We start from the raw sequence: 144,179 nt of genomic DNA on the forward strand, positions 1-144,179 counted from the left end.
AAAAGAAATGAATAACATTTTACGTCTGAGTCTTCTATTTCTTTCTTTTTCCTTTTTTTATTATACTTTAAGTTCTGGGATACATGTGAAGAACATGCATGTTTGTTACATAGGTATACACGTGCCATGGTGGTTTGCTGCACCCATCAACCCATCATCTACATTAGGTATTGCTCCTAAAGATATCCCTCCTCTAGCCCCTGAATCCCAGAAAAGCCCTGGTGTGTGATGTTTCCCTCAGTGTGTTCATGTGTTCTCATTGTTCAACTCCCATTTATGAGTGAAAACATGCGGTGTATGGTTTTCTGTTCCTGTGTTAGTTTGCTGAGAATGATGGTTTCCAGCTTCATCCATGTCCCTGCAAAGGACATGAACTCATTGTTTTTAATGGTGGCATAGTATTCCATGGTGTATATGTGCCACATTTTCTTTATCCAGTGTATTATTTATGGGCATTTGGGTTGGTTCCAAGTTTTGCTATTGTGAATAGTGCTGCAATAAACATACATGTGCATGTGTCTTTATAGTAGAATGATTTATAATCTTTTGGGTATATATCCAGTAATGGGATTGCTGGGTCAAATGGTATTTCTGTTTCTAGATCCTTGAGGAATCGCCACACTGTCTTCCACAATGGCTGAACTAATTTACACTTCCACCAACAGTGTAAAAGCATTCCTATTTCTCCACAACTTGTCCAGCATCTGATGTTTCCTGACTTTTTAATGAAAGCCGTTCTGTCATGAGATGGTATTTCATTGAGGTTTTGATTTGCATTTCTCTAATGACCAGTGATGATGAGCTTTTGTTCATATTTTTGTTGGCCACATATATGTCCTCTTTTGAGAAGTGTCTATTCATATCATTCACCTACTTTTTGATGTGATTGTTAGTTTTTGTCTGATTAATTTGTTTAAGGTCCTTGTAGATTTTGGACGGATAGATTTTGTCAGATGGATAGATTGCAAACATTTTTCCCATTCTGTAGGTTGCCTGTACACTCTGATGATAGTTTCTTTTGCTGTGCAGAAGCTCTTTAGTTTAATTAGGTCCCATTTGTCAATTTTGGCTCTTGTTGCCATTGCTTTCATGTTTTAGTCATGAAGTATTTGCCCATGCCTTTGTCCTGAATGGTATTGTCTACGTTTTCTTCTAGGGTTTTTATGGTTTTAGGTCTTACATTTAAGTCTTTAATCCACTTTGAGTTAATTTTTGTATAAGGTGTATGGAAGGGGTCCTGTTTCAGTTTTCTGCATATGGCTAGCCAGTTTTCCCAACACCATTTATTAAATAGGGAATCCTTTTCTCATTGCTTGTTTTGTAAGGTTTGTCAAAGATCAGATGGTTGTAGATGTGTGGTGTTATTTCTGAGGCCTCTGTTCTGTTCTATATATAGGTCTATATATCTGTTTTGGTACCAGTACCATGCTGTTTTGGTTACTGTATGCTTGTAGTATAGTTTGACTCAGGTAGCATGATGTCTCCAACTTTGTTCTTTTTGCTTAGGATTGTCTTGAATATTTGGTTTCATATGAAATTTAAAGTAGTTTCTTTCTAATTCTGTGAAGAAAGTCAATGGTAGCTTGATGGGGATAGCATTGAATCCATAAATTACTTTGCACAGTATAGCCATTTTCACAATATTGATTCTTCCTATCCATGAGCATGGAATTTTTTTATTTGTTTGTGTCCTGTCTTATTTCCTTGAGCAGTGGTTTGTAATTCTCCTTGAAGAGGTCCTTCACATCCCTTGTAAGTTGTATTCCTAGGTATTTTATTCTCTTTGTAGCAATTGTGAATGGCAGTTCACTCATGATTTGGCTTTCTGTCTATTATTGGTATATAGGAATGCTTGCAATTTTTGCACTTTGATTTTGTATCCTGAGACTTTGCTGAAGTTGCTTATCAGCTTAATGAGGTTTTGGGCTGAGACGATGTGGTTTTCAAAATATACAATCATGTCATCTGAAAACAGAGACAGTTTGACTTCCTCTCTTCCTATTTGAATACCCTTTATTTCTTTCTCTTGCCTGATTGCCCTGGCCAGAACTTCCAATACTATGTTGAATAGGATTGGTGAGAGAGGGCATCTTTTTCTTTTGCCGGTTTTCAAAGGGAATGCTTCCAGTTTTTGCCCATTGAGTATGATATTGGCTGTGTGTTTGTCATAAATAGCTTTTACCATTTTGAGATATATTTCATCAAGTATTCTCTGATGGTAGTTTGTATTTCTGTGGGAACTGTGGTGATATCCTCTATCATTTTTTATTGTGTCTATTTGATTCTTCTCTCTTTCCTTATTCAGTAGTCTGGCTAGTGGTCTATCTATTTTGTTAATCTTTTCAAAAAACCAACTTCTGGGTTCATTGATTTTTCAAAGTGCTTTTTGTGTCTCTATCTTCTTCAGTTCTTCTCTGATCTTAGTTATTTCTTGTCTTCTGCTAGCTTTTGAATTTCTTTTCTTGCTTCTCTAGTTCTTTTAATTGTGATGTCAGGGTGTCGATTTTAGATTTTTTTCAGCTTTCTCCTATGGGCATTTAGTGCTATTTCCCTCTAAACACTGCGTTAGCTGTGTCTCAGAGATTCTGGTACCTTTTGTCTTTGTTCTCATTGGTTTTAAAGAACTTATTTATTTCTGCCTTAATTTTATTATTTACCCTGTAGTCATTCAGTAGCAGGTTGTTCAGTTTCCATGGAGTTATGCAGCTTTGAGTGAGTTTTTAAATCTTGAGTTCTAATTTAATTACACTGTGGTCTGAGAGACTGTTTGTTATCATTTCCGTTCTTTTGCATTTGCTGAGGAGTGTTTTACTTTCAATTATGTGGTCTATTTTAGAATAAGTGCGTTGTGGTGCTGAGAAGAATGTATATTCTGTTGATTTCGGGTGGAGAGTTCTGTAGATGTCTATTAGGTCTGCTTGGTCCAGAGCTGAGTTCAAGTCCTGAATATCCTTGTTAATTTTCTGCCTCACTCATCTGTCTAATATTGAGAGTGGGGTGTTAAAGTCTCCCACTATTATTGTGTGGGAGTCTAAGTCTCTTTATAGTTCTTTAAGAACTTGCTTTATGAATCTGAGTGCTCCTATATTGGGTGCATATATATTTAGGATAGGTAGCTCTTCCTGTTGCATTGAACCCTTTACCATTGTGTAATGCCCTTCTTTGTCTTTTTAAATCTTTGTTGGTTTAAAGTCTGTTTTATCAGAGACTAGGATTGCAATTCCTGCTTTTCTTTTTCTTTTTTTTTTTTTTTTTGCGTTCCATTTGCTTGGTAAATATTCCTAAAAAAAAGCCTATGTGTGTCTGTGCACGTGAGATGGATCTCCTTAATACAGCACACTGATGGGTCTTGAGTCTTTATCCAATTTGCTTGTAATTGGGGCATTTAGCCTGTTTACATTTAAGGTTAATATTGTTATGTGTGAATTTGATCCTGTCATTATGATGCTAGCTGGTTATTTTGCAATTAGTTGATGCAGTTTCTTCATAGTGTTGATGGTCTTTACATTTTGGCATGTTTTTGCAGTGGTTGGTGCCAGTTTTGCCTTTCCATGTTTAGCGCTTCCTTCAGGAGCTCTTGTAAGGCAGGACTGGTGATAACAAAATCTCTCAGCACTTGCTTGTCCGTAAAAAAATTTATCTCTACTTTGCTTTTGAAGCTTAGTTTGGCTGAATATAAAATTCTGGGTTGAAAATTCTTTTATTTAAGAATAAATAAATTTGAATATTGACCCGCACTCACTTCTGGCTTGTAGATTTTCTGCATAGAGATCCACTGTTAGTCTAACGGGCTTCCCATTTTGGGTAACGTGACCTTTCTCACTGGCTGCCCTTAGTATTTTTTTCTTTATTTCAACGTTGGTGAATCTGATAATTATGTGTCTTGGGGTTGCTCTTCTCGAGGAGTATCTTTGTGGTGTTCTTTGTATTTCCTGAATTTGAATGTTGGCCTGTCTTGCTAGGTTGGGGAAGTTCGCCTGGACAATATCCTGCAGAGTGTTTTCCAACTGGGTTCCATTCTCCCCGTCACTTTAAGGTACACCAATCAAATGTAGGTTTTGTCTTCTCACATAGTCCCATATTTCTTGGAGGCTTTGCTCATTCCTTTTCATTCTTTTTTGTTTAATCTTGTCTTCATGCTTTATTTCATTAAGCTGATCTTCAATCTCTGGTATCCTTTATTCTGCTTGATGGATATGGCTATTGATGCTTGTATATTCTTCACAAAGTTCACGTGCTGTGTTTTTCAGCTGCATCAGGTCATTTATATTCTTCTCTAAACTGGTTATTCTTGTTAGCAAATCCTCTAACCTGTTTTCAAGGTTCTTACCTTCCTTGCATTGGGTTAGAACATGCTACTTTAGCTTGGAGGAGTTTGTTATTACCCACCTCTGAAGCCTACTTTTGTCAGTTTGTCAAACTCATTCTCCATCCAGTTTTGTTTCCTTGCAGGTGAGGAGTTGTGATCCTTTGGAGAAGAGGTATTCTGGTTTTTATACTTTTCACCGTTTTTGCACTGGTTTTTCTTCATCTTTGTGGATTTATCTACCTTTGGTTATTGATGTTGGTGACCTTAGGATGAGGTTTTTGTGTGGACATCCTTTTTGTTGATGTTGATGCTATTCCTTTTTGTTTGTTAGTTTTCTTTCTAACAGTCAGGCCCCTCTGCTGCTGGTCTGCTGGAGTTTGCTGGAGGTCCACTCCAGACCCTGTTTGCAAGGGTATCACCAGTGGAGGCTGCAGAACAGCAAAGATTACTGCCTGTTTTTTCCTCTGAAAGCTTCGTCCCAGAGGGACACCTGACAGATGCCAGCCAGAGCTCTCCTGTATGAGGTGTCTGTTGACCACTCCTGGGAGGTGTCTCCTAGTCAGGAGGCATGGGGGCCAGGAACCCACTTGAGGAGGCAGTCTGTTTCTTAGCAGAGCTCAAGCGCTGTGCTGGGAGATCCACTGTTCTTTTCAGAGCCAGCAGGCAGGAACGTCTAAGTCGGCTGAAGCTGTGCCCACAGCCACCCTTTTCCCCAGGTGCTCTGTCCCTGGAAAATGGGAGTTTGTTGTTGTTGTTGTTGTTGGTTTTGAGACAGAGTTTCACTCTTGTTGCCCAGGCTGGAGTGCAATGGCATGATCTCAGCTCACTGAACCTCTGCCTACTGGGTTCAAGAGATTCCCCTGCCTCAGCCTACTGAGTAGCTGGGATTACAGGCAACTGCCACCACACCAAGCTAATTTTTGTATTTTTAGTAGAGATGAGGTTTCACCATGTTAGCCAGTCTGGTCTCGAACTCCTGACCTCAGGTGATCCACCTGCCTCGGCCTCTCAAAGTCCTGGGATTACAGATGTGAGCCATTGTACCCAGCTGGGAGTTTTATCTGTATGCCCCTGACTGGGGCTGCCGCCTTTCTTTCAGAGCTGCCCTGCCCAGAGAGGAGGAATCTAGAGAGTCAGTCTGGCTACAGCGGCTTTGCAAAACTGCGGTGGGCTCTGCCCAGTTCAAACTTTCTGGTGGTTTTGTTTACACTGTGAGGGGGAAAAATGTCTACTCAAGCCTCAGGAATGGCAGATACCCCTCCCCCACCAAGCTCAAGCACCCCAGGTCAACTTCAGACTGCTGTGCTGGCAGCCAGAATTTCAAGTCAGTGGATCTTAGCTTGCTGGGCTCCATAGTGATAGGATCTGCTGAGCTAGACCATTTGGCTCCCTGGATTCAGCCCCCTTTCCAGGGTAGGGAATGGTTCTGTCTTGCTGGCATTCCAGGTGCCACTGGGGGTATGAAAAAAATAAAAACAAAAAAACTCCTGCAGCTAGCTTGGTGTCTGCCCAAAAGGCCACCCAGTTTTGTGTTTGATACCCAGAGCCCTGGTGGTGTAGGCACCTGAGGGAATCTTCTGGTCTGTGAGTTGTGAAGGCCATGGGAAAAGTGTAATATCTGGGCTGGGATGCACTGTTCCTCACAGCACAGTCCCTCACAGCTTTCCATGGCTAGAAGAGGGAGTTCCCCAACCCCTTGTGCTTCCCAGGTGAGGCAATGCCCCACCCTGCTTTGGCTCACCCTCTATGAGCTGCAGCCACTTTCTAACCAGTCCCAATGAGATAAAACAGGGTACCTCAGTTGGAAATGCATAAATCACCCACCTTCTGCATTGATCTCACTGGGAGCTGCAGATCAGAGCTGTTCCTATTTGGCTATCTTGCCAGCCACCCTTGAGTCCTCTAGGAATCCCTTTTTATCACTAACATTCATTGAACATTTACAACTGTTCCAAGGACTATACTTTACATGTTTTAACTCATTTAATGCTCAAAATAACTCCATTATTGTCCCCATTTGTACAAATAAAGTACCAACTGAACGTCAAAGAGCTTGAATAAATTGCTTTAGGTCACATAGCTAAAAAGTCTGAAATCAAATATAAATTCAGTCAATCTGACTCCAGATATTGTTTATCCATAAAAATATATACAGCCTCGGAATTGTTCATTGGTACTAGACTTCTTCAAGAAAGTTTGTTGCATTTTTTTGAGAGTAAACAGAGTGCCTTCAGAAATAGCGGCCTTATTAAAATATGATTTATTTTTGTTCTTCCTAAGTCAGTGTATATGGAGTCTCTAATTGGCTGGAGACAAGTTTTCAAATTCACTGGGAAAACTTTTGTTGCTACCCAAAGATTCCTGTCCAACCTTTATGCTAATCTTTCTGTTGGGCTTATTGTCTTAACTTATGGCTTTAAAATATGCAAAAATACAAATGCATACTTCCATGCTAATATATTTTCCTGTTATATCTCCCAACCATTCCCAGAACAATGCCTGGGACAAACAAGCACTAAATACTGCCTTAATATGAAAGAGATTTTCACAGAGGAAAGATATTTTCTGAGGCTAGTGTGGAGGTTACTTATCCCAACTTCAGCTCAATAGATATGGCAAAATGTTTACAAATTTGCATATCTATAACAATTGTAAACATGTATTTTAAAATGTATAGTTAATAAAATAATGTATAGTTAAATACATTTTATAATTAAATGGATTTTAAGTCTCATATTTTATATTGTTTGATTAGTCTGTTTTCACATTACTGATAAAGACTTACCTGAGATTGGATAATTTAAAAGAAAAAGAGGTTTAATAAACTCACAGTTCCATGTGGCTAGGGAGGCCTCACAATCATGGTGGAAGGTGAAAGGCATGTCTTACATGGCAGCAGGCAAGAGAGAATGAGAACCAAGAGAAAAGGGTTTCCTCTCATAAAACCGTAAGTTATCGTGAGACTTATTCACTATGACAAGAACAGTATGGGGGAAAGGACCCCATGATTCAATTATCTCTCACTGGGCTCTTCCCACAACATGTGGGAATTATGGGAGCTACAGTTCAAGATGAGATTTGGGTGGGAACACAGCCAAACAATATCAATTCTATACTATACATCTTTGTGTTGACAATACTTAGCCTGTTCTTTTTTTCATAGAAGGTGTTTTTGTTGATGATATTGACCTGTCTGATATCTTCAACCCTTTATTCATCAAGAGGATATTGAGGACAGAAGTAAAATTGCAAGGAAGTTTATTTCTCACAGCAAAAAGAAAATGTTTGTTCCATATATACAACATCCCAGACTTTATACAGTTGGCCATGAATACAAAAATGTCATTTTGAATCTTTAAATCATTAATTGACTACAATTTGAGTCCTATGTCTTTGGAAGAAAAAAACTCACACCCAAATGAAATCATTTCATAAAAAACAAGCAAGGTAATGATTATTTTTCTTCATTTGTTCAGGTCTTCTGAAGTTCCTCAGCTCATTTGTCTCAGCAGTGTCTGTATCCTTTAGTCCTCAATTATCGATGAAAAAAGGAGGTGCCACAAAGTGGATATTACTGTGAATAAGTCTGAATTCAGGGTATAGAAACACACGTGTGTGCACACATACACACACACAGAACCTTGGGGAACTGTTTTTATTTTGTGGAAAACATACCTAATTGCAATGTTGTTTGCTTTGCCAGGTGCCATGTCCAATCATGCTCAAAGAAATCTTTCAGCTGCTCCTGCAAAGAGGGCTTGCTTATATAGTTGCTCTCTTATTGCTGCTAGCAATAAGCCCAATTTACCTTCTCAGTACATATCTCCTTTACCTATACTTGACATTTCTTTCAAAGAGACAGCCTGATCCCTTGTGTATTTGTGAGTGCTGTGTTTGTGTTTATTTGTGTTTCTGTATGTGTTTCCTTGACCTACTTTAACTCTTAGGAAGATCAACAACCACTTAAAACATTCAACCATTTTTTGGTCTCCAAGTTCCTTCTCTTAGAGAGAACATTTGGCTGCAGCTGTTTTCTTTCTTCAAAGCTCTATTATGCTTAAAGTTCATAGTTGAATAAGAAAATGCATTTCTAGAAATATGTTTTCTGGATTTTTGTGTAATAGTAGTACACTCAAGCATTGTTCTTTTGCTGAATGCATGCAAATCTATAATGGAAAATATTTCATCAGTTTAGATGTTTATGCTTTCATATTAAAGATTTTTGTTAACTAGAGGAACAAGGCCTAATATGGCAACATGCTGTGTTTAAGTAATAGTACTTGTCTTGATTATATGGCCTTTATTAAAATTCCCAGCTCCATGAGCATTACACAAAACATTTTTTTGCCAGATTTCTAGATTCCTCTGACATAAAATATCAAGACTCAAGTGTACGCATGTATGTGTGTGTATGCATGTGTATGTGTAGTGATTCTATATATATATATATTATATATATATAAAATATATAATCCATCTGAAGACATGCATTTGGAAACATCAAATCCAAGCTACCAGGCTTATGTAAATCCAGATAAGGAACAACCAATTTCTCAGAACTTGTTAAAATATCTGAACTTAAGTGAACTTCATAGTTCTTAAATTTTTATGTTTATTTTTCCACTCTTACTGATATTTTTAAAATTTAATCATTATAAACTCCAATAGCAGAAAAACAAATATTATCTTTTACAATAAATAACAGAAGTGAATCTATATAGATCTAGGGTACTCATGGGGTTCATTCTCTTTGGTGCATTCATAAAAACCTGAAATGTGAAATTGTGTGACTTTGAAGGACACTATGTCTATCTATCTATCTATCATCTATCTATCTATCATCTACCTATTTCCAATTTTTTAAAATTTCTCTTACTCAGTTTATTAAAAATTCATTTTTACTAGTGAGTAGGCACCTATTAGGGCAGGAATTATGTATTATCTCTCTTATTTATTATTATACATCCTGGGCCTAAGTGCAAAGTAAATATTTATTGAAGAAAAGAAGGAGAAAGTAAAGAAGGGAAGAAGAAGGGAAGGAGGTAGGGAAGAATGGAAAGCAGGGTGGGAAATAAGGGAAGGAAGAAATGTATTAACTATTTTTGTTGTTGTTGTTCCTTTCCTAGACCTTATCAGTATACAAAATAGAATGGCTGCTACAGAGTAGGTACCAGAAGTGTCCACTATGGACAATAGAAGGCTTTGCAGTTTGGGTACTATAGGAAGAAAACATTGAGGCAGAGTTGGTTGTACAACTCTTTTTATTAAGAAGTTACATCAGCAAAAGAAGGGGAAGAAGAAGGGATGGTTAGATGTGACAGAGGCTGTATCCCCCATAAGGAGCTCTAGAGTAAATGTTGCCTGTTAGAGGAGTTCTATTTCAGGTGCACATGGCTAAGCCCTTGGACCACTGCCTTGTTCAATCACTGGCTGGCAGCCACTCTAAGAAGCCTGGTACCTCGGCTTGAAATCTGAGGCTGACGATAAAGAAGCTGATAGCTGGAAGCTGTTTGATAACCACGCTCCTTGCAGCTAGCATTTCTTTTCTTAAACGGGGATGTGGAAGACACATCTCTGTATCTTCTACATCAGGTATGGACAAGTTTCTTTCATTATGGAACGCAACCTAAGATATACCAACTTGTCCCTCTCAAATAACCAGCTCTAAATAAGAAGGGAATATAATTCTCTCCGAGAAAAGTGTAAAAAAGGGAACTCATGCAAAGGAATCTGTTTGTTTGTCAGCCTTCACACTGCATTTCTGTATGTTTCTACTTTGCTTATTAGGGGGATTCACAACAAATGCATCTCTGATTTTTTATAATTGAAAGCATAACATTGATCAATATTAAAGAAAACACATCTCTATTCTTTATAAAAAATAAGAATTTTTCATAAAGGATTCAAATGGATATCATTTGGTGAAACTTAAATGAGTTAATATCTTTGTTTCTCTTATTACCTTCCTTTTTGTAGGTTTCCATGGGAATCTTTGAAAAGCAACTGACTACAGCTGAATCTATATGTGTTCTAACAAGATCAGATTCAATTAAAGATCTGATGCATCTGCTCCTCGTGGTTTATGAAAAAAATCAACATGAATTTATTGAATAATTAATATGTACAGATTATGCAAACTGTCTGTGAGAAATTCAAAACCCAAGGAAGCTCCTGCCTGTGTTTTCATATCGCAATAAGAACTGAAGCTAGGCACATATTCACCAACATGAGGTAGGAGAGAAAATATTTTTCACCCATCACAAGGTTCATGGCTGAGGCTTTTACAACAAAAGACAAATTAACAACAAAAAAATAGGATAACCAAATTTATTTAACGTAAGTTTTATATGAAACAAAGCCTTCAGAATTGAACATGGAAAGAACCAGGGAAAACTGTGCATTTTTACAGAAAGTCATACAAAAGTGTGATTGGAGCACAAAGGAGTATGATCTAAGGATAATAAACTGGGGTAAACTTAACAAGGCCTGTTTGTTCAGATTCTTCTTGGACTCTCCATGTGACATTTCTTCTCTCCTGTAGTAAGACAGGACATCTGTCACATGAGGTTCTTTAGGAGAGAGGGGAGGGAGAAAGTCAGAGAGATCTTCCTGCTTCTGCAGTTTTCTTAATTTATTTCAGCTTTAAAATACTCAGTATGGCAAGATTCCACATTTTGGGGTGGCATTTTCTATACCCCATTAATGACAAACATGAGTATCCTAGTTTATTTTTTCCCCAACTGAAATTGTTTTTTATAATCTCAGAAAAAAAAAAAAAACGGCTAGGCATGGGGTATGTGAAAATGGAAGTTAAAATGACAGTATTGTAGACAGTTGGCCAGCAGGTGATTCAGTATCTCAATGAATTATTATAAATCGAGTATCTACAACGTGCCATTAACTATGATAGAATCCTAGGACACAGAAATTGACAACGTAGAAAATATCCTTCCATTCGCTGAACTTATACATGACCAAACTAATAATTCTGAAGAATTAGAAGAGCTAAGAATGAAATGAAAGAGGAAATGTTATAAAGAGTAAATATGGTAGAACTGGGAAGCCGGGAGCAGGTAAATTTTATGTAGGATGATCAATCAAGAACATTTTGAAGAAATGTAATTTGACTTGAGATCTGAGAGGTGAACAAACAATAAATTGAACTTTTTGGGGGAGAATATTAAAAAGAAAAGATAACCAGAAAGAAAAATTACAAAGTTTCTGAGAGAGAAGTAAGTTTAGCTGGTTCTAGAAATATGTGGTACACTAGAAATACAATACAAGACACTTATGTAATCTTAAATTTGTTAGGAGACATTTAAAGAGTAAAATTAAAGTGGTTCAATTACAATAATACTAAATTTTGTCTTATTTTATGTAGTATACCCTAAACAGCATTTCTACATATAATCAAATTAAATATTAATGAAAATAGTTTACTTTAATTTTTTATACTAAGGTTTAAAAATATGCTACATATTTTAGACTTACAAAGTGAATTCAAATTAGAATATTTAGATATGGTGATTGTATTTTAAGTAATCATAGTCATTTGTGACTCATAGCTACCATATTGGATGGTGTGATTATAGAGACTGAAAGAAGGCTACTGTTTCTCAATGGCGTCTAAGAAAGAAAGTGTATTGAGAGGAATTTGGAGCTAAAAATAGTATATAAAGCAAGCAGGGCCTTCTAGGCAGTGGCATTGCATTTATATCATATTCAAATAACAACGGGAAGTCATCAGAGGGTTTTAAGAAAAAAACTGACCTGATATAATAACCGCTATTAATAGACTGTGCATGCTGTGTAGAAAATAGCCTGTAAAGGGTACAAGAGTAGATGCAGAAAAAACAGTTACAGTCTTCTTTGAGCTACATTGGCAGCATAAGCAGTGGACATATATGGGAAAGATATGGATATGTGTTTTGGAGGTAAAAGCCCACCAGACTGAATTCAACCAGAGAGATCAGATATAGGGTAAGCATAAAGAGAAGAATTAAGAATGACTCTTTTTGTTTGTTTGTTTGTTTGTTTTATTGTTGTTGTTATTCTTTATTTTTGCAGCGGCAAGTGGATGGTGGTAGCATAAACTGAAATAAGAAAGACTTGAAGTTTCAGAGGACAGAAATGGAAATTCCCATTGGTTATGTAAAATTTGAAATGACAGACACAGTTCAAAATTATGAGTAAACAAGTTGTTTTATTAGAGTGGAATTCAGATTTTGAGAGTGTCAGTGTATAGTTATTATTTAAAGTTAAGAGACAATGACATTACCTAGAAAAGGAAAGAAAACAGAAAGGGAGAGAGGAGAAGATAAAGGATTAGGTGAGGGGAGGAGAGGAGAAGGGCTGACAATGCCTAAAACAACAGGCAGAAAATTAGGAGGACAAAGGCTATTTTCACAGACAGGTAGTCCCAAAAGCCTAGTTGGTATGCTATAGAGAGAGACAGGAGGTGAAGAAATGGAGATAGCAGTACAAATACTATTTTCAAGGAGTCTATTTAAAAAGCTGAGAAACAAGGCAGGAATTGGAAGGGGGATGTGCAATGAAGGGAGAGCATTTTCTAAAAAATTATTTAATTAAGGTTGAGAATCTGAGATTAAGCCAGGTTAATCAATTTACCCAAAATCTCACAGTACATAGTGAAACCAAGTTGCAAATGCAGATATTTCTGACAGCAAGGGCCAGAACCTCATGCATGTTATAGTGCATTTTTATAACGCCTCTTGGGGAGGAAAGCTGAATTTTGGAAAGCCAATATCTTTTAAATGTAGTGGTATCAAGTAAGAGGTATTGATTAGTCTTGGTGATAAGAAGTTGACCTAAGACTGGAATTATGAGAAGAAGGAAAGGGCTGATGAAAAATACATTACCAACAAAATAAGACTCCAACAAAGAGGAGGCTGAGCCTCATGAATATGGGAATAAGGAATAGTCAAAGGTGACTCAGGGCTCATAAGTTCCCATACATAGAAAAATATGGTGGTCTGCATCTACCATGAATTTGGCTTTCATATGATGTTCAAATTAATTAATACATTCCATCACAATCCCTCATCTGCTTTTTGGATCTAAATGGTTTTTCACACCACAGCTGACTAATGATGATTTTGAGCTATCGTTTGGCAGCACTGCCCCCTAGTTGTTTCAGGATTTTTTTGTAAAAACATGCTTGACTTTCTAATGTATTTTCCAGAAATCTCTTACATATGAAAGCAAGTTGATCCTTTTAAGTAAAATATTGGCAAAAACAATGAACAGAAAAAGTTCAAAAGAAAAGATAATAAACTTAGTTTTATAAAATTATATTCTGATACGACAGCAGATTTAACTTGAAATATGTAGACATCTTCATGTGCCAGTTATCAGCACAGCTCTCAAGATGGCCAGGATAGCACATGATAATGCAAAACTTAAATACTAGCCAGTTAACCTTGTAAAATTTAACAGGTTTTATTGAAAAATCTCAGAGCGGTAGCTATTTTTATTTTATTTCATAGACAAGGGGACAAAGGTCTCTGCCAGTGATTTGGTCAAAATCTCTTAGCTACTAAGTGGCACAGCCAGGATTCAACCCAGTTAGGGTTTATAGCAAAGCATGTATTCTCAGCAATAATATGGATGTGGCTTCTGAGAAAGTACTTGAGAGGTACAACGCAGTGATCATCTATGTAGCTTCTTCATGGTAGCTTTTGTAGTATCTCTGTAGTGTGCAGATTCTGTTGCAGGGCACATTGCTGCTACTTTTCAGGGGCTAGAGGAATGGAAGATTGTAGTGTTTATGTTAAAGGAGAGATAGTTATACATCAGAACAATAAAAGAGAGGAAACAGGGATATTAATTCTCAACATATCAGTGAAATTTGCTAGAGATCATAAATATGTATGATGCAAAAATATTTTCCATCTAACAAGGGCTGTACTCTTTGCCCCACCACCACTCTGAGTTTAATTATTGCTAGTGGCTTCTTTGTTGTTTGCTTTAATTTTAGTACTGCAATTTTGCAATTACCTGCCAATCCTTCATCTGTGTTTGTTTTTTGTTTTTTGTTTTTGTTTTATTTTGGAATCGTCTTCAATTTTATTGCATCCACTCGTATGACAAATGAAGCAAGTCCAGGCAGCACACAAGGACTCAAAAGATGCTCTAATGTCTTTGGACTTGTTGGTTGAGTAACCATGTTAATGATAACTTTGAGCAAAGTTAATGCAATATTTTGTGCCCCACAAAACATTTTTGAGTTTCTAATTTTGTAAACAATTTTTCATCTTCCTTAGGGCGTAGTAGCCCTTTATTTTCATGAATGTTGAAAAATGATACATTTTTAGATGTACCACAAGATTATAGTTCAAATTCTAGTTCAACACTAAGAAATTCTGAATATATTTGTAGAGAGAGGTCATAGATCCAACCATACAAATTGAAAGTAAAGTGTCAGCAATTGAAGTAATTTATTCATTCATCCAATGAGTAAACATTTATCTCAAGTCTGCTGTGGCCTTGACAAAGGGTTGAATGCTGAAGATGCAGTAATGAACAAACACACATTCTCTAATAGCTAGTAAGTATTATGAACACAGATATGATAGAAATACACACAGACCACTATACAAATAATATTTAAAATCATGTGCTTGATTTTGTTCAAAAATATCTATTCTGTGAACTGAAAATATCCCTGTGAAGACTAAAAAGCCAAAATGGCATTTCATATTATGAAGAAAATATTCTTAGTCTCTATATAGATTATCACAAGTAATTTAGAAAAATAATACTATTTTCCTAGACTGGAGAAAAATTGAATGTACTTCCTTAACAATGATAGACACAGATACAGATACGGAAAAAGAAAAAACATAGACCCGTTGTTTAGATGTATTGTGTACCATTGAGAAAATGTCACGGAAAGTATAATTACATATTATCATATTTAACTAGCTGCACTGTGCTGCTTACACTTGTGTTATTTATAATTCCATGAATAACTCAAAAGTCCAAATGTGTCCAGGCTGCTGTAGATTAGGATACAATTTTTACTTTTACTTATCTGAGAATATTCATCTGAAATTAATCAATTTCAGAGACTTTGGTAGATAATATTTATTTGAATTAAAAATAATAAAATCACTTGTATATTTTCTAGTATCTGCAAACGTGGTTGATAGTAGAACATTTAATTGAACAAGCATGGATGCTGAATAATAAAAATTGATACCAGATGTAAACAATTGATATTAGTAAACTGGTAGGCATTGGTTAAATGTGAAATACACTGGATCAAATTGTTTTTCTACATATTTTTTTAAAAAAATTTACATAAATGCTAACCAATAAAATAAAATCAGCATACCTAATCTATTGGAATAACTTCAAAGATCAATTATTGAACAATTTCCCTTTCTACCAACTTGGGAGTAAAGAATGTTAAAGTTCAAGATAACTAATGGGCAATTTCCCTAAGTAAATAAGGCGAGGTCACATTCACTAGGCCTTAACGCCGAGAGTTCAGTAAAATAGAGGATGCTGGGTTGCAATTCTGAACATTCAGAAAAATAAAAAAGATTAGAAAAAAATGCTACAGGCACAGGCAGATAACTGGCATGTGGCAGTGGTAGGTTTCTTTATAACATAACACTTATAGTTCTCTTTATATTGTATTTGCTGTCTTAAGACAAAAATTGTGTATTTTGAAATTGGTGCAGAGTATGAAACAAATTTGATTTTAAGTATTTTCAATGGTCTTATAATTATTTCCCAAATTTATGTTCACCCCACATGACTTACCCACTACACATTCTGGATATTAACACCATCATTATGTTGGATATCTTATGTTGGGATACTAGTTGAGGGGATATTTCCCAATGCTAAATTTGTGTAGGAAAAGATTCAAGTTACAACGCTTAAAGATCATTGAATAGTTAATATTTGGGGAGGTAAAAATCTCACAATCACATATTTGAGATGTAATAGTGAAGGAATAGGTATGTGGTATAAACAAGGGGCAATTAATGCTAAGAAAATCAGTGTTTCTTTAGTTGTATCCTCAGCAGAGATTTAAATAACTTATTTTTTTCTCTCTTTTAGGGAATTAAAATTGGACAACCCTTTCTTACCCACAATCAAATTCCAGAGAAACCAATTGTGATGCTAATGAAGGAAATAGTCATGGACTTCATATTTCTCTAAGTATTTTCATGCCCATCCATTTGTGGATTGCAATATTTTCCTAACCCAGCTGTTTTTCTGAGTCACTGCCTCTGCCCCATCCTCTTAGATGTGACACAGAACATTTTAATCAGAGAAGCAAAAAGCTTGTTTTGCTGTTAGAACTAATGAGTTTCCAATTGATAAATTACATTAAATAGTAAAGATCACATCAATAAATGTCTTGTCCTAAGATATTAAAAAATTAACATGAAGCCAATAACAACATATGTGAAATGTTCGGTTTATTAATAAAGTAATGAAGAAAATTCTATTTGATTGCTGTGCATGTACCATATAGTTGACCAGAATTTACAATGCACGTATATAGTTTATACCTGACAGCATTTAATGGGCTTGGGAAGACGCTATAAACCAAAATTATCTTTCTCACACCTGCCAGGTCATCTGTAATATTTCACATCAAATTTATTTCGTTAGAGTAAGACAGACATTGCCCACTGAAGTTGAGTGTAAAAAAAAAAATTCTTTTCTAGGAAAGTTATGCATCCAAACAATTGGTGAATTATATTAGTTTTGTCCAAACAGCCCTATCTCTTAGATGCGGCCAAAGCCTTTAAAGAACAAGATAAGGCAGATAAAGGTTAATATTAGGCAAAGACTGAGATATGGGAGATTGCCCCCAAGGGACTGACTGCTACAGGAGACATTCTGCAGTGGACCGCGCTGAAATGAGAGGGGAAGCATAACACCTTGTTATGACACTTCAATGGCAGAAAGGACGATGAGCACCCAGTGTGAACTTGGCTAGGGGCCCTGCACATTATCCATCTATTGCTTTCAGCTACTCCATGTGTCAAAGACTATTATCTCCACGGTCTAGATTAAGACACTGAGATGCAGGGAAATTAAGACAGCGAGTAACAGAGGCAAAAGTAGAGGTGGTGATGACAAACTTCCCTGGGAAAATCTACATATGTACATTAAGGTGTATAAGAATAATTCTAATTATTAATAAGAGACAGAAAAAAGAGAAAGAAAGAAAGTGGGAGGAAGGAGAATGAAAGGAAAAGGGAGAAAGAATAAACAAGGAGAAAAAAAGACTTTTTAAAGACAAATAAAAATAAGTAACCAATTATTGAGTTGCATACCTAACCTCAAATAATTTGTAGGTTGTCCAATAATTTGTAGATTGTCCGTGAATGCTTCAAAAAGTATCCATAATCATAATAATTATAATCATGATCATAAGCAATGTGCATCAAAACCAGACCATGAGAGAGTAAATTTGAGTAGTAAGTTGGCGTATAATATTACCAGATATTTCTTGAAATTAGGGAGTGTGCTGTTTGCCATGCTCTAAGCCTCCTCATGAGAAAATACAAATAATTAACCCCAGTCGTGCTTACATATCTCAAATCTTTATTTTGAGCCTTAACTAAATTCATTGACTCTACTAATTTTCAATTATTTTTATGGAGCCAAACTTTTAAGTGAATTTTTATATTTTGTCTTCTCACTGCTCTGGAGCTTGCATCTTCTTTGAAAGTAGTTATAGGTGACTGACAGGTATGGAAACACTAGAAGAATTCCCACAGAATCATTTCTTTGTGTAGAAAATACAACAAATGCCTATTTATACAGTATGGTGAAGAATTGGGATAGCTTGGTTAATTGCAGTTCTAGTTAGCTGAGGAGTTGTATGGTCAGGGAGGATTAACAGATGGTTATAAAAGTGTACTGTGTGCATTAAATCTATTCTGGGGCTTACCAGTTTTTGCATTCATTTTTAATATATTCATGAAAAGATTTCTTGATGCTGTATAATCAAGCATCTACTATTCAGAAATTGTTTATGGAATAGAAAAGATGATGCTTATACTTGATTGCATTTCGGAGAATGTGTACTTTTTAAGATTTTTGTTTTTACTAAGGTGCCATGATAAACAATTTCTTACCCATGAAATGAATCAGTTGCTATTGTGTCTATTGACCAAAGCTGCGTTTTATTCAGAAGACTTGAGATGGTGACATTCAGGATATGTCTACAGAAGCCACTTTCACGTATATTAATATTATATAATTTACTTCCCAAATAACATATTTAGCCACATCTATAATGAAGCTGTGGAAAAAATTCTTATGTCACTTTCTTTATTTCAGCAACAATTACAAGGAACTGCATGTCAAATACAATCAGCATTCTGTGAGGCTTTCATTTCATTATTTGAGTGTATAATACACACATCTGTAGAGTAAGTAATATTCAGTTACCTGGGGTCATTTTCATTCATGAGTATTTCAGAGACCAGCCATCTCTAAATGCCTGGGGTCCTTGGAAACTCAAATATAAACTGTTCATTAAAATTTCAATCATTTCACACCTAGTGTCACATACCATATGTTGGATATCCAGTGAAGAAACTGCATAACACTCTAAAATTCCAGTGTAGTCAGCTCTGGACAACCCTTTGAGCAGGAGTTAACCTGAGCTTCTTGCTCTCCTGAGATTAGGGAAAATGCAGCTGTGAGCCTATTCAGTTCCTACTCTTGTAATGGAGAGGAAATACCACAATGTAGTTTTTGTGACAGATGAGAGCTGGAATCTCTTCAACCACCACATCTTTTCATAGTGTTGTGTAAAGTATGGTGAAGAGACTGGAGAACTATTACAATTCTGTATTTCTTTATTGAAAGTAGGATTTACTGCTTAGAATAATGGGATTACAGATAAGAGGATATCCATTTCTCAATCACAGCAACCTAAAGGTAAATATAGAAATGTTATTAGCAGACTGAGGAGTATAACTTTGTGAAGAAATTTAGGCATTGATACCTCACATTTTCATATGATGCATCAAAGCGTAGGGATTCAAACATCTTTTGTAATCTGTTACATAAGCATCTTTTCAGAACTGGTTTCCTCTAAATGAGTTATAATTTTTAATTCTTTCTAGAATACTTGATAACACTGCATAAGCCCTTTCATGAAACAAACGTTCATACTAACATATTAGTAATATTACTTCCATTTCAAGGGATTCAAGGAACAACCAAATCTTTTCTATGTGTCCATATATTTGGGATTAACAACCACCAAAAGGGAAGAGGAAGGTGTTGGCATCAAGGAGATATTAAATCTATAATCACCCATACAGGAGTTATGTGTAAAAAAGCTCCTAAGAGACTTTAACTCTCAAGTAAGTTATTCTCCCCCTCCCCAGTTTGAGACAGGACATTCCGGGGGTGTGTTTCTGAAACCCAGGGAAGAAAGAGCCCTCACTTGAGCTTTATGGGGAGTAAGATGCCTTACGTGCCCTTGAGACAGCTTGTTCCCCACACATACAGGAGGAGAAGGGGCCAGCTTATGTAACCATTTCTTAAGCATTTGCTTCATTTCCGAACTGAATGTACTCATACATGTTGAAGGAATTTAAAGTACTCAACTAAAATCTGCTAAAGAATATTCATTTAAAACAGTTTTATTCAGTGCCCAGAATTTTATCTAGCACGTGATTTAAAATTACTGATTTATGTTATTTGTAGGCACAGTATTTTGAACAACAAGAAGATTATTAAGAATTTTACGGTAATACTAAAAACATACCAGAGTTTATTTGACCAATGAAAAATTGTAAAGAAGAATCTAGTCTGTAAAAATATATTTATGCAATGCATTTCACTGTGTGCCCTGTCTCCTAGTTACTACACAGGATGGGAGAAAAGCTTATTTAATGCATTGTCTTCCCCAGCCTCCTCAACACAAAAAACACCCATTTCACACACTCCATTGGGATTGCTTAACTGCAGGGAGAAAATTGCCATCCTAAAAAGAAACCCTGGCATATCCCTGGGCTGAGCCAACCAAGGTGGGGGAAAGAATGTTCCGAGCTAATGTCTTTTTTACTCCAAGGAAGACCAGAGCAGTCACTCTGGACAGTCCATCCTGAATTGTGAATGTTCACAACTATTACTTCATTTGATCACCTCACTCTCTGTCCTTCTCCTCCAGAGCTTTAAGATGTAACCCTACTGCCTCTCCGCACCCAGAGCAGATGAGTCATATTATCATGGACTATTCTTTGTCTTCTCTACATTCCATCTTTTGAGGAACCACTTTATTATCACTTATTAGTAATCGTGTGCAGTCTTGTGCTTGTACTAGGACAAACTCACATTCCCTGCTCATGAGTAAGCATGTGACCAAAACCTGGCCAATCCGAGTACACTATGACCAGAGGACACTTAGTTATAGCAGTTATTTCAGTGAAATGTACATGATTTAACCCATGTTAACCAGAATTTCTCCCATAATTTTGTCACTATTGTGGGGAAAGTTTTTGTTCAATGGGATCTCGATTTTTATATATATATATTATATTATATATATGTATATATATAATATAAATATATATATATGATATAAATTTCGAGCCTGATCAATTTATCACCATACAATAATAACTTGCTGGGAATGTGGCCAAGCAAAGAAAGCAGATTAAGATATGCTGAGAAAGAGACCTTATGGCATTGTTTGGAAATCTGGATCTAGCTGTTCCTAAAGCAGAACCTCTCCCCCTCCCTTGCTACATTAGTCAATTTTATTGAATAAATGAGTTTGCACTCACTCTTTGATACCTTTAACTAACAGAATTCTGACTAAATGCAGAAATTGGTACTGGAAAGTGGAATATTGCATGAGAGAGGAATTCAAATATGAATTTAGCTAGGTCAAGGTAAGCAGTAGGACAGAAATGATTTCCCATCTCTTACTGGGAAATTTATCAACCTCCTTATGTGATGGTAAAGAATATGGTTAAGTTTTTACCTGTTGTATCTTGAAAATCAGACAATGTAAATAAAGTATCTGGGAGCTTTAGGGCACATTAGAGGCAAGCAAACAAGCAAGCAGGCAAACAAACAAACAAAACAAAAACATTTGTTTTGATGCTAGAGTTTATTGAATGCTTCCTGGAGCCTTTAGTAAGGTCCTAAGACCAATTCTGGCTTAAACTAACTTCCCTCAAAGCAGAGAGTAGCAAACATTTCTCCCTAACAAAGGTGACATCCAAGATATCAAAGTTGCCAAAATTTATATGAGCATGTCTTACAGGTTGAAAAAGCCAAATCGTATAAATATGACTCCAAGACAGTCAGTGAAAGCAAAGGTGCAAGGGGGTAGGGAAATCAGCAAATTTTGTATTAGAGCCCCGAAGCCAGACACCAAGAAGAAACTTTATCCTGCAAGGCCAGGATTAGTGTGAGATAATTGAGGCACATATTTCAAGCACAAAATTTAAGGAGGCACTAAAAAATCTTGGTAATCAAGAAATATAATACTTAATGAAATATTTTTAAAAATAAAAAATGTAAAAATTCACACTGAACAAAACATTCAAATAGTAAATCAAGACATGACTAAACTCAAACAATCATTGTTCACTTCCTGTCCAAAAAATTAAAAAAAAAATAGTGGGCCTAGTATTAACAACCATGTACTCTAATGCAGCCAAAAATAAAGAACAGATTACTAGTCTCACTGCCCTGGGCAGAAACAGTGAAATGGGTTGCTAAGAAACAGAAACCACCAGAATGAAATTTAGATTAAGATGAGACTCTTTGAGCCTAGTTACCAGTCGAGGGAGGAAGCAGGTAGCAGTCAAACAAAAGTCAGCTGAAGTTTTAAGGGCATTATTTTCCCAGGAAAACTTCAACATTGGCAAATTCTCAATGCCTCAGACAATTAGCACATCAATGAGTTTACACAAAAAGGAAGTTGCCTACCAAAACAGTGCTGTTCCAGAAATGGAAATCCTCCAATAATCTCAGATGCAGCCATGGAGGAAAATGTCCAGGGCATGTCCTGCAAGAGGGCAGAGAGAGGCAGTTTGGTCAAGACATTGACTCATCTGCCACTGAACCACAGCCACTGGTTTCTGTCCAGCAGAACTAATATGTGCTCTAGCTCAAAGGCCACTGTATGCTACTTACTATTCTCTTGTTTTTCATGTGAAAATGTTTATTCTATGTGTTTATTCTAGTCTTAGTGCTTAATTTTGGACTTGATACGTTGGGGCTTTTTTGATTCCTCATGTAGCTGCAGGTTACAAATTTATTTAGTGCAACATCTAATCTGAGTAAGAGTGAGTTATCTCATCCAAAGATTCTAATCTTGGAACTGCGTGTAGAAATTGAATTTAAGACTTTGGATTATCAATCTTTGGGGAGAGGGCAAATGCATTTTCAGTATTATGTTAAAGTAGTTGCATTAGGTTAGAACTGGCATTTTTTAACATACATGTTTGAATAGAAAAATGTTTGTGGACTACTATGCGATGAACCTAGTGAACATTTATTTTTTTCGCTTTCATTGAGAATGAAGTGTCCTTCATTGCATGGTAATTGTCCTTCATTGTATAGTAATCTGACCCTAGTCCAGGTGTTTTTGTGAGACCAACCTTTTTACTCTTTGTGTCTCCCCATTCTACTGCTCCTCACTAGGATTGATCTTTGGACTCAAATCTGGACACTCAAAATATTCCCTTTCATTGCTATATACTCATTTTTCCCAAATCTTTAGTATGAGCTCAGTTTCAGTTCCAATTACCAATCCATATTACATTATCTTTGATGTTCTTTGGTCTCCTCATGAGATAACTTACTGATTTGATACATTCAAATCTTAAACACAAAAACAAAAATAAACAAAAAAAATCCCCCCAAAGCTAAGGAGATGGGTCCTCTGTGCTTATTTTATTTCAAGAAAATAAGTCTCCATGCTCACAGTCAATAGAAAGACAATTTTCTACTTAAAAAAAAATAACTATTCACAATAACAAAGACTTGGAACCAACCCAAATGTCCAACAATGATAGACGGGATTAAGAAAATGTGGCACATATATACCATGGAATACTATGCAGCCATAAAAATGATGAGTTCATGTCCTTTGTAGGGACATGGATGAAATTGGAAATCACCATTCTCAGTAAACTATCGCAAGAACAAAAAACCAAACACTGCATATTCTCACTCATAGGTGGAGATTGAACAATGAGAACACATGGACACAGGAAGGGAAACATCACACTCTGGGGACTGTTGTGGGGTGTCGGGAGCGGGGAGGGATAGCTTTAGGGGACATACCTAGTGCAAAATGACGAGTTAATGGGTGCAGCACACCAGCATGGCACATGTATACATATGTAACTAACTTGCACATTGTGCACATGTACCCTAAAAGTTAAAGAATAATAATAATAAAATTAAAAAAAAATAAGAAGTTAATTGAGCAGGCTACAGAAGAACCATACAAAGAAATAGAGGAAAACAGCCTCAATGATTTCTTGTGCATAGCACAAATTGCTCTACTGAACAATTTTGAGTACTTATTTTGTTTCAGAAGCTATCTTTTAAATATATTTCATCATTTAATAGGAGGTGTTGTAATCATTATTTTATAGATGGTAATAACGAAGCATGAACTATTTATGCTATTTGTTCATCATTGCATAACCATTAAATGGCAGAGTTGGAATTCAAAACCAGACGGCCTACACACAGAATCCAAGCACCTACTCCTTTCATAAGTGCCACTTATTCATAGTACAGGTGAGAAAATCACCATGGAATGGATGAGTGAATGGATTCAAACCTATTTTATGCCAGACTAAAGGCAAACAATATGCCTGGACTTAAAATGAATGAAGTTCTTAATAAAAGGACCTCATGCCATAGTGTAAGTCATGCTACACAGAGAGAAATGTTGTTTGCACCGAGAACAGCCCTATCCCCACAAGGGTAAGGGAGCACTGACCACGTTTATACAATCTCTACATCCGTATCAAAGGGGTAGAATTACCTTTATCCCCTGTGCTACCCGTTGTTCTTTCTTCCCATTCCCTACCCCAAATATGCACACAATTACTGCCCTTAGCACATTTAGGCAAATGTTGCCTCTGACCTACCTCTTCTGACATTTGCTATTTAAGAATATTCAACAAAGTGCTTATTTTATAGGCCTTGTTTTATTTTTTGTTACTTTCAGCATGAAAGCTACTCACCATAAGTGCTTTATTTTCACTGTGCTTCCAGCTAAATCCCGCACAGTAAAACAAATTAAGCAGATGGCAGACTTAAATGTTAAAGATTGGAAAAAAATGTATGAAGAAATTTTAGGATAAATTAGAATATAGGATCACATATATTGAAGTGAGATGAATCAGAGGTTAAAGTCACAGAGAATTTTAAAGCATTTAGCTTCAGTGAAGATATATGAATGATTCAGGACAGGAGCTGAAAGTGTCCTCTCATGACAAGTGTGCCTTCATAATGCTTAACTCCCAAATTAGTCAAATGCCTTATGTGGCTTTCTTGCCTCATGAGGTCATGCATATTACCACTGCTATCTTTCTTTCTTTTCAGAGTAAAATGTTCACAGCCTCAATCATCATGGGGAAGGTTCAAAGGACAGAGGTTTATGTGGTTTAATATGAGTGATGCCTATGGAGAGTCCAGATAAAAAAAGAAAATAAATTTTCATCCTCTGTCTATTACTAGTTTCTCTGAATTCTCCTATTAGGGAATATACATTCACTGTAAAAATTTTGAGCTCTGTTAAAATGCAAATTTCCCTGGGAGCATTCAATCTCATGAGTCATTTTCAACTATGAGTAAACGAAATTAGCAGATGATTTCCTAAGAACAGGTTTGAGTAGAGAGAAGGAAGGAGGAAGCATAAGGCTGCCAAGGACCAGGATTAAGTCCTTAAACTCAAGTTCCTAAGATAGGAGTGTTCTAAAGTCAAAATATGTCTCATAAAATATTATCTCAGAGCTAGTCTTGATATTCATAAATTTAAAGATAAGTAGTATTGTTTTGAATTAGTTTAAACAGAAAAGTTGTAAAAGCAAGGGAAAAACAAAGAAGCCAACATGTATTTAGTTTCTTTTATATATTAGGGGTTTTACTCTCTCCAGCCGTCACAACTCTCTGTGATATTTTCATGAACCCCATTTTATCTATGAGGACAATGAGCCTCAGAAATGTTACTTGACTTGACAAAGGTCACACATCTGATAAATAGTGTAGAGGAAAGATTCTGATTCCATTTCTCTGTAAAGCTTGGGTTTTCCCCACACCAAATGGCAATGGCTTTCTGGTGTCAAATAACCTAACTGTGTGCTGACATTTAAAAATCATTAAACAGGGAATGATAATTATATTCCAAAAAATAAAGGGACAAAACATACTAATACCAATACAATATAACTAATATCTTTGGCTGTGATCAGGAAGATGTAATTAGAGAAAAATGGAAGAATTGTTAGAAGAAGGGAAAGAGGACATACCCAAGGGGACATAGAAGGCAACTTGAACTAACTTATAATTGCACCCAGCTGCCATTAGGATCCACTTCAATGCTCATGTAATTTCCATAGACCCAAGACTCACTTATTTCTGACACAGCATATTAATCTAAAGACAAAAAGTGTAGGGGTTGATTAAAGACCTTCAAAACTCTATCAAGATAATTTAATGGTAAACGAAGAAAAAAATATTCCAGTGAGACATTTTAAGAAAATATCAGCTAGAAGTATTTTATTTTTATTATGCTGAAATCGAGGCATGTCATACCTAGTCTTTTTGTCTCTGTAGTTAAAGTTTTGTGACATTCTATGAGCCAGAGCAAGTAGCAATATACAATTAGACTAGCCTCCCTTCGTGGCATAGACTTTTGGTGGGACAAGAAGCATTATCTCTCCACTATAAATGACAAAGAAAGTCTGCATGGGCATGCCCAGGCAAATGAAAAGCTACTTTTGAAGGGTTTATATTACAGAAAAAAAGACTCTAATAATTTATATTAACTACAAAAATGCCTCCAGAAGATTAGAATAATAGAAAAGCATTTATAATATCCAGGAGGGAAGAGCCATATAAATAGAACTGAGACTATTTCCTTGGGAAGTTTGTAGAGGAACACATTTTAAATAAAGTTATGTCAAAAATATAATTTCTTATTTTATGTGAAAGTGTTTGAATAGCCAGTCATGGTTACAGAGAAACCATGTTTTGTATCTAGTGGTACAAATTAACATATATATCATCTACAGAGCTTGAGGTCATAGGCTTCTAACACTTTCTTATTTTCTTATAGATTATGTATTCTTGATAGTAGTGATATATTTTTGTTTGAAATACAATTAAATTTCTGAATTTTGTATTTAATAAAATATTAAGGTTTATAAACAAACTGTTATCAGAAGGAACAGTAATTTTCCCTCAGGTATGTATAATGAAAAATAATATTTTCCGAGCCAACTGAGGGGATAATTCTTTCTGTAGACAGTGCTCCCAATTTTTTTTTTATTTTCCTCTAACTCTCCTCATTTCCTACTTCCCACACACCTCCATTTGTAGACAGGTACAAAGGTACTCAGGATTACATGTAGGAGTGTTCAATTAGGACTCCCTGTTTGAATGTACACTGACCCTGCCAATTTACTGTGTTTCAGATGAATATGAGTGCATGAAGCAGCAGAGGCTGCTAAGCATGCTGAAGAATGGACCCTTGTTCAGGACAGAGACACAAACAGGACCAGGTGACCTCAATTATTTGTGAATGGAGAATGGGTGTATGAACTGTCTCTTTAAACTCTGCCAAAGACAACTAGTTAATATTACATTATTAAAAATGAAAAGGAAGTTTCATTCTACTAACAATACAAGTGCAGTAAAATACTTTATATGTTATAGTTGCTCCATAAATTTTAGGCTCCATCTGTTGATCATTTTTTTACCACCAGAATATAGAGAAAACAATGAAGGAACTTCCACTTTGAGCTTATCTGAGCCACACAGAGGAAAAAAGTGGTAAACAGAAATAATAGGAAAGTTTAGAAAAAAATGTATTGTTCTTTCATAATTAAATGTACTATGTATTTTTTAAAGAAATAACTTCAGCTATTTTGAATCTATATCCCTTTCTTAAGGATAATAAAAACTTTAACATATTTGAACTCCTCACTGAATACCTCACTCCCTGCCTTATCTAACTGTCTTCATTTTTTTGGTTAGGAAATTTAATACTACATTGTTTATGTAAGACATGGTTTTCTGATGACCCCAGTATTTAATTATATTTGACAGTATTATTTGCTCACCACAAGTTTTGTTTTGTTTTGTTTTATTATTTCTTTAAAAATCTACTCATTTCTCTACGTTTACAATTATTATTGCTAAAATTCATCCCTTAAATATTATTTTTGTGATGATCTATGAAACATGAACACTTTTATTCTTTGTCTAGAATTGCCTTAATTCCCCTTGTTCTTTGATGTTATTTAGGCTGGGCATAGAACTATAGGTTGCCAGCTTCTGTGCCTCAGCATCATTTTCTGAATATATTGTAGTTAATAAGAAGTGTTTTGCCAACTTAATTTTCATATTTTGAAGATGATAATATACCTTTTTTATAATTTTTAAACAATGTGTGAAGTTTCTCTATAGTATGTACTTGTATCCAGTGCTATACTATTCTTCTACACAGAATGATCTATTGAAAATGCAATATAGTCAGTTACATTATGATATTGCTTCAAATCCTGCACCACCCCCATATCTACAGGATAAAATTCAAATTTATCAGGAAAGCCGCAATGGTTCATGCCGATCCCTATAGCCTTATCTCTGACCATTGTAGACCTCACACTTTATGTGCCAGACACATAAAAATACTTCTCATTCACTGAACATACCATGCTGTTTTTAGGTTCTGAGTGTTTCTTTATTCTGTTCTCTCTACTAAAAGTATCTTCCTTCTCATTCTCAATTTTATTTTTAACTAATAAATTTTCCTTAATATTTAAGCCTTTATTGAAACCTTATCTCTTCCAAGAAGCTTGACCTAACTCCTCCAGTATGAGGTAACTGTGTTTCTTCTGTGCTCCCAAAATACTCCATTTATGTGAATGACTCTCCCAATGGATCTTAAGTTTCTTGGTATCAGGGGCTATGTCTAACACATTTCTAGCCCCTATCATATATACTACTCTTCACTTAGAAGATGCTTAGTATATATTTGCTGAGTATTTAAAATAACTAAGGAAAAGAAGGTAGACAATATAATTTGAATTTTATCATAATTCCATGGACCCATATATATTGTATTAACATTCAAACTTCAACTACTATCCTATCTTTATAATTAACTTACTCTAGAATACTCACAAGAATCTAAATATTTGATAAGGTCAATAATTTAAAACTGGGAAAAGAAAACAAACTTTCCTCCCTCCTCAGTTCTTATAGAGAAAAGCAGTATGTCAACGTACATTGAAATTTATTTCTAGATTAAAAAAACATTTATTGTCTACAAAGAATTTAAAATACCTGGTACTATTGAAAATCTCAAAACCACAACAACGTAAAGAAACTTCTTAGAAGATTTATACATTATTTTTTATTATTTTTTAAATTTCTGGATTTAAGACAAAATACTCTAACTTCACCAGATTCAAAATCTAATTCTCATGCAAGTATGTATGTGACTGAAATAAACTGGTAAGTGATACTTCATTGGTGTAAAAAAATGGCATTGCTAATTTCAAATAAAATAGCTTGTTGAATGTTCACGAGCATTTTTGGCATTGTTTAGATGGGCACCAATGTATTCATGTTTTAAAGATCCAATAGGCATGGTTCTTACATTTCCATAATTAGGAAAATTAGCATTGATTCTGGTCACTGTAGAACATAAAATCCCTCTTTTTTATATCTATTGCATTTATTCATTTGTTTATTCACTATTTGGCAAATAATAAGTGCCTACTAGGTCCTAAGTCAATGTTAGTCACTGTAAATACAATAGCAAGCCAAGGAGACAACAAGACTAATCCTGGGGTAGATAGCCTAGACATACAGGTAGATATGTCATTAAAATAGCATATAATGGTCTGAGGAGGAAAGTTAAGGGGTTATAAGAATGATTCTTCAACAAGGATTTATTACCTGTCTAATATGGGCCTGGAGTTTCTATTTGGGTACATGGGATGCTCTCTTAGGACACTCCACTTTCAACCTAGATCTCATCCCGAGATAAATCAAAGTCACATGGAGAAGCCATATGTGAGCACTCTGGTCAATAGTGCCATGTGAGATCCTAGCCAACATCAACAGCCAGCCCTGTGAATAAGCCATCTTAGAAAAACAGCCCAACTGGGACTTCAACTTGCAGTCACAAAAACTCCCCAAGCGAGAACTTCCCAGCTGAATCTAGTTAACCCAAAAAAGCATGAAAGATCTTAAATAATTATAAGTCATCCTGATAATTCTTTCCTAAAACATCGGTACGTATTTGTTTTACATAGGAAAACAAATCTTAGACTAACGTTTCTGTTGTGGCTATAAAATAGCTATTTGTTAACTCCCACTCATGACACTTACTTCTTAGAGAATCACCTCTCTTATATTCTAATAAAAATAGTTTCCATTTGGTATTGAGACATTAAATAAACAGAGATTATTTCTTCCAATCATGAGAAGATTTTGTTCTCTCTAGGAGACAGAAGGATTTTATATGTCCTATCTCATGCCAATTTTATATATATATATATATATATATATATATATATACATAATTTTCATTAGCATTTTGATCATTCAAATATTAACTCACGCCAGTGCAGAAAAAGGAAAAATAATTAACCCTACCATAAATACTATCTTATCAAGATACAAGTATTAAAAATTGGCCAGGCACGGTGGCTCACGCCTGTAATCCCAGCACTTTGGGAGGCTGAGGCGGGCAGACCACAAGGTCAGGAGATCAAGACCATCCTAGCTAACACTGTGAAACCCCTTCTCTACTAAAAATACAAAAAAAAAAAAAAAAAAAATTAGCCAGGCGTGGTGGCGGGCGCCTGTAGTCCCAGCTACTCGGGAGGCTGAGGCAGGAGAATGGCGTGAACCCAGGAGGTGGAGCTTGCAGTGAGCCAAGATGGCACCACTGCACTCCAGCCTGGGCGACAGAGCAAGACTGCGTCTCAAAAAAAAAAAAAAAACTTGGTATATGTTCCTTTACTTACATATATGCAATACTTTTTTACAAGGTGTTATACTATAGTGTTTTGTAGCCTGCTTTATCCATCTTGAAATATGTCACGAAGTTTTATTATCCCATTTTTTTACCTCTCCCGTAATATCATTTTCTTGCTGTAGAATTGTTGATTCAGCCAATTTATATTCTTAGACATTTAGTTACTTTCAAAGGTCCATATTTGTAATGTCTTGTTCTATACTGGTAAATAATCTTACATTTCTTATAGTATTATATGAAACAACCATTTTCCTACATCTTCACAACAATTTCTGCAGTATTTTAAATTACTAATGTTTGACACCTCTTAATATGATTATTGGCCATTTTAATTTAAAGATTTCTCCATGTCCTTGGTCATTATTTCCGTAGGAGTGTCTTTATTTGTCTGGATAATTTTTAAAGTTCTAAAAAATGTAGCTTTATATCATAGATGCTTCATTTTTTTTCAGTGTTTCACATTGTTATTTGATTTTGGTTGCTTTTGACATACATAGTTGTTTAATTTAATTCTAAGTAGTCAAACATATTCATCCTTCACTTAGCCTTATTAATATCTTACCTGTAAAGCCAGTTTTAGTTACCTGAATTACAATTATTTTGATGGAACCGATGTTGATATAGAATATTATAAAAGTATTAACCTTATGTATCCAGGGAACAAAGATTTTCCATATTTTGAACAGAATCCCATCCCTTCATATCCAAAAAAATTCAAGTTTTTAATTTATAGTGTTATACAAATCCCCTTTTCAAGCCTTCATTAAAGTCTTGAAAAAATATACACATTCTATTTGTTGCTTGTCCTATTCTCATTGAACACTGGTAAATTATTATTTATTTCTACATTTACTGCTATTATATCCTGTATTAATTCATCCCAAAATATGTATAATAGTCCTTGCCTTCACTTGCCAAATAGTATTTTAAAAGGTTGCTTATTTAAAGAAACATTGGTGAAATAGTACAGGGGTATTTATTATTTGATATCATTTACCCCATTGTTTATTGGTTTGTGTTATTTCTCTAGGAAATACTATGAGAGCTGTCTCCCTTCAGAGCTCATGGTTGACACAATATGATTAGAGAATCCTCCCTGAAGAGATAAAAATCTGTGCACTCCCTCTCTCTTGTTTTCCCTCTTTCTCCTATGTTCAGGGATTGACTCACACTCCCTGCTTTTAAAGGATGCCCAAGATTAGTTTATCTCTGAATCAAATTCTGAGAAGATTTTGCCCGATCCTCAATGAAGACCATTTATGCATAATATTAAAGGCATATTTACACTTTCAGTAAGTATTTTTGGTCACAAGTAGCAGAAACAAAAATTTCAAACTAGGTTTGATTAAAAAAAGAAGTATACTAAAGCTTATGTAACTGTAGGAAAAGCAAAAATCTCTGGAACAATTGGACTTAGGGATTAGAACACTGCTAAGATTCTCGCTCTACCTTCTCCTCCTTTCCCTACACAGGCAGATCCCCTTATTTCTCTACTTTCTAACATGTTGTCTGCGATTCTTTTTACTGTGGAGCAGCCATCTCTACATAGCAGCCATAAAGCTACCAGATCCTATGCTTCCCACATCAAACTTTTACCACCAGAGAAGGATGAAAACAGATTTCTAAAGCTCAATTTGAATCACTTCTCCACAGTTTTCAAGTGCCTATTTTGTTTCCACTTAGCAACCATATGCTTAGAAATATGAAGTAAACACTTTGATCCCTAAATACACAGCAAATATTACACACACACACACACACATACACATATTATACTTGAATCGAACAGAGGGAAAAGTCTAAAAAATGCTAGGATTCAAAGCTTCCAACTCTTATTTTCTAGACATATAAGAAACTTCTTCCTTTTTAAAGCTTCTTCAGAACTCTATTCCTGCTCAGCACGACTCTGTTAACTTTTTTGAGCCTAGATTCTCTGCATAGAATGTGCAAAGGGTATCATGGTATTACAGTATAAGAAGAGAGAACATATGCTAGTGGTTAAGATTATAGACTCTGGAGGCAGTCTGTCCTGGTACAAATCTTGGCTCTGTCACTTATGAGCTTTGTGTCTTGGGCAATTATTGAATTTCTCTAGTCTCAGATGCCTCGGCTATAAAATGGAGATAATAACAGTACTTAACATATAGGGTTTTTTTGAGTCTTAAATAAACTAAAATATGTAAAGCACTTAGGAAATACCTCACACATTTTAAGCATTTAAAGAAAATAGATGTATTATTTTCAGTTATCAAATCTTACAGGTATCAAAACAATATCAAAATTTTTTTCTGTACAATTTATATATTCCACACAGCAATACTTCAAAGTTGACTGTAATTATTACTTTGTTTTATTCCATTTGATTTTCCTTTTGAAGCATAAACTTAACATATTTAGTAACAAATCTTTATTCAAGTATATAACTGAAATAGTTTCAGAGCCGGGTAAGCAAAGAATTTCTCATATATTCTTCCTTCACCTCCCACTCCCAACCAAACATAAAAATTTTCATAGGCTCAAAAATTACTTCCTTATGGGAAACCACTTAGCAATAATTTAAATCAGTGGTTTGCAAACCAGCTGTCTTGAGTTTTGATATCTTATGTATCTCTGTATCTGATACCTAAAACTGACAAAAATTTTTAAAAGTAATTAGCCTTATCACCAAATATTAAGAATGTTTTGTATGATCCTGACCTAAACAATATGCTAAGAGCAACATAGGAAGGTACTGTGGGGGAGTATTAGAGATTTTAGACCTTCAACTGGTTTCTATTCTCTAGTAGTACAACTTGTTTAAACTGAAGGGACTTATTACCTGACCACATTTAGCTAGACCAAAAACAATATCATACCTTTTTAAGGTCCACAAATAGTGATTTATTGAAGTTACATGTTTCAACCCCTTCTTGGCCTAGATAAGAAGCTGAAAGCCGTGTCCAGCATTCTTCCTATTCTTCAATGAAATTAGCTGATTTTGTGAATTTATAGAATGACGTATTTATGACTATTTAAATTTATTTCCAGAAAAGGGAATCTAATCCATTATACTTAAGAGGTATTCTAACATGGGAACAATTTTACAATTTATCTATTGGAAATGGTATACACGCAAGTTCCCACAGTTTTGTTTAGTCCAAAGCCTATGTCTCACTCTTGTCAAATTTCTGGTTTGCTCATCCAGAAGCATCTATGAATATGCTGATTTCATGAGGCAAAGTAATACACATTTTCATTCAGGGTCCATCCAGGAAAGAGAAGCAATTTTTGGTCTTTCATAAAGAGATCTTGACACAGGGAATTGGCTACATTTGTGATGGAATAGCTGTAAAATCCAACAGAGGATGGTGAGGCAATTCAGAGGTTAGCAACAGCCACTACCCACCCCAGGGCTAGAAAAGCAAAAAAAGAAGTGATTATACAACCAGAAGACCTCTCGCTAAAGAATCTTACCTAGAACCCAAAGGGCCTGATAAATGTGGTTTCCTATGTTACAGACTAGAGCAGAGGAAAGGAAATGGATCTGGGAATAAGTAGGCAGTCATCACTTACACAGGTAGTGTACAAATTGAAAGCTCTCTAGCACTAATCTGTGTGATGCTCAGGCTGTTAGCATCAACATAACCCGAAAGCTTTTGAAAAGGTAAATTTATATGGCGCACCTAAACATACAAGTGCAGAATATCTAAGGGTTGTCCCAGGCATTTGCGTTTTAGCATTTACACCAAATTATCAGACTAGATTTTGGTCAAATAAACTTCATTGTATCCTCACTTTTACCTGACACTGTACCATTCTGGGAAGATAATGTTCAGATAGATAGTTTGGCATTTGCAAGAATCAAAACCGCCTATTAAAAACTTGTGCTAGGTTTATTAACTAGAATAAAACATATTGTTCTATTTTCACATTTCATCAAGAACACAGTAAAGACACCTACTGATTATAAGTGGGCAGTACCTTAGTTGTCTCTATATTTCCTGAGAAGTCAGTTAAGGGTCGGAGTGAGTCACTGTAGTCAGCTCTGATTGGAAGTGGTACTAATGATTCTAGACAGTTGGCATAACAAAGAAATATGTATGAGAAATCTGGACCTATCTCTGTACTGATGGCAGCAAAAAATAAACTGCTTAGCAAACCTCTTTTTTCTTAGCCACAAGATACAATTCTTCCCTGTCACTTTAGAGAGCCAATTTTCTCTTGTCTTCTATCCGCTATGAATAGATTTGAGGAATACAATGTTGTTAGCTGAAATATTCTATTCAGTTTGACACAGTGAATTTGTTCTATTATTTTCTATCTTAACTTGCATTTGCTTACTCTTCCAAATCAGTTTCTTAACTTTCCACAGTCTAGGGAAGCTTTCTGCCTAGTATTTATTTTGCTCATTGAATCATTTCATTAACTTCAATGCTTTGCACAGCTTTTTTGTTAGTTGCACCCATAATGACTTTGAATAATAGTTTCAGTATTCCAGTGTGCTTTTAAAATTTCTGTGGCTTGTATTGAATTTAATACCAACACAGACAATATAGCTTGGCAATTAGAAATTTCCTCTTTTGGCCGATCAAAATTTGTATAATTATAAAAATTGGAAATATGTCCAGTAGAAAATATTCAATAATAATGCTGTTAATCATCTCAAGTTTTGGTATCTTCATACTTGATTAAACTATTACATTTAGTTTAGGAAACTACAATGAAACTGCAAAGGAAACTATACCTTAATATTTCTAGTTTATAAAAAAAGTCACATTACAAAAAATGAACAGGAGATTGTGTTTTTTATAAAGTTATTATAACTTTACTGGTGATCAAACAAATGTTCTTTGCACAAATTTAAAATTCCAAAATAGCGTATATATTATACAGCTGACATGCAAACAAGGTTTTTGATGGGAAAAATAAAGCAAATACATAAATATTCTTACATGCATTCTTAAAATACCTAGTAAAAAACTGAATATATAAACTGGATTAGAAGATCCCCATGTTTAGTTGCTGGTTTTCAAGAAAAGAATGCCTAGTAGGAGGAATATCATTTATGGTAGGAGACCCCATCCAGAAGATAATTCTTGGAATGGTGTTTACAGATGTCAGCCTGAAGGTCTTAGAAGAGAAAGAGAATCACTGTGCGGAGAATCTGATTTGCGTGTAACAAGGCATCAGAAGGACTGCACAGGTCAAACTGTGGAAGCAGGGAGAAGAAAAGAGTACAAGCACAGTAACTAGACCTGAGGCCACTGGAATCTAGATAGGTAGCAATCATGTTCAATGACTGATGAAAAAAAATTCAGACTTAGGGTGCTAAACATTATGTGCTGGATTCTCCTTTTAAGAATTTCTTGGTGATAGTATAAGGATGGAAGAAAACAACAACAAAGAAAAATGGGAAAGTGTTGTAGAAACTAAGAAAGGACACATGGCTGAGGTTGTGGCGATGGTTGAAGAAGAAAATAAGACAAAGGGGTGGCTCTGTGGTATTACAAAGCTTGAAATTTCTCTTTAAAATGTGTTATATGTTTGTTGTAGAATACTTTGTTCTGGTAAGAAGTCACACCATTTTAGGAATCAGTTCTGAGACTTCCTTTTGCTAATGCTATCTGCATCAAAAATAGTTTGTAAATTTGCAGCTCACTAAGGAAAATGTCTCCAACTGAAAGAGATACAGTGATATTTCGAAATTGGCTAACCCCAGGCCATTTGTTTTGCAAAGATTTCTGTCAATGAAATAAATTTTAGTCTGTACCTTTTATGAACTATTGTCCTTTCAGTGCATAATACAATCTGTTTCATATAGAAAAACCTCAATCAATTGTGTTCACTTGAATTAAAGGGTATGAAAAATTGTTTAATCTCCGGGATCGTCTTCCCATGTGGGAGTTGACATTGACCTTGAGATCTTCAGAGCAGGTTTTCCTGTCAATTATCTGAATCTTCTCCCACCTAGCACAGGGCCTGGTGTCCAGTTGTAGCTGGCTCTCAATGAATTTAAGTTCCATGAATAATTCTCATTGTAGAAATATAGTCATGTAATATTTACATTTCTCATTCTGTCTTCCTCCCTCACCCTTCTATATTTGCTATATAATGGGGTCAAGAAAATGCTAATTGTATGATTATTAACTTACCAAGTCCTCTATGGGCAGTTCAATAAATATTCCTATACATTGATTTTTTTCAAACATGAGTTTCTTCGTAACATGCATTCCTGGAAATGTAATTTTATAGATATTGCCAAATTATCTTCCAATGGGGTTCTTCCAGTTTACGTTTTCATAAGGAATGTATGGTCATACTGTGATGTATTAAATTATTGTTTTAATCATTCACATAGGAGAAAACAGCATCCAAATGTGGTTATAGTTTGTGTGTATGTAGTTGTGATAAAGTTGAACACCTTTTCATATTTTAGAAGTTTTTTTTAATAAATTGTCTTATTCTTTGCTCATCTTATTTTTTTAATATTAACCTTTTCATCCACAAATATAATAGTTTTATCTAAAGAAAATTATATATTTGAATAGTGACTTGTAAATATTTTTTCCAATTTGTCTTTTGACTTCTTTACAGTATTTTTGCCACATAATTATTTTGTTTATGCATTAAAATATCTGATATAATTTTAGAGCTTCACCATGTTGTATCTTGCCTACAGATTCTTTCTTTTTTTAATTTCAAAATATTTTGGGAAACGGGGTTTTTGGTTACATGAATAAGTTCTTTAGTAGTTAAGGTGTAAGATTTTGGTGCACCCATAACCCAAAGAGTGTACATTGTTCCCATTGTATAGTCTTTTATCCCTCACCCCGCTTCCACCCCTCCACCTGAGTCCCCAAAGTCCTTATATCATCAAGGAAATGCAAATTAAAACCACAATGAGGTACTACCTTACTCCTGCAAGAATGGCCATAATGGGAGAGTAAAAAGTAATAAATGTTGGCATGGACGTGGTGAAAATGCAACACTTTACACTAGTGGTGGAAATGTAAACTAGTATAACCACTCTCAAAAACAATATGGAGATTCCTGAAAAAACTAAAAGTTGAACCACCATTTAACCCAGCAATATTACTACTGGGTATCTACCTGAAGGAAAAAACATTCTTATGCCTTTGTGTTCTCATGGCTTAGCTCCAACTTATAAGTGGGAGCATATGATATTTGATTTTCCAATTCTGAGTCATTTCACTTAGAATAATAATCTTCACCTCCATCATGGTTGCTGCAAATGCCATTATATTATTTTTTTTATGACTGAGTAGTATTCCATGCTGTAGATATACCACATTTTCTTTATCTATTCATTGGTTAATGGGCATTTAGGCTGGTTCCATGTTTTTGCAATCGCAAATTGTGCTGCTATAAACATGCATGTGCAAGTGCCTTTTTCATATGACTTCTTTTCCTTTAGGTAAATACCCAGTAGTAGGAGATCAAATGGTAGTTCTGATTTTAATTCTTTAAGGAAACTCCATACTGTTTTAAATAGTGGTTGTATTAGTTGACATTCCCACCAACAGTGTAAAAGTGTTCGCTTTTCACCACATCCGTGCCAACAGCTATTATTTTTTATTTTCTCATTATGGTCATTCTTGCAGGAGTAAAGTAATATATTATTGTGATTTTAACTTACATTTCCCTGATAATTAGTGATGTTGAGGATTTTTTCGTACGATTTTTGGCCATTTGTATATCTTCTTTTGAGAATTGTCTATTCATGTCCTTTGTCCACCTTTTGATGAAATTATTATTTTTTTTCTTGCTGATTTGTTTGAGCTCCTTGTAGATTCTTAATATTAGTCCTTTGTTGGATGCACAGTTTGCAGATATCTACTCTCATTCTGTGGGTTGTCTGTTTACTCTGCTGATTATTTATTTTGCTATGCAGAAGCTTTTTAAATTAGATTCCATCTATTTATTTCTGTTTTTTTGCTGCATTTGCTTTTGGGTTCTTGGTCATGAAGTCTTTGCCTAAGCCAATATCTAGAAGAGTTTTTGCAATGCTATCTTTTAGAATTTTTATGGTTTCAGATCTTAGATTGAAGCCTTTGGTCCATCTTGAGTTGATTTTTGTATAACATGAGAGAAGAGGATACAATTTTGTCCTTCTACATGTGACTTGCACCTGTAGAAGAACAAAGAATTATCCCAGCACCATTTGTTGAATAGGGTGTCCTTTCCTGACTTTATGTTTTAGTATGCTTTGTCAAAGATCAGTTGTCTGTAAGTATTTGGCTTTATTTCTGGGTTCTCTACCACATAATAGAGTTGGTCTATGTGCCTATTTTTTATACCATTTATCTACATGCCTATTTTTATACCAGTGCCATGCTGTTTTGGTAACTATAGCCTCATAGTATAGTTTGAAGTCAGATAATGTGATGCCTCCAGATTTGTTCTTTTTACTTACCATTGCTTTGACTATGTGGGCTTTTGTTTTTTGTTCCATATAAATTTTAGAAATACTTTTTCTAGTTCTATGAAGAATGATGATGGTACTTTGATGGGAATTGCATTGGATCTGTAGATTGCTTTTGGCAGTATGATCATTTTCACAATATTGATTCTACCCGTCCATGAGCATGGGTGATGTTTCCATTTCTTTGTGTCATCAATGATTTCTTTCAGCAGTGTTTTGTAGTTTTCCTTGTAGAGATCTTTCACCTCCTTGGTTAGATATATTCCTAGGTATTTTATTTTACTCTTATAGCTGTCTTAAAAGGGATTGAGTTCTTGATTTGTTTCTTAACTTGGTCATTGTGGGTGTATAGCAGTGCTACTAATTTGTGTACATTGATTTTGTATCCTGAAACTTTACTGAATTCATTTATCAGATCAGGCACCTTTTCGGATGAGATGTTAGGGTTTTTTAGGTATAAGATTATATCATCAGAAAACAGCGGCAGTATGACTTCCTCTTTTTTAAAGAACCAGCTTTTTGTTTCAGATATCTTTGGTATTTTTTGTTTCAATTTCATTTAGTTCTGCCCTGATCTTTGTTATTTCTTTTCTTCTGCTGGGTTTGGGTTTGTTTTTTTATTTCTTGTTTCTGTAATTCCTTGAGGTGTGAAGTTAGATTGTCTATTTGTGCTCTTTCAGACTTTGTGATGTAGGTATTTAATGCTGTGAACTTTCCTCTTGGTAGCACTTTTGCCGTATCCTAGGGGTTTTGATAAGTTGGTTCACTGTTATTGTTCAGCTCAAAGACTTTAAATTTCTCTCTTGATTTCATTGTTGACCCAAAGATCATTCAAGAGCAGATTATTCAATTTTCACATATTTCTAAAGTTTCAAGGATTGTTTTTGGAGTTAATTTCTCGTTTTATTCCACTTTGGTCTGAGAGGGCACTTGATATAATTTCTATTTTCTTACATTCATTGAGTTTTTTTGTGACAGATCATATGGTCTATCTTGAAGAATGTTCTATGTGCTGACCAAAGAAGGTATATTCTGCATTTGTTGGGTAGAATATTCTGTAAGTATCTGTTAAGTCCATTTGTTCTAGGGTATAGTTTAAATGTATTGTTTCTTTGTTGACTTTATGTCTTGATGACCTGTCTAGTGCCGTCAGTGGAGTACTGAAGTCCCACACAATTATTGTGCTGTGTCTATCTCATTCTTGTCTGGTAATAATTGTTTTATAAATTTAGGAGCTCCAGTGTTAGATACATACATATATAGGATTGTGATATTTTCCTGTTGGACTAATCCTTTTATTGTTATATAATGTACCACTTTGTCTCTTTTTTTTCTATTGTTGGTTTAAAGTTTGTTTTGTCTGATATAACAGTAGCTACTCCTGCTAACTCTTGGTTTCCATTTGCATGGAATATCATTTTCGACCCCTTTGCCTTATGTTTATGGAAGTCCTTATGTATTAGGTGAGTCTCTTGAAGATACCAGATACTTGGTCAGTGAGTTTTAATCCATTCTGCCATTCTGTATCAATTAAGTTGAGCATTTAGGGCATTTACTGTCAATATTACTATTGACATGTGAGGTACTGTTCTACTCATCATGCTAGTTCTTGCCTTAATACCATTTTAAAAATAATTGTATTATTGTTTTATAGGCCCTGTGAGATTTATTTTTGCACAGGTTCTATTTTGGTGTATTTTGAGATTTTGTTTCAAGATTTAGAGCTCCTTTTAGCATTTCTCATAGTGCTGGTTTGACAGTGGCAAATTCTCTCAGCATTTGTTTGTCTGAAAAAAAAAAACTGTATCTTCCCTTTATTTATGTAGCTTAGTTTTGCTGGATACAAAATTCTTAGCTGATAATTATTTTGTTCCACAAGGCTAAATATGAGACCCCAATACCTTCTAGCTTGTAAGATTTCTGCTGAGAAATCTACTGTTAATCTGATACATTTTCCTTTGTAGGCTATCTGATGTTTTTGCCTCACAGCTCTTAAGATTATTTCCTTTGTCTTGACTTTAGATAACCTGTGCCTAGGTGATGATCTTTTTTTGTGATGAATTTCCCAGGTGTTCTTTGAACTTTTCGTATTTGGATGTCTAGATATCTAGCAAGGTCAAGAAAGTTTCCCACAATTATTCCATCAAATAGGGTTTCCAAACTTTTATTAGATTTCTCTTCTTTCTCAGTAACATCAATTATTTTTATGTTTGGCTGTTTAACATAATCCCAGATTTCTAGGAGGCTTCATTATTTTTATTTCTTTTTCTTTGTCTGTCTGATTGGGTTATTTGAAGCCTTGTCTTCAAGCTCTGAACTTCTTTCTTCTATTTGTTCTAGTCAATTCTTGACACTTTTCACTGCATTTTGTATTTCTGTAAGTGTGTCTTTCTATGTATGAAATGAAAGTATGATTGTTTTCTCCTTATGATATCTATTTCTCTGGAGAACTTTTCATCCATATCCTATGTATTTTTTTTTTAATTTCTTTAAGTTGTGTTTCACCTTTCTCTGGTATCTCCTTAAGAAGTTTAATAATCAGCCTTCTGAATTCTTTTTCTGGCAATTCAGAGACTTCTTTTTGGTTTGGATCCATTGCCGGGAGCTGGTGTGATCTTTTGGAGGTGTCATAGAATCCTTTTTTGTCATAATATTAGAATTACTTTTCTGGTTCATTCTCATCTGGGTAGACTATTTCAGTGGAGAGATCTGAAACTCAAGGCCTGCTGTTCAGATGCTCTCATCCCACGTGCTGATTCCTTGATGTGGTGCTCTTCCCCTTTCTTTAGGGATGGGGCATTCTGAGAGCTGAACGGTAGTGATTGTTAGATCTCTTCTGGGTCTAGCCACCCAGTGGGGCTACTAGGCTACAGCCTGCTGTGAGAGAGTGTCTGCAAAGAGTCTTGTGACGTGACCTTTGTTCAAGTCTTCCAGCCATGGATATCAGCACTTGCTCTGGTGGAGGTGACAGGGGAGCAGGGTAGACTCTGTGACAGTCCTTGGTTGTAGGTATGTTTAGCGTGCTGGTTTTCTTGAATGCTGGTTGTGCTAGCAGTGAAGTTGTCACATGGGCACACTCAGGACCTCTGGTTAGCCAGAATGTTGCAGCCAGTGGAATTAGGTATTGTCTTCTCCTTCCTGAGATCATGGATATTCTGTCATGAGTTGCTGCAAAGGCCTGCATTGGTGGGCTTCCAGCCAGGAGGTGGCACTTTCAAGAGAGCACTAGCTGTGGTAGTAGTGGTGGGGGTTGGGGGGATAACGCCAAGCTTGCCCTAAGTTGGCCAGGGTAAGTATTTGGGTTTCTCAGGTGATAGGTGGGTCCTTAAAGCCCCCAAGAGCTTATATGTTTGTATTCAGCTAGCAGGGCAGGTAGAGAAATACCATCAGGTAGGGGCAGGGTTAGGCTGGTCTGGGCTCAGACTTTTTGTGGCGGGGTTTGCTGGTTTGTAAAGCCACTGTGAGGGATGTGGGAGGTGGTTCTCAAGCCAATGGGGTTATGTTCAAGAGAGGATCTTGGCTGCCTCTGCTGTGTCATATAGTTCACCAGGGAATGGGAAGATAGCTGGTAGCAAGAGGCCTCACCTAGTTCTCACATAGCTGGGGAGTGTCCTGCTCAGAACTTGCCCCAGGCTGTGAGCTTCCCTGCTGAGAAACCAAACATGGCTTATGGACCTCACCCCTCCCCATCTGGTCACTCCATTAGTGGTGGCTCCTGTGCTTATCTCTGCAGCAGCTTCAGCTCATGTCCTGGACTCTGCTCAGGAAAATTTGTGTCCAGTGGAAACTACTACCAATTTCAGTTGGAAGCTTTCTTTATCCCACAACCTCTCCCCAATTCCACTTGTTGCCTTCCCTGAGGGCCCCTGTGAGATATAGTCAGGAATAGCCTCCCTGGGTTCAAGCTGAAGACTGGGAGTGCCTGCAAGACTCTTCCGGCTGCTTCTTCTACTTTTATGTTTCATGTGACTCCCTAAATTTGTTTCAGTTTTAGGTAAAGTTAAATCCTTCTCCCGTGATCTGGATTTTCAGATATCGCAGTGGTAATGTGGGTTCAGAAGCAAATTTTCCCCCTCTCACACCATGGGAACTCACAGTTTTTGCCTGTTTTGTGGATTTTTCTGTGGCACGTCACTTCTTTCAAAGGATCTGTGAGTTTTTTGTGAGTTTTCATGGTACATTCCTGTGGTAGCTGTTGGAGAATATCATGCTGTGAGTCTCCACATACTGTTCTGTCTGTCCAAGTGGAAGCTGTATGTTAGCCATGTCTCCTATCCACCATCATGTCTCTCTTCCCTGTTTGCCTACACTTTCACGATAGAAACATTAGATATAAATAAATCCATCAATTCAGAAACTCTACAATTTTGAAAATTATTTCAGTAAATGGAGTGTTAAATATGTATCTTTTTGATGAAATAATCATCACAACAGTTAAGAATCATGAATGATATGGTTTGGTTGTGTCCCTACCCAAATTTTATCTTGAATTCCCGGGTGTTGTGGGAGGGACTCAGTGGGAGGTAATTGAATCATGGGGGTGGGTCTTTTCCATGCTGTGATAGTGAATAGGTCTCATGAGATCTGATGGTCTTAAAAATGGGAGTTTTTCAGCACAAGCTTTCTTCTTTTGTCTGCCACCATATGAGATATGCCTTTAACCTTCTGCCATGATTGTGAGGCCTCTGCAGCCAGTTGGAACTGTAAGTCCATTAAACTTGCTTCTTTTGTAAAATGCCCAGTCTTGGGTATGTCTTTATCAGCAGCATGAAAACGGACCAATACAATGGATAAATATACTCAATTATTTTTCTAGGTCAGCATTTCTCAAAGATTAATAGAACTCCAGTTGGCCAGTATATAAATAAACACATTATTAAAAAGTCCCCTGTGGTTACATAAATTTAGATTACGCTGAATTATACCGAGATTCAGTTTTTTATTGTATCACTTTTTAAGTTTTAAATAAGATTATGTAAACAACTTATATGTATTTGTCTTAGTTTTAGGTTCCACCCACCGTCTCTCTCTCAAAGCAGAGTCTAAGTCAAGATTTCCAACTGAAAGTGATTTATTTGCTAAGTGATCCCAAGAAGGAAAAAAAAAAAAGAAAAAGAAAAAGAAAAAAAAAAACAAGTGGGTAAGTGACACGCAAATTAAAAAAATTACAGAATATAATAGTGAGAGAGTTATCACTGGGCAATTTAGGCTCAATCCCACTGTGGATCTCTGTAGATTGGGCAGAATACCAAAGAGTTGTCCCACATAGAGATGAGAAACCTGAGGGATTTATTCATCAGCCTCTATCCATCATTAATAGAAAGCTGTTCCCAGTGATGTTAACTGCCTGGCACTTCCATAGAAAACTGCTGGCATGATTAGGAATGATGAATGCTAGGAGGATTTGGAGAGAGCACCAACAGCCTCTAATAGAGCTGCCATTTTTTAAGTAAATTTACCCAAGAGCTTGTGGAGAGAGAAGAAAAGCCTCCACACATGTCCAACTCTCTGTCTACTTTCTTCCCTCTAAGGATGGATTGCTATCTTCTTGGCTAATTTGCAAAATATAAAAAGTGCTACATTTGTGAGTAGACAGCATATTGTGCTTGCAAAAATTGTGTTTTTGTTTATAGTTGTCTTTGGGATTCTCTTTCATCATTCCTGCAGGTCCAACCCCAGGAACAGCTTAACCATGCTGACCTCTCTCTCTTTTTAAGCATTCTTAAATTAATGATTGCCTCAGGTTCTTACACCAAGCATCTGATTATAGGCGATAAGTTCTAAGATTTAGATATTGGCTTCGAGAAAGCTGAGATGCTTCATATTATGTGCTGATTTTGACAGGGCATAATACCAAGCTATTTAATTTAACACTAATCTATATGTTACTGTGAAGGTATTCTGTAGATGTAGGTAACTGCTATAACTAGTTAACTTTAAGAAAAGGACATTACACTCAATAATGTGTGTAGGGCTCATTCAATCAGTTAAAGGCCATAAGGACAAAAACTGAGGCTTCTTGGAGAAGAAGAAATTCTGCCTCAAGATTGAAGCATTAACTCCTGTCTTCCTGCCATGTACACCCACACAAACACACAGAGTCATTTTTTGCTTAACTCTAAGTATTTGTTTTAAGAAATATGTCTTTAGGTGTTTTCATCATTGTGCATACATCTTACAGTGTACTTACACAAACTTAAATGTTATTGCCTGCTACACATCTAGGCTATGTGGTAGAGACTATTGCTTCTGAGCTACAAACCTGCACAACATGTTGCTGTACTTTACTAAATATTCTATGCAGTTATAATACAATGGCATTTGTGTATCCAAATCTGTCTAAACTTAAACAAGATGTAGTAAAAATACAATATAAAAGATAAAAAATTGTACACCTGTAAAGGGCCCTTTTCAGGCATGGAACTTTCTGGGTGTCAGTGAGAGAGAAGTGAGTAAATGTGAAGACCTAGGACATTACACTTTCTTAATGACTGGTAGTGCAGTAGGTTTATTTACACAAGTATCACCACAAACATGTAAGTAATGAGTTTTGCCATAACTTTAAATGTCTATGATGTCACTAGACGAAATGAATTTTTCAGCTCCATTATAATCTTATGGGACCACTGCAATATAGGTGGTCTTTCATTGACCAAAATGTCACATATAGCACATGGCTGTGTGTGTGTGTGCGTGCATATATATACACACACATATATATGTGTGTGTGTATATATATGTGTGTGTGTGTGTTTGTGCACATTTTTTTCTCCTGTTGGTTTTGTTTTTTGGCAGAATCGTGACATACATAAGGAGATAATAGACCCCAACTGATCTTTTGGAGGAAGAAATTTGTTCAGATCCAGTATTACCAGAGCCTTGAAGTTAAGTATCAGGTTACAGGCCCATCTAAAAATAAGACAGCATTTTCTCCCATTATGTTATTGGACCTTTTTGGTGTATCTCACTCAGAAATTTTACAGAAAAACAAGCAAATGTCTGATGAGATTCAGGTAGTCTTTGGATACTGTATTAGTCCATTTTCACACTGCTGATAAAAACATACCCAAGACTGGGAAGAAAAAGAGGTTTAATGGACTTACAGTTCCACATGGCTGGGGAGGCCTCACCATCATAGTGGAAGGCAAGGAGGAGCAAGTCACGTCTTATGTGAATGGTGGCAGGAAAAGAGAGAGAGCTCGTGCAGGGAAATTCCCATTTTTAAAGCCATCAGATCTCAAGGGACTTATTCACTATCATGAGAACAACATGGAAAGACCTGCCCCATGATTCAATTACCTCCCACCGGGTTCCTCCCATGACACGTGGGAATTGTGCAAGTTACAATTCAAGATGAGATTTGGGTGGGGACACAGCCAAACCATATCATTCCACTCCTGGCCCCTCCCAAATCTCATGTCATCCTATTTCAAGACCAGTCATGCCTTCCCACATTCCCCCAAAGTCTTAACTCATTTCAGCATTAACCCCAGAGTTGACAGTCCAAAGACTCATCTCAGACAAATAAGTCCATTCCACTTATGAGCCTGTAAAATCAAAAGCAAGTGAATTACTTCCTAGATACAGTGGGGGTACAGGTATTGGGTAAATACAGCTATTCTAAATGGGAGAAACTGGCCAAACAAAGGGGCTACAGGGTTTCACACAAGTCCAAAATTCAGCAGGGCAGTCAAATCTTAAAGCTCCCAAATGATCTCCTTTGACTCCATGTCTCACATCCAGGTCACGCTGATGCAAGCAGTGGGTTCCCATGGTTGTGGCAGCTCTGCTCCTGTGGCTTTGCAGGATATAACCCCACCTCCTGCCTCATTTCGTGAGCTGGCACTGAGTATCTGAAGCTTTTTCATTGCACAGTGAGAGATCTCAGTGGATCTACCATTCTAGGATCTGGAGGATGGTGGCCCTCTTCTCACAGCTTCACTAGCTGGTGCCCCAGCAAAGACTCTGTGTGAGGGCTCCAACCCCACATTTCCCTTCTGTGCTGCCCTAGCAGAGATTCTCCATAAGGGCCCCAACCCTGCAGCAAACTTCTGCCTGGATATTCAGGCATTTCCATACATCTTCTGAAATCTAGGTGGAGGTCCCCAAACCCCAATTCTTGCCTTCTCTGCATTCGCAGGCTCAACACCATGTGAAAGCTGCCAAGGTTTGGGAATTGCACCCTCTGAAGCCACAGCCCAAGCTCTACATTGACCTCTTTCAGCCATGGCTAGAGTGGCTGGGACTCAGGGCACCAACTACCTAGGCTGCACACAGCACAGGGACCTTTGTCCTGGCCCACAAAAACACATTTTCCTCCTAGGTCTCTGTGTCTGTGATGAGAGGGGCTGCCATGAAGACCTCCGACATGCTCTGGAGACATTTTTCCCATTGTCTTGGGGATTAACATTTGTCTACTCATTATTTATGCAAATTTCTGCAGCTGGCTTGGATTTCTCCTCAGAAAATGGGATTTTCTTTTCTATCGCATTGTCAGGCTGCAAATTTTCCAAACTTTTATGCTCTACTTCCCTTATAAAACTGAATGTGTTTAATAGCACACAAGTCACCTCTTGAATGCTTTGCTGCTTAGAAATTTCTTCCACCAGATACCTAAATCATCTCTCTCAAGTTCAGAGTTCCACAGATCTCTAGGGCAGGGACAAAACACCACCAGTCTCTTAGCTAAAATATAATAAGAGTCGCCTTTGCTCCAGTTTCAAACAATTTCCTCATTTCCACCTGAGGCCTCCTCAGCCTGAATTTTAATGTCCATATCACTATCAACATTTCGGGCAAAATCATTCAACAAGTCTCTAGGAAAATCCAAATTTTGTCACATTTTCCTGCCTTCTGAACCCTCCAACTTTCCCAACCACTTCCTGTTACCCAGTTCCAAAGTCACTTCCACTTTTTTGGGTATCTTTTCAGCAGCGCTCCACTCTACTAGTACCAATTTACTGTATTAGTCTATTTTCATGCTGCTAATAAAGATGTACCCAAGACTGGGAAGGAAAAGAGTTTTAGTGAACTTAAGTCACTGGGATTTTCAGACTGTAGGTTGCCACATCATAATCTATTGTGTTCTGACCTTTACATTTGTGAAACCAACACACTGAGACTCACTGAGACTCATGGTCTGAAGGCATAATATAGGCGTAAATAGCCAAACAATCATTAAATGTAGGTAACCCATATGATAATGAATTAACCCATATGATATCCAATGCTCCTATTTGTAATATACCTGAAATACATGTTACTAGGTCGGTGCAGTTACTTTTACACCTTGTGGCTGGGGAGGTCTCACAGTCATGGCAGAAGGTAGAAGGAGCAAGTCACATACTACGTGGTTGGGGGCAGACAAAGAGAGAGAGCTTGTGCATGGAAACTCCCATTTTTAAAACTATCAGATTTCATGAGACTTATTCACTATCACGAGGACAGCACGGGAAAGATCCACCCCCATGATTCAATTACCTCCCACTGAGTTTCTCCCACAACACATGGGAATTGCGGCAGTTACAATTCAAAATGAGATTTGAGTGGGAACACAGCCAAATCCTATCAGACATCAAGTCAAATACCATATAATATTACCAAAACACATTTTTACTCGTAGTTGACTCATGACTCTTAGAATAGTTTGAGAAAGTTTGTCTTTTATATATGACACTCTCTTTAATTCTACCACTTCAGCAATAGCAACAAATCAACCAGTATTTCTGTCTCAGCTTTCTAGAACACATTTACTCCAATTAACTCCTTTGAGCATAAACAGAGTTTATATTAAATTAGTGCAAAAGTAATTGTGGTTTTTGCCATTACTTTTAATGGTGAAAACCACAATTAGTTTTGCACCAACCTGTATTTCAGGTATATTACAAATAGGAAAACGAGTATCAGTTGGGTTAATTCATTATCATGTGGGTTACCTACATTTAATGATTATTTGGCTATTTATGCCTATATTATACCTTCAGACCATGAGTCCCAGTTTGTTGTTTTCACAAATGCAAAAGTCAGAACACAATAGATTATAATGTGGCAACCCACAGTCAGAAAATCCCAGTGACTTAACAAGAATTAATTCTTCACTTGTCTTTTGTGGGCCTGAGATTCTTTCTAGGAACACCATCCTCCACATGGCTCCTCAGAATTCTAGGCTGATGGAGGATCCACGGCCTGCTGCTGCACTATCTACAATATGTGATGTCTGCAGCAATGCAACAGGAAAAAAATATTGCAGGGTCTCAAGTCATCGACTATGTGCTTTGTTAAGCAAATGATGTGTATTACTTCTGCTCAAAATACATTTGCTGGAGAAGTTACATTCTACGTATATTTTTTAAAGAGTTTGGAAATGTAATCTCAACCTTTACTTAGAATAAAAGAAGAACTGGATGAGCAAAAATATTAGAAGTCTCTATCTCAAGCTATAAGACTTTAAATTAAAGCTCCACGCAGAATTCACAATATACACAGAGCCCAGGAATTATTTCACATTGCCTAAATTACAAAGTTTAAGTTACTAAATGCTTTGTGTTTTGTATTATTGCAACTATAACTTTGCACTGATGAATATAGTATTCTCTGTATCTGAAAGGTATGATATGCAACAATTTTTGGAGTGATGGTGGGCAATATAAGGAAAACCACAACAAAGCAACAACAAAACATACACATATCATTGATATAAAATTTTCTGTATATTATTTTAATATCTAATGATAAAAACCATTTACTTTAAGACATCTGTAAATGGTAGGAAAATAAACAAAACTCTAACCTTTGCCATTTATGCACAATACACAGTATTAAAGAATGTGTTAACATATCTACGCAATGTCTGTTCATTGTAATTCTACAGGGCCTTTTCTTTTCCCAAGGTAGTTTCCTCCAGAGAGAAGACCTTGCAGTTGCTGCATTTGTTCCTGCTGAATGAGAAGGTCATTATATTCATAGTAACAGATGTTGCACCTGATGGTTCATCTTTTACATTTAGGAAACTTTTACCCCAAAACAGGCAGTTTTATGAAACATCAATAATTTTACAAAATAAATGTTCATCCCATAAACTCTTTTCTTAAAAAAAACATAAACATGCTTTTATTCCACAAACCTAATGTGATTATTATTATAAGTTGGCCATAATTTCAAAACTTTAAAATTTCACTACCTGAAAATGAATGAGCATTTTCTTCAAATACTCATTACTTACTTCAAATCTGGAATTATTTGCATGTAGCTTTTTTTCTTTTAATTAAGTGTAACTTGATCTTGAATTCTAATAGTAGTTAAACTGATGGTTAACCATATTTTTATATTTGGTTGTTATGTTCCTGAGTGTGACAGGTGCTCAAACTTCCCCACATCATTATAATCAGGGAATAAATCTTACTTTCACTAAACCTTCAAAAAGAGAGGAAAGCTGAAATACATTGATCAAAATTAATCTTGTCACATCAAATTGTATTAGCTATCTAAAATCTTTGATGAACTTTTAGAGAAAGTCAAAATGAAAATAACTCAGAGCCTGAAGACCACTCTATGTACAATTTACATTCACTATACCTCTTTCAGCAAATATTTACTGGGCATCCACCATGTGCCTTGTACCTCATCCTATGCTCAGTTCTGGATATAGAATGGTGTTGAAGATCAACTTCAATGGAAAGCACAGTCTGAAATGGAGTTAGCCTTCTGAGAGGCAAAGGGGCTTGAACTTATTATGCACTGGCCAGTCATTGGATGCAGCAGCCCCTAAAAAGAAGGCATGACTTTGAGGAAGGTAGCCAGCCAAACTCTAGAAGCTAGGGATATACGGGCTTCAGTCCTAGAGCTGAGAACTGATCAAAACAGAGTCTATGCAATCCCTTCTATCAGAGAATGTAAGCATAATTATATAATATATATTACACACAAGCTTCCTTGTGGTCCTGTTATTGATTTTTAATTCCTTTTAATGAAGTAACTGGTAAAATTCCTGAAAGATAAGTCTTAGATCTGGTCTGATTTGATTCACCTTCTCATGTTTATTCCATTGTTAGGTAAGTATGAGTAGTATCTTCACATATTAATTCTGAAAAAATATGAATTCAGCTATGGCCTTAACACATTTTCTTCAATAGAAAAATAATGTGCTACTATATTTATTGCATCTTATTGGGGTACAGGAAAATTTATGTGCATAATAGAGTATTCATAAATTTTTTGAAATGAGGATTAAGTAATATTATGATGTTCCATTTAGAAGCATGTTAATAAAAATGATTTAAATATAGTGTCATAAAGAATGGTATTACACAAAGTTATCTGAAGCAGGCACTTGCTATTAATTTAAGGAGAATCATGTGGATATTCCTACATCAGTTACTACATGTAATTTTAAATGACCGTTTAACCTTTTTATGGATTCAACTACTGTTGGTCTAGAATGAGATTAAGGGTTGTTCAAATATGATCTAAACAGAGATGTTTAAAACTATTTGTAACTGCATGTGATCCTGCAGTTATCTTACAAAAAGTCACCCTTCAGGGGCCCTGACCTCCAGGATATGTTTTGCATGCTCAAAGGAACAAGAGATAATAGAGGTTTTAATGCAGCTATTCGGAAACTAACAGAGCATTTTAGACCTCAGAAAAAAATGTTCCCTCTGAGAGACATATGCCCATGGAGATGAATGAAGAGCATGGTTAGCCTGTTGAATCCTTGGTTAACTGCCTGACTTGCTAGTCTAATCACATGATTTAAGACATAAAAATTAGACCCTGCTATAGAGTTGAATATATACCGGGTTCATTTCCCGGGGCTAGCCCACAAGGAGATTAGCAGCCTAGGATTTTATTTCATTGGGGGTATGTAAGTTATTAGACCATGAAGGAAGTATACTAGCAAGATAGATGTCCTCCTTTGTATGTCAAGCAAATCTAGAAGCAAGAAAGCCAAAAGGCTTAGAAAAATTCGATCAGCAATGTGCAGATATTGAAGAACATTTTCTCAAACCTCTGCTATGATAACTCTGGCAGTGTGTTCAAGAGTACTTGGCACTGAGAAAAGCAAAGTCACTCTTGCATCTCCAATATCTATTGACATCAGAATATATTCACGTTATGCACCAAATATTTAATATAAATAAAATGAGTAAATGCCATTGAACTGGAGTCACTTTCACAAAGTCTGATTTGAAGCTGAATTTAGAACATTCCTCTACAGCATAAAATACTTATGGTTCTAAACAGTGACAGAAAACAAAACATTTTGAATAATATTTCATGTGCGCTTCAAAGAAACTTCAAATAAATTAGCTTATAATATGTAGAGCACACCAAAATGAACTAGATTAGTTGTATCTAGAGATGGAGGAACCCTATATAAATGAAACAAATATAACTTTCATAGCAAAATCTACCACAAATAGATAACACCTGTTGAGCAACTATAAGTTAGAGAAAGTTATTGGAGAGCTCAACTGTTTTGCTATTAACTCTGTAAAAAAAGTATTTTTAACTAAGTTATACATTTTAAGACTATGCCATTTTTACTTATCTGGACGCTGTGTGCCTGGCTTTTTCTTTTGGGCTTTTGGCTAATTGTATCAAGAGAAAAGAGCTGTGATCACCCAAGATGAGTGTAGAAAAACAGGCAAAGCATTTCCAAAGATTTAGGGAAGAAAAGAGGGCATGCTATAGCAGCAGCATGAGTGAAGCCACCGCATTGTTTCCATACATCAGCAAATAAACTGAGAGTCTCTGACTTTAACCTGTTTCATTCTGAAGGCAGCTCTGAGAGCACTGTTCACTGGTTATACTCATATCTCTTTCTAATGAGCATCCTCAGAAAAGTAGGTATATAACTGCACCTAATCCCTGAGAGTAATAATTGTACCTATAAAAAGGACTCTTTGTGCCATCTGGATATCACGTACATATATAAATATTTTTGTAAAAATTAACTTGCCTGTAATCCCAGCACTTTGGGAGGCTGAGGTGGGCAGATCACGAGGTCAGGAATTCGAGACCAGCCTGGCCAATACGGTGAAACCCTGTCTCTACTAAAAATACAAAAAATAGTGGCATGTGGTGGCGTGTACCTGTAGTCCCAGTTACTTGGGAGGCTGAGGCAGAAGAATCACTTGAATCTGGGAGGCAGAGATTGCAGTGAGCCGAGATTGTGCCATTGCACTCCAGCCTGGGTGACAAGGCAAGACTAAATAAATAAATATATAAAAAATAAAATAACTTTAGTAGTCTGTCCAGTGAGTAGGTTCAAACAACACATTACAAAAAGAGTAGAGTACTGGCATAAAAACAGAAATAGAACAGTGGAATAGAATAGAAAGACTGTTAATAAACCCAAGGATATATGGTCAGCTAATTTTTCACAAGGTCACCAAGACACAATAAAGAAATAATCGTCTTTTCAGTAGATGGTATTGGGAAAACTGGATATTCACATGTAAAAGAAAAAATTTAGTTATTACTTTACACTATACACAAAAATCTACTCAGAATAGATTAAAGACTTAAACACAATAACTAAAATCATAAAACTCATAGAAGAAGATATAGGGAAAAAGCTCCTTGATATTGATCTTGGCAATGATATTTTGGACATTATATCAGAAGTTCAGGCAACAAAAGTAAAAATAAACAAATGGGTCTATATATAACTAAGGAATCAGCAGCAAAGGAAGCAATCAACAAAATGAAAAGCTGGAAGATCAGGAGAAAATATTTGTAAACTATATATCTCATAAAAAGTTAATACTCAAAATATATAAGAAGAGAGTACATGCTTGATATGGTTTGGCTGTGTCCCCACCCAAATCTCACCTTGAATTTTAGTTCCCATAATCCACATGTGTCAAGGGAGGGAACAAGTGGAGGTAATTGAATCATAGGGGTGGTTTTCCCCATCCTGTTCTTGTGATAGTGAGTTAGTTCTCATGAGATCTGATGGTTTTATAAGGGGCTCCCCCCTTTGCTGGGCACTCATTCATTCTCCTTCCTGGTACCCTCTGAAGAAGGATGTGTTGGCTTTCCTTCCACCATGATTATGAGTTTCCTGAGGCCTCCCCAGTCATGTGGAACTGTGAGTCAATTAAACCTCTTTCCCTTATAAATTATTCAGTCTCAGGTATTTATTAGCAGTTGGAGAACAGACTAATACAACATGCAATAAAAAAATTAAAAATTAGCAAAGTTCTTAATGGACAGCTTTTCAAAAAAGACATACAAATGGACAACAGGTATACAAAAATGTGCTCAACCTTACTAATCGTTAGGGAAACACAAATAAAAAGGACAATGAAATATCACTTCAAACCTATTAGGACTGCTATTATAAAAACTACAACTGTGGAGAAAAGGAAACCCTTCTACACTGTTGGTAAAAATATAAGTTGCTAAAGCCATTATAGAAAATAGTATGGAGAATCCTCAAAAAAAATAAAATTGTTTTTAATAATTATAAATATAATTATAATTATATAAACCAGCAATCTTTTTCCAGGTATATACCCAATGGAAATAAAGTCAGCACTTCATAGAGTTAGCTGTATTCCCATGTCTGTTGCAGCATTTTTCATGGTAGTCAAGAAAACAACCTAAGCATATATTGTTGGATAAATAGATAAAAAAACTGAGATATATATAAAAACTGACTCAAATGTTAACCTCCTTTGGCAACACTCACATAGGCACACCCAGGAACACTACTTTTTATTCTTCAATCCAATCAAGTTGACACTTAATATCAACCATCACACAGCTCAATCTTGGATTAAAATCAGAAAGTTTTTGAGCTCATGAGATGATAGAGTTTATTAGCAGTTTAAACAAGTCTGTGAAACTAATATTTGCAATTGACTTATTTACTATAAATTCCTCCTCCTAACAATGCTCTTTTGGAGTGAAAAAATACATGCATAATAAGGATTACCTATTATAATTTGATTTAGATTTCCATTTGTCCCATATGTTAAGCAGGTGGACAAATAAGGTTGAACATATTTTGTCTTGTTTTTTTCATTATGTGGAAAATAGCAGTCATTTTTTTTTCTTAAATAACATTTTAGAATATACTAAAATTCTGAGTCTCATGAAATAATTTCCCTTGGATCATTATTGACATAATGTAGAATATATAAGACAAATTATTGCCTAAAATATAAACTTTGTATGTGCATAGATTGTTTTTTAAGTTTGTAAATTATTGGATGATAACTAATTGGTTATCTAGCATAGGCTCATGCCCTTGTTTTATTCTATAACATATTTATTAATTCTGTTTTCAATGCTTATTTGATCTACTATATGATCTAGCAACAAAGAACTAGATAATATATGGATAGTGAGACAATTGGGATCTTGACAAAATGATAGTAAAAAATATATATTTGTACTTCCCTTAAGATGAAACATTATCCAAAGTAAAATGCAGTGTTTTCTTCTCTTTATAAAAGCATTTTATATGTGTGTTATACATTTATAACCGGCATAAACTATAATTGTTATGTGTGTATAACTGTTACATATGCATAATATACAATGGTTATTATGTATAACTCTAAAAACTGGCATAAACTTTTGTATATGTGTGTTATATAGGTGAATATATAACACATATTAGTAAATGTTTTAAACTAAATAAACTTTTAGTTTAAGATTTTGCTATTTTCCAATAATATGACAGCATCATTGAATATTTAAAAATAATAGAGAAATGGATGAAACTAATGGTCTATAATATAGTTTGAAGTCAGGTAATATGATGTTCCAGATTTGTTCTTTTTGCTTAGTCTTGCTTTGGCTATGTGGGCTCTTTTTCTTTTCATTTGAATTTTAGGATTTTTTTGAGTGCTGTGAAAAATGATGGTGGTATTTTGATGGGAATTGCATTGAATCTGTAGATTTCTCTGGGCAGTATGGTCATTTTCACAATACTGATTCTTCTCATCCATGAGCATGGAATGTGTTTCCACTTGTTTGTGTCATCTGTGATTTCTTTCAGCAGTGTTTTGTAGTTTTCCTTGTAGAGATATTTACCCTCCTTGGCTAAGTATATTCCTAAGGTTTTGTTGTTATTGTTGTTTATTTGTTTGTTGGCTTTTTCAGCTGTTGTAAAAGGAAATGAGTTCTTGATTTGATTCTCAGTTTGGTATTTGTTATATAGTAGTGCTACTGATTTGTGTACATTGATTTTATATCCTGAAACTTCACTGAATTCATTTATCAGATCTAAGAGCTTTTTGGATGAGACTTTAGAGTTTTCTAGATATATGATCATATCACCAGTGAACAGTAACAGTTTGACTTCCTTTTTCCCCTATTTGGATGCCCTTTATTTATTTGTCTTTTCTGATTGCTCTGGCTAAGACTTCCAGGACTGTTTGAACAGAAGTGATGAAAGTGAGCATCCTTCTCTTGTTCCAGTTCTCAGGGGGAATTCTTTCAACTTTTTCCTATTCCAAATGATGTTGGCTGGGAGTTTGTCATGTATGGCTTTTATTACTTTGAGTTAAGTCCATTCTATGCCTATGTTGTTCAGGGTTTTTATCATAATGCGATGCTGAATTTTTTCAAATGCTTTTGTGGCATCAATTGAGGTGATCATATAAAAACCCATATTTTATTTAGTATTTTTGTGTGCAATAATTCCAAGGTTTGTAAAATAAATATTTTATACATATTTTAAAATATCAAATAATATTTTTGTGCATTGTTCATTGAGTACAATCTTTTATTTCATTAATGTATATAGAATGCTTCGAAAAAGACAAATGCGTTAGTGAAGGAAATTTAACATGAAATTTAGGCTAATATTCTAAAACACAAGTTCTCATGTAGAAATATTAATCAATTTATTTTCATTTTAAACTAAATAAGAGATGCCTACAGTTAAAGAGAAATCGCCCCTTCTACCAGATGTGCATGTTATAGTTGGCAATTTTCTAGGCTGATATCAACATTCCACAGACTTACTTTTTATTTAAAAAATGTACTCAATGCCTCTGGGTGTATCTACAAAGCAGCAAACAAAAAAAATGTTTATTTTTAGTACACAAATATTAGCAAATTTTAGTTTATTTGCATATTTGACTAAAAATAAGTCATCTTAAACTGTCAAAAGAAGAGAAAGTATCTCCTTTCATACTAAAGGAGAGAGTGAAAAAGTTTAACTCTGGAGTTTGCCAGGAAATTATTTGGCATTTAATGAATATAAAGTGAATGAATGAAGAAATGAATGAGCAAAAAATATAAGTAGGTGGCAATACATACCTAATACAGAAAGTTGTTTGTTATAAACATAGCAAAGCTCCACACTAATAGAAAATAATCTGACTAAATTTTGATTTGGCCTGATGACTATTTTCTCTCAAACTGTAAAAGAAACAAGAAGAGGAATTAACATCCTCTGATGTTAATTATATTTGACAGAAAGAAACCATTTACGGAGATGAAGCAATATGGACTTTAAATAAATTTCCCAAGAAGTTTTGGAAAGAAGAGGTTGCTAGAATGTAAGGGAAAAACAATTATGGATAAAGGAAGAGAGAAGTACTTTGGCAGAATTTATAAACAAACTCTGCCAAAGAAAGGTGAAACTCTAAAAAAGTATACTTTCTATAAGACCATAATGAAGAAGTAGAGAGACACATACAGAGTATGATGTGATTGACCAGGAAACTCTTGTGAGTAAAAAGTACTGTCAGTTATAACTCTTCATTATTTTAACAGACTGATTGAGGTATAATTGACTAATAAAATTGTATACTTCAAACATATACATGATGATGCAATACATGTATGAACTGTGGAATTATTTTGATGATCAAGTTAATTAATTTTTCCATCACTTCAAATAATTACCCTTTCTGGGGAGAACATTTAACATCTACTTGGAAAATTTAAGTATATAGAATTAAGAAAATTTCAAGTATACAGTACAGTATTATTAAGCGTAGTCACCATGCTATACACAGATCCCCTTCTTGCATTTCAGTCTTTCACATTCCATATTCAACTCTGTTTCTATAAGTGACATTTTTAGATTCCACATGTAAATGAAATCATGCAGTATTTTTCTTTCTTTGCTTGACTTATTTCACCTAGCATAATACCTTTCAAATTTCAACCATGTTGTCACAAGTAGTAGGATTTTCTTCCTTTTGTATGGAAAAAAAGGAGATCCTTTTGCACTGTTGGTGGGAATGTAAAGTGGTACAGCCATTATGGAAAACAGTATGGAGGTTCTTCAAAATATTAAAAATAGAACTACCATACAGCCTAACAATCTCACTTCTGAGAGCGCAAAGAAAAGAAAATCAACATCTCAAAGAAATATCTGCATTCCCATGTTCATTTCTGTACTATTAACAATAGCCAAGACACAGTTAATGATTCCTATGCCTCCTCATATCCCCAGAACCTAATATGGCCTGAATAATGTAGGCACTTAATAATGTGTATAAAGGGGAAATCAGGATTAAGACAATGATCCTCATCATTAATCATTATTGACCTGTCTCTCAGGGGTCCTGACTGATTTTTTGTTTTTTGTTTTTTTTTTTTGAGATGGAGTTTCACTCTTGTTGCCCAGGCTGGAGTCCAATGGCACCATCTCAGCTCACTGCAACCTCCGCCTCTCGGGTTCAAGCGATTCTCCTGTCTCAGCCTCCTGAGTAGCTGGGATTACAGGTGCCCACCATTATGCCCGGCCAATTTTTGGTATTTTTAGTAGAGATGGGGTTTCACCATGTTGGCCAGGCTGGTCTTGAACTTCTGACCTCAGGTGATCCGCCCACCTCGGCTTCCCAAAGTGCTGGGATTACAGGCATGAGCCACTGCACCCGGCCATGTCCTGACTGATTCTTTACTTGAACTTTGACATTCTTTGACCATTTTGCAATTCAATGGTAAATGTACTAGGCGGGAAGATAGAAAAAGAAAATCCTGTGAGTCTTAAACCATGCAATGTGACAAATGATAAGCACTTATCTAACATGTAAATTAATAAAGGAACTGAGGATCAACTAAATACTAAAATTTATAATAGCAAACACTTTAATTTATACAATGCATGCAATTTCTGTTTCTCACCATCATACAATGGTAAGATTTGTGTTAATTTGATCATGAAAGAAGAAAAATAACAGAGTCAAATCAAAAAAGCACTTGCTGAACAAAAAGCCACCCAAATTTACACCCAGTAACTAATGATCAAACTATTTTGTATTAAAGAAATCTATTTTTTGTGTGTATATAGTATAATATTATTTGCTTCTATTAGGGGCAAATGAGAACGCATGGTACAACATGTAAATTAATGAGAATTGTTCATGAAGAGCATTATGTAGGAAACAATAAATAATATACAATTAATAATAACATTCTATAAAGAGTTTTTTTATAAAGGAAAAACTGAATCCTTGTAACTGCATGTCGGGGAACACTGAAAATATAAGTGCTTCCTGCCTCTGCAGATATTATTATACTATTGTAAAGCTAAGACTCACCTAGATGAAAGTAGAAAGAACTATGAAAGTGTAATAAAAAATAGAACAGGCTAAACATATGTGTAAGTACTGAAATATGTAAAAGAGATACTTGTCTGAGTGCATATAAGGAGGAAGTAATGCATTGTAAAAGTATTTTAGAAATTGATGGTCAATTTCCTGGTGAGTAGTGAAACATCAAAATATCTAAAATGTGGATTGATATTTCAGACAGAATTTCATGTGTCAAATGAAACCATAATTGTAGCACATCTGCTTCACTGATAAAATCTCACTCCTAAAGGGCTAAGGTTTTTCAGTCATGGATGAACATTTATAAGAAAGTAAGTGACTTTCACTGACTAAAGTCATACAGAGTAATTTACAGTTAAATGTTTATTTACCGATTTTTTAATAGGGAGTATTTCTTCTAATGAGCAGAATTATATACATTCTCCATCCAGGATACTCTTTTTGAGATAATTATATGGAACATTAAATTAGCCAATAAAAAGTTTTCCTTGGTGAATAAAGAATGGAAAAAAAAGAAAGGAATAAAGGAAGGAAGGAAGGAGGGAGGGAGGGAGGGAAGGAGGGAGGGAGGAAGGAAGGAAGGAAAAAAAGGAGGAAAGGAAGAAAGGAAGGAAAGAAGGAAGGAGGGAGGGAAGGAAGGAAGCAAGGGACAGAAAAGGTAGAAATAAAACGAAAAAATTACTCAAATGGCATTCTCTACAACCTTGAAAACTACTTGGATTATCTGTACCTTAAACTAAAGAACAATCCTTTAGTGTCTGGATTACCCACAGTCCAGATTAATTTCACTCTTACATTCTGCACTTTGTCAACTTTTCTTTCACTGATTCCCACTTTGGTATTCTAACTACCTACTGTTTTAGTTTCCTATTACCATTGTAAGAAATAACCATAAATGTTGTGGTGTAAAATAATACAAATTAATTATTTTATGATTCTGAAGGGTGGAAGTCCAAGATGTGTTCTGGTGGGCTAAAATCAAAGTGCTTGCAGGGCTGCATTTCTTTCTGTAGGCTCTAGAGGAGAATGCTTCTCTTTCCCTTTTCTAATTTCTAGAGGCTGCACACATTTCTTGGCTCATGGCCCCATTCCTCCATCTTCAAAATCAGCAATAGCATATCAAATCCTTCTCATATTTAGCTCATTTTTTCCTTCTCTCTTCCACTTTTGAGGACCCTCGTGATTATATTGGGCCCATCAGGATGATCCAGAATAATCTCCTTATTTTAAGGTATATTGATTAGCAATCTTAATCCCATCTGGAATCTTAATTCCCCTTCTTGGTGTGATGTAACATATTCGTAGGTTCCAGGGATTAGTACATTGACATCTTTCAGGATGGGGTCAGTTATTGCTGACCCCACTTACCTTCTATGCTATGTTCTATTTTCTTAATATGGCTCATCAAGTTTCAACCTAGAAGCTCTTTCTATTGGTTTAAGAGACATTTTATTTCTTAAATTATGTGACATAATCAATTCTTCATATAGCTGTTTCTTTTCAACTGTAAGAATCCATAGGAATAATTCACTAAATATTTAATATTGTAACAATAATTGTAAGAATTAATCCCTAATGTGAAATAATTTCTGAGCACATAGGCAAATATATCTTTATAATACACAAATAAACCATGCTGCATAATATTAATTCCTACTATTATAGAATTCAAATGATTTTTAAGGCTAGCTGTAAATAAAAATTGTCAAGATTTATTTAGAAATGCAGATGTTCTGACCCTGTCCAAGAGTTACTAAATCAGGATGTCTGAAGAGGAACCTCCGATAATTTGTAAAGTGATCAAAATGCAATTTTAATATGTAGCTAGGTCTAAGAATCCTGCATTATTTTATGTAAATATATTGTTAAATTAGATTCTCTATCTTCCACATACTTGATTGATATTTTGCTAAAGGTTACTGAGTTTAGAGATTTCTCTTTCTCATACTATGTTGGTTCTACACATTCCCAGATATGTTGTCTGATATTTATATTCAGTGATAAATGTTTTGGTGAATAGCTCCTGTACTCCTATCTCAAATGTCAAAAAATATTTAAAAAGATAATGCATCAAATCCAACAGAAAAAATAAGTCTTAAAATTCCACAAAAGCCCTACAATTTGCTATAGTTTAAGATTGGCATAGATTGACAGTAAAATACAGGATCAGAATTGTTTTCATTATGTGTTTGCTGAATAGCTTTCCATTACCATATGGCAGGTTCTGAATGTAGCGGTTGGGATAAATATCATAAATGGTCAATGTAAAAAGAACTTAATGTTCTCATGATCCAAATTAAACCTTCTGTTGGACAAAGCTGAGGAACACTTTTCTTTAGGCTGAGTTTCTAAAATATGTGTGGTTGTATGATATCAAACCTATATTTTACACACACTGAGCTTCAACACCGGGTTATTTCAAATGTGCCTTCATTTACAATTATAAAATAAATGGCTTTAGAGCACAGTTTATTTTAAAAAGTTCACTCAAATAATAATATTTTAATTCAGAAATAATTTCGAGTTACTAACAACTATTTTCCTAAAATAATTTCAATAACCGTAATTGTTAATGTTGTATGACACAATGGGAACAAAGCAGCAACATTGATTATATTTCCCACACATTCACATATTAAGTAACTTTTAACAGAGTGCCTACATTTTATTCTTTAGTTTGTCAAAGAAAAGTTTATGAATTTTTACTGTGCTAACAAAAAAATTTAATGAGTTACAAGACCTTTCTGAAGGCATAGTTGCATTTGACAATGCCTACAGAGAATAAGAAAGAAGCTACTACTATTTTTTTAAGAAAGGTCAAATGTTATGTTTTTTCCAATGACTATCACAAAGAAAACGTAAAAAATTGAGAGACCTCAAGGGATGGAATAGCAAATAAAAGAGGAGATGTACGAACAGTTAGGGTGTTAATTAAGGAATACTGCAAAATCCAAAGAGATTATTCAGAAATGTGGGGCACTATAAGGATTTACATTTAAAAGCAAGTAATAATTTTGAGTGACTTAATATTTGCTGGACAATGGAGCATTTTGTGTCTCAGAGCTTGTTCTTGATAATAAGTTCATATAGCTTTCAGAAATATAAAAGAAAAATTTACATTTATAGACAGATTAAGTGGGAATATTTTATGTTATAATAAACCACTGCAAGATTTTATAAAGAGACACTCCACCAGTCTGGTTAAGTGTTTATGAATACATAAATATCTACTTGAATAAGAGTCTGACTCTGTGAAGCAGAAGAGCCTAAACCTGAAGTATTTGAAATCCCTACTTAAATGATTTGAAAGTGGAGACACCATTTAAAGTATTATAATGTAATTAATTGGGAAACATATAAGTCCTACCCACTGGAAAAAATGTGATATCTTTGGATGTGAACTTTGATTATCTTATAAACCTTCCTGATGATGTTGATATTGTTCATTATAAAAATAAGCAAGGGGAATAAAGCACTTAAAACATTACTGTTATATGAAAATAATTTTCTCTTGTCTCTAAAGCTATGTACAATTCACCTTGCATATCTGTAGAGATACTCAAATAAATTGATAAAATTTGGAGAGTAATATAAACAGAGGCTTATATTTGACTTTAAAATGCATACAGAGAAATAAAAGTGCTTCATATAAGTAAAAGATTAATTTAGGTTGATTAACATATTTAATTTAGAATTACTTCTTTAGCATTAAAAATTAATGTTTAACTTTAAAAATAGACTTTAGAGGTAATTTGTGCTCTGAATAATTGATTTGTGGAGGCTAAATAAACCTGGAAAGAAATATTGATCTGAGAGTTAAAAATACAAAAACATGGCCGGGAGCGGCGGCTCACCCCTGTAATCCCAGCATTTTGGGAGGCTGAGAGGGGTGGATCACGAGGTCAGGAGATCGAGATCATCCTGGCCAACATGGTGAACCCTGTCTCTACTAAAATACAAAAAAATTACCCAGGTGTGGTGGCACGCGCCTGTAGTCCCAGCTACTCGGGAATCTGAGGCAGGAGAATCACTTGAACCCGGGAGGCGAAGGTTGCAGTGAGCCGAAATCACTGCACTCCAGCGTGGCGACAGAGCAAGACTCCGTCTAAAAATAAATTTTATATATATACACACATATTGTACCTCTAACAGAGATAAGTAAAATCACCTAAAAGTGATGCCCAAGTGAAAGCTTAACCATGACCTGAAGATTCTGTTCTAAATTTTCTTGAAAAGATTATATTTATTAGATATTGGCTTGCCAGAAATGGAAGGGTAGAAGTAGAGAATTATAGAGTTATATACTCACTACATACTCCAGCCCTGTGGAGGGCAGAGGCTACTCTCAACTAATGATGTGGCTGGGAATATGAATTCTGACGTCAGAAGAATTGGATTCAAAACTGAAATACTGACTCTTATACTTAATCACAGTGTGGTAGGAAGACTTCTAAGATGGTCTCTAAAGAGCTCCGTCTTATAGTAGTTATGCCCCTGTGTAATCCTCTTCTCTGGATTGCAGGCTGGACCTAATGATTTGAATATAACCAATGTAATACAGCAAAGGTGATGGGATACCTCTTCCATGATGAGGTTACAAAAGATTGTAATTTCTATCTTGCTAGCAGACCATCTATTGCCTTCTCGACTTCCCTTATACGAGAAAGCAAGCTGCCATGGAGAGGTCCATGTGGCAATGAACTGAACTTGCAAGGAATTGAATATAGCCAATAACTATTGAATTAGCTTAGAAGCAGATACTTCTCCAGCTGAATCTTCAAATGAGACCATACTCATTTGGCCAACACTTTTATTACAGCCTCTTGAGAAAACAAGAAGAGAGGACTTAAGTAAAGTGTAGCCAAATTCTTTTTATTTTTATTTTATTTTATTTTATTTTAAGTTCCTGGGTACATGTGCAGGATGTTCAGGTTTGTTACTTAGTTAAAACTGTGCCAAGGTGGTTTGCTGCACCTATCAACCCATCACTTAGGTATTAAGCCCAGCATGCATTAGCTATTTTTCCTTTCCCCCATTCAACAGGCCCCAGTGTGTGTTGTTCCCCTCTCTGTGACTATATGCTCTCATTGTTCAGCCTCAACTTATGAGTGAGAACATGTGGTTTTTGATTTTCTGTTCTTGCACTAGTTTGCTGAGGATAATGGGTTCCAGCTCCATTCATGTCCCTGAAAAGAACATGATCTCATTCGTTTTTTATGGCTGCATAGTATTCCATGGTGTATATATACCACATTTTCTTTTTCCACTCTATCATTGATGGGCATTTAGGTTGATTCCATGTTTTTGTTATTGTGTCTTTATAATAGAATGACTTATATTCCTTTGAGTATATACCCAGTAAAGGGATTGCTGGGTCAAATGGTGTTTCTGCCTCTAGGTCTTTGAGGAATCACACACTGTCTTCCACAATGGTTAAACTGATTTACATTCCCACCAACAATGTAGAAACATTCCTATTTCTCTGCAGCTTTGCCAGCATCTGTTGTTTCTTAACTTTTTAATAATTACCATTCTGACTGGCATAAGATGGTATCTCATTGTAGTTTTGATTTGCATTTCTCTAATAATCAGGGATATTGAGATTTTTTCATATGTTTGCTGGCTGCATAAATGTCTTCTTTTGATAAATGTCTGTTCATGTCCTTTGCCCACTTTTTCATGGAATTGTTTCTTTGTTTTTTTCTTATAGATTTGTTTAAGTTCCTTGTAGTTTCTGGATATTAGGCCTTTGTCAGATGGATAAACTGCACAAATTTTCTCCCATTCTATAGGTTGTCTCTTCACTCTGATGATAGTTTCTTTTGCTGTTTAGCCAAATTCTTAACCCACACAAACTGCAGTAATAAACTGGCGTTGTGTTAAGCCCCTACATTTTGTAGTAATTTGTTACACAGCTATAGATAGATGGTACATGCAGTGTGACCATTAACAAGATTTCTTAATTTCTCAAGCATTTAGTGTTCACATCTATAAAATGACTATAATTAGAGTAGCTATGCTACTTTGTGAAAAGCACTTTAGCATTTAAGAAGTATCCTATGAATGGTAGTGACTACTGGAAAATATAGCAGGTCCCAATTAAAAATGCATATCTTCTTTGAATAAATTCTGAACTAAATTGAATATAATGCATAGTAAAGCAGATTAGAAAAAATTGTCTTAATGTAGATAAAGCTGAACTGAGTCTGAATCATGGTTTATATCTATAGACAGGTATACTTAAAAATACTGAGTCCTAGATACAGGCAGAATTTTGCAGCCAGTAGCAGCAGCACCAGATCTAGAAAGCTCTTCCCACATAGGAGCCTTACTTCTGTAAGATTTAAAGCATGGAAAATAAATGCAGCATTTTCATTGTCTGGGATCATCATTTCTAAGAGAAAGAGAGAAGAGAGAAAGAGAGGAAGAGGTTGACCACGGCTTGTTAATTTTTTTTTCTTCAAAACATACCAATCAGATCATGATTTCTCCAGTATAGGAACAGAGCATATGAAAATGCAGAAGACATGAAGGGGCCTCAAGATTTATGCTAAAGAAAATCCTTCCATGTGGAAACATTAAGAATAGCTCACAGGAGGCAGAGCAAGGTAGCCAAACAGAAGCCTCCAGTGATTTTCCCTCTGCAAGAACTCTAAATTGAGCAACTATCCACACAAGAAATCATCTGCATAAGAATTGAAAATCAGGTGAGTGATTACAGTATCTGATTTCAACACCCTATCAAGGAAAAGAGGCACTAAAGAGGCTAGGAAAGACCGTCTTGAATTGTCGGCCCCAGCTGTCCCTGATCCCCTGGCAATGGTCATGTGGTTGCATGGTAGGGAGAGAAAATCTGTGTGATAGGGGGAGGGAGAGTGCAGTGATTGTGGGCCTCTGCACTAGAACTCAGTGTGGTTCTGTAACAGTGGAAAGCAACACAGGGAAGAATTCAGCCAGCACCCATGGAATGAACATTTAGATCAGCCCTAGCCAGAGGGGAATCATCTACCCCAGTGGGCAGAACATGAGTTATGACTAGCCACACACCACACTAAAGTGTTCTAGGGTCTTAAGAAAAGTTGAAAGACAATCTAGGCTACAAGGACTGTAATTCCTGGACAAGTACTGCTTCTGCGCTGGGCTCAGAGCCAGTGGACTTGGAGTGTATGTGATCCACTGAGACACCAGCTGGGGTGACCAAGAGAGTGCTTGTGTCACCCCTTCTCAACCACAGGCAGGGCAGCTTACTGCTCCTGGAGAGACTCTTTCCTTCCACCTGAGAAATGGAGAGGGAAGGGTAAAGAGGACTTAGTCTTACAACTTGGATACCAGCTTAGCCACAGTAAAATAAAGCACCAAAAGAAGTCTTGAAGTCCCAGTTCCAGGCCTTAGTTCCCAGGCAGCATTTCCAGAAAATCCCTGGAACAGAAGGAAACCAACTTTCCTGAAGGGAAGAACTTAGTCTTAGCAGGATTCATCATCAGCTGACAAAAGAGCCCTGCGGCTTTGAATAAATATCAGTGGTAGCCTGGCAGTACTCACCATGGTCATTGGACAAGACCCAGTACCATACTGGCTTCAAGTGTGACTCAGCACATTCCCAGCTGTGGTGGCCACAAGGAGAAACTCCTACTTGAGGAAAGGAAAAGGAAGAGTAAAAAGGACTTTGTCCTGTAACTTGGGTAACAGCTCACTAGCAGTAAAATAAAGCACTGAGCAGACCCCTGAAGTCCCCGATTCCAGGCCTTTGCTCCTAGATGTCACTGTTAGACCTGCCAAGGTAATCTAAGGAATTCTCACAGATCTCAGCCAAGAGCACCAAGGCAGTACCTCTTCAAATCTGCAAATGTCACAGCATTACTGGGCTTGATGTGTCTCCTAATGCAGGTATGGCTGCAGTGACCAAAGTCTTAGATCACAACACTTAATTACCTTTGAATATTTGGAAGACTTTCCCAAGAAGGGCAGGAAGAAACAACCCCAGACTGTGAAGACTACAATACATACCTAACTCTTCAATGACCAATCATTGACTAAAATCTACAAACATCTAGACCATCCAGAAAAACATGATATTGCTGAATGAACTAAATAAGACACCAGTGACTAATCCTGGAGAGACAGAGATATGTTACCCTCAGACAGAGACTTCAAATTTTTTTGAGGAAGCTGAACAAAATTCAAGATAAAACAGAAAAGGAATTTAGAATCCTATGTGATAAATTTAACAAAGAGATTGAATATTTGTTTAAAATCAAGAAGAAATTCTGGAGCTGAAAATTTAATAGACATACTGAAGAATGCATTGGAGTCCCTCAACACCAGAATTGATAAACCAGAAGAAAGAATTGTGAGATTGAATACAGGCTATTTTATAATACATAGTCAGAGGAGACAAAAGAATAATAAATAAAATAGAATGAAGCATGACTGCAAGATTTAGAAAATAGCCTCAAAAGGGCAAATCTAAGAGTTATTGAAGAGGAAGCAGAGAAAGACATTGGGGTAGAAATTATATTCAAGGGGATAATAACAGATAACTTTCCTAACCAGATAAATATATAAATATTCAAGTACAAGATAGTTATAGAATATCAAACTGGTTTAACCTCAATAAGACAACTTCAATATTTCATTCAAATAGAAACCAACAATGAGCAGGAGTAGCTAAGCTTACATCAGACAAAATTATTTCAAGACAAATACTAGAAAGAGACAAAGATGGTCATTATATATTGATAAAGGGGTTAATTCACAAAGAGTATAAAAATTGTAAATATGTGCACCCAATCCTGGAGCACCCAGATATATAAAGCAAATAGTATTAGAGCTAAAGAGAGAGAGAGACTCCAATGCAATAATAGCTGGAGACTTCAACACTCCACTTACAGTATTGGACAGATCATCCAGATAAAAAATCAACAAAGAAACATTAGACTTAATGTGCAATATAGGCCAAATGGTCCTAATAGATATTTAAAGAATATCTTATCCAACAGTTGAAGAATACATATTCATCACCTCAGCACATGAATCATTCTCAAGGACAGACCATATATTAAGCCACAAAACAAACCTTAAAGATTTCAAAATAATTGAAACCATGTCAAGTGTCTTCTCTGACACAGTAGAACAAAATGAGAAATTAATAGCAAGAGGAAGTTTAAAACTATACAAACACATGGAAATTAAACAACATGCTGCTGAATGACCAGAAGGTTAATGAAGAAATCAAGAAGGGAATTTAAAGATATCTTGAAACAAAGGAAAATGGAAACACAACAAACCTATGGGATGCAAGGAAAGCAGAACTGACAAGAATGTTTATTCAAATGAGCAGCTACATCGAAGAAGTAGAAAAACTTTAAATAAAAAAATTAACAATGCATCTTAAAGAACTAGAAAAGTTAGAGCAAACAAAACCCAAAATTAGTAGAAGAAAAGAAATTATAAAGAAAACAGCAGAAATCAATGAAATTGAAACAAAACACAAAAGATAAATGAAACAAAAAGTTGGTTTTTGAACAGATAAACAAAATCAACAAACCTTTAACTAGCCTAAGAAAAAAAGAAAGAAGACCCAAATAAATAAAATCCAATATGGAAATGGAGAAATTACAACTAACACAGCAGAAATTCAAAGAATTATTAGAAACTAATATGAGCAACTATATGCCAATAAACTGGAAAACCTAGAAGAAATGAATAAATTTCTAGACATATACAACCTGCCAAGATTGAAACATGAAGTCTAAAACTTTAGTAGACCAATAATAAGTAATGAGATCAAAGCCATAATAAAAAGTTTCCTGGAAAGAAATGCTCAGGACTTGATGTCAATTTTACCAAATATTTAAATAAGAACTAATATCAATCCTACTCAGAATATTATGAAAAATGGAGCAGAAGAGAATACTTCCAAACTCATTCTGCAAGGCCAGCATTAGCCTGATACCAAAACCAAAGACACTTCGAAAATGAAAACTACAATATCCTTGATAAACACTGATGCAAAAATCCTCAATAAAATGCTAACAAACCAAATTCAACACCACAAAAAAGATCATTCATCAAAACCAAGTAGGATGTATCCTAGGGATGCAAGGATGGCTTAACGTATGCAAATCAACCAATGTAATACATCATATCAACAGAATGAAGGAAAAATTTTATGATTATTTCAATTGATGCTGAAAAGCATCTGATAAAATTCAACATTCCTTCATGATAAAAACCCTCAAAAAACTGGAAATAGAAGGAACACACCTTGACACAATAAAACCCATATAAGACAGACCCACAGCTGCTATTATACCGAACAGGGAAAAACTGAAAGCCTTTCCTATAAGATCTAGAGCAAGACAAGGATGCTCATTTTCACCACTGTTATTCAACATAGTACTAGAAGTCCTAATTATAGCAATCAGAAAATAGAAACAAATAAAAGGCAACCAAATTGGAAAGGAAGAAATCAAATTACTCTTGATGATATTATCTTTTTTGTTGTTGTTTTGTTTGTGTTTTTGAGACAGAGTCTCACTCTGTCACCCAGATTGGGGGGCAGTGGTTCCACCTTGGCTCACTACAATAACTGCTTCATGGGTTCAAGTGATTCTCTCACCTCAGGCTTCTGAGTAACTGGGATTACAGGTGCCTGCCACCGTGTCCAGCTAATTTCTGTATTTTTAGTAGAGACAGGGTCTTGCCATGTTGGCCAGCCCGGTCTTCAACTCCTGACCTCAAGTGATCCACCTGCCTTGGCCTCCCAAAGTGCTGGGATTACAGGCATGAGTCACTGTGCCCAGCCTGATATTATCTTATGTTTGGAAAAACCTAAACACTCCACCAAAAACCTATGCAAACTCATAAATAAAATTAGTGAAGTTGCAAGGATATAAAATCAACATAGAAATCAGGAGCATATTTATATGACAACAGTGAACACTCTGAAAAAGAAATCAAGAAAGTAATCCCATTTACAATAGCTACAAATAAAATAAAAGAGCTAGGAATAAATTTAACCAAAGAAGTGAAGATATTTACAATGAAAACTATAAAACATTGGTGTGGAGCCAAGATGGCCAAATAGGAACAACTCCAGTCTACAGCTCCCAGCGTGAGCAATGCAGAAGACAGAAGACGGGTGATTTCTGCATTTCCAACTGAGGTACCGGGTTCATCTCACTGGGGAGTGTCAGAAAGTGGGTGCAGGACAGTGGGTGTAGCGCACCCAGCATGAACAGAAGCAGGGTGAGGCATCACCTCACCTGAGAAGTGCAAGGGGTCAGGGAATTCCCTTTCCTAGTCAAAGAAAGGGGTGACAGATGGCACCTGGAAAATCAGGTCACTCCCACCCTAATACTGTGCTTTTCCAACAGTCTTAGCAAATGGCACACCAGGAGATTATATCCCGCTTCTGGCTTGGAGGGTCGTACGCCCACTGAGCCTCGCTCATTGCTAGCACAGCAGTCTGAGATCAAACTGCAAGGCGGCAGCGAGGCTGGGGGAGGGGCGTCCACCATTGCTGAGGCTTGAGGAGGTAAACAAAGCCTGGAAGCTCGAACTGGGTGGAGCCCACCACAGCTCAAGGAGGCCTGCCTGCCTGTGTAGACTCCACCTCTGGGGGCAGGGCAAAGCCAAACAAAAGGCAGCAGAGTCCTCTGCAAACTTAAGTGTCCTGGTCTGACAACTTTGAAGAGAGTAGTGGTTCTCCCAGCACGCAGCTGGAGAGCTGAGAACAGACAGACTGCCTCCTCAAGTGGGTCCCTGACCCCCGAGTAGCCTAACTGGGAGGCACCCCCCCAGCAGGGGCAGACTGACACCTCACACTGCCGGGTACTCCTCTGAGACAAAACTTCCAGAGGAACGATCAGGCAGCAACATTTGCTGTTCACCAAAATTCGCTGTTCTGCAGCCTCTGCTGCTGATACCCAGGCAAACAGGGTCCAGAGTGGACCTCCAGCAAATTCCAACAGACCTGCGGCTGAGAGTCCTGACTGTTAGAAGGAAAACTAACAAACAGAAAGGACATCCACACCAAAATCCCATCTGTACGTCACCATCATCAAAGACCAAAGGTAGATAAAACCACAAAGAATGGGAAAAAACAGAGCTGAAAAACTGGAAACTCAAAAAATCAGAGTGCCTCTCCTTCTCCAAAGGAATGCAGCTCCTCACCAGCAACGGAACAAAGCTGGATGGAGAATGACTTTGACGAGTTGAGAGAAGAAGGCTTCAGACGATCAAACTACTCCGAGCTAAAGGAGGAAGTTCGAACCCATGGCAAAGAAGTTAAAAACCTTGAAAAAAAATTAGACGAATGGCTAACTAGAATAACCAATGCAGAGAAGTCCTTAAATGACCTGATGGAGCTGAAAACCAAGGCACGAGAACTACATGACAAATGCGCAAGCCTTGGTAGCCAATTCGATCAACTGGAAGAAAGGGTATCAGTGATGGAAGAGCAAATGAATGAAATGAAGCAAGAAGAGAAGCTTAGAGAGAAAAGAATAAAAAGAAATGAACAAAGCCTCCAAGAAATAGGGGACTATGTGAAAAGACCAAATCTATGTCTGATTGGTGTACCTGAAAGTGACGGGGAGAATGGAACCAAGTTGGAAAACACTCTGCAGGATATTATCCAGGAGAACTTCCCCAATCTAGAAAGGCAAGCCAACATTCAAATTCAGGAAATACAGAGAAGGCCACAAAGATACTCCTCGAGAAGAGCAACTCCAAGATACATAATTGTCAGATTCACCAAAATTGAAATGAAGGAAAAAATGTTAAGGGCAGCCAGAGAGAAAGGTCGGGTTACCCACAAAGGGAAGCCCATCAGACTAACAGTGGATCTCTCAGCAGAAACTCTACAAGCCAGAAGAGAGCAGGGGCCAATATCCAACATTCTTAAAGAAAAGAATTTTCAACCCAGAATTTCATATCCAGCCAAACTAAGCTTCATAAGTGAAGGAGAAATAAAATACTTCAGAGACAAACAAATACTGAGAGATTTTGTCACCACCAGGCCTACCCTAAAAGAGCTCCTGAAGGAAGCACTAAACATGGAAAGGAAAAACCGGTACCAGCCACTGCAAAAACATGCCAAATTGTAAAGACCATTGAGGCTAGGGAGAAACTGCATCAACTAACGAGCAAAATAACCAGCTAACATCATAATGACAGGATCAAATTCACACATAACAATATTAACCTTAAATGTAAATGGGCTAAATGCTCCAATTAAAAGACACAGACTGCCAAATTGGATAAAGAGTCAAGACCTATCAGTGTGCTGTATTCAGGAGACCCATCTCACGTGCAGAGACACACATAGGCTCAAAATAAAGGGATGAAGGAAGACCTACCAAGCAAATAGAAAACAAAAAAAGGCATGGGTTGCAATCCTAGTCTCTGATAAAACAGACTTTAAACCAACAAAGATCAAAGGAGACAAAGAAGGCCATTACGTGATGGTAAAGGGATCAATTCAGCAAGAAGAGCTAACTATCCTAAATATATATGCACCCAATATGGGAGCACCCACATTCATAAAGCTAGTCCTCAGAGACCTACAAAGAGACTTAGACTCCCACTCAATAATAGTGGGAGACTTTAACACCCCACTGTCAACATTAGACAGATCAACGAGACAGAAAGTTAACAAGGATATCCAGGAATTGAACTCAGCTCTGCACCAAGTGGACCTAATAGACATCTACAGACCTCTCCACCCCAAATCAACAGAATATACATTCTTTTCAGCACCACACCATGCCTATTCCAAAAGTGACCACATAGTTGGAAGTAAAGCACTCCTCAGCAAATGTAAAAGAACAGAAATTATAACAAACTGTCTCTCAGACCACAGTACAATCAAACTAGGACTCAGGATTAAGAAACTCACTCAAAACCACCCAACTACATGGAAACTGAACAACCTGCTCCTGAATGACTACTGGGTACATAACGAAATGAAGGCAGAAATAAAGATGTTCTTTGAAACCAACGAGAACAAAGACACAACATACAAGAATCTCTGGGACACATTCAAAGCAGTGTGTGAGGGAAACTTATAGCACTAAATGCCCACAAGAGAAAGCAGGAAAGATCTAAAATTGACACCTTAACATCACAATTAAAACAACTAGAGAAGCAAGAGCAAACACATTCAAAAGCTAGCAGAAGGCAAGAAATAACTAAAAGCAGAAGAGAAATGAAGGAAATAGAGATACAAAAAACCCTTCAAAATATCAATGAATCCAGGAGCTGGTTTTTTGAAACGATCCACAAAATTGATAGACCGCTAGCCAGACTAATATAGAAGAAAAGAGAGAAGAATCAAATAGATGCAATAAAAAATGATAAAGGGAATATCACCACCGATCCCACAGAAATACAAACTACCATCAGAGAATACTATAAACATCTCTACACAAATAAACTGTAAAATCTAGAAGAAATGGATAAATTCCTCGACACTACACCCTCCCAAGACTAAACCAGGAAGAAGTTGAATCTCCGAATAGACCAATAACAGGCTCTGAAATTGAGGCAATAATTAATAGCTTACCAACCAAAAAAAGTCCAGGACCAGAAGGATTCACAGCCAGATTCTACCAGAGGTACAAGGAGGAGCTGGTGCCATTCCTTCTGAAAATATTCCAATCAATAGAAAAAGAGAGAATCTTCCCTAAGTCATTTTATGAGGCCAGCATCATCCTGATACCAAAGCCAGTCAGACATACAACAAAAAAGGAAAATTTTAGACCAATATCTCTGATGAACATTGATGCAAAAATCCTCAATAAAATACAGGCAAACCAAATCCAGCAGCACATCAAAAAGCTTATCCACCATGATCAAGTGGGCTTCATCCCTGGGATGCAAGGCTGGTTCAACATACGCAAATCAATAAACATAATCCAGCATATAAACAGAACCAACGACAAAAACCACATGATTATCTCAATAGATGCAGAAAAGGCCTTTGACAAAATTCAACAGCCCTTCATGCTAAAAACTCTCAATAAATTAGGTATTGATGGGATGTATCTCAAAATCGTAAGAGCTATCTATGACAAACCCACAGCCAATATCATACTGAATGGACAAAAACTGGAAGCATTCCCTTTGAAAACTGGCACAAGACAGGGATGCCCTCTCTCACCACTCCTATTCAACATAGTGTTGGAAGTTCTGGCCAGGGCAATCAGGCAGGAGAAGGAAATAAAGGGTATTCACGTAGGAAAAGAGGAAGTCAAATTGTCCCTGTTTGCAGATGACATGACCGTATATCTAGAAAACCCCATCGTCACAGCTCAAAATCTCCTTAAGCTGATTAGTGACTTCAGCCAAGTCTCAGGATACAAAATCAATGTGCAAAAATCACAAGAATTCTTATACACCAGTAACAGACAAACAGAGAGCCAAATCATGAGTGAACTCCCATTCACAATCGCTTCAAAGAGAGTAAAATACTTAGGAATCCAACTTACAAGGGATGTGAAAGACCTCTTCAAGGAGAACTACAAACCACTGCTCAATGAAATAAAAGAGGATACAAACAAATGGAAGAACATTCCATGCTCATGGGTAGGAAGGATCAATATTGTGAAAACGGCCATACTGCCCAAGGTAATTTACAGATTCGATGCCATCCCCATCAAGCTACCAATGACTTTCTTTATGGAATTGGAAAAAACTACTTTAAAGTTCATATGGAACCAAAAAAGAGCCCGCATTGCCAAGTCAATCCTAAGCCAAAAGAACAAAGCTGGAGGCATCATGCTACCTGAATTCAAACTAAACTACAAGGCTACAGTAACCAAAACAGCATGGTAGTGGTATGAAAACAGAGATACAGACCAATAGAACAGAACAGAGTCCTCAGAAACAATGCCGCATGTCTACAACTATCTGATCTTTGACAAACCCGACAAAAACAAGAAATAGGGAAAGGATTCCCTATTTAATAAATGGTGCTGGGAAAACTGGCTAGCCATATGTAGAAAGGTGAAACTGGATCCCTTCCTTACACCTTATACAAAAATTAATTCATGATGGATTAAAGACTTAAATATTCAACCTAAAACCATAAAAACCCTAGAAGAAAACCTCGACAATACCATTCAGGACATAGGCATGGGCAAGGACTTCATGTCTAAAACACCAAAAGCAATGGCAACAAAAGCCAAAATTGACAAATGGGATCTAATTAAACTAAAGAACATCTCAAAAGAAGACATTTATGCAGCCAAAAAACACATGAAAAAATGCTCATCATCACTGGCCATCAGAGAAATGCAAATCAAAACTACAATGAGATATCATCTCACACCAGTTAGAATGGCAATCATTAAAAAGTCATGAAACAACAGGTGCTGAAGAGGATGTGGAGAAATAGGCACACTTTTACACTGTTGGTGGGACTGTAAACTAGTTCAACCATTGTGGAAGTCAGTATGGCAATTCCTCAAGGATCTAGAACTAGAAATACCATTTGACCCAGCCATCCCATTACTGGGTATATACCCAAAGGGCTATAAATCATGCTGCTATAAAGACACATGCACACGTATGTTTATTGTGGCACTATTCACAATAGCAAAGACTTGGAACCAACCCAAACGTTCAGCAATGATAGACTGGATTAAGAAAATGTGGCACATATACACCATGGAATACTATGCAGCCATAAAAAAGGATGAGTTCATATCCTTTGTAGGGACATGGATGAAGTTGGAAATCATCATTCTCAGTAAACTATCGCAAGAACAAAAAACCAAACACCGCATATTCTCACTCATAGGTGGGAATTGAACAATGAGAACACCTGGACACAGGAAGGGGAACATCACACTCTGGGGACTGTTGTGGGGTGGTGGGGGGAGGGATAGCATTGGGAGATATACCTAATGCTAGATGACAAGTTAGTGAGTGCAGTGCACCAGCATGTCACATGTATACATATGTAACTAACCTGCACATTGTGCACATGTACCCTAAAACTTAAAGTATAATAATGATAATAATAATAATAAAGAATTTCTGCACAGCAAAAGAAACTACCATCAGAGTGAACAGGCAACCTACACAATGGGAGAAAATTTTTGCAATCTACTCATCTGACAAAGAGCTAATATCCAGAATCAACAATGAACTCAAACAAATTTACAAGAAAAAAACAAACAACCCCATTGACAAGTGGTCGAAGGATATGAACAGACACTTCTCAAAAGAAGACATTTATGCAGCCAAAAGACATATGAAAAAATGCTCATCATCACTGGCCATCAGAGAAATACAAATCAAAACCACAACGAGATACCATCTCACACCAGTTAGAATGGCAATCATTAAAAAGTCAGGAAACAGCAGGTGCTGGAGAGGATGTGGAGAAATAGGCACACTTTTACACTGTTGGTGGGACTGTAAACTAGTTCAACCATTGTGGAAATCAGTGTGGCAATTCCTCAGGGATCTAGAAGTAGAAATACCATTTGACCCAGCAATCCAGTTACTGGGTATATACCCAAAGGATTATAAATCATGCTGCTATAAAGACACATGCACACGTATGTTTATTGCGGCACTATTCACAATAGCAAAGACTTGGAACCAACCCAAATGTCCACAATGATAGACTGGATTAAGAAAACGTGGCACATATACACCATGGAATACTATGCAGCCATAAAAAATGATGAGTTCATGTCCTTTGTAGGGACATGGATGAATCTGGAAACCATCATTCTCAGCAAACTATTGCAAGGACAAAAAACCAAACACCGCATGTTCTCACTCATAGGTGGGAATTGAACAATGAGAACACATGGACACAGGAAGGGGAACATCACACACAGGGGCCTGTTGTGGGGTGGGGGTAGCGGGGAGGGATAGCATTAGGAGATATACCTAATGCTAAATGATGAGTTAATGGGTGCAACACCAACATGGCACATGTGGCACATGTATACATATGTAACTAACCTGCACATCGTGCACGTGTACCCTAAAACTTAAAGTATAATAAAAAAAGAAAACTATAAAACATTGTTGCAAGAAGTTTAAGATGACATACACACACAAATGAAAGTATATTCTATGTTCATGGATTATAAGAGTCAACACTGACAAAATGTTCATACTACTCTAAACATTCTATAGACTCGATGCAATTCCTATTAAAATACCAATGACATTCTTCACAGAAATAGAAATACAATCCTAAAATTTATATGAGACCACAATGGACCCAGAATAATCAAAGCCACCCTAAGCGAAAGAACAAAACTGGAGAAATCACATTATATGAATTAAAATTATAGTACAGAGCTATAGTAACCAAAACAGTACGGTACTGGCAAAAAAAAAAAAAAAAAAAAAACAAAAACAGACGCAGTCTAATGGAACACAATAGAGAACCCAGAAATAAATCCTTGTATCTACAGTGAAGTCATTTTTATCAAAAGTTCCAAGGATCTACATTGGGGAAAAAGACAGTCTCTTCTATAAATGGTACTCAGAAAACTGGATATCCATATGCAGAAGAATGAAACTAGACCCATATCTCTTGCCATATACAAAAATCAAATCAAAATAGATTAAAGATTGAATCTAAGATCTCAAACAATAAAACTACTAAAAAAGTAAACATTGGAGAAACTTTCCAGGATATTGGTCTGGGCAAAGATTTCTTGAGTAATACCCCAAGTAATACAAATACAAACACAGGCAACCAAATAAAAAATGGACAAATAGGATTGCATCAATAAAAAAAGCTTTTGAACAGAAAAGAAAACAATCCTTTGTCTTATAGAATGAAAGAAAATATTTGCAAACTATTTATATGACAAGGAATTAATAACTGGAATATATAAGGAACTCAAATAAGTCAATAGACAAAAATCTAATAACCCAATTTAAAAATGGACAAAAGATTTGAATAGATATTTTTCAAAGGAAAACATACAAGCAACCAACAGATATATGAAAAGATGCTCAACAACATTGACCGTCAGATAAATGCAAATCAAACTATAATGAAATATCCTGTCTCAGTTAAAATGGCTTTTATTCAAAAGACGGGCTATATTATGCTAGTGAGAATGTGGACAAAAGAGAATCCTTGTACACTGTTAGAGGGAATGTAAGTTAGTATAACCACTGTGAAGAACAGTATGGAAGTTCCTCAGAAAACTTCCATATGATGCAGCAATCCATCTGCTAGGTTTATACCCAAGAAGAAGGAAATCAATATGTTGAAGAGATGTCTGCACTCCTATGTTTATTGTAGTACTGTTCACAATAACCAAAATTTGAAAGCAATCTAAGTGTTGGTCAATAGATGAAGAGATAAAGAAAATGTAATTGAGTACTATTCAGCCATAAAATACAATGAGATCCTGTCATTTGCAACAACATGGATGGAACTGGAGGAAATTATATTAAGTGAAATAAGCCAGGCAGAGAAAGGGAAATTTTGCATGCTCTCACTCATTTGTGGGAGCTAAAAATTAAAACAAATGACCTCATGGGGAGAGAGAATGGAATGATGGTTATCAGAGGCTGGGAAGGATAGTGGGAGTCAGGGGAGTGGGGATGGTTAATGGGTATAAAAAATAGAGTTATGAAAATTGAATAAGATCTAGTATTTGATAGCACAATAGGGTGACTGCACTCAATAATAATTTATTGTACATGTTAAAATAACTAAAATAGTAAAATTTAATTGTTCATAACACAACAAATCGATAAATGCTTGAGGTGATGGATACTCCACTTACCCTAATGTGATCATTATGTATTATAGGTCTTTAACACAATATCTCATGTATCCTACAAATATGTATATACCTACTACTTACCCATAAACCAAAAAATAGCTAGTAAAAGTAGAAGCAATGACAGTAGTGTGAATAATCATAATCATAGTAGTAATAGTAGTGGAAGCAGTAGTAATAATATTATTAATTTTGTGGTTAATGGGATTGGTAAAACAAGTCAGTAGAAATGGTCATTTCAGACTTTTTGTGGACAAAATGTAATAAATGTGAATATTATTTTATAATTTCTTTTGATAAATTCCACACATATTAAGAAATCTTACGAGTATAACTTGAATTAGCAAATAGATCTGCCTATAAACAAAGTGTAATCAATCATCAATCCAATTAATAGTTATATTTGTTAAAATAATAAATTAGTATTCTGATTTTTATGCATGTGTTCTAATTACCATTGAGTTAGTTGCCTTTGGCTGCACTAAGGAAATCAAATTTCTAAGCTTAATAGCTTTTCATTACAGAATACCATGCTATATAGTGAAAACACCAACATACTGCCATCCCACGGAGATCCGATTAAGGAGCCAGCCAAATTTCCCTCTGAAACACATTCTTCAAATTGCAGTAAATGTTGATAAACCACATAAATTACCTGGATTAGCTTCAGAGTACTTACCAGTGGTTATTGTCATCTTAAATTTATGTATTTGCTTTGTTCCACTTAAACCATTCAACTTTACTGATCTTAGAGTAGCTCTGGTGACAGAAAAAAAATTTTAAAATCCAGTAAAATCCAGAAAATTAATATGATATCAAGTAATCCAGAGCACAAAATATAAAGGCAACTTAAATACTAGAAAACTGATAGAAGATTCCACTCACTGTAGAAATTAACTAGTATCTGTAAGACACTAATATTGTTATATTCTATGTAAGTCTGTCCTATGTGCACAATGCTTACATGATATTTTTTCATCCATTATGGCTATAATCATTGATTTTAAAAGATTAATTATAAATATCCATGACTAAAATTCTATAAATGCTATGCTTTTATAGATTCTGAAATGTAAGTTCATTATTAATGGTGATAAAGATACAAATAAAATTATTGATCTGTAAAGTTTGAAAAACATAGAAATAAAAAGGGTGTAGGTAAAAATACAGCAGTCTAAATAAAATGCAATAAGGCACAAGGAAGACTGGCTTTGATTATTCCATTTATCATGTTTTCTTCCTGTAACAAAATTTTTAAACATATCTAATACATGGAAACATCTTGTAAGCAGTACTGTGTTGTTTTACCTCTCATCATCCATAGAATTACATGGACCACATGACATGTGGCAAATGGTGTGTTTCTTAAATATGACTTTAGCATATTATGGTTATTTTACTTTTCAGTCATATTTTGGCTAGCTAACTATGGGCAAATAAAAACTCTAAAATATATGAGGAAAGATTATTTATTTTTCAAATATCCTTTTTTTTTTGAAGGAGCTTACAAAAAGGAAAAATAAGGTTCATAGAGTAGAGGAGAAATACAAAATTCAGACATAGAATTAAAAATATGAAAAATGTGAAAAGGTTTAGCAGGGAGCCACAAAGATGAATAATTGTTGGAAAATAAGGCTAATGGGGAAAAGTTTAAAGAACTGAGAATTTTAGCTAAACTGAGATAAAGAAAGTACCATGTCCCTCTCCAATTTATTTCTCTGACAACTTCACTAATTCCATTTCTAAAGAATCCACTGAAGAAAAAAATTACACTTAGAGGAGAGCAAAAGAAAGGGTTTACAATATACTACAAACGACTTAAGTTTGTCCAAACAAGAAAAATCAATTCTTTGTGTGGAAGAAGGTATTAATACAAAAGATGAGTGTGACTTGTCAGCAAAGTAAGACTAGCTTTCTCCAGAAGTTGACATATAACACTCAGGGATGAGGCTGTGCATTGTTGATTTTAAAGGAATCAGAGGACAGAAAGGACAGAAACACTATCATCTAATGAATTTGAATCCTGAGAAAGCTTTCAGTGTCAGCTCTGCCCCAACTGATTCAAGAAGCCAGCCTGTAACAGTACAAACTGAAACTAAAGGAAAGGAGGGGAGGGTTTTTCAATTGCTTTTTAGGAGTCTTAATGGATAACTGGAGTTGAAGGATAAAAAACATCTTCAGAGCAGTCATCTGCATTTGGAAACTAAGGTAAAGATGGGAGAGATGGCTGCTATTCACATTGAGTGAAGGTCCATGATTACATACTTGGCTAGGAAAACAGAATATTACATGTCCTACTTATCAATAAAGTACTCTTAAGTTCGTCTACACTGGGTTTCTAGTGATTTCTGGACATGGCAGGGCTGTACATAAAGATGGTTGGTCTTTAGCATCAGTAAGGGAAGGCACAGATTCACATCAGGAAATTAATCTCAAATATCTTCATCAGTCCTCTAAATACCTGTGTCCCAATACATTGTAAAAGGTCAGACTAATCCCCCATAACCTCTTTCTACTGTAAAATATGATGGGATATAATGCTCAGAATCAAGGAAACATCTCCCTGAGGAAACAATCATGTCTTTTTAAAAATTTCCTTTTTTGCTTAATATTTCCTTTGTTAGGCAAGATAGGGAAATTTTAAAGGATATGTACAAAAGTAGTTCCCATTTAATCATAATTAACCAGAAAGTATATTAAACACTACATTACTTTTCAGTTGGAGTGTTTACAGTAAAAGCTAATCATGTCACTTAAGTATGTGAGAGAGAATTGAAGAGTCTTTCTGACAGACTTTAGAGTGAATGTTTCATTTAAAGTGATAAAGGAAACTAATTATTCAAAATTTTTCAACCTTGTTTTTGTGAAAATATAGAACACAATTGATGATGGCTAAATGATGTAACTTATGGTATATAGAACACAACTTAAAAAATGATTTCCTTATCATGTGCCCTATGGCAATTCTGCTTATGGGTCGAGCTGATAGATACTATGGCCATTATTTTTTGTCTGTGGAATAAATTAATTTTTAAATGTTTTTCAAATGTAAATTTAAATATGTACAGTGTATTCATTCAAATGACTGTACATACCTGAGATGGAAAATATCTGGAATGAAACATTCATTAAAATTCAATGGACTGACTTCATTTAAGAACCAAAGAACAGACTGCACTTCATTCTGTTATAATGTTTACAAAGTGTTTCTTTAACTTTCAGTAGCATCTGTTGGATGATTATGTGGCTTTTGATATCTTTCCTGACTTATTGCAGAAAAATGCAATATATGTTTTTTGTGGACATGTTTGGCAGTATATATCCATAGCCAAGTATGTAAAAGGTACAGTAAAAACTTCTGCAAAGATAAATTTGTATGGGTATTAGTCAGTGTTCTTGGTTTTATACAACAGAAATTGGTGTAGGTTCCTGAGAAGGTAAAAGGAAAGGATTGTATACCTTTAAGAAGGAACATAGAATTCAGAAAACTGGAGAACTCTGCTTGCACCAGAACCACAGCATTATGAATGTGGCTACCCCAGCCATCTAATACTGTAATTAATTCTAAAGTGTTCCATTCTTATGTAGCTGGCACCAGAGTTAAAGTTCCAGGTGGTAGTATCCAATTGGCAGAGTTTAGCTAACTAGCCTAGGTGCCATAGTTTAGAGACGGCCAGTATAAACTCATTTCGTCTATAGTGAAATCTAGAACCCTGCCTTTCACCAGACTTACAGAGTGGTTTATTGCCCTAATTTAGGAAGGGGTCTCAAATGCTACACTGCTCCCCAAAAACTAAAGCTACTGAAATATTTAACTAAGTTGAAACTGTTAAGGAATGTGAATTATAAAAATTGTGAACACTGAACATATATTTTAAAAAATGAATGTTAATTTCCAACAGTATTTCCTAATAAGGCTTCTTTTAAAAAGACATTTTGCAGCATATACATACTTTTATAATAAAGTATATGAAAACATATGTGTGCCTGTGTCTTTGAGTATTTTATATTACACTGCATCTTAAGTCAAGATTTATTTTGTTCCTGGGTCATTTATTTGATAAATTATTACAGTCCCTTTGGGTCTGTTATTATATGTGTGTTTTATTTTAATAGTTTTATGACATCTAAACTAGAAGACTATAAAACAGATTGTTTTAAAATAGATTCTGTGCCATGATTTGGGGTTTTGGCAGTATTAAATGATTAAAGTATTTAAACCTTGAAAATTACTATGCATTATCTAAAATAAAGTATTTAAATGAGTAAAATTCTGTGTGGAGCTTGATTTGCTATTCAAATTGTTTTGTGAATGATGTTCTTTACCTAAGAGCTAGTTCCTGAGAAATGATACACAGTGTCTTGATAAAAGGATAATATTAGATTGTAAACATCTTACATAATAAAGGCATTGTTGCAAACTGGCAATGGCATTTGCCAGCACTTGCTAGTATAGCAATGTTATGTTGTACTTAGAAATTAACCCTTAGAATTCCAGTGACTTACCAAAACAAACATTTGTTTAGGCACATAACACATGCTAATGTGGCGATCAAGTGGAGTTGTACATCTGTGCTTCCTATAGTTTCTCAAGGGCTTAGATTGACAGAAATACCACCATACACATTTTCTGGAATATGCAACCCTTTTGCTTGCCACAAAAGAGGGAATTAAGACTGAAGAATTCTTTATGGGCTTTTGACTGCGTCAGCCTGGAAATTATATGCTTATTCTTCAATTTTATTGGTAAACACAATCACATGACTTTGCAAGGAAGGGTGGGAAATGCGGGGGTGTAAATAGACTATTTGGTGAGTATTATTGTCTCCACTACAGACAATTTTATATTTTCTTTATCATGTCAAGTTACCGTCTTGACTTTTAAAGACTTCTAAATTTGATTTTTCCTTAACTAACTACATTTAAAGCATATGTTTAATGCCATTAGAAGGAAGCATTTAGCAGCAAGGATTTTAGCTCTCCAATTATTATATTGTCCTATAGCTGAATAAGTGTTCTTTATAAACTTCTAGTATAATTTGAAGAATCATGTACAAGATAAAAAAAATCCACACAAAGGAAGAAATATTATTGTTTTCAGATAATAACAGCTATACAAATTAAAAGTTTTACTTTTAAAGTGGCGCTAAATACAGTATTCTCACAGTAATTTCTTTTAATCTTAATGTATATAATTGTATATAACTATATATAGAGTCATATAGAAAAAAACAATGAGAAAAGACCCATGATAAATTCAGAATGCAAACAGAAAATATCAAAAAACATTTAAAACAGAAAACTTTTTCTTGATGGTTCTTCCCTCCACCTCATTTTCACACTGTTCTATTCTAATTATATGTAGTACATATCAAAACTTAGATACATGGAAAAAGCATGATTTTTTTAAATGGAGAACATAAATGCCTGTTGAAAAATGATCAAGATTCATAAAACAGAGAGGAAACACACAAAATAAATAAATCAAGTAGAGGTAAAAAAATTAACATTAGTTTTAAAAATACTCTCAAATATAAACACGATTTGCTTATTATATTATAAAGATATGCATACACATTATGTATAAAATATGTTTGCATATATACACATGTATACATATATGTACTACATATTTGCTGTGTATCTATATGAGCATATGTGTGTATGTGTATTTTATATATAGAGAGAGAAAGAGTTGGCCTACTCCTAATTTTCCAAATTTTTTTGAAAATATGTAATCTCAGAAAGTAATAAATTTGAAAAATATAACATTGCTAAAGTTTTCAAAACAAATATGATGCATTATGATAAAATACACACACACACACATACAATATAGTGCTTTATTTCAAATTACCTATATTCTAAATAATCAGTAAGCAAGATTTATAATAAGATATGTGAAAGGAAATTGAGTTTGGCTCCTAAAAGCACAAACAAAATAGATAAGTGAACAAGTCTAGTTTTTAAAATTCCCTTTGACTTGAAGAACCAGATTCCTTAACGGTGGCAGGAAGGCAGTACGGCTTGCATTAGAGAAGTCTGCGTTTCATCTTGGGAGGAATTATTTACCAGATTCAGTACTTAAGCATAAATTTCATGAAGATTCATGAGCAAAAATAAATATTGTGAAGGAAGCTAGTGTGTTAGGAATATTCATTTACAACTCTGTTTAAGATTCAAAATGATCTTGAAATGGGCCCTTGATATGGCCTGGGCAAAAACAATGAGGCCCTGATTCACTTTATACCATTACCAGTGTAAAAGGGACATCATTTAGGAGAAATCGTCATAAAGTAGAAATAATAATAGACAGCTGAAGTGTGGGTAAATCAGAATGTGTTATTCAAGACTAATTAACTCATAGTATTGGGCACAACTGGCAGCAGTAAGAACGTGAAGCTTACAGGGTGGGGATATGTGAACAGAAGGTAGGAAGGGTATAGGGGAGATAAGGCAATGGAGTTCAGATTTAAGTCAGTCTGTCCAGTGAAGGTAGTTGATGCAATAGAAGATGATATTTTCAAGAAATAGAACCTAGTGAAGAGAGAGAAGAAACTGCCATGGGAAAACACAGTATGTCATAATATAGGGAATATGAAAAGTAAGACAGTAAAGAAGACACTTTAGAACAAAGCAGCGATAGGATTACATTCAGATGTTTTCAATTACTGTGTTACCTTGGGAAACCTACTAAGCTCTCTGAGACTCATTTTCTCAATTTGGAATAGCGAATAAGTTTAATCTACAGGATTGTTATTAGAATTAGATAAAATAGAGGGAAGAGCAAGATGGTGAAACAGAAAACTCCATCAATCATCCACAAGGACACCAAGTTAACAACTACCTATGCAGAAAAAACACCTTCATAGGAACCAAAAATCAGGTGAGTATTCATGGTACCTGGTTTTAACTTCATAAAACAGACACTGAAGAAGCAGAAAATACAGTCTTGAATCACCGATGCTGCCCTTTCCCCACCCCTGGCAGTGTGGCATGGTGTGGAGAACATCTCTGGGCACTGGGGGGCGGGAAATAATACAGCAATTGTGAGGCATTAAACTCCATCCTGTCCTGTTAGAGCAGAAAGGAAAACCAGGCCAAACTCAGGTGATGCCTGCCCACGGAGGGAGCATTTTAACCAGCGGGATCACCTGGGAACTTGAGTTCCCACAATCCTCATCACTGCAGGCTACAGCACTCTGTGTCTCCAAGTAAACTTGAAAGGTAGTCTAGGCCATAAGGACTGAAATTTGTCAGTTGAGTCCCAGTGTTGAATTAGGCCCAGAGACAGTAGACTGTGGGTGGGGAGGAGACACAACATACTGAGAAATCAGCTGGGGCAGCCAAGGGCGTGCTGCACTGTGCTCCCCTAACCCAGCTGCACAGGTCGCAGCTCCAAAAGAGAACCCTTCCTTCCACTTCAGGAGAGGAAGAGGAAGAATGGGGAGGGCTTTGTCTTGCATCTAGAATACCAGCCCAACCACAGTAGGCTAGGGCACCAATCAGAGTTGTGAGGCCCCTGTTCCAGGCCCTAGCTCCTGGACAACATTTCTAGACACACTCTGGGCCAGAATGGAACCCACTGACTTGAAGGAAAGGAACCAGACCTGCCAGTATTCATCACTTGCTAACTGAAGAGCCCTTGGGCCCTGAATGAATAGGAGCCATACCCAGGTACCACACTGAGGGCCTTGACTGAACCTCAGACTTGTGGACTTCAGGTGGGACTCAGCACATAACCAGCTATAGTGAGCGCTGAACAAAACTCCTGCTTGAGAAAAGCAAAGAGAAAAGTAAAGGAGACTTTGTCTCGCACCTCAGGTACTAGCATGGCCACGGGGGCATAGAGCACTAAGCCAGCTCTTGGAGTCCCCATTTCCAGGGCTTGACTCTTGGACTACATTTCTGGACCTGTCCTGGGCCAGAGTTGCCCTGAAAGATGAGTTCCAGAACAGGCAGCATCCACCACAAGCTGACTTAAGAGACCTTGAGAGTTTTTAACATGAAGGGATGTTGAATTTTATCAAAAGCCTTTTCTGTCTCTATTGAGATAATCATGTGGTTTTTGTCTTTAGTTCTGTTTATGTGATGAATCACACTTACTGATTTGCATATGCTGAACCAGCCTTACATCCTGAGGATGACGCCTACTTGACCGTGATGGATAAGCTTTTTGATGTACTGCTGGATTCGGTTTGCCAGTATTTTGTTGAGGATTTTTGCATCAATATTCACCAAGGATATTGGCCTGAACTTTTCTTTTCTTTTTCTTTTTTTTTTTTTTACAGTATTTCTGCCAGGTTTTGGTACCAGGATGATGTTGATGTTGGCATCATAGAATGAGTTATGGAGGGGTCCTTCCTTTTCAATTTTTTGGAATAGTTTCAGTAGGAATGGTACTAGCTCTTTTTTGTACCTCTGGTAGAATTCAGTTGTGGCTCTTTCTGGTCCTGGGGTCTTTTTAGTTGGTAGGTTATTTATCACTGCCTCAAATTCAGAACTTATTACTGATCTATTCAGGGATTTAATTTCTTCCTAGTTCAGTCTTGGGAAGGTGTATGTGTCCAGGAATGTATCCATTTCTTCTAGATTTTCTAGTATATGTACAGAGAGGTGTTTATAATATTCTCTGATGGTTGTATTTCTGTGGGGTCAGTAGCGATATCTTCTATATCACTTCTGATTGTGTTTATTTGATGCTTCTCTCTTTTCTTCTTTATTAATCTAGCTAGTCATCTATCTATTTTTTTTTTTTTTCAAAAAACCAACTCCTGGATTTACTAATCTTTTGAAAGTTTTGTGTGTGTGTGTGTGTGTGTGTCTCCAACTCCTTCAGTTTAGATCTGATCTTGGTTATTTCTAGTCTTCTGCTACTTTTGGAGTTTGTTTCCTATTGGTTCTTCAGTTCTTTTAGTTGTGATGTTGGGTTGTTAACGTAAGATCTTTCTAGCTTTTGGATGTGGCCATTTTGTGCTATAAATTTTCCTTTTAATTCTGCTTTAGCTGTGTCCCAGAGATTCTCGTACATTGTGTCTTTGTTCCCATTCTTTGAAATAACTTCTTGATTTCTACCTTAATTTCCTTACTTACCCAAAAAGTCATTCAAGAGCAGGTTGTTCAGTTTCCATGTAGTTATATGGTTTTGAGTGAATTTCTTAATCTTTAGTTCTAAATTGATTGTGCTTTTGTCTGAGAGACTACAGATATCAAAGGAACATATCTCAAAATAATAAGTGCCATATATGACAAACCCACAGGCAATATCATACTGAATGGGCAAAAGCTGGAATCATTCCACTTGAAAACCAGCACAAGACAAGGTTGCCCTCTCTCACCACTCCTATTCGATGTAGTATTGGAAGTTACGGCCAGAGCAATCAGGTAAGATAAAGAAATAAAGGGTATTTAAATCGGAAGAGAGGAAGTCAAACTTTGTTTGCAGATGACATGATCCTATATCTAGAAAACCCCATCATCACAGCCCAAAATTTTCTTAAGCTGATAAGCAATTTTAGCAAAGTCTCAGGATACAAAGTCAATATGCAAAAATCACTAGCATTTCTGTACTGCAACAACAGACAAGCCAAAAGTCAAATCACAAATGAACTTCCATTCACAATACTGACCAAAAGGAGAAAATACCTAGGAATACAGCTAACAAGAGAAGTGAAGGGCTTCTTCAAGGATAACTACAAGCCACTGTTCACAGAAACTATAGGTGACACAAACAAATTGAAAAACAGTCCATGCTCATGGAGAGGAAGAATTATACTGTCAAAGCAATTAATAAATTCAATGCTATTCCCATTAAACTACCATTGACATTTTTACACAGAACCAGAAAAAAACTATTTTACAATTCATATGGAACCAAAACAAAGTCTGAATAGCTAAGGTAACTCTAAGCAAAAATAACAAAGCTGGAGACATTATGCTACTTGACTTCAAATTATACTACAGGCCTACAGTAACCAAAACAGAATGGTACTGGTATGATAACAGACACATATACCAATGGAACAAAATATAGAACCCAGAAATAAGACTGCACACCTACAACCATTGATCTTTGACAAAACTGACAAAAACAGGCAATGGGGAAAGAATTCCCTATTTAATAAATGGTGCTTGGAGAACTGGCTAACCATATGCAGAAAACTGAAACTGGACCCCTTCCTTATACCATATACAAAAATCAACTCAAGACAAATTAAAAACCTATATGTAAAACCAAAAACTATAAAATCCTTAGAAGAAAACCTAGGCAATGCCATTCAGGACATAGGTACAGGAAAAGGTATCATGAGGAAGATGCCAGAATCAATTGCAGCAAAAGAAAAATTGTCAAATAGTATCTAATTAAACTAAAGGGCTTCTGCACAGCAGAAGATTTATTAGCAGAGTAAACAAACAGGCTACAGAATGGGAAACAAATTTTGCAATTTATCCATCTGAGAATGGTCTAATATTCAGCATCTATAAGGAACTTAAATACATTTACAGGAGAAAAACACACAACCCCATTAAAAAGTATGCAAAGGACATGAACAGACACTCCTCCAAAGAAAACATACATGCAGCCAAAAAGATGAAAAGAAGCTCAACATCACTGATCATTACAGAAATGCAAATCCAAACCACAATGAGATACCATCTCATACCAGTCAGAATGGCTATTACTAAAAAGACAAAAAACAGCAGATGCTGGCAAAGTTTTGGAGAAAAAGGAACACTTTTTTACTGTTGGTTAGAGTGTAAATTAGTTTAACCATTGTGGAAAACTGTGGTAATTCCTCAAAGACCATAAAAAAATGAGATTCTGTCCTTTGTAACAATATGGATGGAACTGGAGATCATTATGTTAAATGAAATAAGTCAGGCACAGAAAGACAAACATTGAGTGTTCTCTCTTATTTGTGGGATCTAAAAACCAAAACAATTGAACTCAAAAAAGCTGTGCTTTTTGGAAGGCAGCTTAGACATTGGCATTAGACCAAGTTGACTTAGAATTTGTACTCTAATTCACTAAGTGTGTGCAATCCTCAAATACCCACTTGATTTCTCCAGGTCAAATATTCTCATCCATAAGCTAGAAAAATGGTACTAATATCCATAGTTATTTTAACCTTATAATAATAGACTTTCAAAAAATGTTAATTTCTCCCCTTCCTTCCCTAATCTTCCAGAGCTGTAGTTTTGAAAGCTGAGAAATGGCCTTCGTCTGCTAGGAAAGGTATGTTTGAGTGTACTAGATAAGTGGGAAGGGTTCTAGATAGGTTTCATGGGATATGTGGTAGAGGAGGCAAAAAAAAAAAAGATGAATAAAGTAATTGTCTAGATTTGGTGAGAGTTCAGCTGAGCTTGAAAAAGTGTGAATTCGGAGAGACAGTAGCTTACTAGTCACAACCCCAGATACTGTCTTCTTAATGGCATCTTTATGACTCTAGATAGGTATCTATCTAGAGTCTATCTATTCCCTGAAGAGGTAATAATGTATAAAAACCAGGAGTGGCCAAGACCCTGGAATAAGCCTGCCTGCTCAAAGAGTACGTAACCAACAATATATTGCTTTGTGTGAGCTGTTACAGATAAGCCCTCCAATAATCCTTAGGGATTCATGTTTTATTTCAGATCATGAGTTTTAAATCATGCACAATTTCTCAAAAGACAATTGTGCTATATCCCTGACCAGTGAGTCACTTACACACTTTTAGCTGGTTGACAGCATTTTGTGACTGAAATGTAAGAAATGAATGCTATTTAGAAAGATAAGATAACTTTTATTTTCCCTCTTTAATACTTATGAAGCTTAGCTTGCCAGGGGAAAACATATTATTTAGGCATCTGTAATTGAATGGAAGATGAAGTTTCTCCATGTTTAATGAGAAGATGCAGTGCAGCCCATGAAGACAGGGTTTATGCTCTGGGCTGCTTATGCCCTAAATTGTTTCATTAATAATAACCAAGGTTTGGAAATCTCCTCAGGCAAGCATATGTTGTATGTAACTCACAGAATAGAAGCACATAATAACTCATGTAGTCTCCAAACTTGCCTTTAGAAGTTAGAGGAATAACGGGGGCAAGGAAGTTGTTTTTGGCAGGTGAGAGAAAGGCTTTTCTGCCACTGGGAAAATGTTGCTTCTCTTTAGAGAAAAAAAAAAATGTTGCCTTATTTACAATTGTGTAACATTGAAACAGAATTAAATTTGTACTATATATTTTCTGCCCTAAGGACTTGTTTTTTTAAAGGTAAGCGTTGAAAGGCATGGCATTAGAAATAAGCAAAATAAACTTTTTAATTTTGATTTTATTTAATATGCAGTATTTAAATATTCATGACTTGAAAACAAATGCAAATATATACAAAATAAAAAACTATAAACTGCTGGCAGGCTGACATTGGACAGCTGGACATTGGACATTGGACATTGGCAGGCTACCCATTGACATGGGTAGGATAATAGCAATATCCTACCCATTTAGTTTATTTGATCATTTGATCCTCAGAATAACTCTATAAGGTGAATAGGATTCTGTGTGTTAAATTTGAAAAGATTCAGGATTAGTAAGGCAAACTAACTTTCCCACATCAAAAATCAGCAGAGACTAAGGAAGAATTCAAATTCATACTCTTAACATAAATATATTGTGTATATGTATATATGTATATATACATAGCAGATATAGATGCAATATTTATTGCAAATACATTGAAACAAATATACATTATTGTATGATATACTATTGATTTTTATTCCCTAAATTTCATTTTCTCCACTTTAATTACACTCTTTCAAGTGGTGAAATAAAGCAGACATACTATCAATAGGAACATCTTGCATTTGTGGCCAAGTAGATATGAAAGCTATTTTAAAGAACAGAATTAAAAATACTTGGTATGTCCATTTTTAATGCTTAGATTTGTTCCAGTCAATTTGAAGAATGGCTAAAGTTAAGCTTGTATTAACTAAAAATAATTTTACTTTTAAGGAATTCAATTTAGCTCTATGTTTGTTTCTTCTAAACAAAAGCTGATCTCTATTTACCATCAAATAGACTAGTAGATTAGCTAGATTATGAAATTTATATATGAGCATATCAGTCATTTCTTACCCCTTATTGTTCTGATTTTATTATTTTTTTCCACGAGTGTATATATGTATATGTGTATATTATATATGTGTATGTATTTATACTATATATGTATGCATAAGTATATCCCGTAAAATACAAAGCCCACAAAGGGAGCTTCAAATGAGAGATCACTTTTAGAGCTACAGAGTACTGTGCTGATGATGTATCTTGCAAAAATAAAACACAGAGTCTGTTCCCATATTTTTAGGTCAATAAATCCACTAGTGACAATGGATCAGAGATTGTTAGTATAGAGGACTGACTCATACTAACTAAAAGTACAGGAATTCAATACACTATCAAGCACATTATTTTTTTACGGTGACATGAAAATTTAACTGAAGAATGGGATGCTTTTGCCAACTTTCCAGTGATTTGTATCTCTTGAAAAGTTACAAGGAGATGATATAAAATTAGCAGTAATTTAATTAAATATTTATTGATCATTTTATCAGTACCAAATATTTTTATGTGGCTTGAAAAGTTTAAAACTTGAACAAATTAATGAGATTCATTCAGTAGAGGATAATTTATTTAATGAATTTTTTTGCAATACTAAATAATAACAACTTAGGTTTTTTATATCAGTCACCTAACTTCAAAATATTGAATTATTTGGCTTTCTTTCATTTTGCTTTAAATTCTCATAATGCATTCCTAGGCATGAAGTTCGTACAATAATTCCAGATTTTATCTGGGAGATACCTCCATCATGATCACATTAGCTTCCATCTTTTAACTTGTTATTTCAGTGGTCAGTTTTTTTTTCTGAATGTGTTTGATTTAATCTGTTAGGAAGGTTTGGGTATTTTTTTTCTCCCAAATCTTAAGAGAATATCACTTTTCACTTTATCACAAAATTCTGGGTTAACCTTTGTGAAACGATTATGCTTTGATTGGATTGAATACGTTTTCTGTATGTGAATGTTTGTGCCTATTTCTATTTCCATAGTTTAAATAATTCAAATATATACCCAAAATGAATCAAACAAGTTATTCAAGATTTGAATGCATAACAATTTTTGAAGATGACCTACATTACATATTGGTAGGTAGTATATAGTTTAGGCCTCATGATCTTTGAGAAAATCTATTTCCAGATTTATGTCTAAAAATTTAATTACTACACATTTTTTTCATAAAGAAGAAGAATTCTAAAGTCTTCATGTAGCTGTTCATTTGGCATTTTATTTTATATTTAATCACCATTTTCTTTAATAGGGCTGTACATTTTATGATTACATACTCTGATAATTGATGCCATTTTATCTTGCCTTAATACACAGTAATTTGTTATTTATGGATATATGAAACACATTATTTTGCTGAATAAATCTTCAAGCACGAGCTTCAATTATATGAATTACAAGACAATTGGAATTGCATAGATATAACTGCACTCTACAGAATAACACTGAGCCTTTGCCCTTCCTAGCTGGACATAGCATTCTTGGGATGTAGCAAAATTCACGGAAAACATAGGAACTACAAGTCAGATAATAAATGTTTCAAAGTAAATTAACTTTAAATATGTTAGGATGATGAAGAACATAAGAAGAATAATGAGAATCGGTAATGGCAGCAGGTTTGGGACTGGTAGGAATTGGTAGAGTCGGGTTAAAAGCTGATAAGCACACAGGCTTGTCATGTTGAAGGAACAGAAAGAAAAGCAGTCTTGCTAGTAAACAAGTTGTGTTGATTCTTTAGGTGATGTAACAAATTACCACAAACTTAGTGAATTTTAAAAAAATACACTTATTGTTTAATAGTTTCTGTGAGTCAGAAGTCCTGGAAGAGCTTATCTGGGTCCTCCGTGAGACTGCAGTAAAGTTTTTGACCAGGACTGAATTATCTCCTGTCGACTGAATTGGGGAAGGGTCCACTTTTAAGCTCACTCAGGTTTTTTGCAGGATTTATTTTCTTGGAAATGTAAGATTCACTGAAGCTTGCTTCTTTAAAGTCATCTAGAATAAAAATACTTTAAGTGAGAAAACAAGATGAAGCTTTAATTAGCATAACAGAATCAAAAGGTTCATATTCCATCATCTTTGTCATATTCTACTGGTGAGAAGGAAGTCACCAATCCTGTCAACACTGTAAGAAAAGGGACTATACAAGGGTGGGAGGTGAAAAATATTGGAGCCACCCAAAGGGAGGTGCAAAATATGCAATATTTATGAACAAATGGTTAAAGGATAGATAATATTGACCCACGTTAACAACAATAAAATATTTTATTGATTTTAAGAAGACTTTGCAAGGCTTTTGGCAGGAGATTGGCATGACCCAATGTGCCTTTTAAAAAGTAGATTTTGGATATATCAAACTGGTCATTAAACAACTTACTTTACCTCCTCCCCCTTATGATGAGAAAAAAAATTCTAATTTAATTATAGAAATACAAAAAGAATTATGAAGTAATCTCAGGAGCTATGAAAGATTAATATGCTAGGCTATATGCATGCAGTCTTCTTTTTAGTTCCTACAATAGACCTGGAAATTAAATACTATTACACCCTATTAAATGTAAGATAATTGGGGCAGAAAATAGTATTGTTTTGCCTGGTATCATAGGCTAGTAACAAGCTATGCCTACATTTGAATATAGAGTTATATTTTACCCTCTTTAACCATGCCTTTCCCAAGGAATCAAGCTTTAATACCAATTAGCTTGATTTCAATTGGTATTTTGAAATTTTCAATTTAATATTAGTACTTTCCCAAAGCTGAGAAATAGAGAAAGTTTTTTTTTTGAGAAATCCTGGACAATCTTGAGTGCATAACTGTATATCTGAATCCAGGCTTTCTTCAAAATGTATTTGGAATTTTGAAAGTCAATTATTTATAAACTCCTATGATTCTAAACTCCTATGATTCAGTTATTTATAAACTCCTAGTCACAGAATCTTGCTAACTAAAGGTTCAATAGATTTTAAATGATAGCAACTTATTGAAATTCTACTTTTAATAATATTGGCAATATTCAGGTACTTGTTAGGTCACCTATCGTTATGTACTGTATTGTTGAATCATAAAATACATATGAAAATATTATTTTATTCCCATTTTTAAACAATAAATTTAATATAGAATCAAAAAATCTTAAAAAATTGAAATTTAGAAGTCTTAATGGCATCCTTTACAGATATTGTCATTATAATACTTAAATAATATTTAAGTGATATCTAAATAATATTTTTTAAACTCATGAGAAAATGTATACATATTTGGACTCATTTGTTCATTAACAAAAAAATTTATATATGTGTATATGATTGACATTTATTTTCCAAGAGACTGATGAGGGTAGTTATTTTCTACACATATAAGCAAATGGTCAGTAGTACAATCAGCATAATGAAAATGATAATAACTAATATTTATTTAGATTTTATATATACAAATATTGAAATAATACATGTTTAATGTATGGGTTATTTAAATAATTTCATAATCTAGTTACTTGCTACTATATTGATTATGAGGATTTAATAATATCAATCAGCCTAGGATGTGTATCTAGTAAGAAGTTGAGTTAAAACATAATTATTGGGTCTCTTAAGCATTATCTGTGCACCATACTGAGTATTCAAGATATATCAATAGTAGTATAGACAGATGGTTGTTTCCATACCATTTCTCTTAATTTAGGGATCATTATATTTGAGAAAAGTATACTTAGAAGCTCTGAGCGGTCTACACAAAACAGATCAAAGATAGCCTGTTGCATATTTTGGTACTACCTCTTCCCACAGTTGCCTATAACATTCATCACTGATCCATCAAAATTAGTCAAACTGAGCCACAATAGAGTCTTAAATTTGTTTTGAATAGAGTGGAAATTCAATTACTACACAAGATCAAAGTTAGAAAATGCAAGAGAATACATTGGTCATTCTTGAACTAAACTCTAACTATTCATACTTTTTCTCCATCAGCACAAAACCATTGAAAACAGGAACTGATAAAACTTAAGGAAACATCCTAGGATTTCTCTGTGGGAATAATGGAATTCAGTGGGGAATGAGGGGCCAGTGCTCTCTCCAAGTCTCTTATTCTAATTTTCTTTCACAAATGTGAAAGAATTAGATATTGAAGATCACCTGATGAAAGGCAGTCTTATTTGTTTTTAGCTATGGTTTCAAAACAAAACAGCTTAAACACTTTTGAAAATGTATATAAAACTGTCTCTAAGCAAATTAATCCATATTTGTGCCCTTGGGGAAAGCAACATTTCAAATGTCCAGTTCATAATTAAGCTATTTATAACTACTTTATATACCTATGTATTATTAAACATAATGCACAGGGACTTAGTTTTGTATGTGTATATGTTTTCACTTTTTTCACACTCTAAAATATTTTTAATGTGAAAACTACAGGCAATTTTCAAACTTGTTAACAAAAATTTACATCTCATAACTTGAATAACTCCCTTCATTTTTATTTTTAGAAGGTGAATGTCATATCTTGAAATTTTGAAAAAATAAGTGCCAAATAATACTTTAAGTTAATGTAATTTAATTGTTTTTGATTTAACAAATATTTATTGAACTTTTACTGTATCCAAAATTTGACACTAGACATCTTAAAATGGTAGAATTTAATTTAAATCATTAAAATGTTATTCAATTCTTCTACCTTTTCTGTAAACCCAGCAATTGAATGCTGTTGTTTTCTTCTGACCTCAATTAAGCAAAATGTCAGAAAGTCATAGGATTTCTGTCTAGTCTAAGTTGTACCCGTCTGAAAAGCAGATAAATATAAATATAGATGAAAGCTCTGAAAATGTTTTCCTTCTATCCAACACAAGTGATGCTAAATAGCAATAAGTTTTAATCAACAGAACAGATTGTATTTATTTGGACTGCAATTTGATATTTGAAGGAAAAGTCTCAATTTCCAATATTTTATTTCATTTTTACCTTTGAGCTCATGATCTCTTTCTGGTCAAAAAACTTGCTACGAAAGGATTCCATTGCTTAGTGCCATGTGCCCTCATGTGCTTAGTTTATGAAATGCATGGCTTGAAGTCATCCAATCAAATGCATGGCATGAGGTCACATTCTAATGCAAAACATTAAAAGTTGTAATCTAATTATATTTCCTGATATGGTGTATAGATATATAGATATATCCAGAGATATATCTATATGTATGTGTGTACGTGTGTGTGTCTGTGTGTATAACATACACATATATGTGTTTATATAGGTATACAACTACATATGGAAATATAAAAATGGAAAGGACAAAATCACCATAGTTATTCATTTTTTAAGTATAATTTAAATGTAAGAGGGATAATGAAATTTACCAATCAATAATAAACTCTTCTGAAGAAGTTTCTATTTCTTGAGGGAATAAAAGAAATATTGTTTGTTTTTTTTTTAACTAACAGCCTATTGACCAAATTAGACTGACTTTAGAGTGATTTTTGTGTCTTGTTATCAATCTCCTTGATTGGTTGAGATAATGTTGAAAAAGATTGAATCAGTAAAATCAAGGTGTTCTCAGAAAGGTTTTCCATAAGCCATCTGCACTGTGGTTGATATATTAATTACATAATATCTCCATAGAAACAGAAATGAATGGTGGAATGGCCTATCTCCATCAAGCTGGGAGTTCTCAATTATTAATATTTTTAATATTATTTATAACTTTTAATTATGCTTTATGTTTTCTGTACCACTAAAAATGTCGCCTTGAATGCGTATGTGTATACATATGTACAAAGCTATATTTCATACACATACTAAATATATAAAATATTGTTTTATATATGTATATGTACATTTTGTATATATACAATGTATATGTGTATAAAATATAGTTCTCTATAAATATATGTATATATGTAGTATATATGAAATAGGAATCTCTTCAGAAGAGTTTATTACCAATTTGTGAGCTTCATTGTCTGTCTCACACATATATATTTATGTATATGTATATGTGCATACTTATACATATAGTATATATAGATATATCTATATATACTATATGTATGACATATATACATATATACACACACACATAAAATGTAGTTTGAATGTGTGTGTGTAGAGATGGAGTCTCATTATATTACCAGGATGGACTCAAATACCTGGCCTGAAGTGCCTCAAACTCCTGGGCTCAAGTGATCCTCCTGCCTCAGTCTCCCAAATAGGTGGGATTACAGGCATATGTCACCACACTCAGCTTGAAGTTATTCTTAAAATTTGAATAACTATAGTAAATATGCCCCTTGCATTTTTATATTTATTTAGAGCAAGAAAAAATCTCTGTGCCACCCTGTGCATTTAAGCTAGTTTGCAAATGATAACTCTATTATTAGCTTGCATTGGTGTATTGAATGTACATAACAGCTATCTTTCTGAAAAGATGGGTTTACACAGATCTAAATGATGATGATGATGACAATAATAATGATGGTGGTGGTGGTAATAAAGAGTTTAATTACATTATTTCAGGTGTAGTATATGCCAGTCACTTTATCAACCATCTCCCATGCTTTTCTCATTGAAAATGAGATATGTGTTATTATTACTTCATTTTCCAGTTGAAAAATAAAATTCAGAGGGGTTAAGTTACATGTGGCTCACGAGATAAAATCCTACTGAGAGCAGGATTCCAAGTCTGTTCAACTCTAGAAGTTTAAAATAACGACTATTTTAAACAAGCTTTTTATCACTAGCTGTTATCATATCTTGTGAAAGAGAAAATGATCATTATCAGAGAATTCTTTTATATGACAAAAATCTTTTGGGGATGGAAATAACCACAACCTAATTGCATGTGTGCAGGCTGGAGCTTATATGTGAGGATAATATTTTTCAATTCAAATTTCATAAAGTAATAGAGATACTATGTTGTTTTTAAGAATATATACATATATACATAGCTTACTTTTACTACTTTTTAAGTGTGTCATTATGCATCAGTTAGCTACTCTGATTCTCAATAATCTGAAAATTACAGATGTTCATAAAACCTGGTTTATACGATGTCTTAATTATTAAGTAGAAAGTGCCTAGCATAGTACTGGGCAAAGTTTAAGTGTTCAAATATGAGTTATTTTTGTTATTTGTTTTTTGTATTTTTCCAATCCGTAGACCTTAGCTGGACATTTATTTGTAGTCAGCTAGCTGATTTGTTTTTTCTTTCTACATCTCAAGACTTTGCTGACACAAATCAATAGCCAGAGGCTAGCATTAGAATAATGAAGTAAAGAAACAAATCAATATTACTTTATATCAAACAGTAAAAAAGACTCAATTGTCTGCTATCAATGGCATATGCAAGAAGAGAATTATGTAAGAGAAACACTGATACCTGGGTCAGTTGGGTTTTCTATTCCATAAATTCTTAATTGTAACATTCCATGACTTGAAAAAATGATTGAGAATAGTTATTAGCTATTCCTATTATTTAGTAAATGCAGGTAACCAGCCATCCCTATTAAAAACAACAACAACAATGTAAAACAAAGAAAAACTGAATCAAAGATTAATTGTATGAAATATCCTTAATTAAAACTGATTATACTTACCAAGTCATCTATTATTTTATCAGCTAAACTGCAGTTTTCAATTAAAATGGGAGACTTGATTTATTTTAATGAATAATATGGCAAATCCGTCACCCCTGAAATTTAAGTGACTTACCTATATCTCAGATTGGCAAAAATAATTATATTTCCCTATGACAGTAATGAGCCATGTTCTAATACAACTACCTTACATTTCTCTGCAGCATGAATTTTTCCTAACATTCTACATTTTTTCAACCCTGATCTCTATCCAAATTTTGTCAAGGAATATGAACCAGGGGGCCAGAAAAAAACTCTTTGTGGGTTAACTACTTCACGAATAATTTCATTATTGTATATTTTCTAATTGACAAATGGAATGTGTCACAACAGTTCAAGAGAAATAATGGGAAATATTTTCATTATTTTAGTATTATAATAAGATAGGCAAGGCCCTGAGGCATTCATAATTTTTTGATTAAATGACTTGAATGTCTCTTGTACAACTATGTACTATTTGTTATTTGTTATATTTATTATACTAGTCATGTGTGGACAAACTTCCTTCCTTCTTGCTTTTCATCTTGCTTTGTAAAATTACACTGAGTAAATTTAGATTATCACGTGTGAATTTCTTGAATTTAACATCCCTAAGTCTAAAAATTATCTGTGTTTATACATAACTTACTGGATTCTCAGAGAAATGTTGTTGTTTTTCCTTTTTGTCATCCTTTTATATGTACCTTCAACTTTGTTTAATCTCCTGAGAGTATGTTGCATGTTTTATCTTTGGATTTGGTCTAACTTTAATCTGTTCGTCTTTTTCCTCTTTTTTTTTTTTTTTTTTTTTTTTTTTGAGACGGAGTCTCGCTCTGTCGCCCAGGCTGGGGTGCAGTGGCGCGATCTCGGCTCACTGCAAGCTCCGCCTCCCGGGTTCACGCCATTCTCCTGCCTCAGCCTCCCGAGTAGCTGGGACTACAGGCGCCCGCTACCACGCCCGGCTAATTTTTTGTATTTTTAGTAGAGACGGGGTTTCACCGTGTTAGCCAGGATGGTCTCGATCTCCTGACCTCGTGATCCGCCCGCCTCGGCCTCCCAAAGTGCTGGGATTACAGGCGTGAGCCACCGCGCCCGGCCATCTTTTTCCTCTTTAATGGTCTCATATCTTCCTGACTAATCCTCTTTTGTAATCCTCCTTTCCATAGGAATTTTCTCAGAGATCCATCCTTCCCCTGATTCATGTTGAATCACGTAACTCTCACAAATACTATGGCTTCATAAATACTATGGTGTTCTCTGCTGGCTACTGTATTGGCCTCCAAATACATTTTATACTACAATATTCTTCTGCATTACAAATATACTGTAAAACTTCCTACAAGTCATCTCTTCCTGCATGTTCCATATAACCTCTAGCTCTAGTTCAGTATATTTAATAAACTCTCTTTCTTCTCTAAACTATGCTCCTCCATTTTCCCCTATACATCATTTACACAATTTCAAGAGAATCTTAGAAATAAAATCAAACCTTATCCTTGAAATTAGCTTCTCTCCTAATGTGTATACTGCTTCAGTATTTTAAACTTTATTTAATTATAGTTGATATACACTAAATATTGCATCTTTAATGAATATAATTTGATAAATTTGATATGTATACACTTCTGAAATCATTACCACATTCAAGATAATCACTGAAAAGTTTTCTCATGGCCTTTTATAAACTCCCTCCTGCTGCTCCTCACAACCCTAATGCTTTGTCCCTGTGTCCAAATGCCACTGATCTATTCTCGATATATATATATATTGAATATATAGATCAGTGCTATTTGGTCACAGAAGCACAGCATTAAAAATATTTAGTGTATAAGAATACTTTACATTACATTGCATCTGATAGGTGATTTTTTTATCCCTTGCCTTCCTCCCACACTGCACACTTCTGAGTCTCCAGTGTTCATTATACCACTCTGCATGCCTATGTGTACCCAAAGCTTAGCTCTCGCTTATAAGTGAGAACATGTGGTATTTGGTTTTTCATTTCTGAGTTACTTCACTTAGGAAAACGGCTTCCAGTTCCATCCAAGTTGCTGCAAAAGACATTATTTCATTTTTTTTATGGCGTAGTAGTATTCTGGGGTGTGTATATACTACATTTTCTTTATCCACTTATCTGTTGATAGAAAATTTGATTCCATGTCTTTGCAATTGTGAATTGTGCTGTGATAAACAAATGAGTAAAAGTGTCTGTTTGACATAATTACTTCTTTTCCTTTGGGTAGATACCCAATAATCGAATAGCTCAATCGAACGTTGATCTACTCTTTGTTACTTGAGAAATTTCCATACTATTTTCCGTAGATGTTGTGCTCATTTACATTTCCACCAGCATGTGTAAGTGTTTCATTTTCACCACATTTGCACCAATAACCAATATCAATTGTTTCCTGACTTTTTAAAACTGGCCATTCTGACTGGGGTCAGGTGGTATGTCACTGTGGTTTTATCTTTAGTTTTAGTTTTCAGTTTAGTGGTTTTTTATTTGTTTGTTTTTGTTGTTTGTTTGTTTGGAGTTTTTTTTTTAGACAAAGTCTTCTCTGTTGCACAGGCTGGAGTTAAGTGGCAAAAACATGGCTTCAAACTCCTGGGTTCAAGTGATACTCCCGCTTTAGCCTCCTGAATAGCTGGGATTTCCGGCACATGCCACTACACCCACTGATTTTTTTATTGTTTATTTTTTTGTAGAGACAAGGTCTTTCTGTGTTTCCCAGGCTGGTCTCAAACTTCTGACTTCAAGTGGTTCTCCCACTATGGCCTTCCAAAGTACTGAGATTACAGTCATGAGCCACCACACCTAGCCTTCATTATGACTTTGATTTGCGTTTTCCTGATTAGTAATGTTGAGCATTTTTTTATGTTTGTGGGCCATTTATTTATCTCCCTTTGAGAAATGTCTATTCATGTTGTTTGCTCACTTTTTAATGGGGTTATGTGTTTTTCATTCTTGCTGATATGCTTGAGTTCCATGTAGATTTCGTATATTATTCCTTGGTCAGATATGTAGTTAGTGAGGATTTTCTTCCATTCTGTAGGTTGTGTATTTACTCTGTTGATTAGTTCTGTTTTCTGTGCAGAAGCCTTGTTTTTTAACAATTATCCATCCTCATTTTATTTTTCTTGTTGAACTCTTATTTATGCTTCAAGACCCAGATCTAATAGTTCTCTCTTTCTGAAACTTTTCCAGGCTCATCGAAGCAGAGTTTTTTACGCTTTCTTTGTGTAGTCGCTCAACTCTTATTGCATGCATCTCAGAGGAGTGTATTTTTATGTTTGTCACTGTATAGACATACGTCATGTCTATTTTATTTTTGTATGCCTTAGAAACTTATATTGTTTATACAGAATAGCAATAATCACAATTGCTTTTTAAAATCAGATATCCCAGCTCTTAACCTTTCAGCCCTATGATAAGACTACACTTCCCTACCCTCTTTGGGCTCTTTGGGTTGTGTGGGGCCATGTTACTAGTAATGATCAATGACATATGAACAAGAAAATCCTACATCACATCTTTGACAGACCTTTTCTGAAAAGATACTCTTCAGAACACTATTATCTTTCCACAGCAACTAGCAATGCTCTAGGTGGCAGTTTATCTTGTAGCCTAGATTCAGGAAAACATGCGTTAGAGACTACAACTCAGTTGAGATGAATACATAGCATGAATTAAAAATAACTTTTTTGTTAATAAATTTCCTTTTTAATTTTTTTGATAATTGACAAATTATGGTTGTATAGATTTATTGAGTAAAAACTTACATTATGATTTATGAATATAATGTGGAATAATTAAGCTAATTATATATCATCTCAAATGCTTATTATTTTTATGGTGAGAACATTTGAAATTTACTCGTCGTGATTTTTAAATGTACAAAATGCTATTATTAACTGTATTCACCACATTGTGGAAATAAATCACAAAAAACACCTGTTACTTCTTCTAACAAAAGCTTTGTACCCCTTGGCCATCATCTTCCTATTCCCCTCACTCCCTAGCCTCTCGTAATCAACACCGTACTCTCTGCTTCTATAAATTTGATTATTTTTAATTCCACATATGTGAGAATTTGTCCTGTTGTGCCAAACTTAATTCACCAAGATTAACATCCTCCAATTCCATTCAAGTTGTTGCAATTGACAGAATTTATTTTTATAAAATATGTTGACATAAAATACTTTTTACAGAATAAATTGACATAAAAATTACAGAATTAATTTTTTATTTATTTTTATAAAGGCTAAATAGTATTCCATTGTGTATATGTACCACTTAATCCATTCATCTGTTGATAAACTGTTAGGTGGATTCCGATTCCATAATTTACCTTTTATGAATAGTGCTGCAATGAACATAGGAATGCAGACATCTTTTTGACATACTGATTTCAATTTTGTGGTGCTAAGTGTCCAGAAGTGGGATAGCAAGATAATACAGTCATTTTATTTGTAATTTTTTGAGGAACTTCCATACAGTTTTTCATAATGGCTTACTAGCATTTGTTAGCTTTCATTTTTTTGATAATAGCCCTTCTGGGAGATGTCCAGTGACGTCTCATTGTAGTTTTAATTTGTATTTCCTTAATGATTAGTGATGTTGAGCATTATTTCATATGTATGTTGACTATATGTATGTCTTCTTTTGAGAAATGTTTATTCTGGTCTCTTGCCTCTTTCTTTTTATTATTATTATTATTATACTTTAAGTTTTAGGGTACATGAGCACAACGTGAAAGTTGTTACATATGTATACATGTGCCGTGTTGGTGTGCTGCACCCATTAACTCGTCATTTAGCATTAGGTATATCACCTAATGCTATCCCTCCCCCCTTCCCCCACCCCACAACAGTCCCCGGTGTGTGATGTTCCCCTTCCTGTGTCCATGTGTTCTCATTGTTCAATTCCCACCTATGAGTGAGAACATGCGGTGTTTTATTTTTTTATTTTTTATTTATTTATTTTTTTTGAGACGGAGTCTTGCTCTTTCGCCCAGGCTGGAGTGCAGTGGCCCGATCTCAGCTCACTGCAAGCTCCGCCTCCTGGGTTCACGCCATTCTCCTGCCTCAGCCTCCCGAGTAGCTGGGACTACAGGCGCCCGCCACCACGCCCGGCTAATTTTTTCTATTTTTAGTAGAGACGGGGTTTCACCGTGTTAGCTAGGATGGTCTCGATCTCCTGACCTCGTGATCCGCCCGCCTCGGCCTCCCAAAGTGCTGGGATTACAGGCGTGAGCCACCGCGCCTGGCCGCGGTGTTTTATTATTTGTTTTCTTTATATAGGCTTATTTGAGTTACTACCATAGTTTGGATATGTACCCCTTGTCAGATATATGGCTTGCAGATAGCTTCTCCCAACCTAAATGTTGCCTCTTCACTCTGTTAATTGTCATCTCTGTTGTGCAAAATCTTTTTATTTTGATGAAATACCGTTTGTCTATCTTTGATTTTGTTGTATGCACTTTAGGGGTCAAATCTAAAAATTAATTCCCCAGACAAATGTTTTGTAGTTTTTCCTTTATATTTTTTTCTAGTCATTTTATAATTTCATGCCTTACATTTAAGTCCTTAATCCAATTTGACTTGATTTTTGTATTTGGTGTGAGATAAGAGTCCAATTTCATTTTTCTGAATATGAATATCCAGTTTTCCCAACACCATTTATTGAGGAAACTGACCTTTCTGGAGGTTTATGTGCTTCCATAGGAATTTTAGAATTGCCTTTTCTATTTTTATATATATTTAAAAAAAGTCGTGGGACTTTTGATAAGAGTTGCACTGAATCCGTAGTTCACTTTGGGTAATATGGGCATTTTAACAATATTTATTCTTTCTATTCATGAACATATGATGTCTTTGCATTTATTTATATCTTCTTCAATTTCTTTCATTAATGTTTTATAATTTTCATTGTACAAGTCTTTCACTCGCCTTGGTTATATTTATCCCTAAGTGTTTCATTTTTATAATTATTATAAATGGGATTGTTCTCTTTTTTACAAATTTAGTTGTTAGTGTATAAAAATGCTACTTGTTTTGTGTGTTGACAATATTTGGTAATTCAAAGTCAAGGCTGTAACATTACCATATTTATTTGTTAGTTCTAATGGTTTTTTGGTGGGATCTTTAGAGTTTTCTATGTATAAGATCATGTTGTCAGAAAACAACAACTATTTTACGTTTTTCTTTGGTATTTTGATGCATTTTATTTCCTTCTCTTGCTTAATTGCTCTGTCAAGGGCTTGTAATACTGCGTTGAATGGGAATACTGAGAGTGGGCATACTTGTTTTGTTTCAGATTTTAGAGGAAGGCTCTCAATTTTACATCATTGAGCATAATGTTAGCTGTGGGCTTATGATCTGTAGTCTTTATTTTGTTGAGGTACACTCCTTCTATAGCTAATTGGTAGAGAATTTTTTTCCTAAAAGTATGTAGAATATTGTCAAATGTTTTTTCTACATGTAATGAGGTGAGCATATCGTTTTTGTCTTTTATTCTGTTAATGTGATGTATCACATTTATTGATATGTGTGTATTGAACCTTTCTTGCAGCCCAGGGATAAATTCCATTTGGTCATAATCAATGATTCTTTTATTTTGTTTTTTAATTTAGTTTACGGTATTCTGTTGAGAATTTTGCATCTATGTTCATCAAGAATATTGGCTGTATTTTTTTTTTTCTTATAGCATTCTTATTTTCCTTTAGTATCAGCATGTGCTGACCTCATAAAAAGAGTTTGGAAAAAACAGTTTTTCTCTGATGTTTTTAGAAGAGTTTGTAAATAATTGGTTCTGTTTTTTTAAATGTTTGATAGAACATGAGAAGCCATGAGGTCCTGGCCTTTTCTTTGATGAGAGACTTTTCATCACAGGTTCAATCGTACTTTTCATTGGCCTGTTCAGATTTGGTATTTCTTCATGATTCGGTCTTGTTTGTTGTATGTGTCTAGGAAGTTATCTATTTCTTCTAGGTTGTCTAATTTGTTGGCATATAATTGTGCATAGTAGTCTCTTCTGATCCTTTGTATGTCGGTGTGATAATTGTAATGTCTCCTCTTTCATTTCTGATTTTAAGTCCTCTCTCTTTTTTTTTTCTTACTCTAGCTAATGATTGGTGAGTTTTGTTTATTCTTTGTTTTTTAATAAAACAACTCTTAGTTTTGTTGATCAAAAATAACTTAGATGTTTTGTTCCACAAAAAGGCTAGAGTTATTTTTTATGAAGCATAATCAAGTTTATCCTGACTGATAATAACTTAGATTTTCAATAAATGTTAATCGTATGCACAGATAAACAGGCAAATCTTATTGACTTATGTATATTAAAATATTTGAAAAATAATTTCTTAAAATGAAAATACTTCATGGTTGCATTGCTTTATAGTATATAGGTAATATATTAACTGATGTACTGTAGGACACTTGATTTTAAATGGTGGGCTCCAAACAAGAACTGTGTGACTACTATAAAATTTAAATTTATGGAGATTATATAGAAAATAACTAAGGTATGGTAATTAATGGGATTTTATTCCAATTATTAATGTTAGAGGTATTGCAACCTGAACATTGATTAATGGCCATGGCATAAATTTGAGTATGCAGGCTATTGTGCCAAAGATGGAAAATCACGTAGTTCTCTTTATCATTATATTTGTATTGTGCTTTGGTTTTTATAATGACATTTCACCATCATAAGATATCTTATTTTATTCTATAATTTAATTCGATAAAGTCATTATTTCCTTTTTCCCTATCTGACAGTGAGGAAATTGAGGCAAGGGGAAATGAACTGATCTTGCCTAAGGTCATTCTATTTTTTTTTTTTTTTTTTTTTTGACAGAATCTTGCTCTTTCGCCTAGGCTGGAGTGCAGTGGTGCGATCTCAGCTCACTGCAACCTCCGCCTCCCGGGTTCAAGCAATTCTCTTGTCTCAGCCTCGTCGTGAGTAGCTGGCATTACAGGCCTGAAGATTCAGGGTATAAAATAGACCTTTATTTCCAAATGCTTATTACTTTCATAAAGACAGATTTCAAAATATTTAAGGTGCAGCTTATGGAAATTAGTGTTCACACTAACCATAATGCTAAAAAATATCTATGAAGTTATTCTATTTCAACTAAGAAATTCTATCAAAATATATCATCAATAGAGATAAAAAAATGAAACACAGGTTGGGAAAATATTTGCAATGAAAAAAACAACAAAAGCTAAAGAGCTTTTACAAATCTATTTAATAAATGAAAAGGACATCAAAGCTAATGTTCTTTTCGTATATTAAATAGATTTGTAAAAGCTAAAACATGGATAGAAATTTGAATGGACACTTCACAAAAAGAATACCCAAATGGCCAGTAAGTATGTAAAAAAGTGCTTTATTTACTTTAATAATCATCAGATAAATACAAATTAGAATTACAATGCATCTTCATTCTGCTACACTCTGCAGGATAGCTAAAGTGTAAATAATAATAATAATAATAATAATGTAATAGCAAGTGTTAGCAAAGATGGAGAGAAACCAGAACTCTCATACACTACTTGTAGGTGAACAATGTGGTGCAACCTGTATGCAAGGTGTTTGAATGTGTATACTAAAGTTAAACATATGCATATGCTATGACAAAAATATTTTATTCTAGTATGTACACCTTAAAGTACATATGTGTTCACAGTAGAACTATTTATAATAGCCAAAAACTAGAAATTTCTCCAGTGTATGTCAACAGTAGAATGGAAAAATAAATTACACTATATACAAACAATGAAATACTGTATAGCAATGACAACAATCTTCAAGTTTGTGCAACAATAAGGATATATCATTCACATAATATTTAGTGGAAAAATATATGTACAAGAGTACATAATATATAATTTCACTTATGTAAATTTCTAAAACAAACAAAATGAATCTCTTTTGCTTAAAGTCAAAATAGTGGTTAATCTGCGGGAGGGGGTTAATAACTAGGAGAGTCATGGGAAGGTGAGATCTTATAATGTGGTGATAATAGTCTACTTTGTGATCTTGATGCCTTTTGCACAGTTATATAAAACTCTGTAAAAACTGTGAATGTTAAACTCATATGTGAATGTATATATGTATCATACTTCAGTGAAAGCTTAAAAAGTTAAAATCAATAATCAAAATATATCTTATTTTCCAGAATTCTGTGTTGACTTTATATATCCATTTTTAAGAAAATTGGTAAAGGCAGTGATCAGTGATAATCTTTACTCCACTTTGTGACTATTTTTCCGTATATAATGAAAAGGAAAACAAATAACATGTGACATTTCAATGAGCCACATTAAAAATAATATCCAACACAGTGGTACATGACACCAAAATATGACATAAACATATATTTGGCATTTGAAAATACAGAGGTTATCCTCACAGTTCTAAAAAGCAAAGGGGCAAAATCATTCATTCAGTATTTTGTTGATATTGTAATTGTTTACCAGGCAAAAGTGTGACACCAATTATAAAAAATACATTATAATTATTACAGTTCATTTGTTCTCTCAGCAAATTATAAGAGATCTCAGAATAACAGAAACCCAGAGCTGACAAGTGCAACTTTACTGGGAAAGAAAACAAAACTCCATATTCTTCAAGATCACTTGAAAATGTATTTGTGTTTAAATAATTATTTCAGATGATGCTTGTGCTCCTAATAATCAATTAATGGGGAAAAATGTCTTTTCATTACCCATCTGAAAGCAATTGTTATTTAGTGCCTACTCTGTGCCAGCACAAAATACATATTTATCTAGCACCTAATAGTAAGCCCAGTGGCTTAATATTTGGAGACAGACCAAGATAGTATAAGATAATCACATTCTCAACCAATGCCATGGTAGCAAGAAAATGATAGATACATTTTGCTTAACACTCAGCGTATTTTCTATTACATAGATGGCAAAATATATAACAAAATATTCTCAGTACAGCTTTAGATTATTTCTTTCAGAAAAAGGCTGGGGTAGGGGAATACATTATTTCAGTTTATAGAAGGATATTGAAGTTAACTGGGACTTGAATGTTGGAAGTGAAGATGATTTAGTGTAATGAGATTTTGAATATAAATTAAAAGTAAACCAACAAGTTGTGCCAATGGACTTGGTGTGTGGAAAATCAGGGATGACACCCAGGTCTTAGATTGGAAACTTCGCAGAAGTGTTGACATTAGGTAAAATGGGAAAGATTGAATCTTAATTGTTATGGTATGAACCTGCTCAGTTTGTATTCCTCAGGAAAGGTCTACTGGAAGCTCTGTATGAGAATCCAAAGTTTAGGAAATACTATAGCACTAGAGATGGGACTGGACCTAAAAAGAAATTATTGGAAGTTTAACAAAAAAGGCCAAAAACTGAACCTTTAACTCTTCCAATATTTGGAGGTCAATCAGACGAAGAGGGCCAGCAAATAATCTAGAATGAATAGCCAGGTAGAAAAGATGAAAATAAGGAAAATAAATTTCTTTAAGAAAAAAAGATATTGACAAATATGACAGCTGATCCTGAAAAAGATTGAGTGTGATGAGAACAGATACCTGTGAGAGTCAGCCAAGACATCCCAACAGTACATGAAGGCTTGTATCTATTTAAAAGTCTTTGAACAGGATTTAGTGCAATTTTCATTCCTGGAGATTACAACTGGGAAGTTAACCTAGAACAACCAAGTTGGAAAGCTGCTTAGAAATTTTGTGAAGAGGGCTGGGCACAGTGGCTCACACCTGTAATCCCAGCACTTAAGGAGGCCGAGGCAAGCAGCTCGCTTGAGCTCGGGAGTTTAAGACCAGCCTGGGCAAGGTGGCAAAACCTCATCTCTACAAAAAGTACAAAAATTAGTGGGGCATGACGGCACTTGCCTGTAGTCTCAGCTACTCAGGAGGCAAATGTGGGAGGATCGCTTGAGCCTGGGAAGAGGAGGCGGCAGTGAGCCAAGATCATGCCTCTGCACTTCAGCCTGGAGCCTGGGCAGCAACAGAGGGAGACCCTTTCTCAAAAGACAAAACAAACAAACAAACAAGAGTGGATAAGCAAACTGGCATACCCAAGAGACTGTTAAACATGTTGTTGAAGAATTTATGATGACATAGAAAATGCAAATATTTATAGTTAAAGAAACAACACAGTCATGTAAATAATGCATAGAATTGATAAACAGCTATATCTATACATACACGTATGCAGATATAGGCTTTTTTCAGGGAGAAAATATATTAAAATGTGAGTGGTTTCTCTAGGTAATAAAAGTATGCCTGAATTTATTTCTTTACATTTTCCATATTTAAAACAAATTATTTGCCATTACTTTACAACTGAAAAGAAAATCTAGTCTCAAAAAAGTTTTCAGTACGTTTACATGTATTGCATGATGTTCAAATTTTATAAAAAAAATACTGTAACATTATCTTTCACAATTTTATTGAAAACCCCATGTTTCCTACATCATATGTAAAAGAAAAATTTTTTAGACTATGATAAAATTAAAACAACTATGATTGCAAAGAAAAAATGACTTTTGAATATCTGAATTACAAATCACTGTAGGAAATTAAAATGTACCTATTTTTACCTACACTTCCACTTCAAGAATTGTATCTAAAATAAATAAATAAATACAAAAATGAACACATAAAATAAAATATATAAGTAATTATATAAGTATGTAATGCCACCTACACAAGGATTGTTGTATAAGCATTATTATAGCGGGCCATTTGGAAATAGACTGAATATCCATCAAAACAGGAGTAGCTGGATAAAATGAAATGTGACTCACCCATTAAATAAAACAGAATCTCTATATCTACAATCTCCATATACACACAAAATAGCAGTCCATACTATATTCTTGACATGAATAATAGCAAATGACAAGTTGTTTATTTTCTCAGTGAATATTACATGGTAAGAATTTCCTAGGTAATTAATAGACATACAAATATTTTTATGCCAATTAATGAAATATTTTTTAGTGTATCAATGAACTGTTATTTATTTAATCATTTTCCAGCTGTTACACATTTAGAAGAAAATACATACACGAAGTTTCTATGCATTTAGTCTCCTAGAGTTTCATATATAAAAATATGCACTATATAATTTTTCGATTACCAAAATTCCCACATCATTATTCACAGGAAATGTAATACATATTCATCACTGGGAGTACAGAATATTTGCAACATGATTCTTTAACAAAAGAAGGCTTCTTAATTATGAAAAAGTTTTTGTTTTAGTCTGCCATTGCAAAATACCATAGATTTTGTGGCTTATACCAGGAATTTATTTTCTAAGAGTTTCAGAGGCTGGGAGCGTGAGATTATTGTGCCATTATGGTTGCTTTCTGGTAAAGGCTCTTTTCCTGGCATGCATATGGCCACCATCTTACTATGTTCACGTGACTTCTTTGTGAGGGTGCTGAGAAAGAGGGAACTAGAGAGAGCAAGCTCTCTGATCTCTTCTTATAGGATGTCAATCTCATTATTAATTCCTCCCCCTCATAACCTTAGCTAAACCTAATTACCTCCCAAAGACCTCATCACCAAATACCATCACAATGGGGGTTAGGGCTTCAACATATGAATGTGGGGAAATACAATTCAGTTTATAGCAGTCCTAACATCTAAAATGGTTTCTTCAAGCAACCTGTTGTCTTGGAAACCAATCCTTTATCATATATTTGCAGAATGTTTTGATATTGAGCAAATATAGGAAAGTAGAATTAATGTTTAACAAATCTATTTAAAATATTATTTATTCACTATTCTACAAATATAGCATTTAAAAAGAGATATTTGAAGTGTACAAGTTTAGGGTGAATAAGTGGTCATATACCAGGTATGGGATAATTAAATAACAACTGTAATTGTTTTAAAATATGTAATTTTGACATTAAGCAAACACATGTTTTCAGTTCATGATTGTGTAGTATCAGCAATTAGAGTTTTAACTTATCAGCATAAAGAATAATGTAAATGTATATTATATTACCACAAAGGTAGAAGTCAAAATCTGAATACCGATATTTTTTCTTAATCTGAGATTACTGTAAACACATTTTTCCTAATTGAATTGTAAATGATAAAATATTTAATTCTTAATTTGTTAATAATTTTGTTATATCTAAAATATTGTTTATGTTATTTATAAATATTATGTGGAAATAAAAGCTTAAGATGAGGATAAATTTACAACGTGATTAACATTTCAAGAATTCGGGTTGTATTTTCTTATATTTTCTTGCCAATTTCTTAATCTTGTAAGGGCTTTAAATTTTAGTATATTTCAAGACATCAGTGAACAAATCTGAATGCTGAGGATACATCTAACAGTCTCAAATGCATGAATAAATTTATAAATATGAGCTTAAAATTACTAATGGAAAAAAATTATATTGGTTTTATAGATGCATCTGAACAAATATAAAACCCTATTGGTTGTATAGGTGCATCTGAACAAATATTTTTTGATTCTTCTCATAACTGGTACTACATTTGTATAAATGTTTATTTAAAACAATAAGCCTTAGAGTAGGAGAAAAAAACAGTAAATAAGATAGGAAAATCCTATTTTCATATTTTCTGCCTAAAATCAACTGGAATATATTTATTGTATATTTTGCATACTGCTATATAATTATATCTATCTCAAAACTTTCCATTCCCTAACTGACTTCCATGAAGAATGTTATAGACTTACAACATTTCATAAATTATCTTAATTTAGGGCACCATTGGTTCCCCAGTAAGCTTCAGCTGTTGAGACTTCACTTTGCATAGCTTCAATCTACATATGCTTTCCCTTGTGAGCAGTTGCTCAGGGCTCTGTCAAAAACTAAAGTCCAAGTATGTAATCGGGTGTGCTCCCAAAGATTCTAACGGTTATACTGGTCTTATCTACTGATAATTCAGAACCTTCTACTTAAAAAGAAGTATTCATTGGAAGTCCCTTTAAACCAGCTACATGTATAAAGATTTCCTGTTATCCAGGGATTGGCAGGCCCCAAGATTTCGTGGAGTGGCTACAAAACAGAAGGCTATTCCTTAAACCCATCATTGTCTTAACTCAAAAGATACTGAGATGTGCCATCCTAGAAACAAAAAGAGACAACTTAGAGCTCAGAAAATAGTAAAAAAGACAACTGCAGAATCTAAAAAATAACATTTTTGCTAAAAAGGAAATATTCTATTTTTTAATAAAGATATTTTCAGAGCAAGGGAAGATCACAGAAATGCTAGAATAATGTATCCTGGCATGTGGGAGTGGGAGAAATGTCACAGGACAGGAGTGAGATAAGTAACACATTAATTAGTAAGATTTTTTTTAAAAAAAATATCTATATATACTTATAAATTCAGGGGGTACATGTGCAAGTTTGTTACTGGATATTGATCTAGACAGAGAATTTATGACTAATTAGTAGGATTTTTAAAGAGGAGTTTCCACTAATAAGAATTGAAAGCCTTTTGAAATTGCATATTTTACATAGGAAATCAATATGGAAGCATGACATCTTACTGATACAATGAAAGTCCCTGGACTTTCATCTCATCATTGTTTTCATTAAAGCGAGAGGTAACTGGTAGTCTTTGAAATACAAAATTCAGTAAGTTCAAGCTATGTGATTTTGTGAGATTTTACCTGTCTGAACCATGGTTTCCTCAACTGTAAAAGAAAATACCAATGACTTCTCTTAATTGTTTAATAATTATGAAAATGAATATAATAGGGCTTTTCTACTGTTCCATTCAGTTTTCTATGAAAACAGAAAATTGATGAAATTCTTAAAATAAGCCTTTTAAACTAAATTTGTATTGATTTGCATTCCATACTGTACTCTCGCCTCAAGAAAGTTATAGTGCAATGTACTCTTCCGGTATTAGGGAAATATATTTTAACATCCTCTAGTGTCCCTAAAAACTCTAAATAACTTATAAAAATTAAAGATTACCTTTTAAAAGAACTCTTTTTAATATAATAACATTTATTATAGAATAATAATTTTGCCATATTGTGTCACTTGTGGAATAATGTGAGACATTTCAATTTTAACCTTTACCATTATGAAATAAATTTCTCATAATCTGCAGTGTGTAAAGGAGCAAGAACTAGCTAATATCTTAATATTTACAATGTATTTGTATGCTTCTAGCTGCAGTTTGATTTTAAAGGTTGAAAACAAATGAAAACACGTCAACAAATTAAGGAGTATGAACAGTTAGGATAGAATAAAATTTGCTTTTGCTTTACTCCATTTTTGTATCCTGAACCTTAAGAAACTCAATCCTAGTAATGCTTTCAAGCCCATGAGGATTTAAGAAAAAAACTCAAGAAAATAAATGTGCATTGAAGAGATTGGAGTGCAGGGAGACGGGATTTTTCAGGGTGACAGGATCTCTGTTCCATGTGTGTGCACAGATACCAGAAGGCACTATCTAAGACCAGAAAAAAATAGTTTCTGTCATCTCCAGATGTAGGGAATGACTGCCCAGCAGGGCTCTTCAGACTGTTGAGAAGTCTGGGTCATCCAATCTGCCTCCTCCATAAAACAGCCTCATCATTTGAGTGTTCCATGGAAACCATGATCTTTACTAATCAAAACACCCCCTTCTAGTAGAAATGACAACTAAATACATACTAGAAGTAGCAAACAGAGGACCCTGTCTCTCATGAATTGGTAAGATGTACTTCACTCTCTAGGCTTTGTATAATTTAATGATATTAATTAAGAAAAAATCATATTGCAAGCATTTACAATTTCATTTTTCCTTTATAAAGTGTTTAATAGGTATGCAGCCTTATGGGAGTAGTTAAGCCTAAATATCAGCAGATGATAAATATTTCAAAAATGCTGCTCTTTTATAATAACAACAATCTGCCATTGCTATGAGATATTGATATTGATCAAATTATCCATTGAGAAACAATAATTTACTGAAAATTAACATGTGAATTATAAAAATTATTGTGTTTAAATAAAATTCTTTTTTAATTTTTAGAAATTACCTGTCATAGTCAAAATATTATGATAATAATCTATATTATCATAACCATATGGATTGATTTCCCTTTATAGTTATGTAGATACTTCTCTATTTTATTACCAAGGCACATTATATTGAAAGAAGATAGGGAAACCATAAAAAATGCTCTTGAGACATATTTAAATTGAAAAATTATTTGTGTTTGTAATATATGTAATTTGTAATGTATGTTATTTGTAATTTGGAACATGTTATACTCCTTCCAATTTTAGGAGTAGAAAGACTGTACATTAGGATTAGATCTTATGTTCAAGAGTGTGAATTCAAACTCATAAACTAAAACTGTGTTGTGAATACATTTAGTTTCACAAAACCTTTAAGTGGCAACATCCTTAAAATCTTATGAAATATGAGATTTCATCATTGTCTCACTGATAAAATAAAGGAGAGCAGAAATTAGAGACAGATTTCAGGATCACCATGTAAGGGTCACTATTTGTTGCCAACCACCTACCTTGCCAGAACTTCTTTCAAGGGATGAAATATTCTTAGGGAGAGTAGTTATCCTGTTTGACCTCAGAATAGATGATTACTACTTTGCTAGCTCCTGCGTATTGGTCTCTACAATATTTTAATCAAACAAACATGAGATTGGCCATGTGCTACTGTAGCTATAATAATTTTTCAAATGTGAAGCTTCAGAGAGCAGTCAAGGACTGGAAACAACATCAGCGGTGAATAATAGCCTCAAAATGAAGCATACGGATTAGGAAATTTCCAACACTGTTTGTAACACTATTCTCGTGCTTGCTAAGAAGAATGAAATAACAAGTTTATGCCAATCTGCTGATTGTCAAGGAAACTTCACACATCGATTTATGTCATGGGATTTACTCCATTGGACAAGAACTGTTTTCTTGCCTTTTCCAGCTTGTTTACGGCCACCTTCTTTCCTTAGCTCACTCATGGCCCCCTTCCTCCATCTTCAAAGTCAGTAACATCAGACCAAGAAGTTTTAATGATACTGCATAGTTCTCTCTTTCAATTCTGTCTTCCACTTTTAAGGATCCTAGTAATTACATTGGGTCCACTGAGATAATCTGGGATTACTTTGCTATGTTAAGGTAAAATGACTAGCAACTTTCATTTCCACTGCAATCTTAATACCATTTTACCCTGTAATTAATGTATTACCAGGTTCCGTAGGTTAGAAGGTAGACATCTATGGGTTTTTGTTGCTGTTGTTGTTGTTGTTTTTGGTAGGAGGGAGTGTTATTCTACCTACCACATCTGTTGTCATTAGGTGAAGAATATTCAGACCACTAAGTATACAGAATCCACCTGTGCTTTTCCAGGGACACTACAGATTGTATCCAGCCTAGGGATCTATGGGAAACCAGTGGCAGCTAGAACCATGGGGACCATGGCCAGATCCTTTGTAATCCCTAATAGCATCTTTATGAGCCTTTAATGAGCTTGAGCTTGTGCAGCTTGCTTGGAGGTCAGCCAAACTTTTCTCTGGCTTCTTGGTAAGTAGAGACTGTTCAACAAATTCCAGACAAGTTCTCACCACTGTAAAATACACCAAAGTAAGATGTCAAGCAGATAATTAAGTCATGGTTTATGATTTTATTTTACATACATGGTTTTTAGAACATAAATATATTCTATAAAACATATAATTCTATAAAATAATTATTGATGGCCTAATTGCTTGGTATTTGTTACTGTAAATAATATAGGCCCAACTTGAGAGTCCAATTTGCTTTATCCACCATAGGACCAATCATGTAGACATTAATGACCTGCATACTTGACAAAGCCCTATATGGGAATATAATAAGGTACTGTGAAAGTAACATTATAATCCATAATATCACTTATGAATTAATTCATTGTATTTAAATGTTCCCACTCACACATTTTTCCCTTCCCTGTTCTTCTGGGAATATCTGAAAAATAAGACAAATACCCTTACTACCTAGTTATGCTAGGAAGTTTAATACCCAAGAAACACATTTCCTTCATATTCAGAGACAGAGCTCTAAGAATCTCTGAATGATTTTAGAATACAAAACATCTCCATTCACATTATGGAAAATATGCAGGAATATTATACTTGTGATTTATGTTTTAGTTTCTACCACTCACCTGCAACTCTACTGAACTAATTTATTTCCTCTTTAAAACCTACACGAAAGCATCTTCTGTGCTACATGTTTCTCTCACCATTCTCCAATATGCATTGTGAATCAAGTCATGGTGCTGAGCAGAATCCTTTCCCTGAGAACTGTTGATAATACTGACCAGCACTCACAAGTGCTTCCCTTGAAACATTTTCAGTCATCACAATCCCAGATGTCATGAGTCATTGGATGCGTTTTTTTGTTTTTTGATTTACATATATAGCACTTGGCCCTTATTTCAGCTGATGGAGTAGGTAAGAAAACGGATTCTGCTGGTTGTTTCATTTTTCTTTTTCTTTTTTTAAAATAAAATAAAAAAATTTATTTAGAGTTTTTTACTCTACGAAGTCTCTCCCACAGAATCCCTTAATCTCAATGGAAGTAATATGCTTAAATCATATAAACAAGGACAGTGCATGACAGAAATCAAAATGCTATTTTGATTTATTTAATGCCATTTACAACTGTTCATTATGACACAACTAAATAACTTAAGCATATTTATTTTATTAATAATGACAATTTTAGTTTTTTTGACAGCTGAATCCCTCAACATAAAGATAATTAATTTAGCCCTCTTTTACCAGTAGACACCATTCTGCTGAATAATCAGTCAATGAAGGAAAAGTAAATAAATGAAAAAAAACAGCAAAAAATGTGTGTACATAAATAGTTGATTTTATGATTGGGATAGATGGAATCTATTTATAGAAGATAGTAATGTTTATTTGAAGATAAAATTAGGTTCACATCATTAAGAAATCTATGTGGATAGATACTATTAATGTGATATATATTAATAGTATATTGATACATTAATCAGAATATATTAATTTTTCCTTATCTGTTAATTTTTACTCTATTTACGACAGTGGAAATCTATAAAGCCAATATTAACTTTCTCTGGAAGAGAAATAAATTGATGATGAAATATCAGATACTTTCACAAAAATATGTAAGTTGAGATGAGAATTTTCAGCTGTCTTTTTCAGCACCAACTTTAAAAATTGAAGTTATTTTAGATCAGCTTTACGATTAGTCTAAAAATTAGTTTAAAACTTTAAAAAACAAAGAAAGTCAAAATGAGAAGCAGATGGGCCTATACTTCTTTAGACATGAACTGTCTGTTTCTCCTTATGATCAAAAGAAAGGCAAGAAAGGAAAATGGAATAAAACACCTGAGATTTCACAGACATTGCTACACATTGCCATGTATTCATTAGATAGCCAAATATATTCATATTGAAGCACTCATTCTTACTCAATATGTTCATACTATCATGTTTGAGTGCTTGGTTTTAAAAATATTTGATTGAAATTAGGTATTTTGCACTCAAATTATTAAGGGTAGATATTAATATAAATTTTGTTTATAGTCTAAGGTTTATATTTTTATAATATTTGAAGACAGTGAAAATGTTTACTTAACCTGACATTATTTCAATTGTGACACACAAATATTCCTATAGTCTGTATTGTAGTAGATGTAAGACCCACTCAAAGGCATACTAGACACATATTAAATTGTTAGTTTTACCTTATTATGTCTGTTACAAAAATTATGAAAAACTATTTTTATCAGCAATCACTAATCTCCAAAATTCTAAGCTCATTAGTGTGGTAGAAACACCTAATTGTCATTGAGACTGATAAACAACTTATGGTAATGGCACACAGACTGAGAGAATTTTATGCTAAAAAAATTAAAAATAAATAGGAGGGTATCCAATAACAAAATTTTAGGAATTATGGATCCTCTGTCCTTCAAATACTGCAATATTGGACCAAATATATAATTTAGCACTAAGGTGCTAAAAATAGAACTTACTAATAAAGACTTGCTTCTCTATTCTCTATTACGCTCACATGTGCTGCAGAAATATATCAAGCCATCATCTTCTGGTTTCTAGTCCATCACTGGCATATTATTTCTCAGATCACATTTTTGCCGTGTATTCTTTGTTCAAACTGAGAGTTCATGCAATTTTCTCAATCTCATCCTGGTACTACCAGTACTACCTCACTGACAAAATACATATGTTCCAAAAACATTTGTAAATGCACATTTATGTCAAAAAATCGTACTTCTTTTTACTGAATTACATTACAGTCAAATGTTCTTATGAGGGAAATAACATCATTTTGAGCTAAAACATTTGCTTTGCATTTTTCACTATTTTATAACAGGAAACTTTGATCACTACTAATAGCCATCTGTCTCTTTCCACTTCAAACTAAAGCATCTTTTGCAGGACTATGATTGTCGCATATGGATATGTAAGTATTCCCATTTAAATATCCTCTATTCTCTTCGGCAGGAATCTGGACTTTATTACCTGTTCCTGAATGACTCTTTCTTATTTCATTATCCATAAATCCTCTCATACTCTCTTTTAAAAATCTCTCAAATCCTTTCTCTATTTTTCCCTCCACTTATATTTCGTCACTTAAGAACTTTCAATCCTCTTTTTAGAATGGCACAATAGCCTGTTAACTGGTTTCAAGTCTCCAGTATTACCAAGCTCCCAATTTAATATGACAACTAAAATGGATTGCTGAGACACACTAAGTACATTGATTTGATGCCCTGTTCAAAGCTTTCTGTCTTGCTCATAACATTATATTTTATATTGTGTCCCAAAGAAGATCAATTGAAAACTCAAAATGGGATTAGGGGAAGAGAAACAAAGTTCCATAGATAAATGAGCTTAGGAAATTGCAGACATAATTCTTTTCATTGCTGTAGGCCTCTCAGGGTATTTTGAAGTTGTAGGCCTGTTGAATATCCAGGAAGAGAGAATAGAATGCAGCATTTCCCAAACCTATATGTTCATAAATTCTGTGGCATAGACAAGGAGGCTGCACATACTTAATGAACACAATTTGAAAAATGTTGGGCTTAGGGACAGTTTCAAACTTCCAGGTGTGGCAATAGGAGTGCCTCTAATTCTGTCCACATCTAAAACCGGGCTCAAATCAACTCTGCTCTTCCCTGTTATTCTTGCTACACTAGAACAGTCACAGTGCCTCCATTGGTGATCATACTTGCTTTTTTTTTTTTTTTCCCCTGGGACAGGCTCTTGCTCTGTCACCTACCCATGCTGAAATGCGATAGCAGGATCACAGCTCACTGCAGTCTCAACCTCCTGAACTCAAGCAATCTTCCCACCTCAGCCTCCTGAGTAGCTGGGACTTCAGGTGAAACCACCATGCCCACCTATTTTTTGTGTGTGTGTATGTGTGTTTGTGTGTAGAGACAAGGTTTCCCTATGTTGACCAGGCTGGTATTGAACTCCTGGGCTCATGTGAGTCTTCTGCCTCAGTTTCCCACAGTGCTGAAATTACAGGTGTGAGCCACCATGCCCGGCCTAAATTTGCTTTTATATTTGCCTAATATGTCCTTTCCTGGGAAAACTCTTGCCCCACTCTCAAGAATCAGCACAAGTATTGCTTTCTTTAATCCAATATCTACCCTCCCCAACCTGTTACTTAAAATCATTTGAGAAATCTCTAGATCTTTACAAGTGAGGCCCCAGTATTGGTTTTAATTCCTAACGTTGGTTCTGAGAAAGTGTAAGTGCTGAGAGCCATTGCTCTGATTCTCATAAAAAGAAATCATGCCAACATTGGGCCACTATTCTAGCTGATGCTCCTATTGCAGCACTCATCATGCTGCATTGTGTTAGTTTACATGTTTTGTCATTAAATCAGGACTATTACTGGTGTTTATATTTCTGAAAAGTATTACTATTCTGATACAGGATAGGTATTCAGTAAGTATATATTATTAATTAGCAAAAAAGTTTAGTCTAAAATTGGATCTTAACTTCCTAGTAGATATGGACATTTTACAAATATTTATTATTTTGTATTATAACAGAAAGGCAAAAAACTCGCATCCACATATAAGTGCCATCATCATGAACCAACAACTATTGTAAACGGGTACATTAGAAAGATAACATTATTAAAATTTTGAGAATTGTATGAGTAAAAATTTTATGTCCTTGTATTTGGAAAAAGACTGCATAGTAAACAAACCTGGAGGGCCAAGTTAATAATCATAGCTGTTGAAGTACTATAAATCATTTAAGCTTTGGAAAGATAGATTACACAAAAATTCAGCAAACTTGTTGTGGCAATAGTATTTAACATAATGAGATAAAAATTACTGTATGGAAGACTATGTATGAAATATATGATTTATTTTGCCAAAAGCACTATATATGTTTAGGGGGTAGCTATTAACAAAATAGGTCTGAAAAATATTTTTCAAAACAATAAAGAGAAAATCGACTCTAAATGTAAACAGTGAGTTTGCAAATCACCTATCCTTGGAGCACCACTCTTAAAAATCTGGTGGAATATAGCAATATCAGAAACCAATCAGAAACATTTAAATAAAATTAAAACCTTACATGTAACAAACTGAAATGAAATTAAGGCCTCAGTAAAGAGTTAGATCATCAGATATCTAAAAAAAAATCCCCAAGAGAGCCCATAACCCAGTTTAACCTTGGTGAAAGTTTATTGCCCACCCCAAATCCATTCTTTTCTTTTTCAATTGTAGCAAAACCCTGATTTTTGGGGAGTGGCATTGTGTCCAGCTACAAAACTTTATATTACCAATGATTTTAGCAAACCAAGTCATGGCCAATAAGATGTAGGTGGAAGTTTTAGATAATGCTTTTGGAAAACTTTTTATTATGGGCTGAAGTTACCTGACAGTATTTTATAGTCCTTCTGCCTCTCATGAAGACATGACAGCTGGAGCTACAGTGATTACCAATGGCAATGAGATGGTCTTGAGGATGAAAGTCATTTGCAAAGTATGTTGAGCAGAGAAGAGATAGCCTGAGTGTTGTGGCATTATGGAGTCATCACACCTACCCTACATTATTTACTTTTTCACATTTTAGTTTATTTCACTGAGTTTTTTTTTTCATGTCTGTTGCTAGTAACAAAATGCAATACCAAATTGATAGACAATGCTCCTTCTTAGAAGACTGTCATCTAACTGGTGCTATTTAGTACTTTTTTCCTATGAATACATGCCTAAATATCTTTCCTTGACATGTAAAAAGGGAACCTAGAGAAATATTGTTATTTTCTGGCTTTTCTGAAGGTCCTGTCTATCCTCTGGATGACTGACATCCAACATGACCATAAAGGAGAAACTAATCACTATTCATAAGCATTACAGAAGCATGTACAACATTTTTCCTGTACTGAGTAAAAGATACCCTGTGATCAATTAATTAGGGAGCTTCAACATTTAGAATAAGTGTAATCATTGGCACATTTATTTAAATCATTTGATTTAAGAGACATTCTTCATGCACCTGTAATTTGATCAAGGTGACTTAAGAATGCTTTTAGGGAGGCATGACTGGACTTGACTGTAACTAAGGAAACACATATTAAAATAATTACATTTAACTGTGTTCATAGAGCTTGAAGAATATATGAAGAAGGGAGATAGACTAAAAATAAATGAAAGAATGGGACTGAAAGTTAAAATATGATAATGTTCTGAGCATTAGTCACTGGAGAATGTGCCTAATTTAAATAATTAAATTTGTGTTCTCTGTGAGCTTCATTAGCACAAGTCCAATTCTGACTGTTAGGCTGTAATGAAATCACCAAAATAGTGCCACCCTGTTGGGATATCTTTGACTGGACAGCTGGCAATTCTCAAGTGATTTCTCTCAGTCCCTGGCATTCAGTATCCTCAAACAGACCACCCCTACAGGAACATGACTTTGCTGAACAGTCTTCATAAATCAGGTTTATTCAAATTGTAACCTATTTATTCCAAAACCCATATAAAATACATAATGTATGGAGAGAACAGGATTGTTTTGTCATTCTCATTCTTAACTTCTATACAATCTCTTCTAATTGTTCATTTTCTTATTATCTGGCTTTAGTTCTTCCATCACTTATAAAATGTAACCATTTATCCAAGGTTCAGTTCTTGGATGATGCCCTTCATCATAAAACATCCTCCAGTTATTAAAAATAAAACCCTAAGAACTACAACTTCATCTCCTTACTCTCCTTTTCAGTTAAATTCCTCCAAAGCTGCTATACTTGTTGTCTTCAATCATTTTTCCTTTCTCTACTTAATCCACCCTCATCCAACTTTAACCTCTCCATGAACCTGCTATGTAAACATCAGGAGTGCCCTTCATGTTGCTAAATGCAAAGGTCAGTGTTCTTTCTTCATCTTCCCTGATCTAACATCAGATTTCCAAACAGTTTATCACCCCCTCCTTATCAAAATACTCTCTAGCTCTTTATTTTCCAGGACGCTATATATATTTGAGGTCACTTATAACTCAACAATTCCTCCTTATTAGGTACTTCTGCTAATTTATTCTCTTCTCTCCAATCCTTCATACTGGTGTGTCTGGGGTTGAGTCTTGATCCTCTTTTGTTCGCTATCAATACTCATTCCCTTGGTATTCTGAGGACTTGAAATACCATGTCCATTATCATCTCATTTCTGCTGCTCAATAGCAGTGAAAACATGCATAAGTTGCTTATCCTTTCCATTAATCACTTTCCTTATTTGTAATATAGAAGCAAAATACAAATTTACCTCTTGTTTTTGTTCTTCAAGGCTGTTCTCCCACTGTCTCTACCTTGTAAAATGGTTGTGTAAATTAAATATTAATGTATTTAAATTTATCTTGGCACACGGTAGGAGTGTAAGCTAGAAAAAAGGGTGACAGACTAGGGAGAAAGTTTAGCAAGAGAATTTGCTCTTCAGATGTGACCCAAAGTGTTCACATCCATTGATCTGAGATTGCCATTCTTGCTTCTTCTCTGAAGAGCCTCTGTGACTTTGAATGACACATTTAATGCCCGGGCCTTGGTTTTCTTTCCAATAAAAGGAAGGGATTGATCTAGATGACTTCCCAGATCCCTAATATCACTAAAGATTCGTGCTTCTCTTGAGTCTTCAGGATCAGGGCAAAGTTTCACACCAAAACCAGTCCTTGGCCTTTGAACATGACTGTTTCGGATGATATTTATTTTTCACATTGATTCTAAAGGATATTCAGAGGGAGGGTGAGATTTGCAGTTCAGCATTGGTTAGGAAATGAGGAAGGAGCTGATGTTCATCCTCATTACCTGGTATGACTTCTGGATGGTGAGAATCCTTGAAAAGAAATAAAAGGACAATAATGAGTAAGACAAGAATAATAATATTAATAAAAGCAGGAGTGATATTCAATATATCACAGTATTAGCACAATATTAACAATAGGAACGGCATGGGCACTGACAAGGAGAATATCTTTCAGGTACATAGGTATATTCCTGCTAAATGCCACCTCTGAGTGTAGGGAATTTTTGCAGGATTAACAAAGGTCAATTAAGATAAACTAGATGAAGGAAAAAATAAGGAGAAATTGCTATTAGCTCACTCTGAGAATAGTTAGAAGTTTAAATTTTAATAAGATCTGAAAAGAAAATATATTAAATTCTCTAGCTTATTAGTCCTTTAAAAATATTTTGTGACTCACAAAATTGCACATTACATATTCTGCACTTGGAGCCACCAAGATGGTCATCTAACTTTTTAAAATATTACTGTGAATGTGCTATTGTTTCTACATTACAAACAAGGACAGTGATGCACTGAGAGGTTAGGCAACACATGCATGTTTTCATAGGTAGTGAGTAGCAGAAATAGATGATACTTCAGGTATTCTAGTTTCTGGGTCCCTCCCTTAGATTTGTACCAGCCATTTCTTCTCACTGGACATTTCTGCTTACTACTCTTTTTGAAAAATGCTTTAGATAGAGGACTGAGAATGCCCTCTAACAGCAAACAGTATAGATATTTCAGGGGAAAGGTTTGTTTTGATCACTCAGTATTAGAAAACCTATTTTGATCTCAGTAGAAATGAATTTATTTGGCAACTTCATTAAATTCTGCACATTTATTTTTCTGGCAGTGTAACTCTAGTGAGGTAGAGGCCTCTTAGATTGGCATTCAGCTTCCTGTCTCTCATTTCTACTCCCTTGTACTATAAGGTAGTAGCAGCTTGAATACTTCTGAGCCTCTCAACAGCTGATGCTCCTGTACACTCTCTGCCACTTGGCTACTGGCTTCTGGCAGCTTGCACTGGCAAGTATGGTCCCCACTGTTTCTAGGCTCGGAGGAGCAAATGCATATAGCATGGTGGTTAAGAGCACAAATTCTATTGCCAGATTTCTGGGATTCAAATTCCTACTCTGACACTTACTATGTGGGTATGACTTTGGGTAAGATACATATCTTCATATCTCAGATTTTTTTAATCTGTAAAATTAGGATCATAATAGTCCATAACTCATATAATTGTTGTAAAGATTAAATAAGTTCATCAGTCTATGGTGCTTAGTAAGTGCTCAGCAAGTCCACACGATGATTTATTATTAAGCTTCAGTTAATTTGCTAACGCTAACATTTTCATAGAAACTTCAGTTTGCTTTTGAATTTTTTTATTCTAGAAACAAAACCTTTTTAAAATTGCTTATATGCTATGAATAAAGATAACATACCAATATAGTATTAAAAAATTGTACATTGTGTAAGTTCTTATTATTCAGTGTGCCTCTCTTTTAACTAGTAGCCCTTCCAACCCTGCATTTCAGTGATTATTACGATTTTGCATTATTTTGATTGCAAACACACACAATTGAAACTTCATTCCCAATATTTCACTTTTACAATTAGAATATAATGATTCTGTGCTTTGTATTTTTCTATATATATTTAAAAATAAACCTGTTTCAATGACTGGCATTAATAATATTAAAATGCAACTGTTGTGCTAATGCTTAGGAAATTTTTTTAAATGGGTTTTAAGCATGCATCAGTTATCAAGGAGACATGCCAAGGTGGCTCGGTTGATTTTTGTTGATACTAAGGAAGTTCCTGACTCCTGGTCCTGCAACGGAATGAAAAAGAAGCCAGACTGCCTTTGACACTCACTGGGATAGTCATCATCATTTCAATAAGGGAGGATGGAAAAGGTGATTACTTCAGAAGCTCATTATCTTTCTCTAGTCCTTATGCCTATAATTCCAGTACTTGCCAATCCCGAGCAAGATTTTCCAGTTTAAAAATATGGCCAATATTTTCATAAGTCCTGCGTTTTATAGGCTACTGTTAGGAGCTGGAATAAAGAAGGAAAGCACTGGGACGTTTTCATGGTCAGAATATTGGTATGATTTTCTTTCCTTGAAAATAGAAGTGAAGTTCAGGATTAGACTGTGAATATATTTAGCCCTAAATATATTATGAATCGAAGCTTTCTTTATACTGGTCAGCAAAACTAAGAAGCCAGAGAAATGTTCTAATCTAATCTATCAGGTACAATACTCTAAGTAAGTTAAGGTAGATACAATTAAAATAATTCAATCAATATTAATTAACCCTCCCCCACTTTATGTACATTTCTTTGGCAGAGGCTTAAGAGGAAATAGACCAATGAGGTATAAGCTCTGCTTTTATGCCAATGTATTTAGGAAAAATAAACGGTGAAAGTTGATCCTAATCTAATTAGTAGAATCTGGAGAGACTTTTTAAATGCCTGAGCCCTGTTCACAAATCAGGACTACTAGGATTAGACCATCCCTATCATAGGCTGAACTAAAATCCAAACCTAAGCCTCCAGCTCTCCCTGGCTTTAGAGATAGGGGCCTGCATAGGTAAACCATCCTTCAAAAGGAGCCATTAACACCACTTCCACCAGAGGGTGCAGTCTTCCTGAGACAAAGGAAGCCAGAACAAACCCCTCCTCTAGAACCAGTGATGGAAGAATGAAATGGAAACAGCTGTACGTTTCATGACACATAAATTCTTTTCTTTTGGCTCATGAACCCCATAAACTCAAATTTCTTTGAGTTTTAAAACCCTTTGATTGTAAGTATTTTCAGCAGGTTTTCTTTCTTCATCATATCGTTATTGCAAACTCTGACGTATGAGGCATTGAGCTAGGTGTGAAGATCCAAGAGTCAGTCAAGGAAACATGATTAGATACATAAGGTAGTAGAATTTTCAGACAAAAAACAGCTTCTACCTTTTAGGTACCTGTTGTTAAAATGTGCTTAATTTAGTTGACCATTGTTAGGTCAGGAAAAGATGAAATTCACTATACAAAGTGAATTTCAAATCTTCCTAACCTATAAGAGTTTGTACTTGTAAACATAATATTAATATGTTCTATAATCTGGCCCCAAATTTTTACCCCAAATGTATTTGGTACAATACCTGAAAAAGTGTGCATTCTAGTTAGACTAAATTCTCAATCCAATTAAAATGGACCGTCTCACCGCACACCTTACATTGGATGACTTTGCACAATGTGGTTACCTCAGCCTGGAATCCCTCTTCCTATTCCTCCAACCTTTCAAGTCATAAAAACCAGCTCAAATTTTATGTAATCCATGAGTAATTCTCCAAGTGAAAGAAATTTATTTGAGTTTAAAAACCCTTTGGTTAAAGTATTTTTAGCAGGTTTTCATTCTTCATCAAATAGTTTTTGCAAACTCTAATGTATGAAGCATTGGGCTATGTGTGAAGATACAACATTCAATGAAACATAATTAGACGTAAAGCCTAGTAGAGTTTTCAGACAAGCAAGCAAATCACTATGATACATATGTATTTGTAGTTATAACATAGGGTTCTAGGCAACTAAAAGACAGTCATACATCCCAGGTTCAGGGTGTCAGGAAAGACTACCTTGAAGACATGAAGCCAAGATGGCTAGGACTTAGCAAATCATTGGTTGAAATAATTAATGAGCTCCAAGTTAGAATTCTGATTATGCCAATTTGCTGCTCAAAAACTTGTAATGACTTGTAATGTAGTGGGCATACTTTCTCACCCTCCTAACCCACCACATAATAAAACAGGCTTTATTTGCCTTTATGTAAAAATACTGTAGCATCTTTAAAAAAAAATCTTCACCACGAGATGGTAAGTTTTTTACTTGAAAGAAGTTGTTATATTCTTCAGAATGTCATATACAAACAGCCTAGTACACTGATCAATTAATTGTCTTGAATTTGATTAAATATTATACAATATCATTGTTGAAAGGAGAAAGGATCACTATATAGGAAAATTAGATATTTTCTCTTTATATACTTTATATGCTGTCAAATGCTATCAATTATTAATTAATATTGAATTTAGCTTCTGTGCTTTCCAGAAATTATTTTAACTTACTCTACACTCTGATGAGTCCAGTTTTTGTACGTAGCCAACTACAACGGTTTCTATCTGTCAGAGCTCTCCACTTACAATGTCAGAAGTTGATGTAATGTTTAATGCCTCAGGCGTCAAAAGTCTTTCATCTTTCCAGACTATACTGAACTAGAACTTTATCCCTTCTTTCTGTAGGGTCAGTGAAAAATGTAATTCCATCTATATTCACTTTTACTGTGGTTTAAAACATGAGCTATAGTGTAGGAAAACATGTGGTGGTCACTTGGCAAATATCACCGCTGTCACACTTCTTTTCCCTAGAATGACATTAATGCCTCTTTGATAATGCCTCTCATAAGCTTCTGTTTCTTATTGGTCTTACATTTCTTCTTTTACTTTTTTTTAATGAAGAGTACAAATAGCTTTTTGGTTTTTTTTTCTGAACCAGTTGTGAGTAGTTTAAAAATTTGATATTCCATCAATCCCAAATTCTTGTGTGCAATTCCTGAAAACAAGGACATTTTCTAACATAACCACAATATGACCATCAAAATCAGGAAGTTTACACTGGAAAACAAATATCGTCTGTTATAAGATGAATTGTATTCCTCTCCTCAACATTCATACATTGAAGTACCAACCCTCAGTACCTCAGGATGTGATTCTATTTGGAGATAAGGCTTCTAAAGAGGAAATTACGATGAGGCCTGTCTAATCCAATCTGATGAGTGTCCTTATGAGAAGAGAAAATTCAGACATGAAAAGAGACACTAGAGGTGCAGATGCACAGAGAAATGATTACGTAAACAAGCAACAAGAAGAAGAAATCTGCAAGCCAAAAAGAAAAGCCTCAGAAGATACCAACATTGCTATCACCTTGATCTTGGAAATCCAGCTTCTAGTGCTATGAAAAAAAGTAGTTTTTTAATTGTTTAAGCTATCCAGTCTGTTATTTTGTTATGGAAGTCCTAGCAAGCTAATATACCAATGAATATACAAACCCCATTCAAGTATTTTAAGTTGTCCAATAATAAAATGTATAGTGAAATATCCAAACAATTGTCAACTGTATTTAGTCATGGTTCTTTATTCTCAATAAATCTGGAACAGTGGCTCGTTCTTCCATTGACTTTCATGATTGTAACACTTGAAGAATAGACTTGCAGAGCTATTTTATAGAAATACATTTAATTTCTCTTATAATTTCTCATGATTAGATTCAGGCAATACATACTAATTTAGTCTCTGAATCCTGTGTTGTACTTTGACCCAGTGCTTGTGATATGAAGTTGATCATTTGATTAGGCTTTTGTTTGCTGTGATTATGTAATTTAAAGGTAGTCCTTTTCCTTTTATAATTATTTAAGTTTGTTGTTGGTGTGTTATTTTTCATGGGGAAATAGTTTGAGACTATGTATGTATCCTGGTTGCTATACTTTGGATGTTGTACCCTCCAATCTTTATGTTGAAATTTAATTCCCAGTGCAGAGGTGTTGAAAGATGAGGCTTAGTGGAAGGTGTTTGGGACATAGGAGTGGATTCCTTATGAATAGACTAATGTCCTCTCTCAGGGGTAAGAGAGTTCTTGCAAGAGGCCTGGTTGTTTAAAAGTGCCTAGCATCTCGCTCCTCTCTTGCTTGATTACTCTCTTGCTGTGTGGTATTTGCACATGTCAGGTCTCATTTACCTTCTGCCACAAATGGAAATGGCCTGAGGCCCTGATCAGGTGCCCAATCTTGAACTTTTCTAGCCATCAGAATTGTGGGCCAAATAAACCTTTTTTCTTTATAAATTACGCAGGCTTAGGTATCCTTTATAGCAACACAAAACAGACTAATACACTGATTCTTGTCAAAATTTTAAGCACCATTTTTAGCATCCATAGATGATTCTTGCCTGAATCAAGTTCTATGATGTTTACCAGATGGTGCATTTTTAATTCCTTCATTCCTTCTACATACATAATTTTCTACCATAAGGGAAGGTTTATCTTATCTCCATTTACTTATTCATTCATTTATATGATTTATATATTTATTTATGTTAACGTTTAAATCATACCAGATTTTAAAAATTGGAGTCTCTTCAAGCTGGCATCCATGTTCTTCTGTCATGTCTTCAACATTCTTTGATGTTTTCCTTTACATCATGATGTTCGAGGCTCATCTTTTACTGTCCTACTCCTAAAGTTAGTGATTTCCTCAAGAAACCTTGCTTCTTGTTAATGACAATTATATTAATATTTAGAAGCCAAGATCCAGGCACTAAATGAGCTCATTGCTATTGGGGTGTCACTTTTCCCAGACCCTTCCAGTTTAGGGGACAGAAAATATGTGTGTTTGTGTGTGCATGTGTATGTGCCTGTATGTAAAACCATGAGTTCACACTGATAACTCTAATTCCAATCAATATCATAGGTTTTTTCTTTTTATATTTATAGCTTTCCTTTCTAACAGTGAGAAATATGTCTGCTCAATATTTGTCAATGTAAATAGACTCAGCTCTTATGTATGTAAAAATCTGTTGCTGACAATATCTAGTGTGAACACCCTCTGCCCCTTTCTTAGACTCTACCACTCCATGCTTGGCCACTACCACAACCCCCTGTTTGAACATCCTCTTCCTCTACTCAGGGTAGCAACTCTATTTCACCAACACAAGACTAACTTGCTCTTACCCCCAGGTGAATTATTCAGAAAAGAAGAAAGCAAAGAAACATACAAACAATTTTTTAAATTAAACATTTTTTCTAACTGTGGAATTAAAGATGTTCCAGGTATCTACCAAAATATGAGTTACAGTGATTCCAAAATTGCAATAATCTTTCTTCCATAACTGCTTAATTAGGCAATCTTATTAAATTCGTCTAATGAGATTACAAACAGGTGCGCATTTGGACAAGCTCTCCCCCTCTTTAGCTTTTTCATTCTGTTTTCTGAGTATTGAAAGCAGTTGTGTTCACCTGATTTAACAAAGACAACCTGGGAGCATACACCTTAAATCTATAAAATTTTTATGTCACATGTATCTTAACAAAAGAGAAAAAAAAATACTGATGCATTAGTCCTACTCCACAACAATAAAATCATAATCTCTGGTGTAAGGCCCAATCACGGGCATTTTCTAAAACAGTCTCTTTGTTTTTGTTTGTTTGTTTGTTTGTTTTTTGAGACGGGGTCTTACTCTGTTGCCCAGGCTGGAGAGCAGTGACACGATCTCCATTTGTTTCTATCTTTAGTTAACAATCACTGTAAAATGTTCTCCCACTCTTTAAAACTTACTTACATAAAAATAACATATGGCCTAAACTTACTGTAATAGGCAAATACTAAACTTGCCCTTATACTCTCTACCCTGTGGGGTTCTGCCCTTATATAATCTAATTTCCTGTAATGTGAGTAGGATTTGCTTCTAGCCAATAAAAAGTGTCAAATGTGAAGTAATTTCACAGATGTAATACAGGTTCCAAATCAGTTAATTTTGATTCAATCAAAATAAGATTATCTTGGGTGAGCATGTGTCTTGGTCTATTTTCTGATGCTATAACAGTGCTACCCACTAGGTAATTTACATAAAATAAAAGTTTATTTCTTACAGTTCTGGAGGCTAAGAAGTCCAAGAACATGGTACTGGCATCTGTTGAGGTTCTTCTTACTGCATCACCACATAAGAGAAGGTTGACGAGCAAGACAGACCAAGGCACCAGAGGCCAGACTTTCTTTATAACAACCTACTGTCAAGATAACCTCTCGCTGGAGAACAATGTTCATTCATTCATTCATGAGGGTTCTGCCTCCATGACCCAATTACCTCTTGTTAGGCCCCACCTCCAAAAACTGCTGCATTTGGGATTAGTTTCCAACACATAAACTTTTGGGGGGGATACATTCAAACCATAGAAACATGACTTAATTAGTTAAAATCCCTTAAAAGTGGGACTGAGCACTCCCTAATGAGAAAGACTCTCTCTTCATCACTGGCTTTAAAAAAGTAAGCTCCTCTGTTGTGAGAAGCCCTATGGAGAGGGGAATGTGGCAAGGAGCTGCAAAGAGTGCAAGCAGCTACTAGAAGCTAAGGGTGTCATCTTATTGACAACCAACAAGAAATCTGTACCTCAGTCCTACAACTACAGAGAAATGAATTCTGCCAACAACCGGAGATCTTAGAAGATGATCTTTCTCTAGCAAATCTTTCAGATGAAGATGCAGCCTGACCAATACCTAAACTGAAGCCTCTTACACCCTAAGCAGAGGACCCCATTAGGTTGCATTCAGACTCCTGACCCACAAAAACTGTGAAGTAGTAAATGTGTGTTGTTTAAAGTTGCTAAATAAATGAGATGATGTATTATGCAGCAATAGAAAACTAATACAGTTGCCAACATCATTTTGGTTGCTGGGCAATATTCCCATTCTTTAAAGGGGATTTATCTTATTTGGTTATACACATGAAAAAGTAGAGAATTGGACATAGGGTAGATGATCAGGAAATATTTTTTATTGACTGGAAATATCTGATAAAAATAATCTATGGTATAATGAATATGTCTGGTCTGTTATATTTCAGCTTTCCAAAGAATATTTACACTTCCAAGGAGCACATTTGATGTCACTGCCTTCTTCCTTTGTGCTGAAAGTCAGTAGTTTGACATATTTTTTCTAATGGGCCTCTTATAAAGTGCATATTTCAGTCCCCCCCCCACAGAAATAATATGTTAAAACCTTACCCTAATAAAAGGGTATTAGAAAGTAGGGACTTTAGGAGGTAATGAGGCCATGAGGGTGAAGGCTTCATTATGGGATTAGTGTTTTTATATGAAGAGAGAACAGAGGACAGATTCTCTCAATTAGATAGATTACTAGATAGATAGATAGATAGATAGATAGATAGATAGATAGATAGATAGACAGATAGATAGTTATAGATGTAGACATACATATAGATATCTGTCACCCGCCCTTCCCTCCCTCTCTCTGCCATGTGAGGATACAGCACAAAGTTGTCCGTCTGTAAACTAGGAAGAGGACTCTCATGAGAAATCAGGCAGGCCAGCCTCTTGATCTTGGACCTTACAACGTCCAGAATTGCTAGCAATAAATTTCTATTGTTTAAGCAAGACAGTCTATGGTATCTTGTTATAACAACCCAAGCTGACTAAAATAGGGTCAAGTTCTGCCTTGGGACATTGGTGAATAGCTTTTATAAAAATAAATCAGTGAGCGTAAAATATAAGCACTGAGAGCATTTTAAATTTTATAGTATTGTTATCTTCTTTAATGAAAACAATATCAATTGAATTAAGCCCAACTTCATCCCACTCATTCATACTTACTCAAGCCATCAATATATACATATTCTTCAATCAGAAAAACTATGAAAGTTCTTTTTTTTCTTTCCTCTAGTGTAATATGGCTCTTACAATGTTTATAAAAATGCTTTTATACAAATATTCCTAGTATGAAAAAAAAGACTTTCTCTTAAGTAAAATTTGGCCTGGAGGGAAAAATAAAACACGGTAGGTTAGAGCTGGAGATAATAAAACTTCTGAGCAAACTTTGAAGCTCCCTGAAAGTACTAGAGCAGCTTTTGATAAGTGCTATCACTGTGTGCAAGTGTCTGATTTGGTCTTAAATTTTGTCACTCTGTTTATTCTGCATAACTTCACACTTCAGCCAAATTTGTTTCCATGTGTTTTATGTCCTCTGAGCCTAGTTTTCTAGTTCAAACTGGGCTACATGCCTTCACTGTAATTTCTAACTGCTATCCTATTTTAAAAAAAAGTTCATGTTCTACCTTCTCTATAAGAAAGGCTAATGCTCCTTTGAATTTTCAATATATAATACAGCAAACTATCTTTCTGGTAAAGGGAAGGAGGAAAGGAGGAGACTGTGGGCAATGAGTTACTCAAGGCAGCTTGCTATAAGATTTTTGTTTATTTTTTAATATTTTCTTTTTTAAAATAATTTCAACTTTTATATTAGATTCAGGCAGTACATGTGCAGCTTTGTTACGTGAGTATATTGTGTGAAGGGTGAGAATGTAAATTAGTTCAGATACTGTAAATTATTTTTCATTATTGAATACTTTATCTTTTTACAGCAGTTTTGGGTTCATGGCAAAATTAAGAGGAAGTTAAAGAGATTTCACATATACACCTTACCCCTATACATGTGAATCCTCCTCCATCATCAACATTCTCCACCATAGTAGTACATTCATTATAATTGATGATCTTACATTGACACATCATAATCACCCAAAGTGTTTAATTTACATTAGGGTTTGCTCTTGGTGTTGTACATTCTATATGTCTAGAAACATGTGTAATGACATGTATTTATATAGTACCATACAGAGAATTTTCACTCCCTAAAAATCTTCTGTGCTTCACCTATTCATCCCCTCTCTCTCTTAATGCTTGGAAACCACTAATCTTTTGCAGTATGCTATAAGTGATATTTGTGACTATAAGGCTAATGATGGCCATAAGGCCCACTCAAACATCTCGCAGAACCTATGCTATGTGACACTTAGCAATATGATATAACATGGGCTGGAGACTTTTAATCCTGGCCCAGGGATTACTAAGTATTTATAATGACAGCGCTTAAAAACACTGGTTGTCCTAGAGACAAGGACACCTCAGCACAGATGCAACTTTCGTGAACCTTAAAACAAATCTTACTCTTGCAAGAATAGCTTAAACTCCCTTTATGAAGCAAACACCTGTTAACAGAACTGGAGGGTATGTAAGTATAAGAAAGGGGGAAGAATTCCCTAACCTCTGAGAATCGTCTCCAGATGGAGACCCTCCCAGTCAGGCACTCTTTCTAACACCTGAGTGGATATGGCCCAGCCTATGATCCAGCTCTCACTGTCCATCTTGTAAGAGTACTCCCAGAATAAACATCAGATTCATCTTTAGTGTGAATTGGACCAAAGGGAACATATCATCCCTGGGAGAGTTGGTTAACAGGGGCCACCCAAGACCCCTAAACATGACATCTTTTTGCTGTCACCATAGTTTTGCCTCTTTAAGAATGTAATGTTGTTGAAGTCATACAGCATGTAGCTTTTTTCAGTTTATCTTCTTTCACTTGGTAATACTTATTTAATGTTTCTCCATGTTTCATGGCTTAAAAGCTCATTTCCTTTTAGAACTGAATAACATTCCCTTGTCTAGATATGCTACAGTTTATTAACCCAATCACCTATTGAAGGACATCTTGGTTGCTTTCAAGTTTGAGAAAATATAAATAAAGTTGCTACAAATATCCATGTACAGGATTTTGTGTGGACATAATTTGTATTGCTAGGTTTTATGGTACAGTATGTTTAGTATTATAATAAACCATGAAATTGTCTTCAAAATCCACTCTACAATTTTGCATTCCTACCAGCAATTAATGAGAGTTCTTGCTATTCCATATTCTTGTCAGCACTTGGTGTTGTCAGTGTTTTAGATTTTGGCCATTCTAGTAGGTGTGTAGTGGTATCTCATGGTTGTTTCGATCTGCATTTCCCTGATGACATATGTACTAGTCAGGGTTCTCTAGAGAGATAGAACTAATGGAATAGGTATATATATATAAAGGGGAGTTTATTAAGTATTAACTCACATGATCACAAGATCCCCAAATAGTCCATCTGCAGGCTGAGGAGCAAGGAGAGCCAGTCTGAGTTCCAAAACTGAAGAACCTGGAGTCTGATATTTGAGGGCAGGAAGATCCGGCACAGAAGAAAGATGTAGGCTGGGTAGCTAGGCCAGTCTCTCTTTTCACATTTTTCTGCCTGCTTATATTCTAGCCATGCTGGCAGCTGATTAGATTGTGTCCACCCAGGTTAAGGGTGGGTCTGTCTTTCCCCACTACTGACCCAAATGTTAATCTCCTTTGGCAACACCTTCACAGACACACCTAGGGTCAAATCCTTCAATCCAATCAAGTTGACACTCAGTATTAACTATCACAAGTCCACCCCTTGTCAACTTGAACCCACACATATCTCCTGAGATCATACATAATCTTCAAATAAAGACAATAATGAGGTCATAATTACACCTAACATAATACAACTATGCTTCGTACAACCAGAAATGCACCAATCCCCAACCCAAATACTATTACATAAAGTTAACAATACTTAAATGCTGATGTGAAATCAATAAATCTTATGTAACATGATAAAGGAGAAAGGAAATAAAATGAAGATATTTCTTTAGTACAAGCATATACATGCACAAACATGTTTTTAACAAAAGAAGGAAGAAATACTCATGACAATTACAGTCCTTGTTTCTGCAGCTGGTCACGTGGCTGTAGCTGGTATAGATGACTACCTTTTTCTACTCCACATTCTGTATTCCCTTTGCCTTCAGCAAGCATCTCAGCAGGTCATGGTTCTTTTCCTTGTTGAGTGACCCAAACCTTCATTCCTGAAGGGTCTGGGTTATTTGTGGTCCTGCCTGAATTAGGCTGTTGTAGTTTTGCATTGACCTTAATCACAGGCCATGGTAATACTAAAAGACACCCTAATGGATCTCCTGTATTCTATGCATACTCTTTCTTACCACCATTTTGGAGTAGTAGACTGATTTCATCTTGATAGTCTGTGTCAATCATCCCAGCCAACACTGTAATTCCGTTCTTGGCCTGTTGACTTAAAGGCAGGAGGATGCCAAAGTGTCCAGATGACAATCTTAACTTCCAGTTTAATGGAGTCATTGTTGTGTGTGCTTAGTTCCTCCCTCTGGAACTAGGACCTCTAGGCCAGCAGAATGTAATGTCATGAGAACAGGATGTAAAAATTTTGCTAGTGATGGTGATGGTGGTACCATTCACCATCACTACAGGAGATGCAATACTGTTTTTAATTTACCATTTTTCTAGGTAGAGGCAGCTCTAATGGCTTCCATTTGGCCTTACCCCCCATAATAGCCCTCACTGTACCAGTCAGGGAGCCAATGTTGGGGTTCTGCCAGCTGCTAAGTATGTCTATGCCAAGTATGCATTCCGGCACTGGGGAAATGACCACAGGATGAGTCCGGGGACCCATTGTAAGTGAGACCTGAGGTAAAACTCCATTGAATACTTGACCTCCATAAGCCCTACTTTAACTGGAGGACCACAGTGACGTTTTGGGTCCCCTGGAATCAACATCAGGTCAGAGTCAGTGTCCAGTAGTCCCCAAAAGCTCTAATCATTTCCCTTTCCTCAATGCACAGTTACCTTGGTAAAAGGCCAGAAGTCTCCTTGGGGAAGGATGGCAGAAAGATTTACAGCATAACTTGTTGGTAATGTAGTGGGGTCCTTCCTCAAAAGGACCCAGTCTTCCCTTCATTCAAGGGGTTCTGGGTCTGTAAACGGTCTGGGAATTGATTGAGGGGTCATGATTCTTTGTTTCTGCGATTCAAATTATTATTTTGTTCATTCGAACTAGAAGATTTCTGCTTATATAAATCAAGTAGGAATGCAGTAGGCATCCTATCAATTTCACTTCTAGGAACACCGTGATTAATTAGCTAATGTCAGAGCTCTACACAAATCAGACTATTCTGATTGCCACTTTCTCTCTGCTGTCCATTACAGTAGCTACACCAGCCTTGCCTTTGACTGTTGAGTGCTGCCACTTGGCCCCTGCCACCTCAGGATCCAATTATTCTCACTGTGCTTAAATTTAGTAGTTGAGTGACTGCAGTTCCCATTGTTAGCTTTGACACACAGAGAAGAGCAATTACAGGGCTCTTCAAAGATGCAGGCGCTGCCCTCACAAATCTATTTTGCAAGGCTTTGTTCAAGGGTGTATCTTCTTGACCCTCCCAGCTTAGATGAATAGGTCTAAAGTGACTTATCAACTCCACCATCCCAATCTCCCTAAGCCTTTGAATACCTTTCTCAAATTAAACCAAGGGAGATCAGGTGTTTCCAGCTTGCTCACAGTGGGCCATTTTTTTATCCATATTTCAGCTAACCAAGCAAACCAGCCTTACATACCTGGGTTTGTTTTTGTTTTTCTAGTTCCTCCAGGTGTGATATTAGATTGTTAATTTGAGATCTATCTTTTTTTACTTAGAAATTTCATGCTATAAAGTTTCCTCTTTACACTACTTTTGCTGAATTCCAGAGATTTAGAAATTTTTATCTGTTTTTATTTATTTCAAAGAAATTTTTTTATTTCAGCCTTATTTTCTCTTTTTACCTAAAAGTCATTTAGGAGAAAGTTGTTTAATTTCCATGTAAATGTAATTGTGTGGTTTTGAGAGATCTTCTGCTATCTATTTATATTTTTATTCCACTGTGATCCAATAGTATGGTTGGTATAATTTTGATTTTTTTGAATTTATTGAGATTTGCATTATGCCTGAGCATGTGATCAATCTTGGAGTATGTCCCAGGTGCAGATGAGCATATATTCTGTGATTGACGAGTGGAGTATTCTGTAGATGTCTATTGGGTCCAATTGGTCACGTGTTTAACTTAAGTCCAAAATTTTTTTTTTAGTTTTCTCTCTCAAAGATCTGTCTAAAGCTGTCAATGGATATTGAAGTCCCTTACTATGATTGTGTGGCTGCCTAAGTCTTTTTATAGGTCTAGAAGTACTTGTTTTGTGAATCTAGATGCTCCATTGCTTGGTGCATATATATTGAAGATAATTATGTCTTCTTGTTGAATTAAAATGTTTATTATTATTTAATGTCCTTCTATGTCCTTTTTTTACTTTTGTTTGTTTAAATTCTGTTTTATCTGATGTAAGCATAGTGATCCCTGCTCCTTTTTTATTTTCTATTTACATGATAAATCTTTCTTCAACTCTTTACTTTGAGACTATGGCTGTTATTATGTGTGAGATTGGTCTCTTGAAGACAGCAGATGCAGATGAATGGATCTTTTTTTCAATCTATCTTGCCACTCTATGCCTTCTAAGTAGAGTGTGTTTTTGTGATAGTAAGTATCATTCTTTCATTTCCACGTTTAGAACTCCCTTAAGAATTTTTTGTAAGACTGGTTTAGTAGTAAGGAATTTCATTAGTGTCTGGAAAAGCTTTTATTTCTCTTTCACTTATAAAGCTTAGTTTGGCAGGATATAAAATTCTTGGTTGGAATCTCATTTTTTTTTTTTAAGAATGCTGAAAATAGTCCCCAAATCTCTCCTGGCTTCTAAGGTCTCTGCTCAGAAATCTGCTGTTAGCCTGATGAAGTTCCCTTTGTATATGATCTTATATTTTTCTCTAGCTGCTTTTAAGATTTTTGCTTTAGCATTGACCTTGTGTGGTCTGGTGACTGTATGCCTTAGTGATGTGCATTTTGTATAGTATCTCACAGGTGTTCTCTGGATTACTTGTATCTTGATGTCTACCTCTTTAGCAAAATTAAGAAAATTTTCTTGAATTATTCCCTCGGTTTTTTTTCCAGGTCATTTCTTTTTCTCTGTCTCTCTCAGGAATGGCAATAATTTATAATTCCATATTTCTTGGAGACTTTGTTCATTTTATATACTCTTTTTTTTTTTTTTCCTGAGACAGAGTCTCGCTTTGTCACCCAGGCTGGAGTGCAGTGGCGCAATCTCGGCTCACTGCAAGCTCCGCCTCCAGGGTTCACGCCATTCTCCTGCCTCAGTCTCCAGAGTAGCTGGGACTACAGGCACCCGCCACCACGCCTGGATAATTTTTTGTATTTTTAGTAGAGACGAGGTTTTACCGTGTTAGCCAGGATGGTCTTGATCTCCTGACCTTGTGATCCACTGGCCTCAGCCTCCCAAAGTGCTGGGATTACAGGCATGACCCACCGCGCCCAGCCCTATATTCTCTTTTCTTTATTTTTGTCTGTCTCGGTTAGTTTGAAAACTGGTGTTCAAGCTTGAGATTCTTTCTTCTGCTTGGTCCAATCTATTGATAAAACTTTCAATCATATTTTGAAATTCCTTAAGTGAGTTTGTTATTTTAAATTCCAGAAGCTGTGCTCTAACATCCTTTTAAGATATTTATCTTTCTTTATCTCCTGGATTGCTTTAGATGTCTCTTTTTTTTTTTATTTTCAACCTTGTCTTGGATCTCATTGAGCTTCTCTGCAATTCATGCTTTGAACTGTTTATCTGTCATGTCTCAGTCCATTTTGGATAGGGATCACTGCTGTAGAAATAATGGGATCCTTTGTGGTGTCATGATATTCATACTTTTTTCATGGTGCCTGAATACTTATGTTGGTTCCTTCTCATCCAGAAATGTTGGCATTTCTCATTTTGTAAAATTATTTTTGGGCAGGTGGGATTTTTTCTTTTTCTTTCTTATCTTTATTTTTTTTTTCTTCTTTCCTTTTTCCTTCTCCCCTCTAAGGGGTCTGACTGTAGAGAATGCTCGGTAAGGTCTTTTGGTTTTGCTTCTATATCCTTATTCACCTTTGTCACCAGGTTTTATACTGGGCTGTGCAATTCAACCTACAAGCCAGTAGATCTGACTTGTGGTTAAGAGGCAGTTGTGGCCAATGTGGCTGAATATATACTTAATTCTTATTTACTGGGATAATCTCTCTGTTTCCTCAGGCAATAGTCTGACTCATGGAGTGCACAGTAAGTGGTCTGAGCTGTGTTCTTAGTCCTGGGGGGTCAGGGGCAAGATGGGCAGGGCTGGACCAGGCAGGTTTAGCTACAAGGTCTCTAATGGCAGGCACAAGTACCAGCACAAAGAGAAAATCCAGAGGATGGCTTCCAAGTACCCAGAGGTTTGCCTAGGAATGGAGTGGGGAAAGCTCCTCACTGCCAAGTTCTCTGCGCAGGGATGGAGGGCAGCCTAAGCTCCTAATCCAGGAGAGTGGGTGCTCCAGATGCCTGGATATCTGCCTTGGCTTAGCATGGAGTTGAGGAGGGCTCCCCGTGCCAGGGTCTCTCCACAGCAATGGTGGGAAGGTTCAGGCTGCTCTTCCAAGCAAGTGGGTGCCCCTAACGCCTGGAGATATGCCTGGGCATGGACTCTGGCTATTGATCTAGGCAAGCAGGTGCTCTGAATGGCTGGACATCTGCCTGGGCATGAAGCAGGGAGGGCCCCCCTTCACCCATATCTATGCACAGGAATGGTAGCTGAGGTTACAAATCTGGGCTACTAGGTGCTTTGAGATCTGCCTAGGCATGAAGCAAAGGGCCCTCCTGCACCATGCTCAATGTCCAGCAAGGGTGGGGCAGCCCAGGCTGTTGGTCCAGGTAAGTGAGTACCCTAAATGCCTGGATCTATGCCTGTGGATGGAGTGGAGAGGGCCCCACTGCACCACAATCTCAGGGGAACAGGCTGGAGCATCCAGCAATGACACATACAGACCAGTTCCAGATTGCCAAGTTTGTCCTGGGCTGCAAGCCTCATAATTCAGGAGAAACTGCAGCTGTAGCAGCTCTCCTCCTGCTCCAGGCCTGTGATGAGACAGAACACAATTCCACTTCCTACTGCTGGGGCACTTTCCAGAGTTCTGGCTGTGGGGGTCCATATCCAGCTCTAGAGCAGGCACTCCAATTTCTGGCCTGAAACTAAAATGCCTGTGTAGGCACACTGCCAGCTCACCAAGGAATGGCTTACGTTATGTTCTTCCAGATTTAAAATCGTGTGCTACTCTCGGTTCTGGGTCTGGGAAAATGACTGCAGCTTTTTCCATTATCTTTCTTCACAGCATCTCTAAGTCTCTCCTCAAGTTAGCTCTAGGGCTGGAGAGAAACAAAGTGCTCTCCCTCAGCCTGGGTTGTTCAGATGCCCAATGAAAAGATGAGTCACAGAGGGAAGTTCTCTGCCTCTCTCACGTACTGGGGTTTCACTCACTTTTATCAGCTGGACTACATCACGAGGGCTGTTTGCCCATGCTCTACTCCCTAAGATACTCCGAGATATCCTTCACGATTTCAGTGGATTCCCATTTTTCTTCTTCAAAAAAACTCAGAGTTTATGCACTATCTTGCCATTTCCAAGTAGCTGAGCTATGCTAAAAGTCTGTGCCATCTTGAAAAAAAAAAGTTGTTTTTATAGCTGGACAGAATATATCAGGTAAATAAAAGTGCTGTAAATAGACCTTTAGTAATGTGTGGAGTGAGGGTTTCTATAGTCCTATAAGTGTTCTATAGTCCTATGATTTGATCTCAGTCTTTTAGTAAGCCCATGTCCTGGACTGTGAATTTCACAAGTGTTTCTCAGTTTTTTCCTGCCTTAGGTGGAACAGGATAGCTATAATGAGCTGAAGTTGGGTATTTCCCTTCTCTTACTTAGAAAGCTAGAGCTCGCTAGAGTTGGAATTTTTTTTTTTTTTTTTTTTTTTTTTTTTTTTTTTTGAGACGGAGTCTCACTCTGTCGCGCCCAGGCTGGAGTGCAGTGGCATGATTTCGACTCACTGCAAGCTCCGCCTCCCGGGTTCATGCCATTCTCCTGCCTCAGCCTTCTGAGCAGCTAGGACTATAGGCACCCGCCACCACGCCTGGCTAATTTTGTTTTTGTATTTTTGGTAGAGACAGGGTTTCACCGTGTTAGCCAGGATGGTCTCCATCTCCTGACCTCGTGATCCGCCCGCCTCTGCCTCCCAAAGTGCTGGGATTATAGGCGTGAGCCACGGCGCCCAGCCGAGTTGGATATTTCTATCTCCCAGGTCAGTTGGGCTCTGATAAGAAACACCGCAGAAGGTTAGGATCTGGTTAACTCGTTTCTACTGGGGGCATACCTTGTTAAAAAGAACAGACTACTGTAGCATATTTCAAAATATTTTCTTTTCTTGGT

The 144,179-nt window shown here is 35.3% G+C and overlaps 1 long non-coding RNA gene across 1 annotated transcript; it reads right to left on the reverse strand.

Annotated features, from left to right (window-relative positions):
* Positions 1-13,746: 13,746 nt before the first annotated feature.
* On the reverse strand, positions 13,747-113,865 carry LOC134810238 (uncharacterized). The gene is made up of 4 exons (XR_010157840.1): positions 113,757-113,865; positions 110,918-111,045; positions 53,097-53,212; positions 13,747-14,069 (listed from the first exon to the last, which is right to left on the reverse strand). It is a non-coding gene; the product is annotated as an uncharacterized LOC134810238 (long non-coding RNA).
* Positions 113,866-144,179: the final 30,314 nt, after the last annotated feature.

The sequence above is a fragment of the Pan troglodytes genome, chromosome 5 (assembly GCF_028858775.2).
Source record: "Pan troglodytes isolate AG18354 chromosome 5, NHGRI_mPanTro3-v2.0_pri, whole genome shotgun sequence".
NCBI classification, from domain to species: domain Eukaryota; kingdom Metazoa; phylum Chordata; class Mammalia; order Primates; family Hominidae; genus Pan; species Pan troglodytes.